Below are 138041 nucleotides of genomic sequence, written 5' to 3'. Positions count from 1 at the left end.
GAGTGGGTATCCATTTCCTTCTCTAGGGGATCTTCCCAGTCCAGGAATCAAACCCAGCTCTCCACATTGCAGGCAGATTTTTTTTTTTACCATCTGACCCATCAGAGAAGCCCAGAAATATCCTAGACCCAAAAATAACTGATTAGAAAATGTAATATAAGAAGGCATCATTCACAATAGCAAAAGCCAATAGGAATTGCAATTAAAGAGAGACCTTTATGGGGGAAATTATAAAATATTACTGCAGAACACAAGAAACATGAGCAAATAAAGATAAGTGACATGTTCATGGATAGAAAGACAACATCATCAGCATAACATTTCTTCCTAAATTAATCTATAAAGTGAATGTAATTCCAATCAAATTCTGAATAGGCCTTTTCAGGGAACTTGACAACTAATTCTAACATGCAAATGGAACAGTAAGAGATCAAGAACAGCCAAAACAATTTTGAAGGAGAAGTAGAGGTAAGGAGAAGGATTTCCCTACCAGGTATCAAGATTCATAAAGCTGTGATAATTAAAACAACAGGGTAAGAACCCAGGGATATACAAATCCACCCAAAAAGTGAAACCAGAAATTTGATATAATAAAAGCAATAAGAAAATGGGTGGACTATTTAATAAATTGTACTGGTCATCCACTTGAAACAAACATAGGTTCCAGCCTTACACTGCCATGGCCACAGAGGTGTCCTGCCCTTCCCACTCTTGATGCAGACATAGAAAGGTGTCCACCTGCAAACACCTCTGGGACCCAGGGGCTTCCACACAGTCTGCAAGAACAGCGAGCTGGAAGGGCAGGCTGAGTTAGTGCCCCAGGAATGATGCTCTGGTGGTGATGGGCAGAGCTAAAGGATAAATACCACACTTCCTCACCACTCAAGCAGGACAATTGTGAGGCAGGTTCTACACCATCTCCCCAAGGTCCCAGGAGGTATTTGCTCATCAGCATGCCCTTCCTTGGATTTCTCCCTTCCCCTTCCCATTCAGTTCAGATCAATCACTCAGTCGTGTCTGACTCTTTGCCACCCCATGAACCACAGCACGCCAGGCCTCCCTGTCCATCACCAACTCCTGGAGTCCACCCAAACCCATGTCCATTGAGTCAGAGATGCCATCCAACCATCTCATCCTCTGTCATCCCCTTCTCCTCCTGCCCTCAATCTTTCCCAGCATCAGGGTCTTTTCAAATGAGTCAGCTCTTTGCATCAGGTGGCCAAAGTATTGGAGTTTCAGTTTCAACATCAGTCCTACCAATGAGCACCCAGGACTGATCTCCTTTAGGATTGACTGGTTGGATCTCCTTGCAGTCCAAGGGACTCTCAAGAGTCTTCTCCAACACCACAGCTCAAAAGCGTCAATTCTTCGGTGCTCAGCTTTCTTTATAGTCCAACTCTCACATCCGTACATGACCACTGGAAAAACCATAGCCTTGAGTAGACAGACCTTTGTTGACAAAGTAATGTCTCTGCTTTTTAATATGCTGTCTAGGTTGGTCATAACTTTCCTTCCAAGGAGTAAGCATCTTTTAACTTCATGGCTGCAATCACCATTTGCAGTGATTTTGGAGCCCAGAAAAATAAAGTCTGCCGCTGTTTCCACCATTTCCCCATCTATTTGCCATGAAATGATGGGACCGGATGCCATGATCTTAGTTTTCTGAATGTTGAGCTTTAAGCCAACTTTTTCACTTTCCTCTTTCACTTTCATCAAGAGGCTTTTTAATTCCTCTTCACTTTCTGCCATAAGGGTGGTGTCATCCACATATCTGAGGTTATTGATATTTCTCCCGGCAATCTTGATTCCAGCTTGTGCCCTTCCCATTGCTTGCACTCAAATCTTTCAGGTTGGCTCCTAGAGAAAACAAACTTACCATAACACCAAACCAAAAAAGTAAACCAGGTACGTAGGGGGCCCAAAGATGAAAAGCAAAGTTTTAAAAAATTCCTAAGAAGAATATATAGGAGAACCTGTTTTACGACTTCTTCATGGGTGAAGAACTTCTTAAACAAGTTGCAAAAAGCATATTAAAAAGGAAAAGATTGATAAATCTGACAGAATGTAGTATTTCTGTTCAATAAATGACACCATAAACAAAGTGAAAAAGCAAACTACTGATTAGGAAAAGATATTTGAATCACACTAAAGGATCGTGACTGGAATACAGAGGAATATTCTAGAAAGAATAAAGATAAGACAAAATTGGAAAGATGAACCAAGGATAGAAATAGGAAGTCTACAAAATAAAAAGCAGAAGTGATCAAGAGGCGTTAAAATATGTTCTACCTCAATAATGCATAAGGAAATGCAAATTAAAACAATGAGAGAATCATATTTTATCCACCATATTGACAAAATTTTAGAAGATGGAAACTTCTAGCTGGGGGAAGGACAGGCCTGGGAGAACAATTTGGTGATGCCTACAAACATTTGAGATGCTTATCCCCTGTGACCCAGCCATCCTACTTTGTGAAATGTATCCTACAAAAATTAATAGCATGAGTATATTAAAAATATTTAAAGGGCATGTTTTTCTGCATGGCTAGTATATAGAATTGTTAGTAAAAATTTTAAAGGAAACCTAAATGTCTCTCAATAAAGAATTTTTAAGTAAACGAAACTATATATGACTCCATCATTAGAAGCAAGGGGAGAAGTGTGGTTGCATACACAATGGAATACTATTTGGCCTTAAAAAGAAAGGAAATTCTGACACTTGCCACACCACGGATGAACCAGAGAGACGTTATGCTGAGTGAAAGAGCCAGCCACAAAAAGACAAGTGCTGCGTGATCACTTACATGAGGCCCCTAGAGTAGTCAGGCTCATAGGTACAGACAGCAGGAGATGGGCGTGGGGCTGGGGGACGAGGCGGACGGGGATTCCGTGTTTAATGGGGACAGTTTCAGTTTGGGACGATGAAGACGTTCTGGGGGTAGAGGATGGTAACAGTGACACAGCAATGTGAATGTACTTAGTGCCATGAACCATACACTTAAAAATGGTTCAAATGGGACATTTTATGCCGTGTATATTTTATCACCATTTTTAAGGTAAGAGGCAGATAACACATACTGACCTGGAGAGAATTGCCCATTTGCTCAGTAACTATTGGGGCCGGCCGACTTCCAGTGGAAGAAACAGATGATAAGTAAATAAACAGACAAAAAAAATAAGTAAACAAGCATGGACATAAAATAATTTCAAGTTGTAAGTGTGACAGAAAAACTACAGACAATGAAGTGGGGGTGTGCGACGGTGAGGGGGCCCCCGTGAGACGGAGAGCGGCGGAGGGGAGGCTCAGGGAGCACGGGGCACCTGAGGCCTGAGCAGTGATGACATGTCCTGAAACCCCCCCACCACCTTCCAACACTCTCAGTCCCATCCCTCACCTCACCCCCCGGAGCCGAGAGGTGACTCCTCTCTAGACATCATGCTTGTCCACGAGAGAGGGAAAGCTCTGTAAATAAACCAGGTGGTTAAAAAGAGATGAATCATTGAGCTGGGGTGAGTGTTCACAGGGAAGAAAGTAATCGTTACAGTAATGAAGTGGTGGCTTTCAGAGACACAGAGGATCTCAGGAAGGAAATCAATACCCCAGGTAGCCCATGCGGAGGAAGAGCAGGACCTGGGCTGCAGCCCTGTACCTTAGATAATATACCATCCCCCAACTTCTATGAAAAACCTACAGCTAACCATAAACCTGACGGTGGAAACACACGTACATGGTCAGTCATATCTGACTCTTTGTGACCCCACTGTCCACGGGATTTTCCAGGCAAGAATACTGGAGCAGGTTGCCATTCCCTTCTCCAGGGGATCTTCCTGACCCAAAGATGGAACTCGCCTCTCCAGCATCTCCTGCATTGGCAGGCAGATTCCTTACCACTGAGGGCCTAGAACAGTCTTGGAGAAGCAGGTGCCACATCCGAGACCAGGTAACAGTCCACCAACGCTGAAGCTCCAATACATCGTCACCTGACGTGAAGAGCTAACTCATTAGAAAAGACCCTGATGCTGGGAAAGATCGAAGGCAGAAGGAGAAGGGGACGACAGAGGATGAGATGGCTGAATGGCATCACCGACTCAATGGACATGAGTTTGAGCAAGCTCTGGGAGACAGTGAAGGACAGGGAAGCCTGGCGTGCTGCAGTCCATGGGGTCACAAAGAGTCGGACACGACTGAGCGACTGAACAACAACACATCATTTAAGGCTGAGGCTCGGCCCTCAGCAAGCTCGCGGGCAGTGGGGTTGGGGATTGTATGTCTGTGTGCGTATGGGTATCTGTCTATGTGTGTGGCGCAGGAGAAGGGGTTCTTACTTTCCACACACCATTTTTTAATTAAGGTGAAATTCCCATTCAAGTGCTAACCAGGCCTGACCCTGCTTAGCTTCCGAGATCAGATGAGATCAGGAGCATTTAGGGTGGTACGGCCGTAGACTAAGGTGAAATTCTGATAACATAAAACTAATCGTTATAAAGCATGCCTTTCCATGGCTTTTAGTAACTCACAATGCCACACAACCACCACCTCTATCCAACTGCAAAGTCTTTCTGTTACTCAGAAGAAACCCCCATCCCCATTAAGACTGGATTGGAGGACACGTGGCTTAGTAGGGCACATGCTACAGCGAAAGCTGGAAGGTGATGGGGGGAGGGAAAATGGCAGAGCAGGGGTCCCAGCTCCAGCTGAACATGACCTGCTCTGGCCCCAGAGGGAAGGCCCTGCGGAAGACACAGTGATTAATTAGGCCAGTGCTCCCACTCCCTCAAACTCCATCTTTTGGGAGGTGGGGACCCCCACCAGCCGTGAACACAGCGGTTGCCTTCCTTGGCTCACACCAGCATACCAAGCTGACCCAAACGCCAACCCACCTCCCCTCCCCTCCTCTCAGCTGATCCCTGGGAGGTCCCCACCAGATGGGAGCGGGCACGGGAAACTGGACCACCTGTTCACGCATTCTGAGACCTTAGTGAGCCCAACCCACTTCCGTCATAGAGGCCTGGGTTTGTCATCTGGTGGGTGATTCATCAGCCTGTGGTGACAAGTTGAGGCCACTTGGTCTCAACAGTCTCAGCAGTGACCAGTTGGCCACTGGATGTCCCCTGGTCAGGTGCTCAGTTCCTTTAGGGCTGATGGCACGCTAGGAGCCCTTCTCTGCTGGAGGCAGCCTGGCCTTGCTCCAGCTCCTGGGGAGCCTCCCATAGAGCGACTTTCCTACCACGGACACCCCTAGTCCCGGGGGGTTTGGGGGGGGGTCATCTGTCCCATGCACGGATGCACACTTCACTGCAGCTCCAAACCAACAGCCTTCTGTGTCACCTAAACAACATGCCAAAGCAGTGCTGAACATGTACGAGTACCCAACAGTGATGCTGTCCCCAGACCCACAGACCCCACCAGCAGGACTGCTTCCTTCCTACCGGTGGGAGGTACCGGGTGCAATAAGCTGACTCTCGCTTGGGAGGAGATGACCCGGCACGCAGGCACTGCCTCAAGGGGCAGGGGCCTGAGTCGTAGTTTGCCTCCCTCCAGCCTCCAGGGCACACACCTTCTCCCAAGGCTTGCCACACACCTGCCACTTCTCACTCCTTGGCTCTGATGATCATGCTGCTGCTGCTGCTGGACTGAACCACGGTGGCTGCCCAGACGGGTCAGTGCCTTTGAAATGGACCACAGTGGCTGTCCAGACAGGCTGGTCCCTTGGGATTATATTGTATAGCCAGCAGGAGAATGAATACAGCCCTGGGGAAAAGCCAAGATGCATGTGTTGGCCGAATCAATAGCCGCATCGCATAACCCAAGATGATATTAACCAACTCTGGCAAAGACACAGTCCTTCACAGAAGCTGCCCTGGGGGCCACAACTTGGCTGAGTCTCTGGTCGTCCACTGCGGTCTGCCGTGACACATCTGGCTTCTGCAGGGGGCAGTGGTGAATTCAGCAGGGGTGTGATAAAGACCCCTACTCCTGCATCCTTTAAGTCTCTGAAGATGGCTCTAGTCTCTGTCATTCCTCCAGAAAAGCAATGTTGATTTGGATTTACTATCTTAGCCAGGATGGGGTGGGGAAAGGAGGATCAAGAAGGCTGTATCAGGGGCTGCTGCGTGGTCTTTCCTCATACAGCTGCTCAGGCTCTGCAGCTTAAGGGACCGTCACGAAGGTTCTGCCGACTGCCAAGCACTGTATTTCATTCACAAGTTCAGGGAGACTGGGAAAATGACCACCCAGGGGGTCTCTGGATATGATAGGCTTAATGTGAGATGAACCTAGGCCAGGCCTCTATTTATCACCTGATCCCTATGCATTCTTCCTCTACTAGAACCATAAGGCCCTTGAATCCGTGAGCGTCAATGTCAATTTGGTCAATGTCAACCCTATATCCAACAGCCCTCCAACAATCTCAGTGACCCATTGTGGCAGCCTTGGACATGTGCCACTCAGCTCTCCCTTCAAGAGAGAAGCCACGGGACTTTCCCAGTGGTCTAGTAAGCTAAGACTCTGCGCTCCCAACACAGGGGGCCCAGGTGCCATCCCTGGTCAGGGAACTAGATCCCACATGCCACAGCTAAGAGCCTGCATGCTGCAGCTAAGACCCAGTACAGCCAAATAAATAATTTAAAAAGAGAGAGAGAGAAGTGACCACAAGGCAATACATGCACAGCCTCCACATGCAGCCACAGTGTTGGAGCCAAGGCCAAGTCCTCCGCTGGCAGCCCAAGGTCAGGGACCACACACAGCAGGGGCAGCAGGGCCTGGCATCCTCTTCCCAGTGAGGGACTCCTCTAAAGCACAACTTTTGGGCTCTGGCTCCCTCAGACCTGCACTGTGGTTGGGGCAGTTCTCCAGAGTGTCTCCCCAGTAGCTTCATCGCAAGCCTCAGGGACCCCACCACTTTCCCTGGGGGCCCTAGCTTCAGAGAGGAGACTTCCCTAGGCTGGGAACTCAGTCTTCTCTGTTACAGTTGAGTCCCACATCTGTCTTTCCCCAGCTGCCCTTGGGCTGAAGAAGAGAAGGTTTCCTTAAATGCTGCCAAAGAATCCTCCTGATTTTGCTTTAAATGGGTGATCAGTGGCCTGAACTATTGGGTTATTTCCTTCAAAGCATCAGTGGTCCCCAGCAACAGGCTCCCCACCCCATAGTCCACATGGTTACTCTCTGCCCCCGCTGTTTCCCAAGTACCAGGGATACTGTATAAGCCAGCGTGTCCCTGTCTGCCTGAGTCCTGTCCAAAGTGTGGCCAAGCTGAGTGGCAGGGACCGTCAGAGCTCCACCCTCCACCAGTGACGGGGCCTCATCACGTCAGGCCAGCAAGGCGTCCAACGCAGCACCTCATCCTTGGAGTCAGCCTCCGAGGGTCCGGTACTACCTGCCTTCAGGAGCGGGAAGCAGAGCCAGAGACCAGGTTTTAGGAGCAGGAATTTCCTAGAGGGAGCTTGTCAGGACCAGCCTGTCTGGGAGTGAGGGGAACAGGGTGGGGAAGAGGGAAGGCTAAGGCCAGCCTCGGTGGGCCTGATGCACAAATTACACCACAGACGTACCCTCGTCTAGAGGTAAGGGGACAGCCTCTCACGCTCTATAGCAGTTAGCCATTGGCTCTGGCCATCCCCTGACCTTCCAGGCACTGTGGCTCCGACAGCTGAGGGTACTTCTCCAGGGAAGGGGGCAGGCGCACCAGCCCAGGAGAGGAGGTCTGGTCAGGACACCACAACATCCACCAGGACAGCCCTCTCTTCTGCCTCAGGCTGACTCACTAGGCAGGCACCACCATTTCAGGGTCTCTGGTGGAAGTCAGTTGCCCACCCAAGCTACAGGGGGCACAGGCCAGCCCCTCCAAGCGGGTCTGCAGGTGCCTCTCCACAGCACCTTGAGATAAGGTGGGTGGGGGCACCACTGGCCACACGGTTCTGTTCTGCAGAAAATCCCCTCAAACTCCCACTCCACTCACAGCCTCTCTGACCTCTTTGAGAAGCTGGACAGCCAGTGCTTATCTAGGAGTCCCAAAGCCAGTTATCCATGACCAACTCTGCAAGAATGGGCGACTTGTTGGCCTGTTACCTTAAATGGAGCCAGAAAGTCTGACGTTAACACCGTTATCTTAGTGTGTGAGCTGCATCTGATTCCAGCTCTCCACTCCCCATCCCTGATCGTCTGCATCTGGGCTCACCACCCCCACCCCCAATTCAGCAGCAACAGGGTCCAGAGCTCTGCCCCTCCGCCCACCCCCAGGAGGAACGCAGAGGAGGAGAGTGCCACCTAGTGGACGGCAGGGGAGGTGGCGTCTGCAGGTGGCTGAAGGGACTGAGACAGTGTCCCAGGGGCGCTCAGTCGTGTCCGACCCTATGGACTGTAGCCCGCCAGGCTCTTCTGTCCATAGGAATTCTCCAGGCAAGAATACTGGAGTGGGTTGCCGTTTCCTTCACCAGGGGATCTTCCCGACCCAGCGATCGAACCCGCGTCTCTTATGTCTCCTGCATTGCCAGGCGGGTTTTTTACCACTAGCGCCACCTGGCCGACCCTGGATGCACAGGATGGAAAGGGGAGGACCGGTAAGTGGAGGAACCAAGGCGCTCCCACGCGAGCGCCAGGAGCCCTGCCCCAGCCCACCTCTGCCCACACAAGGGAGCAGATGGACCCACCCGGGGCCACGACCTGCAGCCTCTACCCCACCCCTTGACTCCTGGGGGAAACTTCCTGAATATGCCAAGAAAGAGAAACTTAAAATCCATGTGACTTGTGCGTGCATTATTCCACGAAAAGTGGAAAGGAAAATTCAGAAAGGGGAGAGGCTGTCCCGGCTGCATAGTGGACTGGGGGGCACTGATCCACCCCCTCAGCAGTGAGCAAAGGGACACCCAGAAGTGGAGCTGGAAGGTGGGTCCTCCAACCTTCCCCTCCAGATACCACTGCAGGCAGAAAGGAGGCAGCCTCCACAGTTACAAGACACATGTTCTTCTCAGTACATTAAAGGGTCTGGAGGAAACTACCCAGCTGTTAGTAGAGGCTCCGGGGGTGGGGAGTGGCATAGAAGGGGCAGAAGACGGCTTTCACTTCTCAGTTTACACACTTCCCCAAAAATGTGGTGGGATCATGGGTGAACGGTCCACTTTCAGTTTGACCTCATTTTTTTCAAGTTAAAAAGCAATGGGACAGATAAACAACAAGGACTTACTGTACAGCATCAAGAATTATTTTCAATATCTTGTGTGTGTGTGTTAGTCGCTCAGTCGTGTCCAACTCTTTGCCACCCTATGGACTATAGCCTGCCAGGCTCTTCTGTTCATGGGGTTCTCCCGGCAAGAATACTGGAGTGGGTTGCCGTGCCCTCCTCCATGAGATCTGCTCGACCCAGGGATCCAACCTGCATCTCTTAGGTCTCCTGCATTGGCAGGCAGGTTCTTTACCAGTAGCGCCATCTGGGAAGCATATCTTGTGAAAAGTGAAAGTTGCTCAGTCGTGTCCAACTCCTTGCGACCCCATGGACTGTACAGTCCTTGGAATTCTCCAGGCTAGAATACTGGAGTGGGTAGCCTTTCCCTTCTCCAGGGGATCTTTCGGACGCAAGAATCAAACCAGGGTCTTCTGCATTGCAGGCAGATTCTTTACCAACTAAGCTATCAGGGAAGCCCTGATATGAAACCTTAATAGAAAAGAATTTGAAAAAAATAGATGTAGACATAAATATAACTGAATTACTTTGCTGTACACCTGAAATTAACACAACATTATAAATCAATGACGATTCAACAAAGTTTTTTTAAGAAAAGCAATTGGATCATAAAGACAGAAAGTATCACGATGGTTCCCAGGGGCTGGGGGAGAGGGGAGTGGTGAGTGAGTGTCTAATAGGCACAGTTCCCGTTTTACAAGATGAAAAGGTTTGTGGGATGGACGATAGTAATGGTTGTGCAACAATGTGAATGTATCTAGAAACCACCGAACTGTACACTTAAAATGGTTAAAAGGGTAAGTTTTACGTTATGTGTATTTTATCACAATTTTTTGAAAAGAGGGGGGAAAAAGTTGGAAACAATGGAACATGAATTGCCTCCTTAACACAGTAGCGCCAAAGACGTGCTGAACCAGACCTGGACCTGACCGAGCCTGCGATCGAGGGTCTGTGAGCTGGGGCCCCACGTTTGTTTATGTATCGTCTGCACTGCTTTCACGGCACAATACAGGTTTGAGGAACTGCAACAGAACCCATGCGGAGCACGAAGCCTAAAATATTTACTATCTGGTTTTTAACAGAGAAGGTTTGCTACCACCCCCATCCCCGCTCTAGATCCAACCACCGAATTACAGGAAACACAGGGGACAGAGGAACATGGCTAACAACGCCAGTGACACGCGACCAGCAAAATCCAGACTGCAGGAAAACAGGACAAACCACTAGCTTCTTCAGTACCCAATTTGCAACAACAACAGAAAATGGAGCGGGCCTATGGGTTTGAAAAGGCCTGGGCAATGACAGCTAATAGACTTGGAAAGTCTTTCTTTCCAAGCGGAGAGAAAGAACGTAAGACCTCGTTTTCCATGGTAGCAAGTAAAGCGATATATCTAAAGCTGAAAACCAGGAATTAAAGTAAAACCACTTCATCGAGATGTGGTGATTTAAAAAAAGAGGAAACATCTATTAAAAAGCTAAACGCCTCAGGAGAGGAGGTTGCAGGAATCAGAGAAATGAAGCCGAGAAATAATTTGTTTCAAAGTCCAGTGATGGTGTTTGACTTTAAGTATGTATATATTTAAACACAAAATATTTAAATACAAATATTTACATGAAAGAATAAGTTGAAAATTTTAAATTTAACACACAGGTGAACACTTTTATACTCTTGGATTAAAAGTACGCCTTTCTAAACATGACTTGAACATCAGAAACAAGGACTCCCCTGATGGTCCAGCAGATAAGAATTCATCTTCCGATGCAGGGGACACAGATTTGATCCCTGGTCGGGGAACTAAGATCCCACGTGCTGCAGGGCAACTGCTGAGCCTGTGTGCCTCAATGAGGAGCCTGTGTGCTCCAACAAATACCCACACAGCCAAATAAATAAATCGATGTTATTTAAAAAGAAAACCAGAAACAATTATGCAAATGGTTGACCTATTTGCATAAGAATCTAAAATGTCTTTCTGGGAAAAGCTATTTTGTGTATAAGGTTGCAAGATTCACCACAATCAGAGAAGAAGATTTGCAACAGATGCTGTGGACAAAGGGTTAACATCACAGTTAGGTTCTGCTGTTGTTCTGTGCACCAGAAACTGACTTTAGCTGATTTCAGCAGAAAAGGGATGGATATTGAGTCCTGTACAGACTCACTAGGAGGGCTGCCCTCCCAGACAGGAATGGCAATTGGGCTACAGTGGGTCAGGGAACAATCGCATGCTGTCCCCCCCCATGCTGGGCACCAGCAGGGCCACGGGTCAGCTGCCATTGTTTCCATCCTTTGCAGAATTAAGTCTGCACTGTTCCACTCCCTCCTATCACTAGTCCAATTACATTTCTGAGAGGAGAGATTTGAATTGCAGAGTCTCAATCACAGGCCTGCATCCTCGCTCCAAGGTGGGGGCTGGAAGGCGAGCTCCTGACATTTAGAGTTTTCACTGCAGAAATTAGGGGATATTCCCAAGGGAGGAAGAGGAATCGGATGTCAGGAGGACAAGAATAATGGTAGATGGGCACTACAACTCATGATACATCAGAAGACTTTATACATAGTTATATAAAAGATGAAAACCTTGATAGAAAAAGAGGCAAAGTAACACAAAGAGGCAACTGACAAAAACTGCAATTAGACCATACATATATAAAAAGCTGTTTAGCCTCACTAACGTAGCAGTCACTGGTGGTCACCGATTCCAAATCAATTCCCGCCTTCTTCGTTGCTCACAAAACCCTGATGTTGTTCGGCTATCACCTCCACCTCCACACAACTCAGAGGAGAGAGCGGGCGATCCGTTTATGGTCAGTGAGCTCTAGCAAGAGACTTCCAGGAAAGGTTTCCGAGTTAGCACAGGCTAGCTGCTATAACCGGAGAAGGCAATGGCACCCCACTCCAGTACTCTTGCCTGGAAAATCCCATGGACGGAGGAGCCTGGTAGGCTGCAGTCTGTGAGGTCGCTAAGAGTCGGACACGACTGAGAGACTTAACTTTCACTTTTCACTTTCATGCATTGGAAAAGGAAATGGCAACCCAGTCCAGTGTTCTTGCCTGGAGAATCCCAGGGACGGGGCAGCCTGGTGGGATGCCGTATATTGGGTCACGCAGAGTCGGGCACGACTGGGACGACTTAACAGTCATGCTCCACATCCCTATAGCTGACACAGCCAGAGCCTATTTCTTGCTCATGCAAAGTCCACCACGGGCCTGGGTGGGTATTCCTCTGCCCGTGCAGTTCTGCCCTGCGCAGTGATTCAGACATCTAAGATCCTTCCATGGTGTGGTTCCGCCATCCTGAAGCTATGCTCCCAGATCACTCCGCCCATGACTCTTGCTCACATTTCATTGGCTAGAACATGGTCACTAGACCCACTCGGCTGCAGGGGATGCTGGGAACTGTAGTTTGTGTGCTGAAGAAAACAAGCCACATTTAGGCACCCCAAGCACTGTCCTAGCCACAGTCCCTCTCCGGTCATCACATATCCATTTGGCCCTTCCTCCCACATAAAGGGCACTCCTGGATAAGGCCTTAGTCCTCCTCTCTCAGGAAAGCTCTCTTTCTAGTACTCCTCATAGACTCAGGGTCCTTCTGCCTTAACCTCTTTGCCCAGGACTGAAGTGGGAGGAAGGGGTCATGCCCACCTCGGGATCTGTTCCGCTTCTGCCTCTGGCTGTCTGCTCCTTCTGTGGAGGCCTGAGACTATTCCGTGCCCTCCCACAGCACGGCTCGGTGAAGGGTCCCACCAGCCCTCCGTCTACCGACCAGACACCCCGTGCTGCTTCCTGCGGACAACCCCACTGGAGGGGGCTTCCTTCGCTCTCAGCGCCAAGAGGAGGGGCCTTAATGATACGGATGAGAACCACCAGGGAGATGCACACAGAAAGGAGACAGTCAAGATCTCAAAACAGACACACACGCACACATGCAATTTCCAGAATTAAAATTTAATAGAGGAAGTGAAAAAAGGAAAGGTCCTCTGAGAGCAGAAGCTGTATTCTAGAAGGTGAGATGGATGGGCTCGCTCCCAGTACAGAGCCAAGCTGCAAAGAAACCAATGTGCAAATAGAATCATCAGAGCTGGGATCCCAAAGTACGAGTAACAGGGCTTCTAGAAGGAGAAAAATGACAAAAGGAGATGTGGTAATTGAAGAAATAGTCAAGTGGAAGAGAGACACGAATCTTGAGATTTGAAAGGGCTGCAGGCAGGAGGGATGAATAAAAAACACGCATTTAGACGCAGCCCGGTGAGCCGTCTGAACTCCACAGATAAAGACTAAGCCTTCGGGGTTTCCAGACTGAAAAGCTCCTGACAGACAGAGAGGCAGGCTTCTCCTGTGGTCCCTGGAAGTGAGCGGGGAGGGATCCATCCACAAACTGGTGAAAGGAGGTGGCAGACCAGGAAAAGAAAGCCTCCTTCACCACCGAGGAGGGAGACAGACCAGGAAGCGCTCTGACAAGTTGGAAATCAAAGAAGTCTTGAAAGAGTAGAAGACAGAGAATGCAGAAAAAGGCAGTGAGCACAAAGCTTGCTTACTGTCACATTTCAGGGGATGGTGCTGTGCCTGAGAAATAGAATATAATTGTTCAGGAAGGATTTTTTGAAAGCCAGGGAACAAACTATAAGAGAAATCTTAATAACAAATAGCCTGAGACTGGAACTAAAATTTCTAAATGACCAAATGCAGGCATGGAGGTAGTGGCAGTGACAAGGGAGCAAGAGAGGAAGAGTGAAGTGTCCCAGAAGCTTCTTTTTGGGGGATGTGGGCAGAGTGAGCAAGTAGAACATTAGTGAGTAGAGTATTTTTAATACTGAGCTTGGATGTGGCAAGAGGGAATTCCAGGTTCAAACAAGGTTATTTAGGATGGAAAGTTAACCACTAGTAGAATCCAGGAGCTCAGTGAAACCTCTAAATCGGGAGCAGAAGGGGTGGGGGAGAGCAGAAATAAAAACGAAGTTGTTCAAGCCAATGAAAGTGAAAAAAAGAAAACAGCAACAGAGTTGAGTAACCAGAAAAGTCCCAGCATTCCAACCCCTCCTAGAGCTCCTTGCTGATGGCTCGAAGGTGAAATGCGTTTCCCAGCCTCCCTGGCAGCTCAGTTCTGCCTGTGACCTTGCTTCCACCAAGCAGACGCAGCTGAGATGAGGGCCAAAGTGAGCCCAGGCCCCACTTCTGTTTCCAACAAACAGGGAACCAGCAAGTCCTTAGAAAGAGACGTCAAAGCCCCCCAGATCCCTGTTCAGGGCTCCTTCCCACCTCCAACCAAGGGAAAATCTACTTCCTTCACTCCTGGACAGAAGACAGGACGTTTGGACTTAGACTTAACTTCTTTGATTGAACATTGAGTAGGCGCCTACTGCATGCACCACACCACCAGCTGTGTCTTTCCCTCCCCTCCCCACCTTCTGCACAGAAAAGCCAGATCTAACCATTTGCTAGGGTTGCTTGTCCCCCTGTCACAGCGATGTCTCCCAGCAGGGTCCTGGAGCCTCTCAGGAAGGTTCGTGCCCCACAGAGTCAGTCACTGTGATGAGATGCTGACCCAAACCAGGAGGTGCCCATTCCATCCTGTAGACTGAAGCGCTGGCACCAACCCATACCCTTGCTATGGCCTGGTTGTGGGTGAGGGCGCTTTTCTGCTCCTTGGCTTTGAGGTTGTCCATGCCAATGGCAGAAGTGACAGTCGGCCAGGTCCTGAGAGGCCTCATGTGTCCTGCTCACCCTCTGGTGCCTCTGTCATAGAGATGCATGCCCGACTGGCCCACCAGCCCAAGAAGGATGGGAGGCACGTGGAGCTGACAGAGCTGACCCTGCAGTAGACGTGAGGCCCGAGCAGCCCAGCTGGACTGGCAGAGCCAACCAATCCACGAAGTCATGAGAATAAGCCGTTGTTCAAAGCCACTGAGTTTGAGGATGATTTGTTACATGGCAATAGCTGACCAATACATCCCATCACTCAAGGACTATGTGATCAGGACCATGTGAGACCATAACAGCTGTTGCAGCCTTTCAGAGAAAGGTGATATCAATGTGGAATAAGAATCTGGAAGCTTCCCAGAGAACATAGTTCTGTATATTGACAGCCTGCTCTGTCAGGTACGGTGTGTAGCCTCTCGTTTATCTTCATCACTGTTTCTGCAAGGTCCTGCTGGGGATGCTGAGCCTCTTCACTCCCACGAGGTAACAGCCAGCTAGAGCTAAGCGGTGTGCCTGTCCCCTCCACCGGCCCCCTCATGCAGTTCACTATAGCCCCTTCCACTCCCTTGTGCCTCCCACGGGGCCCCGGTCACTCCTCTAAGTACCTGCTCAGCCCTTTCTGGCAGTTTGAGATCCCTTCTCTGCCAGGTCGCTGAGTCTCTACCAGCCCTGCAGTGAGTCACAATCTGTCTTTGCAGCAAGGGGACTGTTTCTGTGTTGAGAACTCACAACTCCCCAGGGGTATCAGCCCTCTCTGCAGAGAGCGGGGACAGCTGGAACCATAGAGAAAGTGAAATGGTGAAGAGGCACCTGTGGAAGACAGCCAAGGGCAGATGGAGGGGACTCCCAGGAGAGGAAGTGAGGTCCCAGGCCCTCAGAAGAGAGATAGATGTCCAGAGGCCAAGAGAAGCCTTGTCTCCAGAGGGCAGGATGCTGCAGACGCTGCTAAGGGGCTAAGAAGAAGACATCCCAGCAAAGACCCCACATCGGGCAGTAGGAGAGGGACTGTGACCTCTGAGAAAACTGATTCTGCAGCATAATAAGCAAGGAGCCAGGCTGCAAAGGGTTTGGTTTTCTTGTTGTTGTTTTTTAAGACCAGAAACCAGCTGCGTGAAGACTGACTGGACAACGCTTCAGCTTTGTCTGCACACTGACTGGTGTACACCCGGAGATATTGTACTGAAAACAGGTTCTCCACTCCCTCCAGAAATGCTCCTAAAACTGGATTTTTCCTCCATTTTCCCCCAGGTCATTCCATTCTGCTTTGTTCCATATTCTTTAGTACAAAAGAGACTAATGTACGTGAATAGAGTTGGGAGATTTCCCAGACTGAAAAAAAGAAAAAACAGAAACACTTTGGTTTCCATAGCTTTGAAAGCTTTGCTCCCTAAATACCTGGGTCCATCACCATTTTTCTAAACAAATCCCAGGAGAGCAAGCCAAAATGCCACCCTGACTTATCCCATCCTACTTCTGCCCGGATACCCAACCCTGATCGAGCAAGGGGCATGAGTGGAGCCAAAGGTCAGACAAGACACAGCGTTTTGTCCAGTCCAGTCTCCATGCAGGGCCAGACTCGTATTCCTGAAGTCATCAAAACAACCTCAGAAAATGAGACTTCGTGAAATCTCCTCTCGTGTTCTCTCACGGGCTGTCCATGACCCAGGCCTCCCCACTCTCTCTCCTCTCCTCTCCCTACCACCCCAAATCTCCCAAATCCACCAGGGCATCCTGCATCATCTCCTAGGGTCTCTTTCCCACCCTCTCAATTTTGCATCAAGGGGTCCAGGAACTGACGTGGCAGGGACAAGCTTCATCTTGAAGGACAAGAGCAGAGAAGATGAGCCAGCCAGGCCAGAAGTCCCTTCAGGAGGCAGGAGGACAAGGGAGAACCGTCCAGCAGCACTCACATGCTGGAGAATTCTGCTCTTTAACAAAAATGAACTCTCATTGCTCTCCTCTGGAGAGGGAGTGGCCTGGGGGCTGAAGGTCCTGCTCTGGTAATACCCCACCCCAAGCAATACCAGTTAGGATGCCCTCAAGAAAATGGGGAAATGTAACCCAAAAGTCCAGAGGCAAAGTGTGCTCAGGTGAGCTAAAAGCATGCCCTTTCTAGCACTTCCCTGGCTAAGACTCTCTACTTCCACTGCAGTGGGCATCAGTTCACTCCCTGGCCAGGGAAGTAAGATTCCACATGCTCCAAGGCACAGCCAGAAATTTTTCTAAAAAATTAAATTTTTAAAAAGCATGCTATTTCAATTTTTCTGCTGTCTTCCAAGGCACTAGCTTCATCCTACCATCAGCCCCTCTGAGGGTCCTAGAGTGGCCACCAGCCATAGCTGGGGCTGCCTGGCTCCTCGATCCCAGTTTGTGGATCAGTGGGGTGCTGCTTAGCCAGGGTTTGGTGGAGCTCTAATCTGTAGCTTACGCTAATTGCTGTAGTGTAAACGCTCCCACCACAGTTGATTGCAAGCTGCCAACTTGACAACATAATTGAGAGGAGATGTTCACAGTAGACTCTCGCAAGCCAGTCCTAACCTATGCATCCTTCCCTGGAAAATCCTCATAGACAGAGAACGGGATCACATGGATTGGTTTAGACCCTGGCATGGGAGTAAGGTCACCTCCACCCAAACCTTTTGGCAGCTACACAGTGGGGGCTGGAAGAGGGAAGAGCAGATGTTGGGAGAGGCCACCATGATGGACACCTCTCACCTTCCCAGAATTCCCTTCCCAACACTCCCACCCAGCCAGCATCTTGCAGCTTCCAGCAGGCCCGACCAAGAATGGTGGTGGGCAGTGGCTGATTTCTGGTTTGCGGGACAATGAAGCCATGAGACAAGCAGATCAAAGACCTTAGGGATAACCAAGGACAGCAAAAGCCAATATCCCATGAAAGTTCCAGGAATTGTGGCACGGATCTTCATCACGGCTGCATGGTTACAGGCTGCCTGCTGGACAGTGAGACAGCCATTGCCCAGTGCAATCAGCCTGGTGATGTCCAGGCCAGAGGAGGCAACTGGGACCCCTTCACTCTCAGTCTGCAGGTTCTGGGTCTTTTGGACCGTTTCTGAACCCACTGCAGGTGGAGAAAGTTCGAAGCTGGTATCCCAACTACCTCTGTCATGATTTATGACCATGTTTTCAGGCGGCTCATTTTTCTTTTAAGCTGTGTCTGTGCCATTGGGAAGCCTGTTAGAAAAATGGCTTGATGAGACGTTGACAGCTCAGCTCTAATACGGCCCCCCAAGCTGGAGGTTCCGGCACCCGGTGGGGGCTGAGACTACAGACCTGAAGCCTCCCTCCAGCACCCACTTCCTGGCCCAGAGCGTGTGATGGGCTGGAAATGATCCTTCCCACATCATCTGTGCAGAAACCTGTTTCTCTTTGCTGCCAGCAGAGCTAATTGCTGAGTTAATTGGCAATGTGTTGTTAGGTGAAAAAGAGCGAGTTACAAAACCGTATTTCAAGTTTGACATTCTTGAGGGAAAGGAAATATATATGTGTCTGTGAGAATGTGTGTGTGTGTGCATTTGTTGCAGGAGTGTCTGTGTGAATATAAATGGACATAAGAAACAATAACAGAGCAGGGGTTCTCACTAGGGGCGATTTCATCCCCCAGAGGACATTTGATAATGTCTGGAGACGTTTTGGTTGTCATTCTGGGGGGAGGGGTGCCACTGACTTCTAGTGAGTAGGGCCCAGGGATGGCTAAACATCCTGCAGTGCACAGAACAGGCCCACAACAGAGATGCCAATAGTGCTGAGGCTGGGGGAGCCTGAGATGGAGCAATGGTTCTCAAAGTGGGATCCTCGGAACGGGCAGGATCACCTGGAAACTCGTGAGAAATGCAGATTCTTGGCCCCACCCCCCAGACCTCCTGAAGCAAACACTCTGGGGTGGGTCCAGGCCATCTGCATCTTCACAAGCCCTCCTGCTGATGCTAGTACACTCTCCAGCTTGAGAACCACTGGCCTGAGAAGATACATGTTTTATCTTTGGATGAGGGAACACTTTCTCTTTCTCTGTCTTTTCCAAAATCTCTATATTTAGGTAGGTATTGCCTTTGTGACCAGGCAAACTATAATCTAAGCTCTTAATTAATCAGCAATGCTAAGGCTTTCTTGTTACGGGAGGAGAGGACTGGGGGTTCCAAGAAGTGAAAGTAAAAGTGTTAGTTGCTCAGTCATGTCCGCCTGTTTGCGACCCCATGGACTGTAGCCTGCCAGGCTCCTCTGTCCATGGAATTCTCCAGGCAAGAATACTGGAGTAGGTTGCCATTTCCTTTTCCAGGGGATCTTTCCAACCCAGAGATCAAATCCTGAGTCTCCTGCATTGCAGGCAGATTCTTTATTGTCTGAGCCACCAGGGAAGCCAAGATTGGATAGTAAATCCTGGCTCAGTTTAACAAATAGACTGTGCCACGCTGAATGAGCAGGTGCCCCAAGCCTCAGCTTCCTCATCTGGAAAATGGATGTGAGATGGTCGCTCTCTCTCAAGTCTATTGCAGGGAATAAGATAAAATATCTCAGGCAAAAGCACCCAGAATTGTTCCAGGTTCGTGGGAGGTGACCAGCAATTCCCTGCCTCTGGCCAGGTATGAACAGTAGGAGGCTAGGGACAGGAGGAGTCCCTGAAGAAGAGGAGGGCAGCCCCTACACCCCCTCCTTGAGGGCAGGGTCTCTAAATGGAGGTCAGCAGGGTTTTGTTCTGTATTTCTGGCTCCCAAGTCCAGGGAGGAAACCAGGCATTAGCTCTCTTACCTCTGCGGGACACTTATTGGACCAAAGCTGAAGTTACCTGCAAACAGTTTCTTTCTGTAAAAATCTAGACACAGGAAGATTATCTGGGAGTCCTGGAGGGGTGGGGGCAGAAGCAAAGACCCCCGGAGCTGGGGAAGGGAGCACCCTCAGGTCCTCTGAGAAGTGGGCTCCCTGAGGCCCTGACTCCCAGAACCCAAGGAAGGGGGTGGCTGTGGTGTCCACAGAGAGCCTGGACCCTGACCCCACGGAGCCACAGAAATACAGGACTCCAGGAGACCACTGAGCATGGCAAAATGCATCTCCATGGTGACCGTGTAGACCAGAGACTGGTCCTGAAAGCTGTGAGCTGTGCGAAGTCCCTGTGGCAGGGTTTGGAGAGGAGGAGCCATTGAGAGCTGGGACCGCATTCGCTCCCACCCTCGGCTGACTTCACTGGACGTAAAGAAAGCCCTGACAGAGTGACACCAACTTAAGCTTGTGATATCCGATTCTTCCGAGTCACCGCACACTCCATCTTCTGATGTGCATGTTCAGGGGGTTTTTCTCTGGGGCAGGTGCCTTCTCCAGAGTCCAGTTTCTGCAGTTCGGGTGGTTTTTCCACAGGCCCACTTTTGCAGCATGTGGCAGCCAGCAGCCTCCAGCAGCCATCAGTTTCCACTGGCATCCACCCTGGGGTGGTTCTGTAGTGGACTGGGACACTCCCTGTGAACAGCTTCCCACAGCCCCCTAGAGAGCTTGTGTGCTCTGCTGTGCTTAGTCGCTCAGTCGTGACTCCATGGACTGTAGCCCACCAGGTTCCTCCGTCCATGGGGATTCTCCAGGCAAGAATACTGGAGTGGGTTGCCATGCCCTCCTCCAGGGGATCTTCCCAACCCAGGGATCAAACCCAGATCTCCCGCATTGAGGCAGATTCTTTACTGTCTGAGCCACCAGGGAGCATAATTCCAGCAAATTCCGAGATGGATTTCCAGCGAGTCCCACTGGTGTGGCACCACAGCAACTTCTCTGCCAGGGCAGTGCCTCTCCAACAAGGTCCAGACCTCGGTCCTCATTTGGGGTAGGGGGAGATGGGTCTTCCTCCTCGGGTACCCAAGCCCCTCTGAGGGATGAATCCTTGTGCCCACTTGACAGATGATAGAGCAAGACTCGAGAGGCAGCTGCCCCACCTAAGGCCATACACGGGGCAGGCCCATGCCTGAGCCCATAATCCCCAGGCCGTACAGTCTCCAGCCTCAAGGAGGTGATGCTTCACACCCAGCTCCTCCCACATAACCCTCTGAAGCCCCTCACCCACCAGCACCACCCAGGGGGTTCCCAGTGCCCCCAGCCCCTCCCAAGAAGGCCTCATTTGCAGGGACATGAAGACAAGTGAAAAGAGCTCCAGAGCAGCCCACACCACAGAGGGTGCTTCCCAGAAGAGGAAAACCAGCGAGGGGGCAGAGGTCTGGGTGTCAGAAGACAGGTGTCTACCATTTGCAACAGGGGACAAGGACTGGGAAGGTCATGGAAGCAGCAGAAATTTCCAGGAAGCCAGCATAGGCAGCCCAAGGACAGACAATCCGCAGCAGGCCCAGGATCCCCGCCCAGGGCGGAGACCACGTTGTCCTAAAGTGAACCAGGCCACGACCCCTCCCTCCTCACCCGAGAGCCGGGATGGTGCGGCCACTGTGGTTGAGGATGTCCCCTCCCATGGCCTCAGGAGCCCATTAGTTCTCGTGACACCACTTCAGTGGTCACGTGTGCTTCTGGTGATGAGGACATCGTGTTTAGGGACATTTCCTCCACGGAGCCATTGAGCTGGATGCTCTCGGGTACTATTGTAGAGCCCGTGAAGTCTGTCCAGTGCTGAGGAAGCTGTCAGAGACGCAGGCCCGGCTCCACCACCCAGCACTTACTTGTGTGACCCCGCTCAGGCTGGGTCCACCACGGCAGCGCCCGCCTCCCCTCCCACCCCACACACGCTGGTACCTGTCTGAGCCACGGTCAGAACTCGGGCACCACCCCGGGTTGTGTCACAAGTGGACCCTTTATACACATTAATGATCAACTGAAAAATCCAGATACACGCAGTTAGAGGTAAATAGGAACGCCCATCACCAGACCAGCTCCCAGCAGAGGGGACCTTGACAAAGGCAGACGGTCTGGGACCAATTCTACAGGTAGGCAGCAGGGGGCGCTTTAAGTGACCTTGGACAGGTGACCCAACCTTGCGGGCTTCCATTCCTACTTCGGTAAAGGAGGGCGAAGACAGCGCCCCTTTAGGGAGTTCTTGGGAGGATTCGTGAGATTACGTGCCTGCAGCTAAGCCTGGCGAGCTTCAGTCCATAGGCTCGCGAAGAGTCGGACGTGCCTGAACCTACTGAGCACGCACAGCACAGCTCTGAGCCCACGAAGGAAGCGCGGGTGACATGGGGGCTCCTGGCAGCTCTTGAAAAGAGACCACCTCACCTCCAGTGATCAGTGGTCACCAGACACTGCGTCATTGCTTTTTTTTTTTTTCTGGTGGATTCGAGACTCAGGCCTCCCATCCCTCCACTCCTGGACCAGGCTGGGCCCTCAGTCTCGAATCCTTGAAGATGAAGTCCCAGGGTGGACTCTGAGCAGAGACATCCTTGTCCCCCGAGCCCCAGAAAAGACAACTTTCCATGTACCCCTCACCCTAAATTAGGCTCTCCCCATGACCTGAGGAGATCTGGAGGTAAGGAGGGAGCTTTGAGAAGAAAGGGAGGGTTTATGAGAGGCAGCCAGGACCCAGGGGAGGGAGCAACCCCCCAAAGACTCTTCAAGCCTCATCTCCTCTCTTGGGGATCCGTTTTGATGCTGTGCAAGTGTCTGAGCTGGCTTCGATGGTGACAGCATCTGGCTTTTAGCAGGACAAAGAAATAATAATCCTCAGAGGACCTGATGGTTACCTTGTGGTTTCCTTGGAAACCGAGTCCCCTGCTCACCTTCCCTTGGCTTCTTCTTCCCCCTCTGCCGCCTTGATCTGGGCCATGAATTCAAGAAGGGCCAGGTGGCTGCTGTAAAAAAAAAAAAAGATGACCTTCCACCAATCAAGAGAAAAGAACCCCACAATTTCCCTGTCTTTCATGTAGGCTCCATACTTCAGGGTCACCAAGGAACCCTAGCTGCTGAAGGAAAGAATTCCTGCAAATAAATATGGGACAAATGGTAGAATTAGAAAAGCACCTTTTCATAACTTCCAATAAAATACTGGATTCAGGCAGTAATCATCAATAGTTGAAACATTTTGAGGATAAGTCAGTGGGCATTCCGGCCAATAACAAGCCATCCAAAGCACTATGGCTGACAACAGCCATTCCATAGGCTGTCTCACAGTCAGGGTGGACCCGGCTCAGCTGTGTGGGGCTCACTCAGGGTCTCTCAGACATTTGGGGTCAGATGGAGGCTGAAACTGGAGTCATCTAATCATCATCCCTATCCATCTTACGGTCTGATGCCTCAGCTGAGATAATGCTGCCAGAATCTTGGGCCTCTGTGCCAATGCCAAAAAGAAATACGGAGACAAGAGTTTTGGAGGAAAGAGAAAGAGTATCTTTATTTCTTTGCCAAGCAAAGAGGTAACACAGCAGGCCATCACCTCAGAAACTGTGCCTCCATGGAGGAAGCAGTGAGGAGTTTTACAGTGTTCAAGGAGCAGGGTGTGATCAGTTCATGGACAGTTTTCAGATTGGTTGGCATCAGGGTGAAGTTTCCAGCTTCATCAACTTTCTGGTTTCAACCAGTCTAAGGTCTGCGTTCTTGTGGTCAGCAGCTGGCATCTGGAGGGGGTCTGCTTCCTGTAAAAACAACTTAGGCATGTGTGTCCAGCCTTTATCTTTCAGGGAACTGTGAATTCGGTGATTGTGCCATGTGGCAGATTTAGAGTCTAAAGTTGTTACCAGTTCCCCAGACCAACAGCCATTCTTTGTTCCTATGTCTTCACATTTTCCAGTCATTAACTCTTGAGACAGTATTCTACTTCAAAAGACAAGGACACAGGGGCTTGTACACGGTTCCAAAGACAAGAACAGAGGGGACCAGTGGGGCATCCCTCTCGTCCACGTGGCTAGCTCGGGCTTCCTCCCAGCATGGCAGACTCAGGGCAGCCAAGCTTCTTGCATGGCAGCCGGCTGCCCCCAGAGTGAGGTTCTGAAAGGCTAAGGGGGAAGCCCCGAGACTTCCTCGAAAATCACAGTGTCACTCTCACCACATCCTAGGGTCGATGACAAGGCTTAAAGCCAGCTAGATTTGAGGACTACAAAAAGATGTGAACATTGGGAGTCAGTTGGGTGGGGGAGCATTGTTGGAGATCATCTGCCAAATGAGGAGCTTTACCATGGAGGGGACAACTGTCCCCCTCGGAACCCAAGAATCATTTTTAGCATCACTGAAAGGGACAGGCTGATGCGCGTGCCTCCTGATGTGGGGCAGTGGAAATCCCAGCCCCACCATGGAGTGTTGGTTGAGCCCAATTCTAATTGAGACCTTATTTCCTGGAAGTGCAGAGGTAAAGAGGTAGCAATACCGTGAGGGGAAAAAGGGGGATTTGGGGCGTGGAGCAGTCCTCACTGATTGATTTGTAGACTAGGCTTCTACAATAAGTCAACAGCATTAAATGAAAAGAGAGAACGGAGGAACCAGCCCTAGAATGGAAAGACTTTAAGAATCTTAGGGGCTTCATGGGTGGCTCAGTGGTAAAGAATCTGCCTGCCAATGCAGGAGACATGGGTTTGATCCCTGATCCAGGAAGATCCCACTGTGGGATGCTGTGGAGCAACTGAGCTCCTGCATCACAACGATTGAGCCTGTGCTGCAGAACCTGGGAGTCACAACTACTAAAGCCCACATGCTACAGCCCACACGACACAACAAGAGAAACCATTGTGATGAGAAGACCACTCACCACAACCAGGGGAAAGCCCGAGCATGATGAAGACCCAGCACAGCCAAAAGTAAATAAATAAATAAAATCTTTTTTTTTTAAGAATCAGAAAGACAAAACCCTGCATACAGGGCTCTTCTGGATCCAGAATCCAAACAGACCAACCATAATATAAATAGACACTTTTGAGGCAAGCAGGGAAATTTGATTATAGACTTGGTATTGAATGATCCCAAGGGGTTATTATTGCTTTTGTTAGGTATGATCATGGTTTTGTGGTTATATAAGAATGTATGTGTCTATGTGTGTTAGAAAAATACATAGAAGTGAAGTCACATTATGACTGAGATTTTATTTTAAGTACTTCAACAGAAAGAAAGAGAGAGAGAAGAGTAAGCAGATGAAGTAAATGTGGCAAAAGCTTGCTAATGAGCCACTCTAGCTGGGGATGGGCATATGGGGCTTTATTGTACTATGCTTTCCACTTGTGTGTACGTTAGAAATAGCTCAGAATAAAAAGGAAAGTTTAAAGGGGAGCCATTGAGAGGGAGCCTTTTATCCCCACTGCTCCTGACAGCGCGGCCTCTCACTGAAATCATTTGTCACAGTAAAAGCTCGGCTGCCCAGACCTCGTCGGGAACACAGGCAGCCTTTCAAAGTCACCTTTCGTAGAGCCAGAGGCCGAGTTTCTGAGCTCCTGCCTTCGCCCCTCCTATTGTTCAAGGAGGCTCTGCTCAGCCAGACGGCAGGTTTTACCTCCTAAGGAACAGCGGGGTCCCCCCAGCATGGCCTGTCCCCAGTGTTCTGTCCCCATTGTGGGGGGTGGGGGCGGGGTGTGATGGCATCACATGGATCCTGCAGGTCACATGCAGCATCAGGGAAGAAGGTCAAACAGTTGGCACGTGCAAGCTCATATGTGCACGTCCTTCCCAACACACATGACCAGGAGGGCGTAGGGTGTGGGGAGACACTCAATGGGAACTCACTAGAAGGGGCCAGTCCTTCCTCAGGCTGGGTGATGCTTCTTCCTCTGTTAAAAGAGGTGTATGGACTTCCTTGGTGGCCCAGTGGATAAGAATCTGCCTGCTGATACAGGAGACACAGGTTCGATCCCTGGTCTGCGAGGGTCCCACATGGCATGGGGCAACTAAGCCCGTGTGCCACAGCTGCTAAGCCTGAGCTCTAGGGCCCTCACACCATGACCACGGAGCCCATGCGCTGAAACTACTGAAGCCTGTGCACCCTAGAGCCTGTGCTCAGAAGCAAGAGAAGCCATCGCAACGAGAAGCCCACGCATCACAAGGGAGAGTAGCCCCCGCTTGCTGAAACAAGAGAAAGCCAGCAAGCAGCAATGAAAACTCAGATGACATAGACAAATTCCTCAAAGACACACACTACCGAAACTAACTCAGAAGGAATAGAAAACCTAAATACACCTATAACAAGTAAAGACGTTGAATCAGAAAACTATCCTCAGACTTCTCTGGTGGCTCAAAGAATCCACCTGCCAATGAAGGGAACACGAGTTCGATCCCTGGTCTGGGAAGATCCCGCATGCTGCAGAGAAGCTAAGCCCTTGTACCACAACTCCTGAGCCTGTGCTCTAGAGCCTGGGAGCAGCAGCTACTGAAGTCCACACGCCCTAGAGCCTGTGCTCTGTAACGAGAAAAGCCACGGCAATGAGAAGCCTGCGCACCACAACTGGATAAAGAAAAGCCAGCGCAGCAACAAAAACCCAGCACAGTCAAAACAAATAATTTTTTTTTAATTCAACAAACTAGGAATAAAAGGGAATTCTCACCACTGAACAAAAGGTATCTAGGAAAGTCTCTCAGCGAACATCATACTCACTGTCGAGAGATTGGAGGCTTTTTCATAAGATCAGAAATAAGACAAGGATGTCGGCTCTCACAATTTCCATTCAACGTTACTGGAGTTCTAGCCAGGACAACTGGCAAGAGAATTAAACGAAAGATAGTTGTACTGCAGAGAAAGAAAACTATTTCTGTTTGATGATGACATGACCTTGTATATTAAAAATCCTAAGAAATCTACTAAAAAGCTATTAGAACCAATAAACAAGTTCAGCAAAGTTGCAGACTACATGATCACCAACAAAAGTTGGTTTAGTACTTCTATACATTTTCAGTTAACAATTCAAAAGTGAAACTTATACAAGAATTTACAGTAGCATCAAGCAGAATAAAATATTTCCTAATAAATTTAGGAAAGGAAGTATAAAACATATACTCTGGAAACTACAAAGTATTATTGAAAGAAATTAAAGAACTAAGTAAACAGAAAGACACCCATGTTCATGGACTGGAAGATTTAACACTGTTAAAATGACAATACTTTCCAAGTTGACCTACAGATTCAATGCTATCTCTATCAAATCCCAACCTGTATATTTGCAAAAATCAATAAGTTGATTTTTAAATTCCTGTGGAAACTTAAGGAACTCAGAATAGCCAAAACAACTCTCAGAAAGAAGAAAAAAATTAGAGAACTCACACTTCTGAGTGTCAAAACTCTCTGCAAAGTAACAGTAATCAGGACGCTGTACTGGCATAAGGATAGACATAAGACCAATGGAACAGAATTGAGAGTCCAGAAATAAATCCTCACATTTATGGCCAGTTGATTTTCAACAAGGATGCCAGTACAATTCAGTAAGAAAAAAAATCATCATCTCAACAAATGGTGCTGGGACCGCTGGATGTTCACATGCAAAAGAATTACATCATATACAAAAGTTTATTCAAAATGGATCGAAGACCTAAATGTAAGCACTAAAACTATTAAACACTTAGAAGAAAACATATAGTCTCATAACATTTTAAAAGTAATTTTATTGACTTATTTTTGGCTGTGCTCGGTCTTCATTGCCACATAGGCTTTTCCTTAGTTGCCGAAAGTGGGGGGCTACTCGCTAGTTATGGTGCACGGCCTTCTCACTGCAGGGGCTTCTCTCACAGTGTGCAGGCTCTAGGGCGTGTGGACTTCAGCAGTTGCAGCTCGCGGACTTCAGCAGCTGCGGCTTTCAGGCTCAAGACCACAGGCTCAATAACGGTGGCACACAGGCTTAGTTGCTTGCTCCACGGCATGTGGGGTCTTCCTGGATTAGGGATCAAATCCATGTCTCCTGCATTGGCAGGAGGATTCTTTATCACTGAGCCTCCACGGAAGCCCTCTGATAATATTTTCTAAAAAGAAGAAAACACAGGTATAAATCTTCATGATCCCAGGTTAGGCAATAACTTTTCGATATGACACAAAATTACAAGCTACAAAAGAAAAAAGGCAGATACATTAGACATAATCAAAATTAAAACCATTTGTGCTTCAGAGAATGCCATCTGAAGTAAAAAGACTGTCCACATAATAGAAAAACATAAGAAAATGTTTGCAGATCATATATTCCATGAAGGGCTGGCCAGGATATACAAAGACCTCTTACAACTTAATAATAAAAAGACAAGTAACCCAATTAAAAAATGGGCAAAGGGGCTGTACATTTCTCCAAAGACTATATACAAATGACCAGCAAACATGAAAAAAATCCTCTCGACATTATTAGCCATTAAGAAAACGCTACTAAAATCACCATGAGATACTATTTCACTCCCACTAGGAGGACTTTTAAAAATAATAATAACAATAACAGTGTTGGCAAAGATGCGGAGAAATCGGAACTTTTGTACTCCGCTGGTAGATATGTAAAATGATGCAGCCAAAAAGAAAATCTGAAAGTTTCTCAAAAGGTTAAACATAGAGTTACCGTGCGTGCGTGTGTGCCAAGTCGCTTCAATCATGTCTAATTCTTTGCAAGCCTATGGGCTGTAGCCTGCCAGGCCCTTCTGGCCATGGGATTCTCCAGGCAAGAAAACTGGAGTAGGTGCCATGCCCTCCTCCAGGGGATCTTCCCCACCCAGGGATCACATCTCTTGTGGCTCCTGCATTAGCAGGCGTGTATTTACCACTAGTACCACCTGGGAAGCTCAGAGAGTTACCACGTATGTATGTATGTGAAGGTTGCTCAGTCATGTCCAACTATTTGCAACCCCATGGACTGTATAGGAAATTCTCCAAGCCAGAATACTGGAGTAGGTAGCCTTTCCCATCTCCAGAGGATCTTCTCCACCCAGGGATTGCATTTCTTATGTCCCCTGCATTAGCAGCATGTTATTTACCACTAGCTCCACCTGGGAAGCTCACAGAGCTACCATATAATCCAGCAATAATTTTTCTTAGTATACCCAAGAGAAATGAATACATCCACACTAATTAGCTTCCATTCAAAGGGAAGCATCATCTGACCTACCCAGACTCTAAGTTACAGCCTCACCTCAGGCAGGCCAAACCCTTCAATGATCTAACAGAGATCTAACAGGTCAGAGATCTAACAGGACTCGGAGCTGCAACTGGGAAAAGACTGGCAACTCCAAGAATGTTCCAGGTCTTTTATCCTTGGCTTCCAAGGAGCAGCATCCATCCTTCGAGACACAACTCTTTGCTCAGGAGCCATTAACCTCACAGCCTCTTCCAGAAACAGATCTCTCTTCCTTCCCCCACCACTAAACCTGCCCATCTTCCTGTACGATCTTTCCCTGTGCTTGGCACTTGGTATCTATTTTCTCATGTTCTCCTACACTAACCCTGGGAGGTTAGTGTTTTTATAGATCCACAGATCTTGCTCCAAAAGCCCTGAGGCCAGAAGGATTGCAGAAATCAGATTTCTTCAAATTAGAAAGGTAATGTGAGCCATACACTGTGTATTATGAAACATCCCCGGGGAGCCTGGGCGGTGCCCTGTAATCAGACATATTAATATTTCCATAGTGAGGTGTATGAATATTCACATTGAGTGAAATGAATAAAAGCTATAAATAGCCTTTCACCAGCTCGGATCACATTTTACAGGGTCAAATTTCTAACCTGGTCTGTCTGCTTTGAAACCGCTGCCCTCATTCCCTGCAGTAACAGCCCCCTAAACACACACACACACACACCCATAAAAATTCTGCCACATTCATTTCCTTTATCCATCTTTCCATACAAAAGCCAGCCTTTGCTATATTCTGGGGCCCCAACCTATGTGTCCAGTCCTAGGGGACTGAAGAAATTTGATGCTTAGAGTTCATCAGATAATAAACAAATAAATATATAACATAATGTCAGGTGGTGAAAAGAATCATGAAGAAAAATAAAACAGGATAAGCATATAAAACAGGATAAGCATATAAAGAGGAAATGGGAGACTTCAGGTTCCCAGACTATGGAAGCCCACGCACTCTAGAGCCTGTGCTCTGCAACAAGAGGCGCCACTGCAATGAGGAGCCCACGCACCACACCAGAGAGTAGTCCCTGCCCGCCACAACTAGAGAAAGCCTGTGAGCAGGAACAAACTTTTGCTGTTACAACTGAAACTGAGCAGGACACTGTGGGGGTCCTGGCTCCAGACCCTTTCTATGTCCCTTGTTTCTTGTTTGTAGGGAATAGACTTCAGCCTTCATGACCTTCCCTGAGATCCAAAAGGCAGGTTCAAACAGTCGCTAATCAGGGAAGAGAGGGGATGCAGAGACAAAGGAGGAGCAGCCAAGAGACAGTCATGCAGGAGACTCCCCTGGCAGTCCAGTGGTTAGGATTCCTCACTTCCAATGCTGGGGGCATGGGTTCCATCCCTGATCGGGGAACTAAGACCCCACATGCAACAGAAACAGCACAGCCTTGGGACAGGGTCTTGGTTCCACCACAAAGGATACACGTAACAATATCTTTGAGTTCTTCTGCAGAACTAAAACCCCCAACAAATGTTAAATGCTAACTACTTTATTTTCTTGGGCTCCAAAATCACTGCTGATGGTGACTGTAGCCATGAAATTAAAAGATGCTTGCTCCTTGGAAGAAAAGCTGTAACAAACCTAGACAGTATATTAAAAAGCAGAGACATTACTTTGCTGACAAATGTCCGTATAGTCAAAGCTATAGTTTTTCCGGTAGTCGTGATGGATGTGAGAGTTGGACCATAAAGAAAGCTGAACGCCAAAGAATTGATGCTTTTGAACTGTGGTGTTGAAGAAGACTCTTAAGAGTCCCTTGGACTGCAAAGAGATCAAACCAGTCCATCCTAAAGGAGATCAGTCCTGAATATTCATTAGAAGGCCTGATGCTAAAGCTGAAGTGCCAGTACTTTGACCACCTGATGCAAAGAGCTAACTCATTAGAAAAGACTCTGATGCTGGGAAAGATTGACGGCAAGAGGAGAAAGGGACAACAGAGAATGAGATGGCATCACTGGCTCGATGGACATGAGCTTGAGCAAGCTCCAGGAGTTGGTGATGGATAGGGAAGCCTGGTGTGCTGCAGTCCATGGGGTCTCCAAGAATCGAACATGACTGAGTAACTGAACTGAACTGAACTGAATTACTTGATGAAGCGTTCTTTATTCCAGAAGATCAGTTTGATAACCTCAAGAACCACAGAAGCTCATCAGGAAACCACCTGAGGTCAGATTAAAGGGATACATACACCCTGATCCTTATCATCAACCTTGCCCTTTGAACCTGAGCTATAAAAATCCTCACCAAATCCCCTGGGTGGGGACACGCAGTTTTTGAGGTCATGAGCCCACTGTGTCCCCCTCTGTCTGGCAAAGTAATAAAGTTATTCTTTTCTACTTCACCCAGAACTCTGCCTTCGAGACTCAGTTCAGCACTGGTGCAGAGAGGATGACCTTTTGGCATCATAACCACTCTGTTTTGGTGGTTGTTGATCACTCAACAAACCCAGCAAAAGCTGATGGATGATGTAGTCGCACTGCATCGGCCCTGTGGGACTCTGTTTTCCGAGCCTCTTTTCCTGGCTCTGGCTGATCATTCTTTCTCAAAATGTGGCTCCTAGGGCTCCATGTGGCTCCCAGGGCTCATCCCGATGATGTCTGAGCAGCTCAGAGCAGTGGCCCGGTCCCTCTCAGATCTAAGTGTCACACAATCACTCGAAAGCTTCCTGAAACTTGGGGGCCTCTGCTCTCTGGCACCCTCACAGTCTGGAACATGGAAACCTCCCACACAGCTAGAGAAGAATGTCTCTGGGGACCAAAAGACGTCATCATGAGTCCACGCTCTGAGGCTTGGGAACCTGACCCTGAGGACAGCCTTCTAGCCTCCTTGGAGCCAAATTAAACATCTTAACCTACAACCTAAGGAGCCTGATGATATGGCTGCCGAGTCCACAGCAGACCCAAAGGAGCGAATTCAAGCTGAATGAGGCTGAATCAGGGAAGAAACGACGGATTCTGAAGGCCAAACAGTACCAGTGTGTTAGTCGCTTAGTCATGTCCAGCTCTTGGCGACCCTGTGGACCGTAGCCCGCCAGGCCCCTCTGTCCATGAGATTCCCCAGGCAAGAATACTGAAGTGGGTTTGCCACTTCCTACTCCAGGGGATCTTCCCCACCCAGGGATCGAACCTAGGTCTCCTGCATTGCAGGCAGATTCCCAGGCACGACCCAACTCACAACCGCTCTGCAGGAGCAGTATTTATATGCCCATTTTACAGGAGAGGGAACTGAGGTCCAGATAGATTAGTAATTTGTTAAATTTGCAGGCTTGTCAGTAAGGATCCAAATTGGCATGTAGTATGGACTCCACTCCAGTACTCTTGCCTGGAAAATCTCATGGACACAGGAGCTTAGTAAGCTGCAGTCCATGGGGTCGCTACTAGTCGGACACGACTGAGCGAGTTCACTTTCACACATTGGAGAAGGAAATGGCAACCCACTCCGGTGTTCTTGCCTGGAGAATCCCATAGACGGGGGAGCCTGGTGGGCTGCCATCTATGGGGTCGCATAGAGTCGGACACGACTGAAGCGACTTAGCAGCAGCAGCAGCAGCATGGACTCTGTGGACAGTAGTTCCTGATGCTGATGTTGACCTTGGTGTTGTTTGTAGGTAAAGCAGAAAGAACCAGGGAGAGATTATAGGTTGAGATTACATAGAGATTGTAAGTGACTATAGATTTTCATGGGGTGATGTCCCAGGTGGAGGGAATTATCTAAAGAGCAGGGCACTGGGAGGAGGGGGCAGCTGAGAGCCCAGAAAACCGTCCCCACCTCAGCGAGGCCCTGCAGTGAGCAGGCTGCCCCTGCTCTTCTCCTCCATAGACCAGCATGGCCGACTCTGCACTGTCTCTCCTGGGCTCATGCAGGGCTCTCTCAGGACTGGCTGCCGAGGTCAAGGGTCCTGAATGGACTAGGACGTATGTACAGGACCAGGTGAGATGTCAACACTGGTTTGTTGCTGAGAAAGCCAGACTGGAGAACTCTCTCATCCTTCTGAACCTAGCTTGTCAGGCAAGGTGCAGGCCCCCGACAAGAGATCCTCAGGGGCTGCCCCCGGGGGAGAGGAGACTGGTGCAGCCTATGTGTGAAGGCCCAAGAGTCACAGAGACTAGAGCCTGGGGACCCCTGCTCCCCCTCCTTCTGCCAGGCCCTGTGATGCTCTGAGTCCTGTCTCCTCCTGACCTGTTCCCTCCGGGGAGGTGGAGTGACCCACGTCCCCCTAGTGAGGTGATCCGTGGGCACAGGCAAGCTGGGAGGAGCAGCTGGGGATGCATGCTCAGTCTGGAGACCCGGCCAAGACCAAACAACCCTGGGATTTTGGAAGCCTCCCCCTCCCAGGGTGGATTTAATTTTTATTTTTTTTATTATGATAAAATAGACATAACATTAAATTTACCATTTCAAATATTTTGAAGTGTATAGTTCAGTGTGTATTTTGGCCACCTGTTGTGAAAAGCTGACTCAGTGGAAAAGACCCTGATACTGGGAAAGATTGAAGGCGGGAAGATAAGGGGACGACAGAGGATGAAATGGTTGGATGGCATCACCAACTCGATGGACATGAGTTTGTGCAAACTCCAAGAGATGGGGAAGGACAGGGAAGCCCGGTGTGCTGCAGTCCATGAGGCCACAAAGAATCAGACACAAATGAGCAACCGAACAATGACAACATGGTTCAGTGGCGTTAAGGACACTTGTGTTGGTATATAACCATCACCAGCATCCACCTTCAAAGTTTTTCCATTTTCCCAAGTTGAAACTTTGCACATGTTAGACCCTAACTCCCCACCTCCCCCTCCCCGCTCCTCTGACACCCGCCCTTCCACTTCCTGTCGCTGTGAATTTGCCGGCTCTTAGGGGCCTGACCCAAGTGGGCTTTGTCTTTCTGTGTGACTGCCTTATGTCACTTAGCATTACTGGTGTTATTTCACTTAGTTCTTCAAGGTTCAGCCTGTTGTAGTATGTTTTAGAATTTCCTTTCTCTTTAAGGCTGAATAAAATTCTATCACGTGAATAGACCTCACTGTTTATCCATCCATCTGTTGATGGACACTGGGTTGCTTTTACCTTTCAGCTTTTGTGAGTAGTCAAACACCATGCACAAGTATCTCTCTGAGACCCTGTTTTCGAATCTTTCGGGTATATAACCAGCAGTGGAATTCTTGCATCATATGGTAATTCTGTGTTGAATTTTTTGAAGAACCACTAAACCATTTTCCACAGTGGCTGCATCATTTTACATCCACATCAGCAGTGCACAAGATTTCAATTTCTCCACATCCTTGCCAACAGATGGTACCTTCTTTTTCTTTCTATTTTTTTTTTTAAAGTAATGGGATGCTAATGGGTGTGAAGTGGTATCTCATTGTGGTTTTGATTCACACTTTCTTAATGATTAGTGATACTGAGCATCTTTTCATTTGCTTATTAGCCATTGGTACATTGTCTTTGGAGAAATGTCTGCTCAAGTTCTTGCCCATTTTTTGATTGGATGGTTTGTTTCCTTATTGTTCAGTTGTAGGAATTATTTTTATATACTAGATGTTAACCCTTTAGTATCTAGAATTGAGACTTTTGAATTGTGATGCTGGAGAAGACTCTTGAGAGTCCCTTGGACAGCAAGGAGATCAAACCAGTCAATCCTAAAGAAAATCAACCCTGGATATTCATTGGAAGGACTGATGTTGAAGCTGAAACACCAATACTTTGGCCACCTGATGTGAAGAACCAACTCATTGGAAAAGACCCTGATACTGGGAAAAGTTGAGGGCAGGAGGAGAAGGGGATGACAGAGGATGAGATGGTTGGATGGCATCACTGACTCAATGGATATGAGTTTGAGCAAATTCTGGGAGAGAGTGAAGGACAGGGAAGCCTGGTGTGCTGCAGTCCATGGGGTCACAAAGAGTCAGACATGATTTAGTGACTAAACAATAATTAGCCTCTTATCAGACATATGGTTTGCGAATATTTTCTCCCATTCCATGAGCTGACTTTTCACTTTGTTGCTGGTGTCCTTTGACGCACAAAAGGTTTTCACTTTATGTCCAGTTTATCTGGTTTTCTTTTGTTTTGCCTCTGCTTTCGGTGTCACGTCCATGAATCATTGCCAAATCCAGTGCCCTGAAGCTTTTCCCCTATGCTTTTTTCCAAGAGTTTTATAGTTTTAGCCATTAAGTTTAGGTCTCTGCTCCATTTTGAGTTCATTTTTGTCTATGATCTAAAGTAAGGGTCCAATTTCATTGTTTTGAATGTGGCTATCCAGTTTTCCCAGTGCCATTTGTTGAACAAATTCTTTTTATACAAACAAAAAAAGCTATGTTTACCATTCTTACAGAACTGTAAGCCACAGTGAATATACAAATGAAACACAAACAAAACCAATGACCAGTAAAATTCAAACAGCACTAAATTAACACAAGAGATGATGTTATTTTGCTGAAACAAACTCCCTGTTGCTCAGCAAGAGCACAGCAGGTTCAACTGAATGGCTCACCACGGTTCTCCACTGGAACCGCTGCCTGAATACATCTGCCCCACATTACTCTGACTCTTCTGTCTCCATCAGCTGTGACATTTAATACCCCAATACGGTCACAAACACACACGGTGATCGTGAAACCACATGGCCATGTGCATTCACACGTGGTCGTGCAGGTGAACCAGAATCGAGTGTTTAAGTTATTGTTAACGTGAAACCCTAAATTAAGAATCCTTGTTTAAAAAAAACTCATGACTCTCAGACATAAAGAAAATACTGGTGGTTGCCAAGGGGGAGGGATTTGGGGGAGCGATGGAGTGGGAGGTTGGGGTTAGCAGATGTAAGCTTTTATGTATAGAATGGATAAATAACAAGGTCTTTCTATAGAGCACAGAATTCAGTTCAGTTCAGCCGCTCAGTCGTGTCCGTCTCTTTGTGACACCACGGACCGCAGCACACCAGGCCTCCCTGTCCATCATCAACTCCAGGAGCCTGCTCAAACTCATGTCCATAGAGTCGGTGATGCCATCCCACCAACTCATCCTCTGTCATCCCCTTCTCCTCCTGCCTTCAATCTTTCCCAGCATCAGGGTCTTTTCCAGTGAGTCAGTTCTTCGCATCAGGTGGCCAAAGTATTGGTGTTTCAGCTTCAGTATCAGCCCTTCTAATGAATATTCAGGACCGATTTCCTTTAGGATTGACTGGTTTGATCTCCTTGCAGTCCAAGGGACTCTCAAGAGTCTTCTCCAACACCACAGTTCAAAAGCATCAATTCTTTGGTGCTCAGCCGGGAGAACTGTATTCAAAATTCTATGATAAATCATAATAGAAAAGAGTATTAAAAATATATATATATGTGTTTAAGTGAATCACTTTGCTGTACAGCAGAAACTAACACATTGTTAATCAACTATATTTCAATAAATTAATAAGTAAGAACTCGTGAATCTTGAGTGTTTCTCCAGGACCTCAGTGAACCTGTGGACTCTAGGTTAGAAACCTTATGTTAAGTGGAGGTAGCTCAAAAGCTTCCAGAATAAACAGGTATTCAGTGGCTATCTATGGCATCTAAAGGGTTCTGTTTGCAAATGTAAACAATTAACTTTCCAGGGAGCAGAGCTGCATCTCTGCAGGTTATGCACGCTGAAAAGTGTTTTTTCTAAATCTGGATTCCTGGGATCATTTCAAGTGGGCCGTTGGTGCTGCCCAGCTCTACTGCCCTGGTGGGGTTAAACCCCCTTCCCACCCAGTGACTACTTCATCCTTCCCTCCCTTCCTCTCAGCCTGCCCCCTTGCTTCCTTTTTCACTGAGAACTTCCTCAGCGCCCACCTGCACATCCTCGCAGCCTTCTCTCCCGGTCCTCGGAGGATCTGTCTGTCCTCCAGTGCACACCAGAGCCTGTCCCCTCCCTCGGGCTCAAGGACATCCTTCCGGTAAGTCTCCCCCTCCTTTGGCAGCCATGTCTGTCCTCTCTGTTCAAGCATTCTCGTCAGCAGCTCACCCTCCCACCTTGCGTTCTAAAGAGTCCTCTTGATCTTGCTCCCTCTTCAAGTGCCAGCTTATTTCTCTCCTCCCTTCCCTCAAAGCCCCTCGGAGGCTTGGTCTCTGCCCTCTTCCCACCCTCTCCTAAACCCGCTCCAGGCGGGCTCAGAAGCCCAGCCGCTCTTCAAGGTCGCTCGATCGATCCCATGTTAGCAAGTCGATAGTCAGCCCTGTGGTAGCGCACCTCCAGCTCCTTGCTGCTCCCTCTCCCGTCCTGAACGGCCCCCTCCGCTGGGCCTCCAGGTTGCTGCTCAGCTGGTTTTCCTCCTTCCTCATGGCCCAGCCTCTGCTGCGGGTGCCCCTGCTGTGTCTTGTGGCTTCAGTGCCGCCATACGCTGATCACATCCCGGCTGACACCTCAGCCCAGGCCTCCCCCTGCACGCCTGGCTCACAGCCAGCTGCCAGTCCCACGGCTCCACTGGGGCTCAAGCAGGTACATAAAGTTTAACCTGTCAAACTGAGCTCGCCTCCCACGGCCTTCACAGTCTCACTTATCGACAATTCCACACTCTGCTTACTCAGACCCTCACTTTGGCTCCACTCATGACCAAAAAGCACAAGAAAAGATGCTCAAGCATCATTAGTCATCAGGGAAATGCAAGTCCACAATGAGATACCCCTTCACGCCCACTAGGGCGGCTATCATGTAAACAGGCAACAGACGATAATAAATGTTGGCGAGGATGCAGAGAAAGTGGAACCTCACACACTGCTGATGGGATTGCAAAAGGATGCAGCCACGGTGGAAAAAAAGTTTGGCAGTTCCTCAAAAAGTTAGGCATAGAGTTACCATACGACCCAGCAATTCCACATCTAGGAATATACCCAAAAGAATCAAAAACAGTGTTCTAACAAAAATTTGTACCTAAGTGTTCATAGAAGCACTGTGCACAGGAGCCAAAATGTGGAAGCAACTCAAATGTCCATCAATAGATGAATGGATAGACAAAATGTGGTGTAACCGTACAATGGTGTATTACTCAGCTTTAAAAAGGAAGGAAATTGTAGGAACTTCTCTGGCAGACCAGTGGTTGAGCTTCTGTGCTTCCAGTGCAGGGGGGCATCGGTTCGATTCCTGGTCTGGGAACTAAGATCCCACATGCTGGGCAGCACGGCCAGAAACAAGGAAGGGGAAAGGGAAGGAAATTATGACACAGGCTAGAACACAGATGAACCTGGAAGACATTATGCAGAGTGACATAAGCCAGACACAAAGGCCAGCCTACTGATTCCATGAGTAAGAAACACCCAGGACAGGTAAATCCATAGAGACAGAAAGCACACTCGTGGTTGTCAGGAGCTGAGGGGAGGGAACGCGGGGAGTGATTGCTTAATGCATACAGGGTTTTCCTTTCGGGAGAAGGAAGATGATTTGGAACGAGATCTGGGTGATGACCGTACAGCACTGTGAATGTACTAAAGGCCGCTGAGTCGAACGCTGGAAAATGGTTACTTGTATTGTTGCTGAGTCGCTAAGTCATGTCCGACTCTTTGTGACCCCATGGACTGTAGCCTGACAGGCTCCTCTGTCCATGGGAGTCTCTAGGCAAGAATGCTGGAGTGGGTTGCCATCTCCTTCTCCAGGGGATCTTCCCAACCCCAGGATCGAACCCGAGTCTCCTGCACTGGCAGGTGGATTCTTTACCACTGAGCCACCAGGGCAGCTCCATTTAATTTTATACTGTGTGAATTTTGCCTCAGTAAACAAGCTTCACTTCTTCCCCTTATCCTGCACCCCACATCCAGGCACCATCAAAATCTGTGCCCCCACCCCTGTCCTAGCCACTGTCCCCTCTCACCAGAGGACTCTAGGGCCCTCCTAATGCCTAGCTTTGGCCTGCGCTCCCCACAGCATCCAGGGATCCTGTTAAAACACAAGTCAGATCACGTCCCGCCTCTGCTCTAAACTCTCCCCGGGGCCAGCATCACACCCAGAGTCAAAGCCAAAGTCCTCTTTCATACTGAGCAAGGTAAGTCAGACAGAAAGACAAATATATGATACCGCTTATATGTGGAATATTTTTTAAAAAGGTTACAAATGAACTGATTTGCAAAACAGAAGTAGAGTCACAGATGTAAAAAAACAAACTTATGCTGATCAGGAAATGGGGAGCAAGTTGAGATTGGGACTGACACGTGCACACCACTGTATAGAAAATAGATGACTAATAAGAACCTACCATATAGGACATGGAACTCTACTTAATACTCTGCAATGGCTTCTATGGGAAAATAATCTAAAAAAAGAAAAAGAGTTGGATGTATGTAGGATGTATATGTATGTATGATCCACTTCATCCTACATACATCCATCTGAAACTAACAGAACCTTGGAAATCAGCTCGCTCTCGCTCTCTCTCGCTCTCTCTCTCTCTCTCTCTCTATATATATATATAGTTCAGTTAAAATTTTTAAAAAACCAAAATCCTCATGGAAATCCAAGGCCCACATAGCTTTCTGTCCCTGTCTCCCCTCACCTCTGCTATTTCAGCCATGCCAGCCTCCTGCTGCCCCTGCCCCTCACGTGCCACCTCCCCCCAGCCCCGCAGAGACCCTGCCCTCTCCCTGCAGTGTGTCCTCCTGCTGTCTGCGTGGCTCAGCCCACGGCCCTCCTCCATCGCTTCCCTTCCTCTCAGCACCACGCAGCCCAGCACCTCCACCCCCTTCTCTAATGGGGCTTTATCTCTATCACTTACTATTGTCTCACCTATAATACAGTTTACCTCTTAACCTTGTATTCAGTCTGTCTCCTCCACTGAAATACAAGCTTGGGCAGCAGGGGACGGAGGTGTGGGGAGGAGGGAGGAAATTCCCTTGAGAACACGCCCAGTGGATATTTGTCAAATGAATGAAAGGGTTCAAATCCATCTGACCCATCTATTTGTATTTGTTTTGCAGAGGGTGTGTGTGTGTGTGAAACTGTTGCTCGTAGGAATTTGGTAAGAAACCAGCAATGCAAAGCTAGGAAGACTTGCCACCAAAGAGGGAAGGATGTAAAAGAAACTGGATTGGCTTAGAATGTCCCTTATGGGATGTGACTCAAAAGCAGATTACTCAGACTCAGGGAATGTTCCACGCCAGTGACATGTGCTGACATCAGCTACCCTGAAGGAAGCAGACGTTCTCACCGTCATCCTGAGACAGGCAGAGCCTGGGCAAAAAGCTGAGGGCCTTTGTCTGGGATGAGGCCACATGGAGGGAAGGGGCCTCTTGTGGGGCGGGGCTCTGAACATGTTCATTTATCCCTCATTTAGTCTGACTCTCTGCAGCTCCATGGACGGCGGCATGCCAGGCTTCCTTGTCCGTCACTGTCTCCTGGAGTTTGCTCAGGCTTGTGGCTAGTGAGTCGATGATGCCATCCAACCATCTCATCTTCTGTCACCCCCGTCTCCTCTCTCCCAGCATCAGGGCCTTTTCCAAACAGTCAGCTCTTCACATGAGCACATCCTTGAATTCCCCGACTCTTGACCCCTCATTTACCTCACCCTAACCCTGCACTACCCACTCTTCCACCACCAGAGCTTCCTTTCTGCCAGTTCCCAGGTAAGCTAAACCTGTGAGCCAAGCTAAGGTGTCAATTTCATTTCAGAAGCACTACACGACTCTTCAGAAAGGATGTTTTCCTGGACAGATGTTTCATGGCAGCAACTTGAGAGAGGCTCAAGTTTCTTAGGCAGCTGGTCCTCCTCTCCCCACAAGCTTTCAGAGGTCAAGGGATGTGGGGTACCTGCAGAGCTAATCATGAGATCTGTCAGTCAGAGGACACAGGCTATGGATGATTTATATCAAACTCAGTGGTCAGAGAGCAGGCATATCTGGCCTCATCCAGCCTTGTTCCAGATGGGATTCGAGGTGGCTTAATGAGAATGTATAAACTACAGCTAGAGAATATAAATTGTAAAAGGTTGTGAAAGAAAATAAAATAACTGAATACATGGAATGAGCCAGGGAAATGGGAAGGGCGTATAAGAATAGAGAGAGGGACACCCAGCCATCCTGGAAGTGGGGAAGGCTTCCTGGAGGAAGTGGTATCCAGGCAGACTCCTGAAGGGTTGTCGTTGTTGTTATTCAGTCACTAAGTCACATCTGATTCTTTGCAACCCCGTGGACTATAGCCTTCCAGGCTCCTCTGTCCTCCACTATCTCCCAAAGTTTGCTCAAACTCATGTCCATTGAGTCGGTGATGCCATCCAACCATCTCATCCTCCGTCGCCCCCTTCACTTCTGGCCTTCAATCTTTCCCAGCATCAGAGTCTTTTCCAAGGAATCGACTCTTCACATCAAGTGGCCAAAGCACTGGAGCTTCAGCTTCAGCAACAGTCCTTCTAATAAATATTCAGGGTTGATTTTCTTTAGGATTGACTGGTTTGATCTCCTTGCAGTCCAAAGGACTCTCAAGAGTATTCTCCAGCACCGCAGTTCGAAAGCATCAATTCTTCAGTGTTCAGCTTTCTTTATGGTCCAGCTCTCACATCCATACATGACTACCAGAAAAACCATAGCTTTGACTAGATGGACCTTTGTTGGCCAAGTGATGTCTCTGCTTAAGGATCAACAGAAGTTTAATAAACCAAGACCTGGAGGAAGGGCCCTCTAGGCTGAAGGGCTAGAGTGTACAAAGTTTCATGGTGAGAAAGGGATAGTCCAGTGGGTAGTGGGACCCCCACAGGTCAGACTCCGCTCCCCACTCACAACGTCTTAGAGAGATACTTTGACCTGGCTTCTCAGGGAGTCATCCTGAACAGCCTGGTTCCCCAGGGCCAGTACCACACACTGAAAGATGGGGGTCTGCTCCCACCCCTCCTTGAACCTGCCCGAGCCCCAGGAAATCAGCCTGCACCACCTGCCTGTGAAGACAAGACTCGATTCAGAGGGGCTGGCAGAGACCCTTGACTCCACAGTCCAGAAGCTACCAAGCTTCCACTAAAAGGCTGTGAGACTCACTTGGGTCCCTGGGTCCATTCTCAGAGCGGGAGTGATGCTGAGTGACTTTCAGCGACCTCTCCCTCTCTGCACAGTGACTCACAAGGACTGGGATTCTGGTGCCCCAGTACTGCATGGAAGGGACCCTGTTCTGGTCATCCATAGGCCTTGAGTCTGCACAGAATGTGACTGGCATTTATTACAGTCACTGCTGATATGGAAGGGTGTGCCAGGGCAGATAATGTCAGGTGGTATAAGGAAGGATTCAGGAGGAAAGAAAAACACCACATATGGGGAAAGGGTTTCATCTTAGGACAGGTCGAGGCTTGTCCAGGAACTCTGCAAGCACAGACAGAACCCCGGGCTAAGATAGAGCTCAGGCTTGAGTGAGCGGTAGCTGACCTCTAGGGACAAAGTTTTCTGGAGACACAGGCCCCAGGAGGCAGTTGGAATAAAGTGGATTTTCACTTGCACATTTGTCTGTTTTCCCTTTTCAGTTTCTAAGCCAGCTCACTCAACACAACTGGAATTTCAGTTGTGCAAGCCCTAGGGACTTTGGCCATGGGAAAGAGCAGGATTCACCCTGATGTCCACAGTCCCCTCCCTAGAGCGGCCCCTTCCAAAGGCCAGGGAGGGGCTTTGGGGAGCTAGCATTTGCAGCCTGAACCTCACTCAACATGGGGCTGGGGGTATCCTTAGAAAAAGAATGCAGAAGTGTGAGTACAGATTGCTCGGGTTTGGGGGCAGGAGGGGAAGGATGAAAGTCAGTAAAGGAAATAGGCATGTAGGGCAAGATCAAAGAGAAACCAGGTGCAAGCTTCCAGCTGTCTTCTCCCAGTGGAGAATTTAATGGGGTACGAACTGGAGAAAGGACAGTGTTGAATTCTCCCAGTAACAACCTGAGACAACGTCTGAAGTATTGCCAAGCGGGGAGCTCACCAAGCCTTGAGAGCTGTACTGGGGGTCAGTCCTGCGGGCAGGCAGCACCCACATGGCTGAAGTTAACCACTCATGCACAGCCTCCCTAGATCCCAGACTGACACAGTGTGGCCAGGGCCCCAGGAGAACAAAAACAGCCACCAAAAACGTTGCTGGCAGAAACTAGCTAGCAGGCCTGAGACCCCAGATGAACAAAGATACTCTATCAGGAAGGATAGTCCGAGGACCCAAGGATTAGCCCCCAGGAGCTGGTCAAGGCCAGTTCTCTCTCTGGCTTAGGCAGGCTTGCAGCAGCCCTCTCCTGCTCTTCTGCTGAGTTAAACCTTTACTGCACAGACCCCTGCTATGTAGGCAGAGTTAATATGCTGGAAAAACCACGACTGGGCCCAGCACTATTGCAGAAAGGAACAGCTGCTGCTGGGATGAAGGGTTTGTGGGGGCGATGCTTACAGGGACAGGAGGGAGCAAGACCCTTCCTCCTCCAGCCTTGTAGTCACTTCTTCCAACATCCACAGCGGAACCAGAGTCCCAACCCGGGCATCACATCATAGACGAGTACTGAAGGGTAGATATGAAGCTGAAAGGCGCTAACTTGATGATGAGTGACGTCTACCCTTTGCCTATTCGGCATCCATATACACTCCCTGTTCACATCTGAACTTCCGTACAACAACAAAAAATAACTCTCTGGTAACATAGCAAGGTGAAACGATCCTTCATGCAAGCTCATCCTCTCCCCTAAACGGGAAGACGAAAGTCCTAACAGACACCATGTTCATCGCCAAAGGCAAGCACACCCTCAGTCCCCAGGACTTGCTAATTTCTCCTCCAGGACTTGCTAATTTCTTGCTAATTTGGTTGCAACCCCATCTGAAAATTCTGCTACATAAATTAGAAAATTAACCTTGCTGTTATTGCTGCTCAGTCACTAAGTTGTGTCCTACTCTTTGCAACCCCATGGGCTACAGCACACCAGGCTTCCCTCTCCTTCACGACCTCCTGGAGTTTGCTCAGACTCATGTCCATTGAGTCGATGATGCCATCCAACCATCTCATCCTCTGTTGACCCCTTCTCCTCCCACCTTCAATCATTCCCAGCATCATGGTCTTTTTCAATGAGTTGGCTCTTTGCACAGGTGGCCAAAGTATTGGAGCTTCAGCTTTGGCTTCAGTCCTTTCAGTGAATATTTAGGGTTGATTTCCTTCAGGACTGACTGGTTTGACTCCTTGCTGTCCAAGAGACTCTCAAGATTCTTCTCCAGCGCCACAATTTAAAAGCATCAAAATTAACCTCCAGCTTGTCAAATAATGATAAAATCAGGAAGAGGAGAAAGAACAAAGAAGAAATATGCATTACAGAGCAGGAACCCAGCTTCCCCTTGGTGATCAGACTCAGTAACCCCAGGAGCAGAATAAAATAACCCCCTTTTCCTGTTGGTTAGTAGGAGAGGAGCCCAGGGGGGCCAACTCAGTTCACTAACTAATCACATCCCCTGAAAGAAGCAGTCTGTCCTTGGGAACTAAAGACACCAAACCAGCAGAATTCAGAATTGTTGGGAGGAGAAGCAAAAAAAAAAACAAAAACGTGAGTGGGATATTAGGGGTGATGAGGAAAACTATTCTCACTCCATCCTTCGATTCCTGGACCCTTGTATGCCAGCAATGGAAAAACAACCCCCGAAGTGGGTCCCAGGATCAGTCAGATACAGCATCCTGTAAGGAAGAGCTCCATTCTCTCAGGGTGACATCTAAGTGAGTCTTCAGAGACCATCCCATGGTCCCACCAGGCAGCGGCTTCTGGGTGCTAATGTATTTGGTAAGGCCAGGGAGCCCCCATGAGCATAAGGCCGTTGCCACCCTTCTTTTGCCATGAAAAAAATTCCTTGTTTCATGTTTCACGAGTAATCGTGCACCACGGCAGTAAATGAAGTACCTGTGGAGTCCACAGTGCTGGCGCTGGCAGAAGCAGGATGGCCAAGGAAGGCAAATCCATCTCCAGAACGTGTATCTCTCCCAGAGGAAACACCACAGCCACGTGAATGTGCTCTGTGTGAGCAGGCACTGACCAGGGGGAAAAGAACCATGGACATCCGCGGAGAAACCCTTTCCTTCCGTCCCATGTCATTCCATCCACCTGACTCCTGAGAGCCTCGTCTGCAGTGGGGGGCACCCCTTGGGAGCTGTCAGGGTAGTTTGCCCATCCTGAGAAGTCCCACCACTGATTTCTTACCCCGACCTCCTTGTTTTTTGGCTGCATTGGGTCTTCTTGGGGCACCTGGGCTCTCTAGTTGTGGTACACAGGCTCAGTTGCCCATTGCATGTGGGATCTTCGTTCCCTGACTCGGGATAGAACCGGTGTCTCCTGCATTGGAAGCTGATTCTTAACCACTGGACCACCAGGGAAGTCCCTCTCTGTCACCTCTTCATCACCCATCTTCCAGTTCTTTCCAAAGCCCTGGTCATTCCGCTGGACCAGGGGTTAGCAGACTTTTTCTACGAAGTTATAAATATTTCAAGCTTTGTGGGCCAGAGGTTCTCCATCACCACTACTCAGCTGTGTCGTAATGACATGAAAAAAGCAGCAGAGACAGAAAGCAAGCAAACGGGTGTGGCTGTGCTCCGATAAAACGTGATTTACAAAATCAGACACTGGCTGGATTTGGCCTCCTGGAACTAAACCATTAGCAGCTGCACATGAAGTACTCTAGGTCCAGAGTTCTGGTTTCCCATCAGTCCAAAAAAAGGTGGAAAACTCAGTGTCTTGCTTGAATGTCTGCACCCAGAAGGATTTCCTTTCACCATGTTCTTCAGGGCAACTCTGGATGGGGCCACAACACTGCAGCCATTCGCTTCCAGTCAATGTCAGAACATGAGGCAGAATCATCCAGCTTTCCCGGTGGCTCAGTGGTAAAGAATCTGCCTCCAGTGCAGGAGACATGGGAGACGTGGGTTCGATCCCTGAGTCCAGAAGATCCCCTGGAGGAGGAAATGGCAACCCACTCCAGTATTCTTGCCAGGAAAATTCCATGGACAGAAAAGCCTGGTGGGCTACAGTCCACAGGGTCGCAAAGAGTCGGACATGACTGACCACGCAGCACACAGATGTGTAAACCAGGTTCACAAATATTTTCTCCTCGATCAAGTGTTCATAAGGCCACAGGTGCAGATCAGGGGAGACTGAATCTGGCGTCAACATGGAAGCAGACGGATCACATGCGCGTGCAGTATCCTCACACTAAGCACATCCCCACTTGGGAGCTGGTCCTGCCGCAAGTGCTACCTCTTGGTTCAGTGGGTCCAAGGACACCCAATTTCCACTTGGATGCTCTAGAAGATGCTGAGCTATTCAGCAAGGCCCCTACCTCCAGGACTGATTCCTCTGTTCCCCAGCCACAGGGACAGTGCTTACTGATTAATAGCTCACAGCTAAGTCAGTCCAGGACTGGCCTCCACCCAAGGACATGACTCCACCCTGGAGGAAGCCTGAAGCTGATGGCCAGGCCAGTGGAGGGGATGATGGCCCAGCTCCTCTGCCTCAATGTGGGACCTCGCTGAAAGGCCAACCCAGTTCCAGAGCTGCCCTGGGACTGGCTGAGCCTTCTGTTGCCGCTTCATTGTAGTTCAACCTCTTGTTGCTGGTTAATCAGTCAGTCGTGTCTGACTCTTTGCGACCCCATGGACTGCAGCACACCAGGCTTCTCTGTCCTTCACCATCTCCTGGAGTTTTCTCAAACTCATGTCCGTTGAGTCAGTGGTGTCCTCCAACCATCTCATCCTTTGCCACTGTCTTCTCCTCCTGCCCTCAATCTTTCCCAGCATCAGGGTCTTCTCCAGTGAGTTGGCTCTTCACATCAAGTGTCCAAAGTACTGGAGCTTCAGCTTTAGCATCAGTCCTTCCAGTGAATATTCATGGTTGATTTCCTTTAGGACTGACTAGAGAAGGGAATGACCCCATGAACCCTACGAACAGTAGGAAAAGTTCAGCATTTCCCTCTGCCCAATTTCACCTTCCTCGCTGCCATACAGAGCTTATTTCCTTTTTATTTTAATATTTATCTATTTAACTTGGCTTCACCAGTTCTTGGTTGTAGCACAAACGATCTTTTTTTAGTTGTGGCACGCTAACTCTTAGCTGTGGTACGTGGGAGCTTAGTTCCCCAACCAGGGATTGAACCCGGGCGCTCTGCATTGACAGTACAGAGTCTTAGCCCCTGAACCACCAGGGAAGTTCCCAGGGATTATTCCTAAGAGTACTCCCCAAGAAACCTCCTGTCCACAAATCTCTGCCCCAAAGTCTGTTTCGGGGGCACCTGGCCTGAGACAGAAGCCCAGCCTCGTGGCCATGTGATGCCCAGTGTTCAGCCTCTGCCCCGCCCTCGGACAGCAGGGGATGCTTAAAGGAGAACAGGGAGTGCTCCTTGGGTTTGGGTTTAGGTTTGCTCCCAAGTCCTGGGGGCCTGTGCGTGGCTCTCCTGCCAAGGTTTGCCAGCAGCTCCGGCAGCGTTCCACTCCTCGCATGCACTCAGAGTGCCATGGGTGGGCTGGGACTTAAGGCCCCACGCAGAGCAGCTTACAGTGCAGTCTGGACTTGCCTCAGAGTCTTCTCCTGATCTGGTCCCCGCACAAAACGGACACCTTTGAGCTCACTCAGTAAACAATCAGCATAAATCAAATGTGGTAATGTTGCCTCCGGGTTCGACAAAGAAAATCTCCATCCCAGAGGGGTAGGACGGGCTGGGACCTGGGAGGGAGGTTCAAGAGGGAGAGGACATAGTTATTCCTACGGGTAGTTCATGCAGATGTATGGTGGAAACCAACAGAATATTGTAAAGCAATTATCCTTCAATTAAAAATAAATAAATAGCATATGAAAAAAGAGAAAGAAAGCAAATCTCCGTCCTTTTTGTGGTGGGTGGTGCAAGGTGCGGCAACTTTTCTTTCACCTTGGAAGGATATCCTGACCCCTGGATCCCCAGAAACCTCACTGAGGCAGCTGGCCCCTGAATTTTTATGAGGCTGGTCTCTTCCATCTCACCTGCATATGTCTTACTCATGCATCTAAGAAGCACTCGCTCCCCGGGCCCAAGCAGCACACCAGCCAGCATCCAGGTAGAGGACCAGCGTCATGTTCTTCTGGTCGTTAGAGATGGGGGTCTCTGCCGACCACACTGCGGCAGACAGCAGGAGAGTTGGGGGCTTCCTTGGTGGCTCAGTGGAAAAGAATCCACCTGCCAACGCAGAAGACACGGGTTCGATCCCTGGTCCGGGAAGATCCCACATGCCGCGGAGCAACTTAATTCGTGCGTCCCAACTATTGAGCCTGTGCCCTAAAGCCCAGGAGCCACAACTCCCGAGCCCATGTGCTGCAACTCCTGAGGTCCACGTGGCTAAGAGCCTGTGCTCTGCAACAAGAGAAGCCACCACAATGAGAAGCCGGCTCGCCACAACTAGAGAAAAGCCTGAGCAACAGTGAAGATCTGGCACAGGCAACAAATAAATAAAATTATCTTTAAAAAAAAAAGAAGAAAAAAAGCAGGAGAGCTGATCTGACCCTGAGGCAAGCCTGGGAAGGGGACAGGTAGGAGCAAACTCCCACGGGCGGGCCTTGGAAATCCATAGAGAGAAACAAAGCGTCTGGCAGGTCTAGTGCTGCTTCCAGAGACCAGGGGCAAGCTCCTTTGCTCTGTGAAAACTCTACCTGGAAAAGCACCTGCATTTGGAGTCACCACCTGATGAAGTTCACCCAGAGATTCCCCAAGATCCATCCACCTTCTGTGCAGAGCGACAGACAAGGTAAATGGGGTGCGTAAGGAATCACTTCCTCTGTAACCCTCAAGCCTTTGATCTTGAAAACTGCCCAGGGATCCACACTGATCTGGTCTACTGTTCATTCCAGGGGGTGGAGAGGAAGCTCCAGAGACTTCTACTTTGCCCTCCATCCTCATGTCTCTTTCTTCAGAAGCCGGAGGGGCTAGGTGAGGAGTCCACCTGTCCCCAAGAATGTCTCCTCCAACTGTACATTCAGCAGCTGGGGAAGTAACCTTGGGAGGAGTCCATGGGTCCACCATGACTGGAACTCAGACCCAAACTCTATCTATTACTTGACCTACTTTAACTGGGGGTCTGTAATAAAGAAAATAATTTTTAAAAAAGGAAGGCTCTATAACACAACTTCTCTAGTGGCTCAGAGGGTAAAGCGTCTGCCTGCAGTGCAGGTAGACCTGGGTTCGATCCCTGGGTCAGGAAGACCCTCTGGAGAAGGAAATGGCAACCCACTCCAGTACCTTTGCCCGGAAAATCCTATGGATGGAGAAGCCCAATAGGCTACATACAGTCCATGGGGTTGCAAAGAGTTGGACACGACTGAGCGATTTCACTTTCACTTTATAACACAACAGAGTGTAAGACTATGCAAACAAGGAAAAGAAAGGACCAAGGTGGTTTTGATGTTTAAAATCCTCCCTGAGCCCACAGAAAATCCCCAGTTCTCAATTCCAGCTGCTCCACGCATCTGAGAACTTTACTTAGACACTGATATGCTCCCTGCATCCCATCCCAGATGGATTCATCTGAGTTACCCAAAGAGGGGCCTGAGCATTGATGTAATTGTGATTCCAATTGCTTCCAGAGTTGGGAATGTCAGTGGGAAGGAGCCTTGGGTGGAAATAGACTCTGGAAGCCTGACCCTCTGCTGCAGACACAGGAGGGGCAGAAAGGAAGGTTTCTGCAGTCTCTGTAGAAATAACTCACATTGCTCAAATCCTAGAAAATTCAGTGCAGGCGTACTAAGTCACTTCAGTCGTGTCCAACTCTTTGAGACCCAATCTACTGTAGCCCGCCAGGCTCCTCTGTCCATGGGATTCTCCAGGCAGGAATACTGGAGTAGGTTGCCACTTCCCGACCCAGGGATCGAACCCTTATCTCTCTTGTCTCCCGCATCTGCAGGTGGATTCTTTACCACTAGTGCCACCTGGGAAGCCCCAGAGAATTCAGACGCTCATGGGAAAAGGTACATTCCCGCCCCGGGGACTCTGGGAACACCAGGATTCGAAAGCTGCTTTGGATCAGGAATATTCCATGGTGATCCTTCAGCTGAGACACCTGTGGGACACGGTCCCCCAGACCTGGGATGCTCGGGTCTGGGGGATTCCTGGGTGAGCACAGCTGCTTTGGGGCCTTGCGGTGGGATCTCCAAATGAGACAGGAGGCCCTGTTCTCTGGGAATGATTTAATGAAGCTTCAATCCCCATTTGGTGCCTCCTGCGTGATCTCCACTGGTCAGAGGTAGAAGGGAACAAGAGAAGAGTAAGGAATGAATGGCTCAGGACTTCCCTGGTGATCCAGTGGCTAAGGCTCCGCTCCCAGTGCAGAAGGCCTGGGTTCCATCCCTGTTTAGGGAACTAGATCCCACATGCTGCACTTAGGGATGAATAGCTGGGGGTGGGGGTGGGAGGGCGGGTTGACTGGATAATAAGAGATCAGTCTGTCAAGGAAAGAAGGCCTATAGTGTCAGCTCCCTCAAACCTCCTTTTCCCTGACTTCCTCTGTTAGAGACCCTGCAAACTAAAGGCACGCCTTCCCAGACTCCTTGCAGCTTGAATGGCCATAGGGGCCAAACCGACCCACCAGACAAGGAGGTCTATAGGAGATTTCTGAGAAAATGACCTTTCCTTTCTTCATCCAAGAGTCACCAGGGGTAATATACAGGATTCAGTCACCGGCTGATCAGAATGCCACTTGGGAGCAGAGTCTTTGAGCCCCAGCCGTGCCTGGAATTAACCCTATCATTACCAAGTAGTGAGGAAATGGTTGGGTGTCCTCAAGGGCAGAAGAGGAACGCTGGGGTCAGCAGCTCTTTACCAGCTGATCAGAGATGTTTCAACTTCATAACAACCAGGGGATGGGTCCTACCAGAAGGTTCTTGCTGAATCTCAGCCCTGGCACTGCTCCTGCCACCCCTGGCCCTTCTCTCTTCCTCTTGCCTTAACCACACACTTGGTGTGACCCTTTTAAAGGTAGGAGGAGGGACTTCCCTGAGGGTCCAGTGGTTAAGAATCCACTTTGTAATGCAGGGGACACAGCTTCCATCCCTCCCTGGTCTGGAAAGATTCCATATGCCTCAGAGCAACTAAGCCCATGGGCCTCAACTACTGAAACCTGTGCCCTAGAGCACAAAAAGAGAAGCCACCGCAGTGAGAAGCCCGAGCACCACAGCTAGAGAACTGACCCCGCTCCCTGCAGCTAGAAAGAGCCTGAACACAGCAATGAAGACCGAGGGCAGTCAAAACTAAATTAATTATTTTTTTAAAAAAAAAAGGTAAGAGATAGGGAGGGATGAGTCTCACCAAACTGCCTGAACCACTCGGGCGGGGAGGGGGACAGGGCCATTCCTGAAGGCAGGGATGAGGGGCTGGTGGCCATGCTGATTGTATTCCAGGCAGGATGAGATGGAGATGGCTGTAAGGCATCCCAAGGTGGGGAGTTTGTCCACAGTAGGACGGTGGACTCCCAGGTTGGAGTCCATTCACGGAGATGGGGCTGGAGGTGCAGGCTGAGGTGGCATCAGTGTCAAGGGGACATTGAAATCATAAGAATGGGTGAGGCTCCATGCTAAAGCTGCAAGAGAATGCAGTTTGACAGATTTCTCCTTGCTGTGCTGGGGGAGTCCAGAGCCCACATGGGGGTGCAGTTAAGCTGAGTCACTCTGGGTGCCATAGAACAACATTGGTCACTTTGGCCACCCCCTATCCATCTCTGGGGCATCCCTCACCATAAAGGTTGGATAAGAGTCAGAGACCACCATCCTCTCTAGAAGCAGAGAAGCAGCCCCTCACTCTCCCAGCCTCCCTCCCTCCCTCCCTGGCCCAGCCTCAACCAGCGCACACACCCGCCCTAAACTGAATCAAGACAGTGACGATCAAGGACAGTAGGGGCTGCAGGGTCAGGGTGGAACTGGGCACAAGCAGGGCCAGATGTGGTGCCCTGTGTTCAGCAGTGGCCTTGGCAGACAGGTCCTGTGCATGATTTTTCCTGGGTCCTGGAGCCCCCATTTCTGGTGCCTGGTTCTCCAGCCTCCTTACTTACACCCAAAAGAATCCCTTCCAGCCCGTGGGTGAGGTCAGGCGCCCCCTTCCTGGTGCTCCCTAGGACCACTCCCCTCTCTGTCCTCTCTTTGTTCCCCCACCAGACTAACAGCCCCCAAAGCAGGGAGCATGCCTTTGTTCACTTCTCTGCCCAAGCCCCCAGCCTCCAACCCAAGAAAAGCTTCTATTTTTGAATGAATGTCTGACTCTTTAGGAACAGAAACAGCCTGGGAGGGTGTTGACCTGAAGGCCCCATCCTGCAGGGAGGCTCAAGAGATGAAGGGTGCAGGCTTTGAGAGTCCCCCAGACCCATCTCTGCAGAGGTGGGGCTCCGGCAACGACACCCAGGAGGAAATCAGGAACCAGATCAGTGAAGGCCTTTCTAAGACCTGCCTGAGATTCAGGGGCCTCTGTCCCCTCTGCATCACCCAATGAGCTGTGAGAACCACTTAAAAGCAAGAGTTTGGGGATAACAGTCTCTCTCCCATAAAGAAATCCTAAGAAGCAGAGTAGTGAATAGTGAAAGTTGCTCAGTCGTGTCCGACTCTTTGTGACCCCATGGACTGTAGCCCGCCAAACTCCTTTGTCCGTGGGATTCTCCAGGCAAGAATACTGGAGTGGGGTTGCTCTTCCGTTCTCCAGGTAATCTTCCCAACCCAGAGATGGAACCCAGGTTTCCTGCATTGCAGGCAGATTCTTTACTGTCTGAGCCATCAGCAAAGCCCCCATGAAACAGAGTAATGACAACTGTTTCCAAAGGGAAGGCCGGTCTCCCAAGCTCGTGGGGGAGGGGAGGACTGGCCAGGACCTAAGCAGCATGGGATGGTGATGCACTTGGGCCCTGGGGTCCAACAGGGTTTTTACGGAGCCTCGGCCCTGACCCAGGCCACAAGAGATGAAACCTCCCAGTCCCCATCTGTAAATGGGGCTCCCATGAGGCCCATCGCGGGCTGAAAGCAGGTAACACCTGTGAGGTGTGTAGCATACAGCAGGTGCTCATACCGCTTCTTGCCTGCTGGTCACCACGTGGTTCCCAGACGGTGCCACCGGAGGATGGCTATGTAGGGAAGTCCCACCATGAGGAGTCTGTTTAGCCACTGCCTGCCTAGGGAGAAACAGACTTGACTGGAGAACACCGACCCCCTATCTCCTCCTCAAGCTCCCCCAGCCAACTTCTGAGCCCTCCCTGGCCCCTGCATTCAATTCACCGCCAGGAGGGACTGCCTCAGGCAAATTGCTGCCATCAATCGATTAGGTGGACAGAGATAGCTGCCCTGAAGATTAATGAATTGGCTCACAAGCCCATAAATCACCTCCAGTGACAAGCCTGGCCTGTTCCCAAGAAAATATAGAGCCTCAGAGTGAGCCACCTCCAGTGCAGTTTCCCAAACCGCATTCCAGGGAACCCTGGTACCTTACAGGCGTTCCTGGGTGTGGGGTTGGGGGGGAAAACTCCAAGTCAAACAGGCATTATGGTGCAGGACTTGTCAGATCCTTGAATGTACTAATAAACTTCCTGACTTTCAAAAGAGGGGGCAAAGTAGACAGGACGACAAAAGCTCTGTACAGAGTATCTATTATTTCTTACAAATACCTTGAGCTTCACGGAACACAGTTTGCAAAGTGTTCACTGAGGGAAGTTTCCCACCTCGTTATTTTTGAGGACACTGAAGGCCCGCCTCCTGCTGGGAGCCGTGGCGGGGGGAGGGGCGGGGGTCAGCCAGCTGTCCCCAAGCTGGGGCTTTCCCAGTAACATGAAATCTCAGAACCCACTGAGCCAAAATGCAGGCTTGGGGCGTGAACGGGCCTCTGCCTCCTCCTCTGGGCCCTCCCCTGCACCCCCTTAGCTCCAGCCAGGTGACCAAGGCACAGAAGCCCCCGGGCTCCACAGCCACCCCCTGACATTCCACTTCCTTCCAGCCAAGGCTCTCTCCATCCTTGCCTTGCCCCCTGCAGGCCACAGGAAGGCCCTTCAGCAGCCCTCACTGAAGGTAAATGGAGAAGTTCAGCCCCCTCTGGGAAGTCCCAACACCTTTCCTGCTCATCACACCTGAGGCTGGGAGTGGGGCGCAGAGGAAGGCGCCCAGCCCTACCCCCGGCTATCAGCTGTCTTCTGCAACTCCAGGTCTCTGGGGTGGCCAGTGCTCACATCCCGTCCCACAACCGGGCCAAGCTGCCTTAGGACCTTTGCCATCGCTGAGCCTACTCCCTCTGCCAGCCACACACACACCTGCCCAGATGGGACTTTTTGTTTACGGTCGTAATGTGTCTAGGGGCCATAGACCGCGCCGGGGTTGTGTGCTTCCTTGGCTATGACTGGTGGAAACCCAGGAGTGTGTATTCCATGCATTGTGACTTTTGCCAAGGAGTGACTGAGAATGGGCTTAGGCCGTGGAGGGATGGAGTGGACGCCTGCAAGAAAATCAGGCTTTTTAAGGAGGTGTAAGTGGGAGACACGGAGAAGGCAATGGCACCCCACTCCAGTACTCTTGCCTGGAAAATCCCATGGACGGAGGAGCCTGGTAAGCTGCAGTCCACGGGGTTGCTAAGAGTCGGACACGACTGAAGCGACTTAGCAGCAAGTGGGAGACAAGGACGCTGAGTAAGCTGTACGTGCTAAATGAAATCACATCTCAAAGGCACTTGGTGTGCCAGGCTGACAGTTGATGCTCATAGATAAGTAACACTTTTATTCTATTTAAACACATATTTTGGCTAATAGTGAGTGTATCTTCCTTTGATGCTAATAGTTTGGAGGGTAGTAGAACATGATAAAAATCCCTGATTTCTTTTCTTTTAATCAGTGATCAATCACTGTCTGCCTCATCACAAATAAGACCCAACCATGAGGATTTCCCTGGTGGCCCAGTGGCTAAGACTCCAAGCTCCCAAAGCTGGAGGCCTGAGCTCAATCCCTGGTTAAGGTACTAGATCCCGCTTGCTTCAGCTAAGAGCTTGCATGCCAAAACTAAGGCCCAGTACAAAAAAATAAATCAACATTTCTTTTAAAAAGACCCCACTTTTGATTCTCCATCTGTGAAAATGAGCATTAAAGTAACTCAGAGAAGAGACCAGACTTTATAAACTGCGAGAGGTTAGCTGTTATGCTTCTGACCCTCGCTATGTATTTCAGATTCTTATTATGAGCATCAGTTGGCAAAGGGATGTTTCTGAGGACTGAGTCCTTTGGCAAACGCTACACTAGACAGAGCTAACTTGGACTGAGGTAGAGGTTTTTGCTTTAAAAATAAAAGTGGTATATACCTTTAAATCCATTCAGTTGAATTGCCGATTCAGTAAGCAAATATAGAACAGACAGAGAAAATTTATGAGCTCCAAGACAGCAAAGAAGGCTGTGAACTTCAAGGATGTTAATGGAGCAGTTGCTAAACCAACTTTGCCAAGGGGGTAAGTCTCTACTAGGTCATAAGAAGGCTACCACATTGGGAGCCTGGCAGGATTTATGATGTTAATTAAGTTCATCCAATTCCAACTCCCAGTATAACCCACTCAGCTGTCTGAGGCTATAAATGAAGTCTCATCCATACCCATATCTAAACTGCCAAGCATCTTCGCGCCCAGCTATACACTCGCGGGGACATGGCCCATCTTAGCGCCTTCTCGTGTGTTTTGCAAGTGCTCAGGTATAAGCCCCAGACTGTCCACCTCCTTGGCCTCATCCTCCATCTCCTGCTCCAGCTGACCCATCCTCCAAGAAAGCAGCCTCTCACTGCCAGCCATCGGGGCCCCTCTCCCCCACTTCTGTGATGCAAGGCTGCTGGCAGGCCAGGCAGGGCTGGGGCGGACGTGCAAAGCTCTGCGCCCTTCCCAGAGCTGTGCAGTCCTTTGTCACCCAGGCCTGGAGGGGACACTTCCCAGGCCCAGAGGCTCACAACTCTCCCAGAAACAGTTCCACAGATCTCTAGCCCCAAGCCCTCCCCTGCCCACCTATCATGCTCCATCACTCTTGCCTCCTCCTCTTTCTGGGCACTTCTACACCAAACGTCTTCATTCTCCCCTTCCAGTTCTAAGAGATGAAACCAAGTGGGTATCTGTTCCTACAAAGAGGACCAGGCTGACACAAGCCCACAGACCTGCAAACTACAGGCTCTGCTTCCCGGTATACACAGCTCATGTGGGATGTACCTCCTACATCCATGTCAAACTCCTCTTTATTCATTAAGAGAGGTGGGAAATTGGTATCAGTTAAGAATTGCACTTGGTGATAAGTTATAGTAGCTGGAATAAGAAAGAGATTAAACTTTTCTTACATGTAAAAAGAAATCTAGAGGCAGCCATTCCAGGGCTAATATAACAGCTCCATAGCCCATCCATGACAGTCCCCTCTATCCTGCTCTCTGCCATCATTAACACGAGGACCCTGTCCTTGAGGTCACCTCATGATCCCAATGTATTTACTGTAGCTCCAGACATCACATCCAAATTCCAGGCAGCAAGGAGTAGAAATGGGACACCGGCAAAAAAAAAGCATGCCTCCCAACTAAGTCAGCTTGCTTCAAAGAGCATTCCCAGAAACCTCACCCAATAACTTTTGCTTACATCTTCTTGGCTTCTTTCTGAGCGGCAAGGAAATGTGGTATTGTAAAAAGTCCATTGACCCACCTGACACTTTTAAGTTTTCTATTGCTAAGGAAGACAGGGGTGTGAATTTTGGATAAGCAAATAGCAGCCCTGGACACGCTTTCTTGAGAGTTAAGTGAAAATCAAACTAAGTTCTTACCTAGTTTCTTGTGGAGGGCCACAGATGAGTATAAGTCCATAAGCAGTGATTATGGCATCAAAAAAAGAGGCTGTGCAGGGTGTTCTCAGCCCATTCTACACTTGAGATGGGATGCTGTTTTGTGGTGCTCACCTTAACAATTCCACTACCATATTCCCCTGGTAAATAGGTGTTTAAAACAGGAGCTAACCTGCTAACGGTCAGCTGGTGGTCTATTAGGACCTCGGGGTCTTTGTTTCCTAAACTTTTTCAGAATTCGCTCCTCCTCGTCCATCTATTTTTTCTCGTGGTTTGCTCTTCTCCTTGAAACAACCTACTCGAGAATCCTGTTTCTAGCCTTTCCGGACCACAGTCTTCACATCGTGGTACCAAGTTGTTGATCAGGATGGAAAACTGAGCTCAGATAAGGGATGAGGCAAAATCGTGTGATGACCAGCATGATTTATTTTTAAAAGGGCCACTGCCATGTCTGTCTTTTGAGCTGTCACATCCGCCTCCAATAAAGAAAGTCCAGGCTCTTCAGGCTCTACGAGCTGAGGCAAGAACCAGACTCTGGGTGCAAAGAAAGCTAAAACTTTTAGACGAGGGAGCAAATAACCACATATCTTTTAGGGGGAAGTGTCTTAAAGGCCAGAGATAACTTTGGAAGACAGGTTGACATTATGATTAAGACCTCAGTACACAAAGCTGGGTTCCAGGGCCAACACCCCTGGGTGTGATTGTGTGACTTTAGACAGTCTGCCTCTCTGAGCCTCATGTTCCTCATCCATAACATAGAACAATAACAGATAATTACAATAATGTAAAATCTATTCGTGAGATGAAATCACCTATGCACAGTACTTGGGCCAGTGCCTGGCTTCTAATACAGGGCAAGTGCCCAAAACATCAGCAATTACTATCACTTGTCTAACAACATTATTAGTGATAATAAGGGTGTTGACTTGTCCTATATGGCATGAACGATTTTAACAGACTCTTGCTAGTAAATCTCGATAAATGGGTTCAACATCAGTATTATCCTTTTTGGTGATGGAGGAAATATCCAGAAAGTGTTTCCTCTTTCCACAGGCAACAAACAACAACACCTCCCAGACTTCTGTGGTGGTCCAGTGGTTAGGACTCCACACTTCCACTGCAAGGGAGGCAGGTTCAGTCCCTGGTCAGGGAACTAAGATCCCACAAATTGTGTGACACAGCCCAAAAAAACAAAAGACACCACCTCTGGATCTGGTTCCCTCCAACAAGAAGAACCTTCTGGTGTGAGACTCCAAGCCTCAGGCAAGAGAGAAGCAGGACATGCAGCCCCTGTGGGGAAGCTTAAGGAGCACTGAGCTGCAAAGTCCCCTTGGCATCTGCAACTCCCACCCTCCGTCCCTCTGCAGACCCGACAGTGCCCATCTGGGTTCATGGGCTCAAAGGCAGCTTCTCCCCACTCGCTTCTGTGTCCAGCATCCTCCCAAAGCCTGCTTTGTGACAGGCTTTCAGGGACACAGTCAGCGAGCAGGCCCTATTGGCATCTGATAGGCAGAAAAGTAACAAACAGAGGATCTGGGGGTGGGGGCGGGGGCACGGCAGGCACCCCTATACCCCAAGGACACCCTCCTTCCCGTAGAGCTGTGGTGGCCGAATCTCTGGCAGAGGATACTGGTTTCTGAGAGCTCCTGCCATAAAATTGATCTGTGTCCCTACGGAAAATTCCACGTTACAGAAAGCATGCCCGATGAGGCAGGAAACTTGAGCTGGGAGCATCAGGAGACTCGGCTTTGCCCCTCTGCAGCCCCGTGACTGTAGCTGAGTCTCTTCCCCTCTAGATACCTCGGTCTCCCCATCAGGAAAGTTCAGGAGGTGATCGGATCCACACTCTAGATTTAGATTCAGCTCTAAAAGCTGAACATGCATCAGGGAAGCTACAAAGTTACAAAGGCGGATTCCAAGACCTGATCCTATAAATTCAGATTCAGCTGGACATCCGGGCCCAGGAAAGCACCCAATCCCCCTACCAAGGGACAGCGCATCTCCGGCTGCCACTCAGCGAGTGGTTTCAGGCATCCCAGAGGCTCACTCTGAGCATGACTGTCTCCCAGGCCCCCGGGAGACTCAGAGGGAGTGGAGGGTCTAAGAGGGGAGCAGCGAGGGGGCAGAGGTCCCCAGAGGCCCTGGCCTGGTGACTGTTGTCTGCATGTCACCCACAGCAAAGCCTGGCCAGGTACTCCCAGCCCACCTTCCCTGGCACCATCAGGGCAGCTGCAGGCACCCCTGGGAGATGCACCTTATGGAAATTGGTCCCCTTGCCTTTCCTGCAGAAAAGTCCTTACCTTTGAGGTTTTCAGAAATCTGAAAAGAACAGCTATCTGGACTCCATCTGCCCTTCAAGCAAGAAGGAAGGGTTTTCTTTCAAGGGAGATATGGTGCAAGCCCACACTCACAAACAGGTGTCCACTGTCCTGTGGGAGCCAGCCTGGGTCGCTGGCTTGGACAGCAGCAGCCTCCCGGCCTGGCCCCCAGGGAGCATTCTGCCCTCTACCTATCCAACCCCCACTCTGCTCCATCACCTGCATTGAGTGCTACCTGGGAGGTGTTCTATGGGCTTTGCGTGTTTCACCCCATCTAATCCCCACAACAAGCCCATGAGGTAGCTGGTATCATTGTCCCCATTTCACAGATAAGGTAACTGAGGCGCAGAGAGGTTCAGTAATTTGCCCTCGGTGACCCAGCTAAGAATTGGTGGAGCTGGGCTTTGCAGTCCACCAGTGAGGCTCCCGGAGGCTAAGCTCTGAGACCGCATGTCCTCAAGCTCTCACGTCGGCAGCCCCCCCCCAGGACCATGAAACCATTCATCCTGGTCCAGGCTGAAATCCCACACAACCCTGTTATTAACAAAGCACATCCAGGAACCTGGTGTGGGTGGGGGAGGTGGTGACAAACAGGAATAATAAGGTATTTGCTGCAAAGCTTCTTCCCGGAGGCTCTGTGCCTCCCTCAGAGAGCCCAGTGTGTACACTCACGCACACGCATATGTGCATGCTCTCACTCACATATACTCAAACTCACCCAACACACATTTTGCTCACACATGCATACACATTTGCACCCTCACACTCAAACACACTGACACAGCACATTCATGGTGCGCAAGACACACACACACGTGCAGACACGCTTGCGCACATTCATATGCTCTCAGGACACACACCTCCTCTCACAGTCACATACACTCACATTTAGACACTCACACGTCCTCATGCTCACACACGTACCTCCTCACACACACACACATTCGGGTACTCACACGCACGCGGGTGTGTTCCCAACCGTCACCCACGCCCAGCTGGTTGGTCTGTTCTCAAGCTGCTGACAGCACGTCAGCGAGGAGAGCTGAGGCCGGACTCGCGCTGGAGGGTGAGCGGCAGACGAGGGGCGCCCATCTGGTCCCCACACCTCAGGGACGCGGGGATGCCATCAGCGCTGGTGGGAGCTAGAAGGAGGGCGGGAAGAGCGTGCCCGCTGTCTTGCCAAGACATGGGTCCCTGTCCCCGGGCATGCCTGAGCCGGTCCTCATCTTCCCAGAGTTCTCTTCATATATTTTCAGCCAAGCTGTTGTTGTGGAGGGCTCACAGTGTGCCCGGCATCTCCCCAGGGGCCCTGCCAGCTGCCTTGGGCTCTCCACGGTGGGCACAGCTCTGGTCCCGTTTCACCCAGTCAGCAGTGGAGACCCAGCCTGGTGAATGGCTCCCTGGTGTCCCAGCCGTGTCCTGCCAGCCCTCACCGCTCGCCAATTCCCCCGGACTCCCCAGGGTTCACTGCCAACCTCTCCACCCAGACACCCCAGCCCATCCCTGCCTGGAGGGGAGAAGGAGGGGCTTCCCACCATCCCACTCCACAGCCTTGTGCCCTCCACCACCACAGCCCAGCCAGCCTGCAAGCAGAGGAGAGAAGGGCCCCCTGGTGACCTCCAGGAGCTCTGCCAAGAAAAACGCGGGCGGGCAGCAGGCAAGGACGCGCTCAGTTGCTGAGACGCGTCGTTTCATTTTCAAGGAGACAGCGGGTACTGGATCTTGCCCGTGCTGCTACAAGTCATATAAAATGATAGGATCTCTCTGAAGGGTAGTTGGCTCGTGTATATAGAAGGCCTTTAAAGTGTGCAAGCAAGGGCGCATCCTTTAGCCTATTAATTCCACTTCGAGGAAACGTATCCTAAGGAAATATCTGGATAGTTGAGCAGAGATGTGTACAAAGATGTTCGTTGCAGCACGGCTTAAAACACCGAGGAATTGAAAACAGCCCAAGTAGCCAAAAATAGAGAACAGTTTAAACAAATCATAATATAATCAAACAACAGAATATTATATGACTACAAAAATTTTTTTCATATGATTATTGATGTAGATATTCACAATCTATTTCTGAGTTTAAGACAGGCTATAACAACTTATTTAGATTTGATACCATTTCCTTTAAAAATTTCTATCCAGAGACTTCCCTGGTGGTCCAGTGGTTAAGAATCTGCCTTTCAATGCAGGGGGCTCAGTGAACTAAGATCCCATAGGCTAGGCTACCAAGCCCACAGGACACAACAAGGATTCCACATGCTGCAGCTAAGATCTGACGCAGCCAAATAAACACACATTTTTAAAAATCATTACCAATAAAGAAAAATCAGGAAGTGAATACAGCAAAATGTTAGCTAACACAGGTTCTCCATGGAGAGTCATGCCACCTGTAATAAATTTCATTTTTTCCTTTTTGCGTTTTCTAATTTTTTTTCTAAAATTGACCTTCAATGAAGGTGAATTTTTTCAGTCATATGTACATATTACTACATTGGTTTGACTACACATGAACTATTATTGAAAGACTGCATAAGAACTGGCAACATTGGGGCCTCTGCTAACAAAAGGTTTATGGCAAAGCGTCAGGACACAGGGAAGGAAAAATTTTTCACTATGTACCTTAGTGACCTTTGAATTTTCAATCATACGAGTTGATATCTTTTTACAAATATAAACTATATTTAAATTTTGAAGCCAACAGATACAAGATTTAAGGGGCATCTTTGACATTTCACAAAGCCCCTTTTTGCTGCACAAAAAAAAAAAAATGTGGAAGGAGACTATTCATATTGGAATTGCGAACTCAGATACCTAGAGGGCTCAAAAAGGTAAATGAGGGACGCAGCTGGTGTGAGCAATAGAGAGTGATGGGGACTGGGGCAAACCAGAAAGTGGGGGCCCTCTCTATGAGGCAAAACAATTCTGCTCCAGCTGATCAGGCCATCAGCAAAAGTCAAATATCCAGGCTTTCACATGCATTTTCTCATTTTAAAACATGTGCTGTCCCCTCCCCACCAAAAATAAGTCTCTATAGGCCAGGTACTGGCGTCAGTTCGCAATCCCTACTACGTTTCGGGAGGTGGGGGGCTATGCTGGGTCTTCATTGCTGCGTGTGGGCTTTCTCCAGCAAGTCAAGCAGGGGGCTACTCCCTGGCTGTGGTGTGTGGGCTTCTCACCATGGCAGTTTCTCTTGTTGCAGAGCACAGGCTCTGGAGCGCACGCTTCAGTAGTTGTAGTGCATGGGCTTAGTAGCCTTGCGGGATGTGGGATCCTCCCGAACTGGGGACTGAACCCGTGTCCCTTGCATTGGCAGGCAGCTTCTTTAACACTGAGCCATCAGGGAAGCCCTGGCAGGCAGATTCTTAACCACTGGACCACCAGGGAAGTCCCTTACTACATTATTGTGGAATATTCTTATTGAGAGATGCAAGGAACATGAAGGAGGGGTCAAATGGTGTGTGTGGGGCACAGACTAAAGGCCAGCACCCCAACTTCAGTTTTACCAGCTGTTGATTAACAGTTACTTGGAGGGAGGTGAACGTTTATGGGCTCCCAGGCCTTCTCAGAGACATCAGGATTTTAGAACTGGGAGCTCTAGCTTGCTCTCTGAGGCCATATAAGAGTGAAACGTGAAACTAGGGGACTTCCCAGGTGGTCCAGTGGTTAAGAATCCCCCTTCCAGTGCAGAGGATGAGGGTTAATCCCTGGTCAGGTAACTCAGATACCACATGTCATGAGACAATGAAGCCAGGGGCAACTAAGCCCATGTGCCACAACTAGAGAGAGGCCCACACCCACAACGAAAGATCCTGAGTGCCCCAATTAAGACTTGAAGCAGCCAAATAAATTGTTCAGTCGCTAAAGTCGTGTCCAACTCTGCGACCCCATGAACTGCAGCACACCGGGCTTCCCTGTAAATATAGAAAAAGAATGGAATTATAGGTCCAGTGTAGAAAAGTGAGCCCTTCTAGCTCTCTAGGAAGAGACAGCCTCCACATAAGGCTTCTGACCTGGTCAGAAGCCAAAGTCAAGGTGCAGAAGCAGGCTGCCAGACCGCAGGCCTTGATCACTTGCCGTTGGGCTCCCCACTTCTCTGCTGTGGCCGCCCTCTCCCCACCCACTCTGCTGGCTCACACCCTGTCCTGACTACAGCCCAAGTCTCCTGCCTGCCCTGCTGACTCCCTGACCTCGTGGGGCGGAGGCAGGACTCAAACCTGCTCATGCCTCTGAGCCCCAGCACTTTTCATCCAACAGGCTCCCTCCTTGGGCTTACTCCCATCCTGAGTCCCATGAAATGAGGCTAGGGAGACCTCTTTCTTAAGTTGACTGTGAGTTGTGTGAGACAAAGCGTAAGGAAGCTGAAGATAACCGACTATATTTTTATGCCTCAAAGTAGTAAAGGTTTTATCACTGAGTGATAACACTCCAGGCTCATGAACATATAATGGGACATTTTCATACCCTGCTTCTGAGACTGTATGCCAGTACATTTGTGAATGGCTATTTGAAAGTATATTTCAAAGTATATATCAAAGTATGTAGGCAAATCTACAGAACAAGGTTAGATGGATGGCTGCCTAGGGCTGGAAGATGGAGGGAAAAGAGAGAATGACTGCCAATGGGTACCAAGTTCGTTTTGAAGATGAAAAAAGTGTCCTAGAATTATGTTGCTGTGATAGATGTACAACTCTGACTATTCTAAAAATCACTAGGGAATTCCTTGGCAGTCCAGTGGTTAGGACTTGGCACTTTCCCTGCCTGGGTTCAATCCCTGGTCAAGGAACTAAGATTCCACAAGCCATGAGCCAGTGTCAAAAAACAAACAAACAAAAAAAATCACTGAATTGTGCTCTCAAATGGCTGAATAATATGGTATATAAATTGTATCTCAATTAAAAATTACATCTCAATGAAGTTTTTTTTTCTTTTTGCCAAACCTCATAGCTTGCAGTATCTTACTAATAGTTCCCTGACCAGGGATTGAATCCAGGCCCCAGTAGTGAAAGCACCAAGTCCTAACCCCTGGACCATCGGGGAATTCCCTCAATAAAGCTATTTTTTTTTAATGTACAGGTTTATGTACAAACTTGTCTCCACATAATTTATGAGAGAAACAAAGTTTTAAACAATCCAAACATCCAGCCTTGGGGTAAAATTAAAGCCCGTCCTCACTGCAGAACTCCTGTGGCTGAGGGGAGTCTGGAATTGGACCACTGGGATGGAAGGCACAATTAGGTCAGTGACCTTGAGAAAGCTGTTGATCTTCACTGAGGTTCACTTTTCTTATCTCTTGAGGTGAAATGGTGCTTTCTTCATCAGCGAGCTGTGGGGAGACAAGGAGATCACCCGTGCAGAGTGTTCAGTGTGGTCCCTGCTCACTGGAAGACCTCAGTCAATCTCAGTAAATGCTGATGATCAAATGACCCCACTTGCACACATTCTCTAGTTCAGGGGGTCCCCAACCTCTGGGCCAGGGACCAGTACCAGTCCATGGCCTGGTTAGGACAGGACCACACAGCAGGAGGTGAGCAGCAGGCAAAACCAAAACCTTCCCCTACCCTAACCCTGGTCCATGGAAAAACTGTCTTCCAGGAAATTGGTCCCCTTTCCTGCCAAAAAGGTTGGGGACCACTGCTCTGGTTCATCCTAACAGTCACATGACTCCCTTTTGACAAATGGGGAAGCCTGGGGGTGTTAGGTAGCTTACTCAAGTCACACAGTCTGTAAAAACAAGAGTCAGAATTAGGAGTGTCTTCCCCTCCCCTCCCTAAGCCCTTCTCCTGAGCCCCTCCCTCTTCCTTCAGACCCATAGGATGGGGTACAGTTGGGTGTCCTCACATCCCCAATGACCCTTGATTCACACCCATGGGGTCCCACATGCCCACCAGGCTCACTCAGCTTTACCCTGACTTCAGCATCTGTGGGGTCCTGGCTCCCATCCCCATGCCTCCAGTTACCTCCTTCTCTAAGAGGCAAACTTCAGAACAGAAAGGGAAAGGTCCACCCTGAGATGACCCCACAGGGTGGCTATGGGGAGAGAAGGCCTGATGCAGCCCAAGCAGGTGGGGGCTTTCAGGATAGCTGCGCCATGTGGACAAATAGCCCTGCCCCTGGGGGGCACAGAGGTGCTCAGGCCAAACTGCCCTACAGCCACAACCACCCAGCAGGGATCACACAGGGGAGTCTCGGTCCTCCTGAGAGGACCACACTCTGATCACTGCCAGGGCCATGGGTATGAGCTGCTTTTCTGCTCCTCTCTCTCCCTTACAGGCACCAAGCCCTGTCCGACTGACCTCTCTCTAAGGACCGCCGAGGGACGGTCTTCCCCATGAGCTTGCAGAGGGGAATCCACAACCCAGATCTAAGCCAATCAGCACTGCAGCCCAGGCCACAGTGACTGATTCAGGGTAGGCCTCTGACCTCCCAGAGCACAGGGATCCAATCAGAGTACATCCCAGGATTCCTGCTGGGAATAAAGACTCTCTTTATTACCAGATTTCAGTTTGTAGCAACCTGGAGCTCCTGCCCCCCATCTTGGGGCCGAAAGGGGAGTCTTTCAGTCTGCAGCAACCACCAAAACACACACACACAGAACAGAAAGCTGAGATTGGGAAACCAAGTCCTGATCATATGTTTACACCCCGATCAGTTCAATCCCTGGGTTGGGAAGATCCCCTGGAGGAAGGCACAGCAACCCACTCCGGTATCCTTGCCTGAGAATCCCATGGACAGAGGAGCCTGGCAGGTTACAGTGTGTGAGGCTGCAGAGTCAGAGAGGACTAAGCAACTAACATGCTCACTTCACTTTCAGGCCTTGCCTGAAGCTACCCCTGCATTGTGTAGCTCAAAAAGCCTAAAAATCCTGTCCTGCTGAAGCAAGTTTAGGTTGGGTTTTCCTCTACTTACAACCAGGAGAATCCTAAATGATACACGGCAGAGCTGTCAAATAAACACCTAAAATGACTGTTTGACCCTCATGTCAAAAGCCAAGAACAGACATACAGATGGCAACGAACACATGAAAACATGCTCAACATCGCTCCCTATTGTTGTTCAGTCACTAAGTCATGTCCAGCTCATTGCAACCCCATGGACTGCAGCACACCAGACTTCCCTGTCCTTCACTATCTCCTGGAGTTTGCTCAAACTCAGGTCCTTTGAGTCGGTGATACCATCCAACCATCTCATCCTCTGTCCCCTCCTTCTCCTCTTGCCCTCGATCTTTCCCAACATCGGTATCTTTTCCAGTGAGTCAGCTCTTCATATCAGGTGGCCAAAGTATTGGAGCTTTAGCTTCAGCATCAGTTGTTCCAATGAATATTCAGGGTTGATTTCCTTTAGGACTGACTGGTTTGATCTCCTTGGTGTCCAAGGGAGAACCACAAGTCAAAACTATAATGAGGTATCACTTCACACCAGTTAGAATGGCTATCATCAAAAAAATCTACAAAAAATAAATGCTGGAGAAGATGTGGAAAAAAGGGAAACTTCTTGCACTGTTGGTGGGAAAACCACTATGGAGAACAGTATGGAGATTCCTTTAAAAAAAAAAAAAAAACTAGGAAAGAACTACCATATGACCCAGCAATCCCACTTGGGCATATGCCCTGAGAAAACCATAGTTCAAAAAGTCACGTGTATGCCAGTGTTCACTGTAACACTATTTACAACAGTCAGGATATGGAAGCAACCCAGAAGTTTATCAACAGATGAATGTATAAAGAAATTGCGGTACATATATACTATGGAGTAGTACTCAGTCATAAAAAGGAACAAAATTGAGTCAGTTGTAGAGAGGTGGATGGACCTAGGGTCTGACATACAGCGTGAAGTCAGAAAAATATCATATAGTAATGCATATATATGGAGTCTAGAAAAATGGTACTGATGAACCTATTTGCAGGGCGGGAATAGAGATGCAGATGTGAACAGCAGACCTCTGGACAGTGGGGGAGGGAGAGGGTGGGACAAATTGAGAAAGGAGCATTGACGTCTATACACCACGACATGTAAATCAGACAGCTAGTGGGAAGCTGCTCTATAACACAGGGAGCTCAGCTCAGTGCTGAGATGACCTAGTAGGGTGGGATGTTGAAAGGGTAGGAGAGAGGCTCAAGAGGGAGGGGACATATGTATACATATGGTTGGTTCATGTTGTTGTACAGAGAAACCAGCACAAATTGTAAAGCAATTATCCTCCAAATAAAAATAAATTTAAAAAACACCAAGGGCAAAGGGTATCATCTTATCCAGAAGGGTCTGCTCTGTCCCTCCACTTTGAGGCCCAAGGGCCAACGCCTGGAAGTGAACCGCAAGACCTCTGCCCCAACACCCTCCACACATACACACACAGATGCCACACAGCACTGAGTAGACTTTTATTTTAAAGTCAAAGGCACAGCCTGGATGGGCGGAGGCAGTGACTATGGAAGCCCAGCCCAGACCCCCAAGGCCCCACCCCCCAGCTAGGGGCAACTGTGCCAAAGGGGAGGGGACGGATGAGAAGGGGGCCGCCCCTTTTAGGGGAGGTCGCCTACCTCCTAACTTAGCCCCAATAGGGGGAAGCAGGTGACATAAAGTGAGGCAGAAATGCTTCAGGGGGTCCCCCAGGGCCTCTCGCTGAGCGCCCGCCTCAACACAGGTCTTTGGTGGACGTAATTGCACAGACAGTCCATAAAGTGACAGCTTGAGAGGTGCCCCCTCCCAAGAGCAGGTCCTCAGGGGAGGGCAGGGGAGAGGTCCCAGTTTCTCCCTGTGGCAACTCAGTGCTTAGAAATGGAGGAGCCCTTCCCAACCGGGGCAGCCCCTTGGGGTAGAAGGGCCTTCCACCAGATGAGGCAGTATCTTGGCAGAGGGCCCCACACCCCACTCCCCAGCAGGCCCCCTCCTTCCCTGCATCTCTAACTCTAATCTGGTAAGACATTTTTTAAAAAAGAATTCTCTGCTTATAAAAATACTTCTTCTCTGTCTGGGGGTAGGGAGGGGGAAAGGGGGGGAGAAGGGTAACAGTCCTGGGGAGGGGGGCGGCGCCGATGCAGGAGGCAGTGAGCCGGCCTCCTAGATCACAGACACGACGGGGGAGGCGGGGGTCACAGGGGCAGGGGCTAGGAGGGGGGTAGGGGGCCATTGGCTCGTCGGGGGGTTCCCTTGGCGGCCGGGGCCCGGCCCGGGGCGGCGGGCGCTGGGGACACGCGGCGAGACGTGGCGGCGCTCCGTAATTTCTGTTTCCGCCGCTTGGCCAGCGGCGCGTTTTCCACGCTCTTCAGGAAGAAACCCTCGCGCTTGCCCCGGTTGAACGCCTGGCGGAAAGGAAAGGGTGAGTCCCACGGGCCCGGCCTTGACTTCCAGATCCCGGTTTTGGCCCCATCCCAGGCCCTCCTTCCCATCCCACTAGGTCAGGGCCAACAGGTCTTTGGCCTCCACAGCCTCTCAGAAGCTCAGGGGCCCGGCAGGTCACGGGTTTGGACTCCGCGGAACTCAACCTGGTAGGTCTCCGGAGAGTCGCCTCCCAGAGGCCCCGCCCCCAGGCTCAGGCCCCGCCCCTCAGGCCCCGCCCCTCACCATGAAGGTGGCGTTGAGCCCGGAGCGCACAGCGGACCCCGAGGACTCCAGCACGTCCGGCGTCCGCAGCGGAGGCGAGGAGCGCGCGCTGCCGTCCTGCAGCCACGAGCTGCCCCGCAGCCCCTCGAGCTTCAGCCGTTTGGCGGGATCCACAGTCAGGAGCCCTGAAGGCGGGGCGGGGCAGCGTTGGCGGGCCACGTGTAGAGGCTACACCCCAGAGAGGGCAGCCCCACTCTCCTCCCCGACAAGCCCCCCACCTGGACACCTGACCCGGGGGCACTCCTTGCCCCATCACGACCCCATGGCCTCCCCCTCCCCAACCATAACCTATGACCTCCAGCTCCGCACCTCGGACCAGCTCCTTGGCTTCCTCAGACACGCCTTCCCAGGCCTCTCCGTCAAGAGAGAAGCGCCCCTCGCGGATCTTGCACATGATCTCCGCCGCCTGGCTCTGCCCGCCTTGGCCTGAGGCCCCCTGGAAGGGGACCTGGCCCGACAGCATCATGTACTAGGGGTGGGGGTGGGAGGGACAGGTGAAAAGTGAGACCAGCCCAGACTAGGGGCCAATGGAGGCCAGGAGACTGATTCAACCCACCACAGGACAATGCACTCTCTCCAAGAGGCTAACTCCTGAGGCCCATGGGTGATGAACTCTACTCCTCAAACTAGGGTGCCCAGACCCCAGCACCAGAGCGACCCCGCCTATGTATCAGGACATCTTATCCTAGCCTCAGACCAAATCCTGCCCCTGACATCCCCTCAGAGACGCCATCCCCATACCAGAATAACGCCGAGGCTCCAGAGGTCGCAGGACTCGTCGTAACCCTGCTGGGCCAACAGCTCGGGGGCTGCGTACTGCAGCGTGAAGCAGGGCGTCTGCATGGGCCCCGCGGGGCTCTGCGGGCGCAGGCGCGCGAACCCGAAGTCGATGATCTTCACTGGGGCCCCGGGCGTGTCATCGGCGTACAGGATGTTCTACGAGGGCGGCGAGGCGGCCGTCAGAACCCGGCTCTCCGCGCCGAGGCCCTCCCGATGCGCTGAGGCCCCGCGCTCACCTCGGGCTTCAGGTCGCGGTGCACTACGCCCGCCTCCTCGTGCATGAAGCTCACGGCCGACACGAGGCTGCGCAGGATCTGGCTCGCCTCGGACTCGCTGAAGTGCCGCTTCTTGCGGATGTGCTCCAGCAGCTCCCCGCCCTGCAGCAGCTCCAGGACCAGGTACGTGTGCAGCTGCGGGCAGCGCGACGGGTCCGGGTCACCGCTTACCGAGACCCCGCCCACCCGCCGGATCCCGCCCAGAGGTCACCATCGAGCCCCGCCCCCAGTTTCAGGGGCCTTCCACATTCAACCCTGACCTCAAGACTACCACCACCGCCCCCCACCCCCCTCCACAAGAACCACCTTAGGACTCGCTTGCGGTTCTACCCCGTACTGTTTTCCTTCCCAGGTGGCGCTAGTGGCAAACAACCCGCCTGCCAATGCAAGCGAGGTAACAGGCGGGTTGGATCCCTGGGTGGGGAAGATCCCCTGGAGGAGGGCATGGCAATCCACTCCAGTATTCTTGGGCCTGGAGAATCCTATGGACAGAGGACGTGGCGGGCTTTGGTCCACAGGGTCGCAAAGAGTTGGACATGACTGAAGCGACTTAGCAGCAGCAGCAGTCCCTTTGGCCACCTTAAAGTTCAGTTCAGTCCCTCAGTCGTGTCCGACTCTTTGCGACCCCATGGACTGCAGCACTGCCAGGCTTCCCTGTCCATCACCAACTCCTGCAGTCTGCTCAAACTCATATCCATCAAGTCAGTGATGCCATCCAACCATCTTATCCTCTGTCGTCCCCTTCTCCCCTTGCCTTCAATCTTTCCCAGCATCAGGGTCTTTTCCAATGAGTCAGTTCTTTGAATCAGGTAGCCAAAGGATTGGAACTTCAGCTTCAGCATCAGTCTTTCCAATGAATATTCAGGACTGATTTCCTTTAGGATTGACAAGTTTGATGTCCTTGCAGTCCAAGGGACACTCAAGAGTCTTCTCCAACACCATAGTTCAAAAGCATCAACTCTTCGGCGCTCAGCTTTCTTTATAGTCCAACTCTTACATCCATACAAGACTACTGGAAAAACCATAGCTTTGAATAGATGGTCCTTTGTCGGCAAAGTAATATCTGCTTTTTAATATGCTGTCTAGGTTTGTCATAGCTTTTCTTCCAAGGAGCAAGCGTCTGTTAATTTCATGGCTGCAGTCACCATCTGCAGTGATTTTGGAGCCCAAGAAAATAAAGTCTGTCACTGTTTTCATTGTTTCCCCATCTATGTGCCATGAAGTGATGGGACCCGATGCCATTATCTTCATTTTTTGAATGTTGAGTTTTAAGCCTGCTTTTTTTCACTCTCCTCTTTCACTTTCATCAAGAGGCTCCTCAGTTTTTTGCTTTCTGCCATAAGGGTGGTGTCATCTGCATATCTGAGGTTATTGATATTTCTCCTGGAAATCTTGATTCCAGCTTGTGCTTCATCCAGCCCGCATTTTGCATAATGTACTCTGCATATAAGTTAAATAAACAGGGTGACAATATATAGCTTTGATGTACTCGTTTCCCAATTTGGAACCAGTCCGTTGTTCCATGTCCGATTCTAACTGTTGTTTCTTGACCTGCATACAGATTTCTCAGGAGGCAGGTAAGGTGGTTTGCTACTCCCATCTCTTTAAGAATTTTCCACAGTTTGTTGTGATCCACACAACAAACTGTTGTGGCCACCTTAAAACCCACCCGCAAAAATCGTCCCCCTGCCCTGTTCCTTTGTCCATTCCCATATCCACCTTCGAGTCCTCAGGCCCTCCTAGGTGCTTAGTCCCTCAGTCGTGTCCGACTCTTTATATATATGTAGCCTGTAGCCTGCCAGGCTCCTCCGTCCATGGGGATTCTCCAGACAAGAATACTAGAGTGGGATGCCCTCTTCCAGGGGATCTTCCCAACCCAGGAATCAAACCCAGGTCTCCCACATTGCAGGCGGATTCTTCACCGTTTGAGCCACCAGGGAAACCCAAGAGCGCTGGAGTAGCCTATCCCTTCTCCAAGGAAACTTCCCGATCCAGGAATCTCTTGAATTGCAGGCGATTTCTTTACCTGCTGAGCTACCATAATCCCGCCTCCCTCACCTCCAGGTCCTCAGGCCCCTCCCACGGCACGCTCAGGCCCCGCCTCCTGTCCGCCTCCCCGCCCCCTCCCCGCCCTCCTCGGGCAGCCTCCAGAGCCCCTGCGCTCCGCCCCAGCCCAGGAAGGCGTCACCTGGTCGTGATGCACTTCGTGTAGCTTCACCACGTTGGGATGCGACTGGCACAGCCGCAGGGCAGCCACTTCGCGCTGCGTGTTCTCCTCCAGCCTGGGGGCAGGGCAGGCGGGGTCAGAACCTCCGGCCCCACCCTCCCTGAGTCTGCCGGACTCCGCCCGCCCCAGGCCCGCCCACCTGCGACTGAGGATCTTGACAGCGAACTCTTGGCCGCTCTGTAGCTGTCGGCAGCGGCGGCACACGGAGAAACTACCCTGGCCCAACGCGGGTTCCCGCAGGTCCAGTTCGTACTGCTGGAAGAAGGGCGAGTCCTGGGGGCGAAAGAGAAGCGTCAGAGGTTCTAGCGGGAGCCTTGCGGCTATGCCACGCCCCACCTCGGAGAGGCTCCGGGCCTCACCGAAGCCACCATGTGCGCCTGGTGAAGACAGGTATGGAGTCCCCACGCCCACTTCTCCCCACCCTGGCCCAATCCACCTGCATCATGACGCTCCTGGCCAACGCCGCCGGGCCGGGCCGGTCTCCAGCGCCAGACGCTTCCAGCACATCGGTCATCACCGCATTGTTGCGGTCAAACAAGATGGATGGCGCCACGAAGGAGTATCCCTGGTGGAGGAGGGGGTTGTCAGGGCTGGATGGGCATCCGGGGGCTGGAGGTGCAGAAGGAGCCCCTGAAGGCCCAGACCCAGCCGGAAGGGCAGCGAGTAGAGGAAAGATCCTGCCGTAGGGAGTTGAGGGTGTTGCTTTTGCATCCCGGTATACACAGGCTGTTGTGGACATTTTTATTCCACCTTGGTCTGTGATCCCTTGGAACCATGTCTATCCCCTTAGCAGTCTAGGACTCCACCTTTCTCATCACAGTGGTCCCCCAACTGCCAAGGCCATCATCTGGCACAACGTAGTGGCCCAGAATATGATGGGCTGAACGAATAAAAGAATTGTGGCCTGGTATCACACATGCTTAGCTTAGGAAAATTCAGCTCTACCCAACTCAGGACAAAAAGTCTTTATTAGTTTCAAATCAAACTTTGGCCTCCTCTGCAAGGGGGTGCTATTGAGGAAATGTAAAGAGAAACCAAAGTTAATTTTTTTGCCTTTCCTAAGGATCCAAGTCCTGGCAATTCAAGGAATTCTCAAGGGTAATTTTAAGGATGTGTTGTTTTCTCCTAAAAACGCAGCGCCACTGTATGCAGTGCTAACTAGGATACACACAGGTGGGATTTTTGTCTGCTAAGTTTGTTGATACGTCCCCAGTACCCAAGTCAGTGCCTGGCACGTTGAAGGCACTCAGTACATATTTTTGAATCATTAAATGAATGAATGAAAGTAACCATTGATTCACAAGAAAACTTGCTCATTAGGACTGTGAGATCAAAGATAGATCCCAGTAGATCAAGGGATATTCAAGCACAGAGCTGTCACTTGTGAGAGCTTCACAGAGGGGACTGATCCATCCATAGTTGATACTGGCCTATTATTTACTATTTATGGACCGCATGCTACCCAGCCATGACCCCAAGCTGGACTTAGGGACGCAGAAATTAAACACATAGTCCCTGCCCTCCAAGAGTTTCAGACCAGGCAAGGTGGTCTCCGTCAGTGTCAGCATACGACCTGACAAACTGCTCGGAAGGAGGTTTTGTCTTCAGAGGGCTGGTGCACAAGAAAAGGGCAACCCAGGGCCAGAGGAGCAGGGAAGTCTTCACACAGGGCAGCGCTGGACAACAAGGCTTGAATTTTGCCAGGTGGGCAACTGTAGGGAAAGAACTTCAGGTGGGGGAAACTGCATGTGCAAAGGTACAGAAGTATATTCTGGAACCTCTGAGAAGTTCCAAGGTGCTGGAGCACCAGGTGAAATAACAGAGAGTACTGAGCAAAGACCACATCATATACAAATGAACTGATTTACACAACAGAAACAGGCTTACAGACTTAGTGAATGAACTTCTGATTACCAGCGGGGAAGGGTGGGAAAAAGGGGTAGTTAGGGAAAACCAGACACAGAACAACGGACTGGTACAAAATTGGGAAAGGAGTACGTCAAGGCTGTATATTGTTACCCTGTTTATTTATATGTAGAGTACATCATGCAAAATGCCAGGCTGGATGAATCAAAAGCTGGAATCAAGATTGCATGGCGAAATATCAACAACATCAGATATGCAGATGATACCACCCTAATGGCAGAAAGAAAAGAGGAACTAAAGAGCCGCTTGATGAAGGTAAAAGAGGAGAATGAAAAAACTGGCTTAAAACTCAACATTCAGAAAACTAAGATCATGGCATCTGGTCCCATCACTTCATGGAAAATAAATGGGGAAAATATGGAAACAGTGGCAGATTTCATTTTCTTGAGCTCCAAAATCACTGCAGATGGTGACTGCAGCCATGAAATTAACAGACGCCTGCTCCTTGGAAGAAAACCTATGACAAACCTAGACAGTGTATTAAAAGCAGAGACGTCACTTTGCCCACAAAGGTCCATATAGTCAGCTATGGTTTTTCCAGTAGTCATGTACGGATGTGAGAGTTGGACCATAAGGAAGGCTGAGCACCAAAGAATTGATACTTTCAAACTGTGGTGCTGGAGAAGACTCTTGAGAGTCCCTTGGACAGCAGGGAGATCAAAACCAGTCAATCCTAAAGAAAATTCATTGGCAGGACTGATGCTGGAGCTGAAGCTCCAATACTTTGGGTACCTGATGCAAAGAGCCGACTTGTTAGAAAAGACTGATGCTGAGAAAGATTGAAGGCGGAGGAGAAGGGGGCAACAGGATGAGATGGCTGAAAGGCATCACCAACTCAGTGGACATGAGTTTGAGCAAACTCCAAGAGATAGTGGAGGACAGGGAAGCCTGGTGTGTTGCAGCCCAGTGTCAGACACGATTTAGCAACTGAGCAACAACAAGGGAGTTTGAAATTGACATGTATATACTGCTATATTTAAAATGGATAACCAACAAGGACCTACTGTATAGCACAGGGAACTCTGCTCAATGTTAGGGGGCAGCCTGGATGGGAGGGGAGTTTGGGGGAGAATGGATACAGGCATATGTATGGCTGAGTCCCTTTGCTGTCCACCTGAAACAATCACAACATTGTTATTTGGCTATATTCCAATATAAAAGAAAAGAAAAAGTAAAAAAAAAAAGACCACATCATGCAAGGCCTTGCATACCAAGCAAAGGAGCTTGGACTTGTCCAACAGGCCTAAGCTTCTAAAACTGGGTAGAGGGGGCCTGTGTCCCCAGGAATGTGATATGGTATGCCACAGTATAAACAAAGCATCTCTTCCTAGGTTTCCCCTTAAAACAAGTTTTACCTAACAATAAAGAGAGATGATGGAGAAGGGAAATCGACATGAAATTTCAAGATAAACCAGAAATTCAAAGACATGTCCTGCCAAGGCAGCCTCAATGACTGACAATTCCAAGTTCATCATGAATGGAGAGCAAGGGAGATACTGAGTCCCGCTCAGGACACAGAGCTATGTAATGTCCAGAGGTCAGCTGGGGCTGAGGCTGGCAACAGCACCCCACTTCCCCTGCATCTGTGGTTCCATGAGCTCTCACTCACCTGGAAGATGCGAGGGTCCCCAGGTGGGGGGCTGCCAGGGGGTGAGTAGACAGGCTCCAGTCGGGTAAATTCTTCTGCAAAGTTGCCCACATCCAGCTCTGAGCGGATCTGGGGTCGGAATGGGGCTGGAATCTTCCTAGCAGCCAGAGCAGCCCAGTCCAGACCCTGGAGAAAAGGAATGAAAGATAAGGGATCAAAGGGCAGGAAGTGGAAACAGTGTCCACTTGGGCCACCCTCACCGGGCAGCTCCTCAGTGAGGCAAAGGTCTCGCTGGCAGTTGTGTGCAAAGCTGTTCTTCCTGCCTCCCCAGCTTCTGTTTCCCTTCCTCTGATAACAGGATCCCTGTTTCCCTTAGAGAACCACCCCTCCACCACACTCAGCCAATTCTGGGACTTTTAATAGAACTGGTATGCAAAAAAAAAATCTCTTTCTTCTACTGGACTTAAATCTGGCAGGATATGGGTCTGGAACTGCTGGGGCCCCCTCAGTGTCTAGTGATGAAATGCCCAGGCAGAAAAGCAGAAGCAGGAGACAAAGTAAGAAATTCCTAATAACATAGACTCAGCACCTGGATCCAGCCTTGCCTGAAATCAGACCGTTTTCCCTGACTTTTCATTTATGGTAGCTAAAACATTCCTTTTTATGTTTAAACTAGTGTGGCATAGCTTGTTCTTGTTGCCTGTCCAACACCCATTCTCTCTGTCATACTTAGCACTATAGCCCCCATTTTATTTCAGGAACCAATGTACAAACTAAAAAATAGTGTTTTACAAACTTCCTTGCAGTTAGCAGTGACCAATTACTTGTAAGCAAAAATTATGAGGGAGAAATCCAGAGAAAGAGCCTGAAGAGGAGGGTGAGCAGTTGTGAAGTACGCTTTTTGCCCTTCCCTCCTTCTTCCTCATGCTTCCCACCTGGAGAGCAACCTAGACAGCAAGAGGTCTGGCAGTCATTTTGATACCAGGAGGCAACCGTGCAGGCTGTAGCATAGTGTTAGCTGCTCAGGCACGTCAAACTCTTGTGACCCCATGGACTATAGCCCACTCGGCTCCTCTATCCATGGGATTCTCCAGGCAAAAATACTGGAGTGGATTGCCATGCCCTCCTCCAGGGGATCTTCCTGACCTAGGGATTGAACCCACATCTCTTGTCTCCTGCATTGGCAGATGGGCTCTTTACCACTAGCACCACCTGGAAAGCCCTGGGAATGGAGGCTATGTGCTAAGAATGAAGGAGCATTTAAAAAGAAAAAATCAAGCTTTCCTTGAAGACACCACAGCAGCCCTAGACTACTGACCTCTGGATTTCTTTTATGTAGATAGATAGACAGACAGACAGATAGATCTCTTTCTTAGACTACCATTCATTCCAGTCTCTGTTCCTAGAAGCCAGACTCTGTTCCACAGATATCACCATCTTCGGTGCACTTTTGGTCACATGCAGCCTAGAGGCATGGCTTGGGCTTAAAGGCCCCAGTTCTGGCACCAGGGACCTCAGCATTGCTATCAGCAAAGAGATTGTCTTGAGAGAAGAGGAAATAGCATCAGGCCTTAAAGACCTTGGGGGGTGTGGGCGCTCTCTAGTCTGACAACTGGTTCACCTGCTCCCAAGCACCCAGGGCCCAGGATGCACTCAGGGTGGGCTGAGGAATTCACTGAAGGACACTGACACTGGTCAGTCACTCTGCCCGTAACGGAACATCTTCACCACAGAGGCTTAAGACTCCTGTCTGAGAAAGCTTCTTTGAGGGCCCTTCCAGGCAAAACTTGCTGGGAAGATTCAAGGAGGTGGTATTCATAGCAAGGGTAACTGGGTGCCCAGCCCACAGTAAGTGCCCATAAATGGATGCTTTTGTTACTACATTGGACAAGGCAAATTTAATACCCACGTGTAAACAGAACATGACACTTCAGAGCATGGGCCTTCAGGCCACCTAGACCTGAGCTGTATCACTTCGCTCAGTGATCTTGGGCAAATTACCTAACCTCTCTGACCATGGACTGTATAGTCCATGAGGTCACAAAGAGTCAGACACGACTGAGCAACTTTCACTTTTTCTGAACCTGTTTCCTCATCTGTGAAAATAAGGATAATTAGCTTGGTTCTGAGGCTTACATGAAATTATGCAAGCAAGGGACCAAGACACATTCACTGTTACAAGGTCCTGCTAGGCAACGGGGGCTTCCCAGGTGGCTCAGTGGTAAAGAATCCACCTGCTAATGCAGGAGACGCGGGTTCAATCCTGGAGTAGGAAATGTCAGCCCACTCCCATGGACAGAGATCCCCTGGCTACAGTCCAGGGGATCGCGAAGAGTTGGACATGACTGAGCGACTGAGCACGCACACATGCTGTGCGATGACTCGCCACACAGTGTCCAAACCAGCAAGTTCTCACAAGGACAGAATTCACTCTGCACTGCACCCTAACCCGCATGCAAGTTGCTTAGGACAGATCCCACGTGGCTGATTCAGACACGTCCATCTGAAGTACAGGCATACAGAATATACAGGTACAAAGACCAAAACCCTGAGTGGATGCTAACAGTCATGAGACTGGGCCCGACCGTAGACCTGGGGTCTGTTCCCAGCTCTACATTTTTACTGTGTGATCTCTGGCAGATCACCATGCCTCTCTGAATTGTCCAATGAAGAGTCCATTCTCAAGTCCCTGCCAGCCCTGCCAGGCAATGAACCTAGAATTCTTTCCCACGAGAGCAAATTTAAATAGAGATGAATGAGAAGACAAGCCTGCTTTCTTTACCTGCAAAGTTTTCTAAATCAAGTGAAACTGGCCTGTCTCAGACCATCCCTCCAGTGTCCCCCAACCCAGAGCAGTAGCCCAGCCCCGGTGTGTGCAGAGAGCTATGGGGGTGAGCCAGGAGCCTCACCTGGAAGAAGGGGTGGTCCTTAACTTCCTGTGCCCCCTGGGGTCCTGCACCCAGTCGCTTCCTGGGGTCCTTGCAAAGTAGCCGCTGCAGTAGGTCCTGTGCCACTGGCCCGATCCGGGGGGGGAAGGGAGGGGAGCACTTCAGGATCCGTCTGGGAGGATTGGGGGGGGGCGTCAGGGGCAGCGAGCCCCCCCCTCCAGCCCTGCCCAGGCTCCTCGGCCGCCCTCTGCTTCCAGCCCTGCTCACCGAGACACCTCTGCCTGCGTGTTCCTCTCGCCCTCCAGGGTGAAGGGTGAGGCCCCCGTCAGCAGCTCAAAAAGCAGGATGCCAAGGCTCCACCAGTCCACAGCCTGCCGGGCACAGCCAGGGTGAGAGCCTGCAGCCACCCCCGCCTCACCCCACCCCACTCCTGGGCCAACCCACCTTGCCATGGCCCGATTTGCTGCGGATGATTTCAGGGGCCATGTACTCGATGGTGCCACAGAAGGAAAAGGTCCGCTCTTTCTGGAAGGACAAGAGGACCCATTTGGACACCCAGCTGCCCCCACCCCCACCACACGGCCCAGAGTAAGACTCGCTGGACTTGTGAGAGTCGGAGCAATGGGAACTTCCTGAAGGCAGAGCTACTGCAGAGCCAGGCATGGAGCTGGAGCCGGGATGGGAAGGCCTGTGTAGGGGGGTTCAGGAGGCTGAGACCACCCTTCACTCACCTCCTCTGTCAGGAACTCCTTGCTAAGCCCAAAGTCGGTGAGGACAATGTGACCCTCAGAGTCCAGCAGCACATTCTCCAGCTTCAGATCTCGGTAGATGATGCCCAGCTGGCAGGAGGGAAGAGGGCGCTGAGGGTCCCTCCTCTGACACCCCCACCCCCCACTCCTACAGCTCCTGTTCCGTACCAGATCCCTGGGGCAGGGGATCTCCAGTGGGGTGAGGGGCAGGATGAGACTGGCCCATTGAACGGGAGAAGCCATTTAAGATACACCAGCATAGGGACTTCCCTGGTGGTCCAGTGGTTAACAATCCGCCTGCCAATACAGGGGACATGGCTTCCAGCCCTGGTCCCAGAAGGTGCCACATGCCATGGAGAGCAACTAAGCCCGTGGGCCACAACTGCTGAGTCCGCAGCAAGAGAAGCCACCGCAACGAGAACCCCGAGCACCGCAACAAAGAGTAGCCCCCGAGTGCAGCAACGAAGACCCAGCACAGCCATCAGTCAATCAATCAACTTCCAAAAAGCATGGAAGGGGTGGGGAAACACCACAGAGAGGCCCCCAGGAGGAAAGCTGTGTGAGGAAACCCGAATCACGACAGCTCTGGGAACCAAGGCATGAGGTCTCCGTTTGAGGAAGTTCTGTGAACGTGGCCCCAGGAAGCAGCCTGTGAGAGTTCCCTGTGAGAGGAAAGCCCCCTCGAGGAGGCGCCAGCGGAGGAGACCCCAGAAGGCAGCACCCGGGCCTTCCTCCCAGGAGGTTAGGGGAAGTGGATCCAGTCCCCCCCCAACCCCGACCCCGCGGCCACCCACTTCCAGGAAGCCCGAGGCTGCCAGCTTCACAGGCCCCTCCGGGGCCGGGACCCGGTGCCCAGGGCCACCGCCAGGTGACCGGGTCCTCACCCACCTTATGCAGGTGCTCCAGGGCCAGCACGATCTCGCCCCCATACACGCGCACCTCGGCCTCCTTGAAGTACTGGCGCTGGTAGAGGTGGGTGAACATTTCGCCACCGTTCACATAGTCTGGGGGAGGTGGGAGTGGAAGTTGGGAAGCAGCCCCCATGGGTGGCCCCACCCACCCCACAGGGCCTGCCCTTACCCAGGATGAGGTGCAGCTTGGCGTCAGTCTGGAAGGCGTAGTGCAGCGTGACCAGGAAGGGGGCCTGGCGCACCAGCTCCAGCACCGAGCGCTCGGTGCGCGTGTGCTCCTGTGTCTTGGCACGCTGCACCAAGGCTGCCTTGCGCAGCACCTTCATGGCATACAGCTTGCCCGCGTCGTGCCCGCCTGCCTTCCGCACCAGGAACACCTTCCCGTAGGCTGTGGGGGCAGCGAGTGGGCGGAAGGTAGGCCATGAGCAGAAGAGCCGGTGCGAAGGTGGAGGGGTAGCAACGCCCACCCAGGAGGGTGTGCAAGGTGGGGGAAGGAGCTGGGGCTAGAGGCAGGTGTGCACAAAGCTGGCAGCGCTTTCTAAAGCAAAGATGTGCACACCCCCGGGAGGGTGCTCAGCAAACCTAGGGAGGGCATGTGCAAACCAGGCTGGGGGGTACGCAACTCCCGGGAGGCCTGCAGCACAGGGTGGGGGCGGGGTGTGTGCAAACCTGGAGAAGATATAGAGGATGCAAAGCCAGGGAGGGGGCGCAGAGGTGCGGGCAGACGGAAGGACAGTCAACCCCGAGGTGGGGAGTTTGCAAAGTGGAGGAAGACGGCTCTCATATCTCGCAAAGTGAGGGGAGCTGTGAAATCACACGGGTGGGCTGCAAGCCCCCAAGAGTGTTGGCACACCCGGGGAGGACCTTGCTCAATGTGGAGCAGCCCTGGAAGTGGGCATGCCAACCCCGGCAGGGCAGGGCCAAGCAGGCAAGGCGGGCTATGCCGGGAGAGGGTGGGGGGCATTGGTGGTGGCCTGGCCCAACCCAGGCGGGTGTGCCCGCGCGGCAGGCCCAGAGCACCCTGCGGGGGGAGGACACTTGCCGGTGGATAGGGGTCCTCACCTCCCGTGCCCAGCACCTTGAGCAGCTGGAAGTTCTCCACGCCTACCTTCTCCTCGTGCCCCGTCAGGTTGGCTGTGGGCACAGGGGGCAAATGAACCCAGCCAGTGCATGAACCCTCCCCGGCCGGCCTGGGCAGCCATCACCCAGCCAGCACCCCGGGCCACCCCCTGCCCCACCTTCGGTGATCTGCAGCTCCACGGCACAGCCCTCGTCCTCATCCTCGTCCCCCATGGCCGGCGGGTCGCTGGGGCCCGCGCGGCTCGGCTCCGGGGCGGGCGGCGCCGGTTACATGGCGGCTCCGGCCGGGGCGGGAGCTTCCTGGTGCCGCCTCCGGGGCCGAGGCGGGCGCCGGCGCCGCCTCCCGGCTCCCCGCCCCGCGCGGCCTGAGTCAGGCGCTGGAACGTGACAGCGCCCCGGCTGCGGGTGGGCGGGGGCGGTCCGGTCTCCCGCGGCGCAGGGGGCTGCCGCCAGGAGTGTGCGCCCTGGGACCCCGGGCGACCTTCCTGGGGACCTGGGAGTCCCCCTTGGGAGCCATGCCTGGGGTTTGTGGATAACCCGGAGCCTCTGTGGGGCGGACACTCCCCAGCCAGGTATCGGCCCCAGGGCGGTAAGTCCACCGCAGGCTGTGCCCCAAGGGGGTGGGAGTCCCACTCTGGTGCTACAGAGCTGCCTTCCTCGCCAGGGTGCCTGCCCTAAGGGCAGCCAGGCAGCTCTGTCCAATTCTTAGCCACCAGTGAAAGTGAGGAACTTCATACAGATCACAACCCTTTTGCCTGGTTCTTCTTGATCACTTCTTGACTGCAGCAGATAGGGGAAGGGACCTGTCAGTCCCCTTAACAGATGAGCAGCGTGAGGCCACAGGCCACCTCATCCAGCTCTTGCCTCCATAGCCCCAGCCCTGCACACCTCACTCAGTGTGTCTCTTTGCTCTTGGTGCTGGGCAGGCTAAGAGGGTCCCAGAAGCCACGTGGCCCAGCCCAGCTTCCTGTCTGTATCCCCTGCCGCAGCGAAGCCCTCTTCCTTGCAGACTTGCCTTTGCAGGGGAGGCCTGGTTGGGGGCAGGCACCCTGAGGGCCGGGCCTTGTCTCTGGGCTCCCCCTACCCATGAGGGTGCCTACAGGAGGCACTGAGAGGGAGCCCAGCCCGGCCTCCAGCAGGCATGGGCAGCCCGTTTTCTGACTGAATCTCTCTAGAGTGAGCAGACCTTTAAAAGCACCTCAGGGAACTCCCTGGTGGTCCAGTGGTTAGGGTGTGGTTCTGTCCCCTGTCGTCCCCAAGCCTGGTACAGAGTGGATCCCAAAAAGGGGTGTCGAAGCCACATAGGGGTGCCCTCCCCCCCATCAGACTCAGCACCCCTGGCCACCCGGTCCTCCAGAGCCTCATCTCCCTCCCTGACAGCTGACAGGGGCCACCAACGGTGGGGCGACCATCAGAGCCCCCACCCGGAGGCCCTACGGGAAGGGGGTTTCCAGACGCTCAGCCCCCCTGGAGCCAGGGGCTGTCCACTCCCATGCCACCGACCTCAGAAACTCAGTCTGAGAGGAGGGCAGAGCAGCGGGTGACCCCCAAGGGGAGGGTTGTGGAAAGCCAGTGAGTCAGGCTACATAGGTCACCCTGGGGAGGCAGGCCTGGCCACCCCTCCCAGCTCTTGCCACCCCCGGATTCAGGCTGCCTCACCTCAGCCGGGCAGCCCCACCCTCCTCTGGGCGGCCCCAGGTGCCCTGACTCACGTCCTGTCGTCTTGTCACCCAGCCTAATTGCTCCCCTCCCTGGCGTCAGTCATCCGAGAGGCCCTGGTCAGAGACCCCCGGCATCCCTCCCAGCTCCACAATAGCGCCTCCCCCACCCCAGGCTGTAAACTCTCTGGGGAGGGGCTCAGCCCCAAAGGGGTGGAGATGAGAGGATGAGGAGGCAGGAAGCAGTAAAAGGAGAGAAGGGGGTGCAGGGACAGGGTCGGGGCGGGCCCTCTGGGTATTTCACTGCCCCCACTCAGGAGCCCAGGCCCAGACCCCCACCCACTGCTGGCCGCTCAGAGCCTCCCCGCCAGCCCAACCGGCCCCTCCCCTGAGGAAAGCCCTTTGCTGCCCCATGCAGGGCAAGGAAGCCAATAGCCACCAGGCCCCTGTCAGCAGAGAACTCCAGGCCCCGTGTCCCTGGCAGCGAGTGGCTCCTGGCTGTGGCCGGTAGACAGAGCAGAGTCAGTGGTTGCACCCCAGCTTTATTCTCCTGTGCCTCATATCTGAGCCAAGGTTCAGAAATGGACCCAGGTCACCGTCCCCAGGGAATGGTCCTTGGCTCCCCTCCTGGGCCGGGCTGGGGGCTCTCTTGCCCACTCCCGCCTGCCTCCCTCAGCTGGGAGTTTCCCCGGGGACCGCCTCCTCAGGGAGGGCTGCAGGGCCAAGCCCCAGCAGGGAGCTGTTTGTGGGGGCCAGCCGTCCCCCCTGTCCACAAACTCGTCCCAGCTCCAGCTCGGGCCCCCAGTGCAGACCGTGGAGGATCCGGGGGCCCAGGCCTCCTTGTCCAAGGACTCGCCATGAGTGCCCTGCCTCCCCACATTCTTGGGCTGCCTGGGGTCCCCACTGAGACTCCAGTGCTGAGAACACTCCGCTCCCAAGCTCTCCATCCACGCGGTGTCACTGGCTGAGAGAAGGGGCGAGAGTTCGCTTCTCCGGTTCCTGCACCTCGAGGCCTGGAGAGAAAAGCTCAGCTCAGGCTTACCCTCTCCAAGGGGTTCCCAGCCGCCTGGCCAGGCCTCGAACATACCAGGCCTTCGCTTCAGCTCTTTCCTCTGCCAGGAACACCATTCCCGATACATGGACAGGACACACCCTCACCTCCAAGCCTTTGCTTCAGCTTCACCTCCTCTCGGAGGCCTGCCCTGAGCACCGTACCTGACCTCGCCACCTGCCCACCCAGGGCTCCTGATCTCACCCACCCTGCTCTCTTTTTTTTTCCAAGGACACTGTCACCTTCTAATACTGTAGGGCTGAGCTCCCCAGGACAGGACTGGGCACCTGAGATATGGCCAGTCTGAACTGCAATGTGCTTGGGTGTAAACTACCACTGGATTTCAGACTTAGTGTGAAAAAAATGAAATATCTCATTAAGGATTTTTTACACTGACTACATGTCTAAAATGGTAATAGTTTAGGCATACTGAGTTAAAATATATTAATATTCTAATATTAATATATGTGGTGATATTGAAATATATTAATATATCGATATTAATATGTACTTATAGAGTATATTGGTGTATTGATGTATAATTTATTAAATGCATTAAATATATACAATATATAGTATATTAAATATATACCATATGTTTATATAATATATTAATATGCTAATATTAATTAATTTTACATGTCTCATTACTTCCTCTGATGGGGGTTTCCCTGGTGGCTCAGGTGGTAAAGAGTCTGCCTGCAATGCGGGAGACCCAGGGCCCTGGGCCCTGATCCTGGGCCAGGAAGATCCCCTGGAAAAGGAAATGGCAACCTACACCAGTATCCTTGCCTGGAAAATCCCATGGATGGAGGAGGCTGGCAGACTACAGTCCACGGGGGTCGCAAAGATCCTCTGATGAGGCTACCTAAACATTTTAAATTACACGTGGAGCTCACGTCATAGTTCTATTGGACAAGCTATTGTAGATAATTATTATTTTTATGCATATCATGAGCTGTCTCCCAGCTCCCCATACCAGAACGTTCTCTGTTATATTCCCAAGTATCACATCACCTGGCATTCCAGAAAGGCTCATGGTCAAATGAGCGAATGGGTGAACAAGGCCTGCCAGGGGCCCAGGAAGGGCAAATACCCACTTTCCTCCCAGGCCCCCACTCACTCTCTCTGTTGGCATCTGCTTCATGTTCCGCCAGGGTCTCGATGGAGCCGCCCCATCCCACACCAGGTCCTGAGGGCACAAGGTGGCCACTGGGCCATGAGGGCCAGAGCAGAGGCAGCAGGGCGGGTGGGCAGACATAGAAGCCAGGAGGGACGCCCCCTCCCCCAAGGAGCCAGTGGGCCCCCAGGGACCCTTCTCCCTCACCTTTGCCATGGGAGCTGGGTGCCCCCAGGGGCCCTGGGCGCCGCTGTCGGAACCGCTGCCGGGGGGTGTCCCCAGGACTGAATGACTCAGAGCTTCGCCCCACGGGGAATCTTGAGCTGAGTTTTCGCCGCTGCCCACCCGCCAGTGTCTCATCCCGCAGACACAGGGAGCTCTGTGCCCGGCGCATGGGTGCCGGTGAGGGGGACCCTGCAAGAGGCACAGGCGGGGGGAGGTGTCCGAGCAGTGCCGGGAGGGCTGGGGCGAGTGGGGCCGGGGGGCAGGACTGGCAGGAGGAAGCTGCATGGGCTGGGCGCCACAGGGGACAGGAGGCTGCAGAGATGGGGGCTGGGAGTGGGGGCGGGCAAGGTTGAATGAATGGAGGTGGCAACCGGAGGCAGGACCCTGTGCCGGCCCTGACACTAACTCAACACTCACTCACTGTGTGACCCTGGGCAAGGCGCTTCCCCTCCCTGGGCCTCGGCTTGCTCGTCTGCTGTCTGGGATAAGTGACCTCTGACTAAAGTCCCCGCTGCTCCGAGGTCCTAGGCACCTCTGGATGGGTAGGACCGAGTGGGTGGCAGTGCGGGCGGGAGGGAGGTGCCAGCAGAGAGGGACGCAGCAGGGACCCAGGGCAGAGAGTCACCGGAACCATCTGATGGGGCGGAGCGGGGGGGAGGGAAGCTGCAGCAGGAAAGGCCAGTGGGGGACACGTGCACAAGCCACACAGGAAGACCAGGGCACTGGCGAGCCCCTGGGGGCAGGGGGGGCCCCCAGACCCACCTGTCCCATCCGCCTCCCTGCCCTCAGGGAGCTCCGTCTCTGAGGGGCCCCCCAGGCTCTCCGTGCTGCCAGCCCCATCGGCCCCCAGGCGCGGCCCCCCGTGGGGGCCCCCCTCCCGCCGGGGCCGCATCAGCCTCTTCACCTTGTCTGCCAGCCAGCTGCCCTTCCTGGGGGCAAGAGGGCACAAGAGGCGGGGTCAGGCCAGGGAGGAAGGAGGACAAGAGGGCCATGTCGGGGGTTGCAGAGGCCAGGCCAACCCTCACTCAGGCCTGGACCCGGGCTAGGCCAGGGCTCAGAGGGCAGGGCAGGGGCAAGGTAGGGAAGACCTCCAGCCCGCCGGGGTGGAGGGGCCCGCTCACTTGGTCCGGGGCAGGGGCCCAGGCTCCAGCACGCGATACTGGTCCATGATTTTCTCCACCAGCTTCTGCTTCTCCCGGCGCAGAGCGTTGAGCTGGTCCCTGGGAGGATGGGGAAGGAGGAGGTGGACTTGAGGCCTGGGCATGAACGCAGGGTACACCCTGGTACACCCCTGCTGGTTAAACAGCAACATGCCCCAGGATAGGTTGATACACCGTGCTGCCCGAGCCCCCGGGAGGGTCAGCCTCCTCTTTTCCCCAGGCCTTCCCAGGGAATCTCCCCATAAAAGTCCCAAGGGGCAGCCACGCCAGCCCCAGCAGCCCCTCACAGGTACTCGCGCTGCTCGCGATGCAGGTGGTCCCGGCTCTCTAGGCTGCGCTCCAGCAGCTCCCGGTTCTCCCGGCTCAGCGCCTGCACCTCGGCCAGCAGCTGCCGGTTCTCCTCTTCCTGGGCGCTCCGGAGCTCTGTCAACAGCTGTCATAGGCAGATAGCAGGACAAACAAGCAGGGGCTGTGGGGGACGCTTAACCGGGCTCAGGGCAGCTGCCTTCCACCAGACCCTGACTCTTTCCAACCCCACCCTCCCCTCCAGCCGCCCTCCCTCCCCAGCCACCCACCCCTCACCGCACCTCACACTGCGTGGTCAGCCGGCAGGCACTCAAGTCCAGCTGCTGGTTGGACTCCCGTAGTCGCTGGCTCTGGGCCTCCAGCTGTGCCCGCTCCAGCTCCAGCCTCGCCAGCCTGCCCCGCAGCTCCCCGCGTTCCCCCTGTAACTCCCCGCGCTCCCGGGACACCTCCGCCAGCAGCATCTGAGCCCTGCAGAGGCAAGGAGACCTGCTCTCCAAGAGGAATGCCCCCACGCCCCACCCACCTCAACTGGGCCCTTCATGATGGCAGAAGAACCACAACGAGGAAAGGAGGCAAAGCAGAACCCCATGGGGAAAGGGACTAACTCACCATCAACCCACTTCGCAGATGGGAACACTGAGAACTGGCCCAGGAGGGGAGGGGCTGTGCCCGGGCTGGTACCTGTCATGCTCACTCTGCAGCCTCCGGAGCTCCTCCTCCAGGCCCCGCTGCCGATGCCCATCCTGCACCAGGCGTTCACGCTCTGCCAGCAGAGCCACCTCCTGCGCCTCCACGTTGGCCTTCTGGGCCTGTAGCTGTTCATGCCTGCGATGAACCAGGGTCTCAGGGGGCTGCAAGGACCGGGGGCCAGGGCAAGCAGGCAGCTGGACCATCTGGAAATCCTCCGTCTCCTAAGCATAGGCCCCGGGGGGCAAAGCCACAGGGCAGGATGCTGTGCTAGGTGCCCACCACTCTGGACCACCAATGAAGCCCCAGGGTGAGCCCACCCTGGAAGTGCAGAGAGCCCTGCCACACAGGAGGGCACAGCCAGGGAGAGGGGCCTGCTGGTGGTTCCCAGGGAACAGGGAGCCTGCTCTGGGCGGACAGGGGGCGCCCGGGAGAGGAGCTGTGAGCTTGGAGAGGGCTGCTCACCGGCCCTGCAGCTCCCGATGGGCCAGCTCCAGCGCCCGCATGTTGGCCTTGAGGTCGCGGTGCCGGGCCAGCAGCCCCTCCAGCTCAGCCTCCTGCCGCCGCTGCAGCTGCGCCAGGGCCTCGTGGTCCCGCAGCAGGGCCTGCTGCTGCCCGCGGGTCTCCTCCTGGGAGCGCCGCGCCGCCTGCACCTCCTCCTCCAGCAGCCCCAGCTTGCGGTGCAGCTCCTGGCCCTGGGTCTCCAGCACAGACTTCTCGGCCTAGGCCAGAAGGGAGAGAGGGTTGGGGGGCTGCTGCGGGGAGCATCCCAGGCAGGAAAGGGGGGTAAGGGACGGGGCAGAAGGCAGAGGGCGGAGGAAAGGAGAGAGAGCCGTCGGGGGGTGCCAAGGGCCAGTGGCACAAGGCCAGGATGGGACAGACGGGGCTGGGGTCGGGGCAGGGAAAGCCAGAGGGACGGATGGCCGGCCGTGGAGGGGAGGGCTGGAGGCGGGGTGAAAAGGGCACTGACGGGGGGCTGGAGGCGGGCAGGAGTGGGGGGCAGGGGGGAGGGCCGTGGGCAGGACAGGATGGGGAGCCGGGCCCACCTGCAGCCGGCTGCTGTTCTCCTGGGCCCGCTGACTCTGCAACAGCAGGTCCTGGGCGCGCCCCTGCAGGCTCCCCAGCTGCCCCTCCAGGTGCTGCAGCTGGCCCTGCAGAGCCGCCTTCTCGGCCGCCAGCGTGGCATTCTGTTGGGGGGTGGGGGGGGTGATTTGCAGGGGGCCGGATCTCCGGGGCACTGCTCCCTGCTCCCCCAGCCCCGCGCCCACCACAGCCCGACACTCACACTGCGCTCCACCTCGATGAGCCGCATGCTCTGGGCCTCTGTGCCCTTGAGCTCCATTTGCTCTTGGGGCCCCAGCCCCGCAGCACCCTGGTGCAGCTGCAAGGAGAGGCCCGGGGAGGTCACACAAGGGCATCGCAGGGGTCTGGGGGCAGCCCAACAAATCTCCCCTGGCAATCCCACAGGTGCCAGCCAGGTGGTCTGCTGGGGGCCCACAGGCTATGTTCTTGTCTCCGTCCCAGGTGGACAGCGAGCCCCCTGAGGGCAGTGGCAGCCTGGTATGGGGCCCACATCACACCTGCGCTGAGCCGGTGTGCAACAAGGGAGTCAGAAATGATTCCTAACTTATGACCATTGGTGCTAAGCTCAGGAAGTGGTGGGGCCCCCGCAGGAGAGACACAGCAGGTGCCTCAGAGTCAAGCCACCAGGCTCAGTCGGGTTGAAGAATGGAGGCAACAAGGCCCGGGCAGCCTGGCTCCCAGCACAGCGCTTCTTCCTACAGACCCTGAAAGGGCACGCAAGGCAAGCGACTGGCCAAGAACCGAGGGGAGAGATGAGGGGGGCCCTGAAGTACCTACCCAAGGATGGAGACAGGGGTGGGCTCAGGCCCCAGGAACCCGGGTGGTGGCCTCACCTTGAACAGCTCATCCTCCAACTGCAGGGCCCTCTTTCTGAGCTCCATCAGCGCCTCCTCCTTGCTGGTGGCCGCCGCCTGCAGCTCAGCTTCCAGCCGCTGCTCCAGGCCCTGGTACCTGCCAGGAGAAGTCTTAGCACCCAGCCCTCCCCAAGTCTTTACCTGCCCCTCTCTGCCCCTTGGGCAGTGCCCCACCTCTGGTGCTGGAACTCCTGTTCCCGCAGAAATTCCTGGCGTTCCAGGGCTGCCCGTTCCAGCTCATTCTGCAGACGCTCCAGCCGGGCCCCCAGCTCCCGGCCCCGCACCACGGCCTTCTCCAGCTCCTGAGGGCAGGCAGAGCAGGCTCAGGGCCAGAAGGGTAGACCACCACCCTCACCAGGCCTGAGCATCAGGAGACCTGGCCTTCTGTCCTTGATCTGTCACCCCGAGCAAATATCTTTAAATCTCTGGGCCTCTACCCCCCCATCTGTAAAATGGGAGCAAAGCCTGATGACCTTGCAGAGTGCGTATGAGAGAGCCAGGGATTATAAGCCTGCCAGGGAGTGAGGGAAGCCCCTGGGCCAGGGCTCAGAGACACTCGCTGGGCACATGTCTTCACCTCTTTGAATCCATGGTTCCTCATGTGCCCAATGACAGCTGGATGCTCCCTGCGTGCTGAGGCCACACGGGGCAGGTGAGGGGAAGAGGGGCTCAGAGGCGGCGGGTCTGGAGAGTACTCTCAGCCACGGGGGGATGGCCACAGAGGGCAGGAACCTGGTGAAGGCCAGGCCTAACCACAGTGGGAGCTGGGAAGGGGAGGGCCAGGATGCTTGCTGCTGGCCAGGCCTGTGGCGGTTGGGCCATACCATTGAGGAAGTGGGTAGGAGACCCGCTCTGGCCTGTGGCCCCCGCCCCCAGAGAGGTAGGTCAAACCATTCTGAGGTACAGGGTGGGGGTGGAGGGGCTCCGGCAGGATGAAACCATGGGGAAGGGCCAACCGTGACAACCGCCCACCAAGTCCTGCCCTTGGAAATGGAGCCTACCCATCTTTGCTCTGGTCTTCCTGGCTTAGCAACTCCACCCGGGCCAGCCCCCAGGGTCACTGCACTTCCAGACACCCTTGGCCACTGCCTCTCGCTGAAAAACTAAAAGTCCCACGAGGCTCTGATGCCCACAGAGCCCAGCCACAAGAGCCCCAGGACGGAGAGCAGGCAGAACAAGGGTGCCCACGAAGACCTGCGTCTCAGGCGGGACCCCTGCCCTGCCCCCTCCAGTCCCCGGCCACAGCCCCCAGGGCCCCACCCACTGTGCCTCTGCCCCCACCGACCCCTGCAGCGGGGAGGCCCACTTGGACAACCCCCTTGGCCCCTGGTTCCCTCACCTCCCTCCCCTGGCCAGCCACCTCCTCCTGCACCACGCCTAGTTATCACCAGGAACTGCTCCACCAGGAAATCTCACAAAATTCCCCTTTGTCCTTAAAGTCTTCCACCCTCTTGGTCCTCAGAGCCAGCTCTTTTGGCCGGCCAGCCCTACCGGCTCTTCCCTACCCACCGGCTGGCATTCCCTCTCCACTGATTAAGCCCATACTGAGTGCCAGGCACTGCCCCAAGCACTCTACGTTCATTATCTTACAGGATCTTGTGACATAGGTATCATTTTTATTCTGGTTTTACAGGTAAGGAAACGGAGACTCAGAGAGGAGTAACTGGCCCCAAGCCACACAGCTGAGTAGGGCAGCTGAGCTATAACCCAGATCTACCTGCCAGCATCTCTCAGCTCCTACAGAGTGGACCCAAGAGAGAAGCTCTTGGCCTTACCCTCTCACCCACACTCTCTATTCTCACACGCCCCAGACCAAGCCAACAGCAGGTTCCTGACTCCTCAACATCAGGAGGTGTCTCGGAGCAAATAACTTCTCCTCTCTGAACCTCAGTGTCCTGCTCTGTGTAACAAGGAAACTGCTCAGCTTCCAGAAGATTTGATACTTCCCAAGTGGTACCAATGGTAAAGAATCTGCCTGCCAATGGAGGAGATGCAAGAGATGCAGGTGTAATCCCTGAGTTGGGAAGATCCCCTGGAGTAGGAAATGGCAACCCACTCCAGGATTCTTGCCTGGAAGCTTCCATGGACAGAAGAGCCTGGCAAGCTACAGTCCATGGGGTTACAAAGAGTCAGACATGACTGAACACACATGCGTGCTGCAGCTTACCCTCGCCCCAGCCCTGGGCTGCACTGGCCCGAACGCCCATCCCCTTGCCTCATGGTCTCTTCTGCTTCCCCCGAGGGGCCTCCAGACCTGCAGATCTGACCACTCTGCTCACATTATACCCTCCACTGACTCCTTGTCACCCTCGTGAAAACAGCTGCAACTCCTTCCTTTGCTGGGAAGGAAGATGAAGCCTTGCCCAATAGGAAACCTGCTTAAGGAAGTCTTCATGTCACCTCGCTCCACTCCCTGCTTCACACTCCACCCCTGCAAACAGGCCTGCTCCTCCTCCTGGCTCATTGCCATTCTCTCTCCTCCTCCAGGAAGCCTTCCCTGATGAGCCCCAGCCTGAGTCCAGTGTGCTTCCTAGACCCCTATGGCTCCCCGCACAGTCCTGTCTCCACCCCAGACTGTGAGTGTCTCCCAGAGGCTGCAAGTGCTGGCTGCCTAGTACAGGGCCTGGTGCCAAGAAGATGCCCGCAAACATGCTCGAATGAATGAATACAGGGGTTTCCAGGTTTTCTCTCTTATCCAACCCCCATCCCAGCTCCGGCCAGCCTCACCTGCCACTTTTTTTTCTTTTTTCTTTGCCATGCCATGCAACTTGCAGAATCTTAGTTCCCTGACCAGGGATCGAACCTGTGCTTCCTGTACTGGATGCACAGAGTCCACTGGACCACCAGGGGATTCTCTCACCTGCCACCTTGACCACGGGCACTGCCTTCCTACGGCCCCAGGTCCCCTTGTACACCACGGTGACTCTCCCCAAACCCAGCATCACACTGGTTGGCCCACACCCTTGGGTGAATTTCCCTGCCTGGGGATGAAGTAACAATACCCACAAAGCTGGCCTGACACACCTCTCCACCTACCCCCATGTTGCCCGGGCTCCTGAGTATTTCTAATACCTTCAAGTCTTTGCACTTGTTGTTCCCCCTGGATGAAATATCCTTCCCCACCTAGTGAGATCTCGATTTTCCTTAGAACCCTCCCTGAAGCCTCCTTGCCCTGACCGTGGCATCAGTTCCCGTTCCCATGGATTGCAAAGCACTTTACCCATGACAACCAATGTATCTTGAGCCTTTGCCCACCATGATACTAGACTCTTCACACCATTATTTCCATCGGCCTTCCAAAGCCCCCGTAAGGCAACTATAAAGAGCACCCCCATTTTACAGAGGGAGGCACTGGGGTGCAACTGAGTAAACCACCACAGTCAAAGAGCCAGGATTTGCACCCAGGCCATCTAGTTCCACACCCACCACCTCCTACAGCCACCCATCCAAGGCAGGGGACATCTGCCCCCATCCCAGGCCAGGTGCGCATTTGGGAGGTGGGAGTGGACTTTGCCCTTCCCTCTCCAGCCCCAGCTCAGTGCTGGGTACTCGGTGGCTGCTGACGAAATTAATAACCCCCAAACCCCAGCAACTGGCCTGGAACCCTGTCTCCTGGCCATGACTCCCACCGTACCTCCTGGAGGGCCTGCCTTTCCCGGCGCTGCGTCTCAGCCTCCTCCAGGTGCCGGCGGCCCTCAGCCTCCAGCACGTGCAGCCGCTCCTCAGCCTCCTCGGCCCGGGCCCGCAGCCTGGGCGCCTCTCGCTCCCACTGCCTCCGCTCGCGACCGGCTGCTGCCAGCGCCTCCGCCAGCGCCTCCCGCTCCCGCGACGCAGCCTCCAGCTCCCGGGCAGAAGACTCCACTGCCTCCCGCAACCGGGCTAGCTCCCGGGCCTGGGCCTCCACCTCCCGGTGGGCCTCAGCCTCTGCCCTCCGGGCCTGAGCCAGCTCCTCCGAGAGGCGGGCAGCCTCCATGCCTCGGGCCTCCAGCCTCCTGGCCTGGGCATCCAGCTCTGCTCGAAGGGCCTCAGCCTCTCGCTTCAGCCGCGCTGCTTCCTCCTGGAGGGCCTCCCGCTCGGGGGCACCACTGACCAGGATCTCCTCGAGGGCCCGTGTCTCCCGGGTCCGGACTTCAGGAGCCCCTTCCAGTTTCTTCTGTGACTTTCGTTGGGTTGCATCCCCGACCAACCCCCCGCACCTCTGTTCATGCTCTCTGGCCTCTGTTTGCCCCTCGGGTAGGTCCGGCCTCTGGTCTAGGGTCCCCTGCTCCTCCAACCGCACACACAGGCTGGTCTCCGAGGGTCCCGGCTTGCTCTCAGGGTCCTCCTGTCTCACCCTCAGGGCCTCTGGCACCGACTCCCCAGTCTCTCCTCCCAGAGACAGCTGGGCCTGAATGTTAACCTCGGGACCCTGAGGAGGGATCACAGAGGCAGGGGTCCGGAGAGGGGCTCCCAGGCCAGCCTTCTTCGGGAACTCCTGTGCCTCTGCATCGGGGTCTGACTCCTGGGGCATGGAGTCTGCAGGGACCACGACATCCGTCTGGAGAGGGCTCTCCACCATCTGCGGGTCCAGATCAGATGCCGATGCCTCAAGGGCTGACTCAAACGGCAGGGGAGCGGGGTCCGAGGCCTGGGAGCCTTCGTCCGCTGCCTGAGCAGCCAAGGCCTGGGGGCCGGGGTCTGAGACCAGGCAAGTCTGGGGAGCTGAGTCAGGCTCTCGAATCACCGAGTCTTCATTCTGCTCCTCCAGTAGGGGGTGCTGAGGGCATATGAGTTTAATTCAGTCACTCAGTCGTGTCTGACTCTTCGCGACCCCATGGACTGCAGCACGCGGGGGGCTCCCTGTCCATCACCAACTCCCCGAGTTTACTCAAACTCACGTCCATTGAGTCGCTGATGCCTTCCAACCATCTCATCCTCTGTCATCCCCTTCTCCTCCTGCCCCCAATCCCTCCCAGCATCAGGGTCTTTTGAAATGAGGACACAGGGTCTTTTCATGAGGGCACATGAGAGGGATGGTCAAACCCAGAGGAGGTGGCCAGGAAGGGCCTGCTGATGGTTGGAGGGGACTCACCTGGCCACCTGGCTGCCTCTGCAGCACCTGAAGCAGGCCTCGAAGCTCCTGATTCTCCCGCTCCAGGGTCCGCAGCCGCCCAGCCTCTGCCTCCCTCACTTCATCATGTAGCGAGGGAGCCACTCCAGGCAGGGGTTCTAGGGTGTGGGAGATGAGGTCAGCAAAGTCCACTCTGCTCCCTTCTGACTCCTCACATACACCCCTAGCCCTGACACCAGACCTGGGGGAAGGGAATGAAACCAGAAGCCAACCCCACTATGAAAAAAAAAAGAGGGAAAGTGTTAGTTGCTCAGTTGTGTCTGACTCTGCGAACCCTTGGTCTGTCCCCCACCAGGCTCCTCTGTCCACGGGATGCTCCACGCAAGGATACTGGAGTGGGTAGCCATTTCCTTCTCCAGGGGATCTTCCCAACCTCGGGATTGAACCTGGGTTTCTTGCACTGCAGACATTTTTTACTGTCTGAGCCACCAGGGAAGCCCCAATAGCTACAGGGAAACAAGAGGCAGCTCCCACCCACAGACCTGCCACTGGGGCCCCGCTCACCCTCCCCAGGGGAGCCCGGGGGTGGCTCCAGGCTCCGCTGAAGCTCCAGTTCCAGCTCCACATTCTCTTCTGCAAGCTGGTCCACCTGATGCCGCAGGGAGTCCAGCTCCTGGAGGGGAGAGCAGGATCAGGCAAGCCCTCCCCTCTGTGGCCAGGCCCTGTGGGGGCTAGAGGGTCGCTGGAAGGAAATGGCAACCCACTGCAGTATTCTTGCCTGGAGAACCCCATGGACAGAGGAGCCTGGCAGGCTAGAGTCTGTGGGGTCCTAAAGAGTCGGACACGACTGAGTGCACACGCACGCATAAACAGAGGAAACAGGGAGTAGGAGTCAGTGATCACCAAAGAACCCTAGGGACCTCTGAGGTCACGGACCACTGAGTGGCCGGGGGGGTCTCACCGCGTGGGCCTCGCCCAGCCGGGTCCGCAGCAGCAGGTTCTCACGCTGGGTCTCGTGCAGCCGAGCACAGCGCTCCTGAGCGGCCTCCAGCTGCTCCTCCAGCAGCGCCTTGGAGGCCTCCAGAGCCCCCGAGAGCGCCCGCTCCTCCTGGTGGGGAGCAGAGAGCCGGTGGCGGGATGCCCCCCTCGCCCCGCACTCCAGGCTCCCCTCCCCATCTGACCCTGCACCCCAGTGGCTCTCCAGGCCCCGCCTCTCCCCTCCATCTGCCCCTCCCCTCCAAGTTCTCTCCAGGGACCACCTCCCCAGCACCGGGCCCCGCCCTTCTCCTGTGTAGGCCCTGCCCCTTCTCAAAAATGGCCTTCCAAGATGGCATCCTTCTAGGCCCCCACTTAGCCCCATTGCTGGTGCTTTAGACGCTGCTTCCCCTACCGCTCCCACCCTCCTCTCCAGGACCTAGCCTTGCTTAACACTTCCACCTTGCCTACCGCTCCCCTCCACCTGCCCCATCCTCCAAAGGGCCTATTCGCAGACACCCCCTCACCCCGTTCTGCTAGCAATACCTGGGGCCTCCACCAAGGTCTGACTCCGCCAAACTCTCCTCTCTTGGCCCACCCTGTCCCTCAGAGGCCACGCCCACCCTATGCCCAGCCCCGCAGCCCCGCCTCCCGCTTCACCTCTAGCCGGCCCTTGCAGGCCTCGGCCGCCTGGAGGCGCTCTCGGCAGCGTCGTAGTTCCTCCTGCAGGCGGGGCAGGCGGCCCGCCCGTTCCCGCAGCGCCTCTGCCTCCTCGCGGTACAGCTCCGCCCGCTTGGCCTGTCCCGTCAGCGCCTGGGCCTGAGCCAGACGGGTGCGGAGCTAGGACCGGCCACCCGCCAGCCAGAGGGATTGGGACAGGAAGGAACCGGGTTGGAGGAGGCAGGAGGACGGGGAAGGTGCGGGGAAAGGGTTAAGGAATGCCCCGACCATGCCTGGGGACATCTGAGCGCACCTCCTGGCGGAGCCTTCGGATTTCGGCCTCCAAACCCTGCACCTCCGCTTGGGAATCCAGCAGCAGCTCGGCTTTCTCCTCGCTGGAGGGAAGGCACGCAGAAGGGGTCTGGGGACCTGCCCCTTCCAGCCCTTTTCCTCCAGCCCTGATCCCAACCGGGACCCCATCCTGCAGCCTGCCCCCCAGGTCCCTCCCAGCACTCACAGCTCCTGCCGGAGGCGCCGCAGCTGGGCCTTGGCATTGGCCAACTGCAGGGCCAAGTGGTGCGAGGCCCCCTCCGAGGGAATCTTGGCAGGAGCCTCAGGCAACAAGGGGGCAGGCTCCCGGTCCAGCAGCAGTTCGGCCAGCCGCTGTGGGAGGTCAAGGGTCAGGAGCAGCCCCTCCCAGGACCCCCACATCTGCCCCCAATTACCCAAGCTGAATCTGGCTGTTGCAGCCCTGCGGACCCAAGACCCACAGCCCCAGCCCCACACCTGGACCCCAGTGCTCCCTTCCCCACATGTCTGGATCCTATGGTCCTCCTGTTCCTTAGCCTGCCGCCCCCTACCTGGGCCCCCAGGTCGCGCTCCCGTGCCAGCTTCAGCAGGGTCCCCATCAGGCTTCGGGACAGCATCTCCAGCTCCGGAGGCGCCAGCTCCCCAGGCTCTGGCCCTGTCAGCGCCAGCACCAAGCCTGCCCCAGGCTGGGTCACCTGGAGTCCAGGGAGAGCAGTTCAGCCAAAGAAGAAGAAGGGGGCAGGTGTCCCGGAGGGCAGCCCAAGTCATGGTACCTCCTGGATGGCAGCAGCCAGCTCGCTCTGGACCTCCAGGCTGAGGCCCTGGATGTGGCGGATGAACAGTTCCCGGTGCTCGCACTGCAGGGGGGCGAGGAGGGGGGCGGTGAGACTGGTGCCAGAGTCATCCCACCACCTCTGCAGCCAGAGCTGGACCCTGCCCTGCCCTGCCCCGCTCACCTGCACTGACGCCCCCAGCAGTAGCCTAAGGATGCCTTCCAGCTCCTCCACCGCCTCCTCTGCAGGGCACAAGCCACAAGGGGTTAACGGGGAGGGACAGCGGGTAGAAGCAGGAAGGGGTGGAGGGGAGGTGGGAGAGAGCACCTGAGAAGGGGTCAAAGCCCAGCATCTGGAGGTCTGGGGGCGGCGACAGGATCAGCAGCTGCAGCTCCTCCTGGGGTGGAGGGGGCTGGTGATAAGAAATGGGCCTCCCCCCGGGGGGTCTCCCGGGCTCAGCCTCCCCCTGCCGACCCCTCACCTGGTAGAAGTCCCTCAGTCGGCCCCACAGGTGGTTGAGGTTCCACAGCCTCCAGGCCGCGGGGCCGTCACGGCCCCTGATCATTCTAGGGGCCCCTCGGGAACTGGGAGCACTGTGGGCACAGGGGCAATTGTGGAAGCGAAGATTGAGGACCCGCCTCCTCTGAAGCAGGCTCTGCCAGGCACCCCTCAGGCTCCTCCCCCCAGGCCGCCTGGCCCCCTCCCCTCACGCCCCACCCACCCCAGGTCATCCTCTGATGCCCCTTACATGATGCCCAGCACCCGAAGGAGCAGGGCCCCATCGCTGAGACGCAAGAACCTCTTCTCCGGACACAGAGGCCCCTCTCTTTCCTCCTCCTCCTCCTCGGCCTCCGGCTCCTCCGCCTCCCCCACCAGCCCGGCTAGTCCCAGTGCCTGTGGGAACACAAAGGAGTCATCTGGCCTGCCCGGGTGCAGGGGGTGGAGACCCCCACCATCAGAGTGAATCCTGAGCCCCTCTGACCTGCCGCCCTGCGCCCACATAGTCCCCTCCTCACCAGTTCTCTGAATGCCAGTGGCCCTGGGTCCGAACTCCTTTTTCTGCCCACAGCTGCCTGAACTTCTCTGTCCCCACTTGAGCCCACCCCTCCCCTCAGTCCCTTCCCCCGCCACGCCCCACTCTGCCCTCTCTCCCCCCACCCCCACACCAGCCCCTCCCTGCTGCTCGTTTCCTCTCCCCAGACCCCCCTCCCACTGCCCCCTCACCCAGGTGGCCAGGCTGCCACTCAGGAAGTCTCTGATCCTGGGCCCCTTGCCCCCATCCATGACGGGGTCAGGGTGTTGGTCCCACTGCGGCAGCTACACCTGCCCTGAGAGGAAGAGGAAGTCCCCGAGTGGGGGATCCCAGGCCCAGCCACAGACACCCTGTGCCGCTTCCTCCTTCCGGGTGCTGGCGGGCCTATGCACCCCCGGAGTCCTGCCTCAGCCCCGCTTTCACCACTCCACATCCTCCCAGCATCTCGGGCAGGGCCGGCCCAGAGGTCAGCTGGGGAAGGTGGAGTCAGGGCCACCCAGGAGCAAGGCCCACCACTCTCCTGGCTCCATGGACAATGGCGGGTGAGTCCTCCCCTTATGTGGGCCTTGGTTGCCCAACTTGAAACCGAAGAGAGTGACCTCAGCCCTGCATCTTCCAGGGCCCCATAAAGGGTTCCAGGCCTTATATGGTGACTCTAGGCACCCACAGTGCATCTTCCAACTTGCCTGGCTTTCCTTTCTCAAACTTACCCAAACCACCCTCCCAACCTGTGACTCTTGGGAGGGGCTGCCTCCCACATCAAGCCTCCTCTGAATCCCCACCAGAAGTGAGTACCTCTCCTCAGACCCCACCCTCCCCCAGCCTCTTTATATACTGGACTGAGATAGGACGTCTACTCTATGTGCTAGTGACCTCACAAGCCTTGATTTCCCATCTGTAAAAGAAGTGGGTTAGAATCCAGCCTCTGAGGGACGCAGTTCAATGCAGAGACCAGCGGCATGTCTTGGGGATAAACCAGGAGGATACCCCAGTTCCCCCACTGCTCACTAGGGAGCACCGCGTGGGACACTGCTGGGTACCAAGATGTAGTAAAAAGTCACTTTGTCCCCGCCCCCGGGGGATGCACAGCATGCTGGGGAGACAGCTATGCAGAAAGTTGCACACACACCCAAAAGGTAACGTTGCAGCTGTGCTACATACACTGACAGGTAAGGGATTTGACTTCAGTGGGATGATCAGGAGACGCATGGTGGGGGAGGAGGGCAGTGACAGGGCAGCTGAGATCAGGGATGACTGGGTTAAGCAGGTAACGTGGGGATGAAGGAAGGGCATTCCCAGAGGCCCAAGCAGAATGTGCAAGGGTTCTGTGGCAGCTGGAAGTGTGAAGTCCAGAAATTATTCATGTTTCATTGATTTCCAGACACTTTATTTCTCACATTTCGATCTCTAAAGTCGGGTTACATGGTAGAGTCGCTGGCTAGCTGGCGGCAGTCCTGACATTGTTGTCATTGCCTGCACATGCCTACACTCCGAAAGCATCCAACCCTGCAGAAAGGGCGTCAGCAGCCTGGAAGAAAACCCTGGAGACAAGAGCGGAGCACTCTTAACCCCAGGCTCCAAATGGTGCGGGCTCCCAGTGGAGGGGAACCAGACTTGTCAGCAACACTCCCAAAGCAGGAATCCAGAGTCAGCTTGCTCTGCTGTCCTGCATGGCTGGCTTAGGACTCCAATGGCTACTTGTGAGTTTCTGCCTGCGATGCAGAAGACGGGGGTTCAGTCCCTGGGTCAGGAAGATCCCCTGGGGAAGGGAATGGCAACCCACTCAAGTATTCTTGCCTGGAGAATCCTGTGGACAGAGGAGCCTGGTGGGCTACAGTCCATGGGGTCTCAGAGAGTCAGACAGGACTGAGACTAACACTTTCACACTTTCTCTTATGAATTGGGAGGGGGGGATGGTGGGGGACAGTGCTCTCTCGATTCTGGATACTTCACAGGAGGGGGTGACAGGGAAACACCAGACATCCCGCCTCAGATTCCAAATGTGAAGGAGTTTCCTGAACACCATAAACTACTTTGCTTCTATTTTCCTTTTTATGTGTGCATTCAAATTATGTATGATGAGAATCTATGTCTAAGGCAAAAAGAGCTCCTTCGGGAGGTATAAAATAAAGAGTCTAATGATAAAAGAGCCTTGGGACACAGTTAACTGGCAGCATTCCTCTGTTCTTTAGCTTTTACAATTGTTGACATTCTGGATTTGCGGGGTCATAGTGAAAACACGGGCTTATCACGAGCCAGTCCTGATTACAAGTATTTTACAATTACTGACTTATTTGCGTAGGACTAGGCTATGAAACAAGGATTGTGGATTATCTCCAATTCACAGAGGAGGAAAGCGAAACTCAGAGAGGTTAATAACATGCCCAAAGTCACACAGCTCTCAGGCTGTAGCCTGACTGGGCAATGGGAAACTTAAGAGAACATCTAGTTGTTTAAGCCTCCCTAGAGGCATCTGGAAATGCAGATAATCCTCTCAGAGGGCTGTTAACGAGGATTCCATGAGCTGGTGCCCGGCCTAAGTGTTCATTAAACGGTCCCTGGTGTGATTATTATCTTTAGTGTTAATAATATCAAGTATCCGTCCAGATTTGACCCTTTTGTGAATCTTACACCTATATGCATCCCTCAGGGATTCCAGCCCAGGAATCTCTCCGAGGCACCTGCTCTGGGTTAGCCAAGCGTGGTACCGTAGTAACGGGGCGCCCGCAGCCAAGGGCCCCTGCCTTGCTCAACACTCTGAGTCACACCCTTCTTCCAGCCTCCTTGGAGGCCTGGGCCGTGTCACCCCATTGCTCTCGCTGATTGCTCTCACATTCATCACCCCGGACATGCCCGGCTGCACGTCAGTCTCTCAGTCTGGCTCTATGACTTGGTTCAGCTGAGTCAGCCAGAGGGAGGTTCACAGGGGAGGAAGAAAGTTCATCAGCAGACAACAAGATTCTGGGATTTCAAGGCTTAATTAACCACTGAGGGATGCTCATCAGAAGCTGGCTATCCTCATCCTTAGGCTAGATTCTTACTTTAAAAAATTGTTCAGGGACTTCCCTGGTGGTCCAGTGGTTAAGGATCAGCCTTGCAATGCAGGGGACATGGGTTCAATCCTTTTTTGGAGAACTAGGATCCCACATGCCCTGGAGCAACTAAGCCCATGCGCCACAACTAAGAATTGATGCAGGCAAATAATATTTTTTTTAATGTTTTTTAAAACAGTGTTCAGGTGCATGATCAAAATGTAAAGAAGGATTTCCCTGGTGGCCCAGTGGCTAAGACTCCATGCTCCCAATGCAGGGGACCTGGCATTCAATCCCTGGTCAGGGAACTAGAATCCCACATGTCACAACTAACAGTTCACATGCAGCAAATAAAGATCCTTCATGCGGCAATGAAGACTGAAGATCCTTGCATGTGCAACTAAGGCCTGGTGCAGCCATGTATATATATATACGATATTGCAGGAGGATTCTTTACCATCTGAGCCACCAGGGAAACCCCCACTATATAGATATAGATGTGTATATGTATATATGTGTGTATATATATGCATGTGTGTATATATGGGGTATATATGAGTTTATATGTATGTATGTGTGTATATGTGAATGTGTTATATACATGTATATGTATATATTCTGTATACGTGTCTGTGAGTATATGTGTGGTATATATGCGTATATGTCTATATGTATATGTGTGTATACATGTATATGTATATATGTGTGTATATGTGTGTAATGCATGTGTGTGTATTTGTGTGTATATCTATATATGTGTGTACATATATATCTCTCAAGAATACATTAGTATATGGAGAAAAAAAATTAAGTCATTCTCCCCCTCATCACGCCTAACCCCAGTCCCCAAGGCTCCATTAGCATTTTCTGTGCTCTTTCGGAGAGGCAGCTGCCCAAGTCTATCAGCTGTGGTTGCGACCACACGTGAGTGAGCACCTCCATGCTTTGAAATGTATTTCCTAATCTGCTTCTCTTCTGTTCAGAACTGTTGGCCTCGGTCTTTTGAATGGCTACATAGTATTCCATGATGTTATCCCGTCATCATTTCAACTCTCTCTTTTTAAACTAATTTTCACTGGAGCATAGTAGCTTCACAGTGTTGTTAGTTTCTGCTGTACAGCGAAGTGAGCCAACCATACGCATACGTAGATCCCCTCTTTTCGGATTTCCTTCCCGTTTCGGTCACCACAGAGCGTTGAGTCGAGTTCCCTGAGCTGTACAGTAGATTCTCATTAGTTATCTGTTTTATACATAGTAGTGCATATATGTCAATCCAATCTCCCAATTCCTCCCATCCCCTACTTTCCCCCTTGGTCTCTATTTCTGCTTTGCAAATAAGTTCATCTGTATCATTTTTCTAGTCAACTGTCTCTTATTGACAAAGATTTTAAACATTTGCATCTTTGGGGCCATAATGACTGCTCTTCTCAAATATCTTTTTCTGGAGGTTTTTAAGGGGGTTGGTGCTCACTGCTGCCAACATGTGGACCCAAGAGACAGGCAAGAAGCAGAGACAGACAGATGCACAAATGGACAACATCATCTACTGCCTGCAACCTCCTCCCTCGGGACTCAGCTTCCCCAGCTGCACAGGGGAGGACCCCCCACTCCCCTCTGGCTTTGAATTCTCTGGGTATCCCTGGTCCGACCCCAAAGGCCAGAGGCAGGAGCGTTCTGGAGCTCTGGGAAGTAGAGGCCAGCGAGGCCAGGGCAGCTGGCAACCAGGTTCAGCCAGAGCCCAGGACCGACCAGGGCTGAGTCAGAGAGCAGCTTTTTCTCCCTGCCTGTGGCAGGCCCAATGCCCTGCCTGGCACCCCAGCGGCTTGGCTGGGGCCCAGCTCCCTAGCCAGATGGTAAGGGCCCCAGGCTCAAGAACTAAAATCCTAAAACAGCCTCCAGGAACTTCTGGGCACCTAGCCCTCTGGTGTGGGGTCTGAGGGATGCCCTCCTTCCCACCCAAGTATCTGGGAAGGGGTGGTTTTCCCACTCCCCATTTAGGGGTAGAAATAGCCAGAGCTGGACAAGAGCAGAAATGCTCAGGGCTGTGGCCCAAACGAGCTGCCCAGGTGGGAGGAGGCAGTGGGAAGCCAGAGCCAGGGAGGTGAGGTCCAGGGCCACCTGCCAAGCATGGACCAGGTGCCCAGGGACTCGGAGTGTGGCCCCAGCACTGAAGAGGGCCTGATGCAGCCCAGCCCCCACTACCTGACCCTCAGACAGCTTTCCCTGCTCTCCCCAGGGTACCCCCCAACTCCTGGGAGCCCTGCCTTGCCCCAAGCCTCTCACCACGCCTGGCTCCCACACCAAACCCCCTGGTAGATGCCACCCGTGCCCAAGGAGCTGCTGGGAAACACCGACCGGCTCATGACCCTTCCACTGGACTTTGAGTCCATTTCCAGAGTTTCACCATGACCTCTGAGGCCCTGCAGAACAGCCCCAGCTCGACACCCGCTCCCCCACCCACCTCCTTAGCCACCCACCTCCTTAGCCGCACACCTGCTCCAGCTTCCTCAGTCTCTCTCTCACCCTCAGCACCTTTGAGTTTGCTGTTCCCCTAAAGAATCTGCCTGCCATGCAGGAGACACTGGTTCGATTCCTGGGTTGGGAAGATCCGCTGGAGAAGGGATAGGCTACCCACTCCAGTATCCTTGGGCTTCCCTTATGACTCAGCTGGTTCCCAACCCAGATTGATCCCTGAGTTGGGAAGATCCCCCGGAGAAGGGAAAGGCTACCCACTCCAGTATTCTGGCCTGGAGAATTCCATGGACTGTATAGTCCCTGGGGTCGCAAAGAGTTGGACGTGACTGAGCGACTTTCACTCTCACTTTTCAGCCTGGAACAACCCTGTCCGCCCAACACATGTGCACACCCTCTGCCTCCCCTGTCCAGCTCCTTCTCACCCTACTGACGTCCCTAATGACCTCTTTCTCAGAAAAGATCTTCCCTTTCTAAAGGAGACTCCAGTCTTTCTGCGAGCCTTCTCTTTGCAGTGGCGTCTCTCATCGCAGAGCACAGGCTCTAGACACACAGGCTTCAGTATTTGTGATGCACGGGCTTAGTTGCCCCATAGCCTGTGGAATCTTCCCAGACCAAGGACTGAACCCGTGTCCCCTGCATTAGCAGGTGGAGTCTTAACCACTGGACCGCCAGGAAGTCCTCCCCTCGTAGTCTTCCTGCACTGCATCTGTCCTTGTTTGCTCCATCTGCTCCCCACTAGAACAGAAGTTCCCAAGGCCAGGGACGCCGTGGGGTTGTCCAGGGCAGTGATAGCGTATGCTGACAACTTGCCCACGCCAGCTCTGTCCTTCATATGTGTTCATCAGTGTGAACACATATGATGTGTTCAAGCCCCTCTACAGCCATAAAATATGATCCTATTATTACCATCCCCTTTTTATGAAGAAACCGAACACCGAGAAGCTAAGTCACTTGCTTCAGGCCACGCAGCCAGGAAGTGGTTTTGAACAAATGAACTCCTGTTTCAGAGACGTGGAAAGTGAGGCTCAGAGGGGTGTGAGCGTCGGCAGGGTGACTGAGGGTAAACACAAGGCCTCCCTCTGGGAGCCGCTGCTTCTCCCCCACCACCACCACCACACTGCCATCCCCATTGCCTTGTTGCTGCCTGGTGGGAAGGCAAGGCTGGAGCCCAGAGCCCGGTTAGTGAGCGCAGAGAGGCCCAGCACCAAGCCCCGAGGTTGCCTCATAATTAAAGACACACGCATCAAAGACAGCACCAAGGTACCATTAAATATTCATTAAGCAAGGAAAAAATAAATCCAGAAGGTAAAACGGGTTGGTGCACTGTGGGGAGAGGAACACAAGAACACGTCCCCACAAGACAAGTAACTGGCTCTTAAAACGGCCTCAGGGTTTCCAGACACCAGTAAAACTCTCAGCGCCCTTTGACCCAAGCACTCTCGGCATCTGGGAACATGCCCCCAGGAAGGAGCCCAGGAGGAAACAAAATCAGGAACGTGTCTGACGTTGCTCCTAACCAAATCCCAGAGACGCGCAGATGTCCACCAAGAGAACCCAGCCGTGCTTGTGGACAGAATCCCCTCGCCTGGGCTGCTCAGTCCGGGACTCTCTCACCTGCCTCACCTTTAACCTTTACACAGGCTGTTCCCGCCACCTGGAAAGCCCGTTCCACCTCTGCTCACCTGGCTATCGCCTAACCATTTCTTTAAAAGAAAAATTCCATTTTTTATTTTATTTTGGGTTGCGCTGGGTCTTCTATGCAGCACTCTGGCTTTTTTTAGTTGCGATGAGCAGGGTCTAGTCTTCGTTATGGTGCACAGGCTTCTCACTGCGGTGGCTTCTCTTGTGGTGGAATACGGGCTCTAGGCAGGTGGGCTTCTTGGGCAGCTCTTGGGCCCTAGAGCTTCGGCTCAGTAGTTGTGGTACATGTGCTTTAGCTGGTTTGTGGCACGTGGGATATTTCACACCGGGGATTGAACCCATGTCTCCTGCATTAGCAGGTGGATTCTTATCCACAGTACCACCAAGGAAGTCCGCCTAATCATTTCTTGGCTGCAGCTAGAAGTCCTTCTCTCCCTTCCTCTCCCCCATGGGAAGGACAGGTAATGGGCAGGGTCCTTCTGTGACACCCCAAACGACCCGACTGGTGCTGCTCCCTAGAAGCTTCACCACACTGATAGTAAGCACTCACCTGGAGTGCTTACTGGTGCCCTCTCCAAGACTGTAAGCGCACGGAGGTGGGAACCAGAGCTGCCCTGGTGCTGCCCAGACCAAGAGACCTGTGCTGGGAGTCATGTCTGGTAGTGGTGCTCGCAGGGCTCATGCCCAGCATATTCACACGATGCCCGGTGCGGAGATGACTCTCAACTAACAGTGGCTGGATGCACGGTACTGGGGTGATGCTGAGGGTTCACCGGGGCAAGTGGAACCCCTGAAAGTCCAGACCTGCTTTCATAAGTACACAGAGACACACATGCACTGTGATGCTCAGCGAGATAAGCATCAGCTTCATCTTGGGTGAAGTCACTGAGATTAAAAACCCCTCTCAGTAGCAGTGATGGCTGAACAACTTGGTGAACAGATTGAAAACCACTGACTTGTTCATTTTTAAAGGGTGAATTTTATGATGTGTGAATTATATGTCAAAAAAAGCTTCATCTGTCGACTTCTCTGCTGGTCCAATGGTTAAGATTCCAAGCTTCTACTGCAGAGGGGCTTGAGTTCAGTCCCTAGGACAGCTTAGTACGTGCCCTTGCCAAGGTGATGGAAGCAGCCAGAAAGTGACTCTGTCCGTTGGGAGGCCATGAAGCCCCTAAAGTCTCTGCTCAGAGGCAATCCCCCCATGTGGCCCACACTATTTGTTGTCCACTCCAAATCCTTTCTCTCTTAATAATAGAATCATGGCCTTTTTAGTTAGACACAAGACAGTGTGGAATGAAATCAATGTTTCCCATGTGACTAAGCTCTGGCCAATGAGATTTCAGCATAAATAATACATGGCAGCTTCCAGAAAAACTTTTCTTTTTTAAATTTATTTACTTTTGGCCATGCAGGGTCTTCATCGCTGTACGGGCCCTCCTCTAGCTGCGGGGCATGGTGCATGGGCTTCTCTTACTTCAGAGCACAGACTTTACACACGTGGGCTTCAGTAGTTGTAGCACATGGGCTCAACCGTCGTGGCTTAGTTGCTCCATGGCATGTGGGCTCTTCCTGGATCGGGGATCGAACCCACGTCTCCTGCACTGGCAGGCAGATTCTTTACCAGTGAGCCACCAGAGGAGCCCCAGAAGAATTTCTTAAAAGGCAGCTGCGGCAGCTACACATTGGCACTTGACGTGGGTGCCTGCCACCTACCTCTTCAAGGATTCGATCCTCTGCTGCTGCAGCTGCTGGCCTTTAACATCCCCTGAAAGGAGCTTAGGGTGGAGAGCAGAAATGAGACACTCTGTGTTTGGGGGGAAATACTGGCAGGACAGGTCTCCAGAGGGTTAAGATATTTTCAGGAGCTGATTTTATGAGCCCAATTCTCCTATCTCCTCATATCTAGAAAAGCACTAAAATCCTTCATGATGATGACTGTTTATCGTGACTAGTGGGAAAGCTTCATCAGACTAACGGAAACCTTCTAGAAAAAATATGTGTTTGATTGCATGTACTCTTCCTTCATCAGAATCACATATATACTGTCCTTCCCTCCTACCTCTTTGGAGCAGTTTCTCAGAGTTATCTGAGGTACCATCTCCTGGGCCGCAGTCCTCATTTTGCCCCAAATAAAACTTAACTCACAACTCTCACATTTTGCCATTTTTTTTTAAAGTTGACAGCTAGTAGGGGACTTTTATCTCCTGTTCCCCATTTCCTCCATCCTGCTGGCTGGATTTTGACTGTGATAGCTGGAACTCAAGCAGCCACCTTGGATTGTGAGGTAGAAGTCCCTTGTTTAACATGGCAGAGCAACAAGATAGAATGCGCACAGGTTGGGAATAATCATGGAGCTGCCCTACTAGCCCTATGTTATCCACCTTCCCTCTGCATGTCTGTGAGCTAAGCCTCTATATTAAGTCACTGGTATTTACATCACTCTCAAGAAAGTCTAGTTCTAATTCAGAACCACAGTAGTCAAACGTGCTTCCCTGGTGGCTCAGACGGTAAAGAATCTGCCTGCGATGCCGGAGACCTGTGTTCAATCCCTGGGTTAGGAAGACCCCCTGGAGGAAGGCAGGGCAACTCATTCCAGTATTCTTGCCTGGAGAATCCCAGGGACAGAGGAGGTTGGTGGGCTAAGTCCATGACATTGCAGAGTCAGACACAACTGAACGACTAAGCACAGCACAGCACACAGTCAGGTTTATGCTGAAACAGTGGGGACCAGTATCCAAGATGCTGAAGAGAAGACAGCTTTCTCTCTCCCTCCCTGCACTTCTTTACTTCTTCCCAAAGCACATGTTAAGCAGGTTACCTTATCTGTGTTAAATTAAAAAAAAAAAAAATCCCAAGCTCAAATGGGAAGAGTTGGTGCTAATATTAATAACATAGCAGGGGATTCCATGGCAGTCCAGTAGTTCAGGCTCATTTGCTTCCTCTGCAAGGGGCAGGGGTTCAGTCCCTGGTCAGGGAACTAGGATCCTGCATGTCAGGCAGTGCATCCTACATAAGCAGAAAAAAATAACGTAGCAGAAAATATGCATGTTTGTGAACACCAAAAAAGCTGTGCACTTACACAGATATTACTCAAACTTGTCTAGAAGTTATAGACACACATGTACATACACACAGGAGAAGGCAATGGCACCCCACTCCAGGACTCTTGCCTGGAGAATCCCATGGATGGAGGAGCCTGGTGGGCTGCAGTCCATGGGGTTGGGAAGAGTCGGACGCAACTGAGCGACTTCACTTTCACTTTTCACTTTCATGCATTGGAGAAGGAAATGGCAATCCACTCCAGTGTTCTTGCCTGGAGAATCCCAGGGATGGGAGAGCATGGTGAGCTGCCGTCTATGGGGTCACAGAGTCGGACACGACTGAAGCGACTTAGCAGCAGCAGCAGTACACACACACACACACACACACATAAATGTTCTCTGTCACTCCTTGATGTCTGTGCAGCTAAACCCCAACCAAGATCAGCAGGGTGTGTTCCCCTGGGGCCAGTAGCCTCCAGGGCTCCTAACCATGGTGCCTGCACGGCTGCAGCCCAAGCCTGCTCTAGGCTAGAGATGCTGGGACCCCCTCCAACCCTCTCTTGATATCAGAAGCTCAGGTTTGATTCTCTAAGAGATGACAAAGATTACCCCGAGATATCACCCCAGCTCCTTCAAGTGAGCCTTCGAGTGCCGGGCAACCTAAGGAGAATACTGGGGGCCTTGCCGTAACAGCATCACTAGCCCCATTATACTGATGAGGAAACTGAGGCCCAGGGAGCCACAGAAAGTAATCACCAAGGACAGGCCTGGGATTTGGCCTCTCTGCTACCTCCCAGCTCTTTTCCTACCAACATGCAGGCTGCAAGGTGCAGAGCAGGGGTTCTTTTTCTTTTTACAATCATTTATTGAGCACTTACTGTGTACTAAGCACTGTACCAAATGCTTTACGTAAACTGTCTCATGTGTTCCCCACAATGACCCTATGAGGTCAGTTGGATTATTTCCACTCTAAAGATAAGGGAAGTAGGGTCGGGACTTCCTTGGTGGTCCTGCAGTTAAGAATCCGCCTGCCAATGCAGGGCACACAGGTTCGATCCCTGGTCCGGGAAGATTCCGCATGCTGCCACAACTACTGAGCCTGTGCTCTAGAGCCTGGAAGCCGCACTTACTGAAGCCTGCACGCCCTAGAGCCCGTGCTCCGCAACAAGAGAAGCCACCACAGTGAGAAACCCGAGAACCACAAGTAGAAAGCAGCCCCGGCTTGCCGCAACTAGAGAAAAGCCTGCGAGTAGCAACAAAGACCCGGCATGGCCAAGAATAAACGAACTTTAAAAAAAGATGAGAGAAATGGGGCTCAAGGAGAACTAAATAGCCTCCCCAAGGTCCCCAGCTTCTCGGTAGCAGGCTAGGATGCACAGGTGGTCTGAGCCCGAAGTCTAGTGACCCACTCTGCTATGAGGCTTCCCGGGTCAGGGAGGGGGCTCATCTGGAATTCTGGTAGGACCATAGGGGTTCCTTGAAACTTTTAAAGAGCATGTAGGTGTCCATGTGTGTACACACATGTTCAGATGTGTGTTTTGTAAGGAAAGAGGCATTGCTTTTAGCAATACTTCAAAGGAATTTTTGGCCCAGAAAAGGCTCAGAATCGCTGGTATTGAGCAATATTCTTGACTATCTAGATTTTACTTACTGATATGCCAGTCCTCCACAGGTACCCAGGGATGGCTGAACTTGCCTCTTTACTTGTACAATTAAAAGGAATAATTAGGGTAAACAGGCTTCCCTTGTAGGTCAGTTGGTAAAAGAATCTGCCTGCAAGGCAGGAGACCCAGGTTTAATTCCTGGGTTGGGAAGATACCCTGGAGAAGGAAATGGCAACCCACTGTAGTATTCTTGCCTGGAGAATCCCATGGACAGGGGGGGCCTGGCAGTCTACAGTCTATGGGGTCACAAGAGTCGGACACAATTTAGCACCTAAACCACCACCACGTCAGGTAAATGTTGGAGGTCTTGTTGACTGATTTTAACATTGGCCCTTTGACCACCAACAGCCCAGGAGGGTCACATCCATTTAGGTGGGCTTGAGTAGTTGTGGCATGGGGGCTTAGTCACCCTGCGGCATGTGGGATCCTCCTGGACCAGGAATCAAACCCGTGTCCCCTGCATTGGCAGGTGGATTTGCACACCATGAGATGGTTGATCTCAAGCACTCCTGCACCTGGAGCAGCTCACAAGACACCCCCAGCCCCACGGCCAGCAGCCAGGGCCACTGAGACCGAAGGCCCACCTCCACCCACACCCAACTCCCATCATGCTGTCCAAAGGGGTCACCTCGGGCCTAGAAGAGCCCTCCCCTGCCGTAAAGGCCCAGCCAGTGGCAACAGGATCCTGGAGGGGACGCTTCCTCTCAGAGGCCTCACTGGACCTCAGCCTGTCCAGATATGAGGTCAGGAGTAGAGGAACAGAAGCAGCTGAGTGGCATCGATGGAGACTGGGCTTGCCCTGATGGTGAGGAGCTGCCAGGGTGGCCTGAGGTCTGCTGGGAAGAGGAATAGGGTGCCGGCCCGCGGGGGGCCCACTTGGCCAGAAGACTCCAGGCTCCGAGAGCCCAGCTGCCAGCTCCGACGCTCACTTCTCTCTCGGGCTCCCGGAGCCTCCAGACCACTCACCAGGGTGCACACAGTGACCGTGGGGGGACGTCTACATACACCTCTGTGACCTCATCTGTACGACAAGAGAATTGAGAGATGGTGTCCAGAAAGAAAGGGCCTTCCTACCATCCAAGCCAGGACAGCACTGCGACCTAGGGCTTGGCGGGGACAGGTCACAAGGGCATGGGAAGCTGGAGGGGTGGTCAGCCCTCTGTCCTGCCCCAGCCCAGGACTCCTGAGCGGTGACAGATTGTGGAAGAGAACTGAGAAGACAAAGGTCAGTGGGTGGGCAGGCTGAGCAGCTGGGACCCCTGCAGGGAGGCTGGCCCCCTCCCGAGGGCCCTCCTCTCCCCAAAGCACCCACCCCTTAGACCTCCAGCCAAGTGGCCCCCTGGACTCACCCTTCCAACACCCACAGGTGCCCTGTCCCAGCCCCCACCTCCTGGACACTCAGTCATCAATCCTGCCCCACACTGACCTCTCCTCGGCCTCCCGCCTGCCCCTGTCCATTTCCACCTGCACAGAGGAGTCCAGGTATGAATCTGACCTGTCACTGCCCTACAGACATCCTTCTTTGGTCTGAAGGGCCCGCAGGGTGAAATGTAAGGAGCTTACAGCACTTCAAAGGCCCCGCTGCTCTCCTAGCATCACCTCACTCAGGTGCTCCACCACCTTCGGGCTATTCCGCCCTCTGTAACTGTGGCCACATTGTTCCCGCCACCAGGCACGCCAGCCCCACTGCCTCAAGGACTGTGTCCTCCAAGATGCCTTTCCTTGATCTTTCCTAAGATCTCTTAGCCTGCCTTAGCCAGCTCTGAGCTGCCCTGAGGCTCCCCAGATGGCCTGGAAGGGCAGGGAGAACCCCTTAGAGCCTGGTGCTGAAGGGGCCTAGGGCGGGTCTATAAAGCTCGCCGAGGCCAACTGACCGGCTCAAATCCAAACTCCTCTTACGTGACTGGAGGAGCCAGGTCCACTTGTTTAACCTCTCTGTGGTATAACAGTTCTCACCGCCCAGGATCGTGTGAGGATTTTTAGCATATCTCAAGCATCTGCCCCCCCTTAGACTGTGAGCTCTTAAACACAGCTGGTGCCTAATAATCAGCCTGCTTCCAAGCACAGGGCTTCCCGAGGACAAGAGGCAGAGACCCAAGGGCAAGGCCTGCAGACAGAATGCTCGTAGGCCTCAAGCCCTGCCAGCCTCCCTGACTCCCGGCCCCTGACAACATACAACACGCTCACCGCAGGGCCAGCCTTACTAGCGTGTCCTCTCTTCCACAGCTCACCTAGACTCTGCCCGCGGGGACCCTGCACCACCCATCACCTCCCACCCCTGGGGCTGAACCAGCACTAGTTCTGCTGATGGAGCCCTTTTTGCCCATCAGATGGTCCCAAGGTGCCAGGGGCCCTTCTTGGGATGTGGGTGCTCCCAAAAGGGGTTCAGCAGAATCTGAGAGTGTGCCCAGGTGACGGGGGGCGGGGGGGTGCCTTGGGCCAGTTTCTACCCTGAGGTCTGCAGTCAAAATGAGATCGGCCATCATCCAGATATCAAATGCAAAAGGTCACGGGCCCTAGCCAAACTCGGAAAGTCCAGTGCCTTCCGGAGGAGCTCCCTCGGCAGGACCACTGGCCCTTTCTCAGCTTGTAGATGGATGCTTCATGACACCTCCCTCAAGAAGCCTTCTCTGACTTGCCTAAGTTAAGTCAGAGTCCTTTATGAGTCCCCACGTCAGCCTCTGCCCACTACCCTCACAGCTGGACGGTCAGTGAGGCCTGGCCTTGGGCAAAGCAGCAATTCAAAACCAAGGAGACAGACATAAACCAGAAGTGTTTATTGCAGAAATTTGGCCAAGATTTCAGCTGAGTGATCACAGACTAGGCTGGGGCCCTCTGCGCACGACTGGGCCGGTAAAACAGGAAAGGGCTGGAGGAGGATATCTGGGCTCCAAGCCTTAGAGCTGTGAGAGGATGTTGGGAGCCAGGCTGCAGGTGAGGCCTGTGCCATCTGGCTCCACGTTCAGGGATTTGACGATGCCATCCTCTATCACCATGGAGAACCTGCCAGAAAGAAGGGCCGGGCCACGTCAAACAGCCTGGGCCTGGAGGCTGACAATGGAGACGGGCAGGGTAGCAGGCGAACCCCCCAAGGGGGACCCTCCCACTTTTACCTCTTCAGTCGGTGATTCCCAAAGAGAAACAGCAATGAATCATCAAGTAACAAATCTGTCTCCTGAAAGGAGAAGCAGAGGAAAGGTCAGGAACGCCCGGAACAGGCCAGGTCCCCTGGCCGCTCCCCACACTGGCCGTCTCCCTCCAAGTCCCTGCTTCCAGGATGGAGGCTGGGAGTGCACTCACCTTCCCAAAGGTCCCATTGGGGTCTGCCAGGAGCCGAACCTAAGGAGAAAGCAAAAGTCACAAAAAAATCTCCACCTTGGCCCGGATCCCCTGCAGGATCCACAGCTCACCTTGCCCTCTGCCTTGTGGGCGCGTGCCCACTCTTCAGTTACAAAGACATCATTAACGGTCAGACATGCCACCACCTGGATCCCCTTGGCCTTCAGAGCGTCAGCCTGCTCCACGAACCCTGGCAGGTGGGTCTGGGGAGGAGAACCAGAGAGTCAGCAGGTGGGTAACAGCCTCTGCTCCTCAGCCCACCCTTTGTCTCCAAGCCCTCCTCATTTCCGAACGCCGAACCCTTTGATCAGACAATGAGAACTGGGTAAGCCACAGTTCCTTTTTGCTTCCCTGGTGGCTCAACAGTAAAGAATCCGCCTGCCAATGCAGGAAACGCGGGTTCGATCCTTGCATCAGGAAGATCCCCTGGAGAAGGAAATGGCAACCCGCTCCAGTATTCTTGTCTGGAAAATCTCCTGGACAGAGAAGCCTGGCGCGCTACAGTCCATGGGGTTGCAGAGAGTTGGCACGACTTAGCGACTGAACAGCAACAACTAAGAAGCTCGGATCCAAGTTCAAGTGTTCCTCGCTTAAGACCGTGAATGTCCCGCGAGCAGGACCGCCTCATCTACCCGAGTCCCAAGTCCCTTCCACAGCCCCGTCACCCAGCAGGATCAATGAGAGGAGTTGCACCACCTTTTCTCCTACATCCCTACACTCACAGTCACAACTTATTTCTTAAAAACCTGATATGCTTCTTTAACTGTCATATCACCTATGTCCCATTGGTACAAGCTGTCGCGGGACTAAGTGGGACTCTGCAGGACACGTGAACAATACAAACACACACACAAGATCCCAACTGCTGAGCCCAGAAGCGCAGGCCTCACCTTGGAACAACCAGGGGTAAAGGCCCCAGGGAGGCCAAACAGCACTCCCTTCTTGCCTTTGAACAGCTCTGCCAGGTTCACCTTGTTGCCGGGCTCCTTTTCAAATACCTCCACCGACGGAATGGCATCTCCAACCTAGAAGGAAGGACTCCAAGGAAAGGGCAGGGGCAGGGCCGCAAGGGCGGGGTGGGGGTGCCCACAGAGGGCTGAGGAGCCCTGCCTGGTCCCGTGGAGCCAGGGTTGACACCCAGTAGGGAAGTCCACCGCTGTCAGAGCTTCCAGAGGTCCCTTTCCTGCGACCAGCTGGTTACCCCACATCCTCCAAGTTTCAAGGTGGCCCTATTCCTCTTAAGGGCCAGTCAGTGACCACAGAAAAAAGGAGAGACGGCCTCTCTGGGTGTCACAAGAGGTTGAGTAAACAAGGCGAGTTACAGGAAAGAAGTGGGACAGAGGGGCAGGAGGGGGCCCTGACAACACGGAGGGAGAGGACACTGGGCACGGCTGAGTGTCCCACGCTCAAGACGAGAAAATGGGAGGGCAGCAGAAGGTGGGACGGCTGGGGGGCAGGGTGCAGGTCCCTACATCCAGTAGATATGAGTACAGAAGGACTCCCTTCAAGGGGGAGGGATCAGTGTTCCTGGCAGTGTGTGCGGGCTTCACGGGCCAGAAAAAATAGACAAAGGGAGCAAAGTCAGGGGTGAGGGTAGAGCCTGGAGAAACCCAGCAGTGGGTTGTAGAATGAAGTAGGAGGAGGGGATCTCAGAAGACTGTGAAGCAAGGGGGAGCCCCGAGGAGCTGGGGATGGTTCCTGAAGATAAGAGGGCTGAAAAACTCAGCAGAAGGGTGCAGTGGGAGAGACAAAATAGGGTTCTAAGAGACATCACCTGTTTCAAAGGATGGAGTGAGAGTAATACCCAATAACGTGACAAAAGCAGCGGAAGGGCGTGGAGAAGAGCACGCATAGGGGTTAAAAAGGGTAAAGGAGATGGTTCCATAGGTGGGGGAAGCCATGGCACGCCACCTGAAAATGGTGGAGACTCATCACAGGTGTCCCAGAGTGGGTATGGCAGGGAGACGAGGGGAAGGCCCAAAAACCTTGAAAACTGTTAGAGGAGATGGGGCACGAGACCCCTAAAACTGGCGACATCGTTGCAGCCACCGGGGTCTTGATGAAGCAAACAAGGGGAACGGACGGCGGGAGGAGGCTCTATGGCAGCGGGAAGGTAATAAAGACGGTGATTCTCCCCTAGACAAGCGGGACGAAGGGGCGTGCGGAAATAAGTGGAGTCGGGTAGGCAAAAGAAGTCAGGCCTGGCTGGGCCCGCGGTCACCTTGATCGGGGCCATGGCTACAGCAGCGCTTCTGAAACCTCGGACCCCGCCAAACGTCCACTCGAGGATTCCTTCCAGGCACCCTCGGGCTCCCGCCGCTGTCGTTGACGAACCCTCAACGATGGTCGCCCGGGACACCACCGAGCCCGGTCTGCAGCCCAGGACGCGTAACCACCCCAGACGCATGCCGAGTCATCAAGTCAGAACAGCCCCGCCCACGCCTCGAGGCTGAAGTAGAAGGCTGGGCGGAACCGGAGCGCTACGACGCAATCCTGCGAAAGACAGGGGAAAAAGTGGAACGAGGGACCGTAGATTACCTGGCCACCCGCGAGGCGCCGCCACCGCGCAGGCGTGGACGGCGCACGAATGGGCGGGGCTTCCGACCAGCTCGGTATTAGGGGTGGATCACCGGCGCGCGTGCGAGCGGGCGGAGCTTATTTGCATAAAAGTCCGAGTTGCCGCTGTTTCGATTGTGTAATTTACGGATTGGGGCAGTATTTCCATTTCTTAACCGCAAGCAAGTGTCAGGAGACGGTGGTGTCAGGCGCCTGTGTAGGAGTAAAGCGTATTTATTTTGCATTCCACGAAGGCCTTTGCATTATAGCAGTTTTACGTATGATTTACATTGTACATGATTTGTAGCAACTTGAGGTTTAGCTCAGCCAAAACCACTGGGCCTGCGCCGTAGCAATCTCCTGCCAGATGCTTCCAGGAGCAGCGCGTGATACCAACCGACCTCGGCTCCAGCGAGCACCGGAAGTCCAGAAGGTTCGCCGTTTCCGCTCCTCCCAGGTGTCCAATAGGATAGAGCGGGACAGCCCCGGAAATGATGTAAGAGAGACCACTCTCCTTCCGGTTCTGGCTGTGCGGGAGCGGGCAGCGTAGACATGCGGCTGCTCACCCACAACTTGCTGAGCTCGCACGTGCGGGGGGTGGGGCCCCGAGGCTTCCCCCTGCGTCTCCAGGTACCGGCCGTCTCGGGCACCTCTCCCGGGGGCGGGGGTAGAACCAGGATCCGGTCCTTGCATAACTAAATCTCTGCGCCCCTCAGGCCACGGAGGTCCGTATCAACCCTGTGGAGTTCAACCCCGACTTCATAGTGCGTATGATACCCAAAGTGGAGTGGGCGGCGCTTCTGGAGGCTGCGGACCACGTGAGGACCCTCCTCCCCACCTCCCCAGCCCAGTGCACACCGTGGGTGGCTGGGGGCTGGTTCGGGGAGCGGGGGGGGGCGGGGTGCGGAGATAGTCTTAACTGCAGCCCTTTACACCAGGCCTCAGGGCGAGCGTCTGGGAAGCCGAGATGATTTAAGCCTCTTGCCCACAGCTGCATCTCATCCAGGTGCCTAAAGAGCCGATTCAGGGGTATGAGCAGAACGAGGAATTTCTGAGAAAGATGCACCACGTGCTGCTGGAGGTGAGAACCGGCCCATCGCTTGCCTCCTGGCTGTACACCCACACCTGACAACTGCCAGTGCTCAGTTCTGGTCCCCTCTTCCCGCAGGTGGAGGTCTTGGAGGGCACCCTGCAATGCCCAGAGTCGGGACGTGTGTTCCCCATCAGCCGTGGCATCCCCAATATGCTGCTGAGTGATGAGGAAACTGAGACTTAAACTGTGCCAGGCGCCGGTTTTTCACTCTGGTTGTGTGAATCTTTGTTTACTTTATCTTGTTTGTTAGTCCTATCCTATGTATCCCTAACCCTTGACCCAGTGACACACCACACAGTGTTTTTGAGCTCGATAGTATATATATTTTTTTCTCATTAAAGGTTCAAAACCAAAAGCGGTTTTTCTTTGCAGCAAATATACATTAAAATAGAGTCTCTGTACAGCCAAGGGCTCTGGGCCCTGGCTTGCCCCATGTCCCTGCGCCTCCCTGGCCAAACCCAAAAATAAATATAGTGTTATTGCTCTGCAGGGCATAGAGGCAGTGCTCTCCCTGCCCCCCTGAGGAGACTGGGTGGGAGCTGATGGGGGGCCCTGGCCACCCCAGGGGTCCAGGGGCTGGAGCCTGCTTGGAGTTATTGCTTCAAGGTGGAGGGGGGGGCAGTAATGCCCAATGCAAATGATGAGAGAGGAGCAAAGGGAGCAGGAGCCTTTGCTCTCCAAATCCCTCTCCGTTCTGGAGAGGAAGTCGGATTAAGCAGCAGCAAAAGCATCACCCACTGGGAGACTGTGGCCTCCACTCCCTTCCCTCCCTGAGATCAGGCTTCTGCCCACCACCCCCCCCCCAACACACGTATGTCCCCTGCAGCCCCCTATGGCTTCCGCAAGGCCCCCTACACCCTGGGGGCACGTTATGGCTTGCGAGGGGCAGCACTGTGCCCAGAGCCTGGGCGCACATGTTCCCAGCTTCTAACACCCCCAAGGAGGGGGGAGGGGAGGGTGTAGGGCCTGCTCCCAGGGGCTGATGGTGTTGCCCTGGCCCTGCCAGCAGGCTGTGGCACTGCCCAGACCCCAGCTCTGCCCTCTTGGGGCCGACCCCATGCTGGGCGGGTCCTGCCAGCACCCCCACCCATGCCCACCCCTTGCCTCAGTCCATCATGGCCTCGAGCATTTCCAAAAACAGCTTGTGCATGGGCACCTTGCCCTCCAGCTTCACCCCATAGAAATGGGCCAGCACTTTGCCCGCTGTCTGGCGAAGGAGCGGTAGTGTGAGCAGCAGCCTGCCTGCCCGCCTCCGCTCAGCGCCCCCTCCGGGGCCCGCCCGGCCAGCTTCGTACTCCAGCAGGGCCTCGTGTAGAGCTTCTCGCAGCTGCTCCACTGCTTCAGCATCTTCAATGTGCACAGAGTCTGCAAGGCAAGATGACAGACTGTTGATGTGGGCCATCTCCAGAAGGGGCAGAGCCACATCGACCTGGGCACTGCCAGGTGGGGGCCCAAGGAGGAGCCACACCAAGATTTGCTGAAGCACTACTCGCTGCTCCTGCCCATGAGCCAGGGCCCACTCCTCCTTCCTCAGCTATGGCCACCTCCAGTCCCCTTCCCCTTCCCTCCCACTAAGTGGTTCACCTGTCTACAAAACCACGGGCACTAGAGCTCAGAATTCAGCATGCATTTCCTAGACCTGTCCTCGCCTGGCTTCGTGACTTTCAGCAAGTCACTGTTCTTGCCTAAGCCTGTTTTCCCTGTCTGCAAAGTGGGAGCGTGCCACCATCACAGGTTAAAAACCAAAGCGCCTGATGGAGAAACCCATCAGTACAAGCCCCAGACTCACCTGAATTGGCGAGGGCCAGGGCCTTCAGCAGAACGTACTCCTCGCGCTCCAGCCGCAGGGCCTGCAGTCGCCGCACCAGCTGCAGCAGGGCAGCCCCCAGTTCCCCCAGGCCAGCAGCTCGTGCCCCCTCTTCATCCAGGACCAGGTCCTCGGCGAAGGCCAGCTCATCCTGCAGCGGGAGGGAGCGCTGGGCCACACCCAACACCAGGACCTCCATCCACACGCTCTGCAGTACTGACATCTGGTCAGACAGTGACAGCGACGAGAAGCCTGGAGGGCAGGGGGACCAGAGTTGGCTAAGCAACTGCACCAGAGCTGGGCAGGGCCCAGCCTACCCAGGGAAGCCCCACATTGCCTGGGCCCTCTACCTGGGATGCTCTTGGCCCAGCTGATGGTGACCACGATCTCTCGGTCAAAGAGGTCACAGAGGGTGGCCACAGCTGGGAGGTGTCCATCAGGGCCCGCTGGGTCGGGCATGGCATACAGCTTCTCAGGTTCAACCACCAGCAGGTGGGACACGAGTGCGTTCACCGGGGCTGTAGCGACAGTTGGAAGAGGCACGCATTCATCCCTCTGCCAGCCCTTCAGGTCAAACATCTTCCCAGAGTCAGCCCCCTGTGGCCTTCCTCAATAGCCACTGGCCAGCCTGGCTCGGACACCTCTCTCCGGGAAACGCCGCACTATCTCCTAGGGAAAGCGTCTGTCTGTGGACAGGTTCTGAGCGTTAGAAAACCTTCCCTGTTCCCAGCTGTACTGCTCGAGGTCTGACACAGAAAAGGGTATTTTTGTAAATACTTCTCAAGGGAAATGTGTGAACGAACAGATGAAGACATGGGTCCCAGCGCCCAAGATAACTACAATCCCGTATGAATGACATCAGACAGACATTGCCCACCCTGACCCCAGAGCCCCAAGGACCCCACCACGTTCTCACCTGTCTTCCGAGGGCCTCCAGCTACTGCCAGAGTTCCAGCAGGGAAGGGGCCTGGGAAGGGCAGTGGGTCCACCTCTGGCCGCCGCTTGTACTTCTGTCGCCCACCACGGACGCGGTCCAGACGTACCCCTTGAGAATTGCAGGACAGCGCTGTGTCCACGGGGCTGGGGCTGGCCTGCTCTCCAGAGCCCAACTGCCCAGCCCAGTCAGCCAGGACTTCCCAGGCCTCACCTGGCACAACCCCATGCACCCAGCTCCCCAGCCTCACCCAGGCCCCCGCCAGCGCTCACCCTCCTTGAGCATGCCCACCCGCAGGCACTTGGTGAAGCGACAGGCCTGGCAAGCCTTGCGTCTCCTCTTGGTGATCTCGCACTCATTGGAGGCCGGACAGCTGTACTCGATGCTCCCTGCCAGGGAAGAGGCAGGGCTCCAGTGGCAGCCTCCTGGGGCCCAGAGGGGGCCTAGCCAGTGGGGAGAGCCCTGCCATTCCAGGCAAGCACAGGTCTGGGGAAAGCGGGAGTGCTATGAATGGGCCAGGGAAGCCGGGGCACTGAGGGGAAAGGCAGCTGGGCTGGGAATCCTGGCCTGGGCAAGGGAGGGGCTGGGACCAGGGGAGAGTCAGGTGGCATCCGGCCCCAGCCTCTGGTCAAGTCACACCTCTGGGCTGTGCTACCCTCATCTGTTCTCATCAAGGGCCGCAGTGGCCTCCACACTGCTACATCCAGTGGTCAGTTCTCGTCCTTCTATTACTAACATCTAACACTGCTGATCCCTCCTAGAAACAAACACTTTTCTTCTTTTGCTTCTAGGATACCACACTCTGGGTTTTCCTCCTACGTCACTGCTATTTCAGGGCTTCTGTGCATCTGCCCACACTCCTTCCATTGAAGACCCCCTGAGGGCCCTCCAACCTGTCTCCTCTGACTCATTCCCATGGTGATCTCACCCAGGCTTTCAAATCTGTACCTCTAGCCTAGACCTGTCTGAACTCTAGACGCATCCCACTGCCTCCTCGGCATGCTGCATGTCTAGAAGGCACTACAGACTTATCTTGTCCTAGATGGAGCCCCCAACCTACCCCTCCAAAACCTGCAATCTCATTTGTCCAGCTGCTCAAGCAGAAACCTAAGAGACATTTATAATTCCTCTCCCACCCCAAATCTAAGCCACTGACAGGTCCTGGTGGGCTTTACCTCCTAATCCGTTCAGAAGCCCACCCCTTCCTTCCCTGGCAACTGTTTCTACCCTTGACCAGAGTTACTCTCACCTCCCTTCCTGCTGCTTTGCCTCCTTCAGTTACTATCAACACAGAGGCATCCTCTTAAACCTAAGACAGGGAATTCCCTGGTGGTCCAGTGGTTAGGACTCCACACTTCACTGCTGAGGGACTGGGCTCTATCCCTGGTCAGGGAACTAAAGCCAAAAAAACCCTCTAAGACAGATCATGTCCCTTCCCTACTTAAAACCCTCCAGGTGTGGGGGAGGGAGGCTCAAGAAGGAGGAGATATATGTATGGTTATGGCAGATTCACATTGTTGTACAGCAGAAACCAACACAACACTGTAAAGCAATTATCTTCCAATTAAAAATAAATTTAAAAAACCCTCCAGATAAATCCCATGGGCTATGAGACCTGCATCCCAGCTCCTCGCTACCTTTCTGACCTCATCCCCTTTGCCCTCTGCCCAGCTCTGTTGGCCAACTCAATGTTCCTCAAACAGGCCCTGCCTCAGGGTGCATGGTCTCTTACCTCCTTCAGATCTCTCCTTCCTGGGGAGGCCTTCCCAGCCACTGGGTAAGAATGCCAAGAGTCCCTCCACAGACACCTCTGGTCACTTGCCCCTGCTGTATATTTCCTGCCCTTGCTTTATGGTTTCTCGTGAGCTCTTAGCACCGTTTAATATGCAACATCTGTACATATTTATCTTCTTTGTTCTGTCTACCCATTTTAGTGCCAGTTCCATGAGGGCCAGGACTGTGCCCAGTGCTAGGAACAGGGTCTGGCTGAATGAATGCACGGTGGCCCTCCCAGCTCCTGGGCTACCCCAGGACTGAATGGCTCAACCGGCCAACATACCCAAAGTGAATTTCTCCTCACAATCTGCTCTCTCCTCCACCCTACCTGGGCTTCTTCAGCTTAAGACGCCTCCTCAGGGAGGCCCTCCAGCATCTCAGGCCCAGCCAGGTTTCCTGGCTCATCCTGCTCCTGACCCCCCAGCACTTACCACAGCTGTTAATAACAACTGTGTTCAGTTCACTGTTTTCTCTCCTCCTCTGCTGGGATGTAAACTGAGGACAGGAGTGATCCTTAGTCCCAGCTGTGTCCCCACACCTGGAACAGTGGCCAGGGCAGCAGAGCACAAGTTCATGGAGAGTGAGGATTCTGGAGGCTGCCACTTACCAAGTGGGTGACCTTGGGCAAGCCCCACAGCTACGCCCTCGACCCTCAGTTTTCCCATCTGTAACACTGGGATGATTAAAAACTACTTCCTACAAAGGTGGGTTGTGAGAACAAAATGCGATAATCGAGGTAAGACATTTAGCAGGCTCCAGCACCTAGATACTCCACAATGATCACTGTGTATGGCTAATGCTCGACAAATACTTGTCAACAGAGAACCAAGTGTTCCAGGGTGGGTACGAGACATCTGAACCCAGACCTGTTGGCTCAGGTCTGCAGGGCCAGAAGGGAACAAAGCTTTTAGGCCAGTGGGTCTCAGCCAAGTCAAAACTTGCTAGAATGTCACAACCGGCCATGAGGCATCTGCCCGGAGTTATTTGTAATAAGCAGAGGCAACAGTCTGGCCTTTACGAGCTTAGCTCTGGACCTCAATCGACCCAAGTTCAAATCTTGTTGCTGCCATTTTCTACCCATGGGACCTGAACCAAGTTTTGAAAACCTCTCTGGGCCTCAGTTATAATCATGCTAGTACCTTAGAGACTGCTGTGGGGGGTAACAGAGCTTAAATGTAATAGGGCACGGTGCCTGACAGTCAAGAAACACTCTGAAAAAGCCTACGTATTATAGCCCCAAAGTAACCAATGGTTTATATAAAAATATAAGTAACAGGTACATCCCAAATAATGCTTCTTACATCGCCATCTTGCTCACTCATATTTTGATATGCTGAGTGGAAAAATTCACTGAGTACTATTGGCAGGGATGCCTAATAATCGTTGTTTTTTTTTTTTTTTTTTCCCCTGACCACACCATGTGGCTTCTGGGATCTTAGTTCCCTGACCAGGGTTTGAACCTGGGCTCTTGGCAGTAAGAGCGAGAAGTCCTAACCACTGGACTGCCAGGGAATTCCCTGCCTAAGTCTTGTTAAAGGTAGATGCTGAAATATGATGTAGTCCCCTCTCAGTTAACCATAAAAACCCGCCTTGTGCTGGGGCTGCTTCAGGAAATCAACACAAAAAAGGGCATGTTCTCTGCTGGGGAGAGGATAGCAGCGGCCAGAAGACTCAAGCTTAGAAGCAGGCAGGGGTTGCTGTGGAAGGTGCTGGCCTGGGTACCAGAAAACTAGGAGGCATCCTGAGTCCCGCTCTCACATCCCACATCCAATCCATCAACACGTCCTGGCGGCTTTATTTAACTCTTAAGGGAAAGGGCATTCCTGGGACATAGGAGGACCTGGGCCAGGCTGCCAACCCCAAGTGGTACCACGGCACTCAGCAGTGCAGCAGTTAGGCAGCTCCAAGCCCAGAGAGCAAAGGGCACAGGAACGGGGTGGGGGCTCACCCTGGATGGTCCTCTTGAAGAAGGCTTTGCAGGCCTCACAGGATGCCACACCATAGTGGTAGCCGGAGGCCACATCCCCACAGACCAGGCAGAGGCGTTTGGGCAGGGAGCTGAGCACCAGCTTCCCACCACCCTGCTCGCCAGGCCCAGCCCCATCCCCATCCTCCTCTTCCTTGTGGCCTGGGAGGCAGCGGGTGGGAGCTGGGCCAGGAGCCAGAGCCACAGGGGGCTCAGTCTCAGTCTCCGAGGAACCCTTTGGGCTGTCAGGGCTGGCTGGCTCTGCCTTGATGTAGAGAGGCTCAATGCCCACCACCTGGCTGGACATGGCGCTGGTCACCTGCGGGAAGAGACCCGTCAGGTCACAGGGAGGAGCTGGGATGGGGGATGGAGACACCCTGTCACCCTGGTTGCCCAACCCCAGGCCTAGGCAGGCTTCCAGGCCTCGCCAGAGGGTGGAGGGGGGACAGAGTCCAAGGAAGGCTGCCCATGAAGAGGGCCCCCCCCAGCTGTTGCCATAGGAACAGAGTCTCCAGAGCCTCCAGGGCCAGTAACTGACAGCAGGTCTCCCACATGGGAACCTACAGGAGGTTTGGAAAACCCCTACCCCACCGAGGCCAGGCAATAGGGAAACCTTACCCCTAAGCACCCTTCAACCCTATCTGGAATCCTCAGCCAAGAGTGGGATATCTCTCAGTTTTCTCCAGATGCTGGCGATCTCAGCAGTCCCCCCACACCTGGGGATCCTCCACTCAAGAGCCAAAACAGAGACATACACACCAAAGGGCAGTCCATGTGCTCACACAGGTGTGTGTATACCCTCACCCTCCCACTCACTTGGGTCTCCAGATGTCCTCACCTGCACACACACCCTCATATGCTCACACACGGTCACACTCTACTGAGCAGGTTCACACTCACATGGCCTTCTCAAACCCCAGCTCTTACTCATGCTCCCATTTGCCTTCACACACTCCTAAAGTGCATACTACATAACAAAGTCACGCTCAAGGCTCATAATCACACTCTCGCTCACAAATACACTTACACTCTCATCATGATCCCCGCCCCGCCCCTCCCCCCCCACACAGGCATAGACCCTTATGGAAAGACATTCAGAACCTCTCACACCTGACACATCTTCCCCTCTGGCCCCAGGCACACCCGCTGGCGCGGCTCCACCTCCTTGCACACTCTTCCGCACATTCGCTCTTACACTCCTGCTGCCGCAGAATCCTACACCACGGGGCACCCAGCCCGCCCCCCCAACCTGCGCACACCTACGGGAAGTTGCCTAAAGTTACTGCGTCTCCCCTCCCCCTCCGCCCGCGGGGGCCCTCTATCAGGTTATCAGGAAGTAATGGGGGAGCGCCAAGGAGGAGGAAGCTCTCCCCAGCCAGTGCGATGACCTTTGACCCAGAGAGAAGGGTGGCCCGAGGCCCCTTCGAGCGCCCCCACGTGGTCTTCAAAGCCCCTTCCCCGACCGGGAACTCTTCCCACCTTCCACCCTGGCCCGCCCCCGGGACTCCGGCATGCTCCAGGTGCCGGATTGAACCCTGCCCTGGGATTGGATCCGAAGCCCAAGCCCGACCCTGGCCAGAACCCGCAGCCCGAGTCAGAACTGGCCCCGGGTCTCGGGCCGGCGCCTTAAGCCCTGGACGCCAGATCCCGCCCGCACCCTGACCCCGTCTGGCTTTCGACCGGGTGCCGACCGTGACCTGGGCCGGACCCAGAGTCGGACCCCGCCTGGAACCCGCCCCCCGCCCGCCTCCCAGCCGCGCTCGCACATGGCCCCCGAGCCCCGCCCGCCCGCCCACCCCCCAGCGGCGCTCCCCTCCGCCCCCGGACCTGGGGCTCCGGCAGGGCGGGCGGGCAGGCATGGGGGCCGAGCGGCCCGGAGCGCCGGGTGAGCCGGGGGCCGCGCGCGGCCCCTCCTCCGCCGCCTCCTCGGGCCGCGCCGCCCCGCCGCACCGCGTCCCCTCACTCGGCGGCGCCGCCGGCGGCTTGTAGGACACAAAAGGACATCGCGGCCGCTTCCTACTCCGCTTCCTCCAGCTGACAGCGGGGGCGGGGCTGGCCGTGCGCATGCAAAGCAGGGGGCGTGGCCCAGCGCCCTATGCTAATCAGGCAAGTGGGGCGGGCAGCGCCTGCGCGCCGGGACGTGCCGGGGCGGGGCCGGCGAAGCCGGCGGGCTGGCCTCCGCGCAAGTCCGGGCTGCGCCGCCGCCGAGCTCTGGCGGCGCACTTGCTTGCGTAGGAGGCGGCCGAAGGGGCGTGTCCAGAGGAGACGCGGAGAGGCTCCGGGGAAGGGGTGGGGCCAGGAGCCTTCTTACGTAAAGGGAGAGGCGGGGCGCGCTGTTCGCGAGAGGTCGTTGAGGGGGGAGACTTCATACATATGTAAATAGGGGGCGGGGCGAGCGCCGAGACTGGTGTATCTGCATATGCATGAAAGGCGGGGTCTAGCGCGCCTAAGTTAGAAGGGAGGTGCTACCCCTTTCTTTTTCCCCTTTCCCCCAAGATAACACAAACGGGCACTGGCACTGCACACCCCATATTCCCGCAAAGCTGCTGAACCCAGAGTGGGAGAAGCTGACCTAAGACATGAAATAAGTCCTGGATTTCGAGTCCTGGGAAGGCGGAGCCCATAGGGCCCGAACGGAGAACGCTCAAGGTCACTGCGGTGACCGAGTGAAGGTCACAGGGAAAGGCGGGGCCACGTGCGTCCGCCTCTAGCGGGCAGCCACGCATTGACTCACGGACCATGTACAGATTCTTTTATTTCTCTAAGGGCTCAAATTCCACGTGGGCAGGGTCGGGCTTGGATCTGGGTACTGGACAGGGACCAGGGCTGGAGTCGGGCACTCGCTGGAGCCCGAGGCGGTGCTCTCAGATCGCCAAGACTTGCAGCCTCCTGTTCCGGCGCCTTTTGAGCCCCTCGATGTATCGCTGCAGCTGTTTGGTCAGGGAATGGTCCCGGCCGATCTCTGATTGGTAACCTGGAGGGCAGAGCTGTATTCAGGGCAGTGAGCAGGGGCATGGCCTCCCCATCAGCCAGTCTATGTTAGTTCGGGAAACTGGATCTTCAGGGTACTGGAACCTGGTGGTTTTGTTTCAAATGGTCAAGTCAGAGACCTGTGCTCCAAACAGATGGGAGAGTCAGAGTGGGATGGGGTGCTGAGGTGGAGGATGGATGAGGAAGGCAAATTTAGAGAAGATGTTGCCGGCCTGAATTAGGGCACTGAGAGCAGGAAGCTTTGGGGACACCTCTTGGACCACCCCCTCTAAGCCATTAGCTCTTAGCCCTCCCCACCCAACCCTGACTTTCATAAAGTAAGCAGGGCGACCAAAGGAAATTTACTCCAATAATCCACTGTCCAAAGGCTCTAGGAAGGGGCCAAGGCCACACAAAGGCTGTAATTCCCAATAGGCAAGTGGAGAAATGGCCTTAGAAAAGCCACAGCAGGTTAAGAGGGGCTGCACTGAGGCTACAGCCCAGTCCTGTGACAGTCACTCCGTACTCTGTCCTTTGGATCTCCCTGTGCCCAGCCTCCTAACTTTTTACTTTTCCTAAAGCTTCTGGAATATTTGTGGGTGGTAAGGGAATCTGACAAGGCAGACATCCTGAAACCCCATTCCTATAGGACCAAGGCCTGCAAAATCCCCCAGGGTCTCTTGTGGAAGTTGGGGGCAAGGGTGGGGGGCGGCGCGCGGGGAGTAGGGGGTGGGGAGGCTCACTCCGGAGGGCTTCGGTGAGTATTTCCAGAGCTTCATTCTCCATCAGTTCAGTCAGGGGCAGGGGCAGCTGGAGAGGCAGCAAGAGACTCAGATGAACAAGGGACCCCAGCTCTGCCCACAGCTGAAATGCCCCAACTATGCCCTCCAGTTCCAAGACCCCCAATTGACCTGCCTGCCCCTCCACCCTGCAAAGCACCCCCACCCTCCCACCCCCCACTTGCTCACCCTCCACCCCCCACTATACTCCCAGTCTCCTTGGTGCCTCCAACCCTGCTCTGCTGTTCCACCCAGTAGGCTCGATGGGGTGTGTGCCTCGAGATATTGAGCGATGACACTGAGGAAGGCTTTTCTGGGAGAAGAGAAAAGAGGGATTTGTCATCTGTAGACTGCTTGGGCTTCCCTGGAGCAGAGAAGATGTAGAGGTATGTTGAGGGTTAGGGGGCTCCAGAGACCAGCTCCAGATACTACTTGAGTGGGAAACAGTATGGGATAGGGGTTTACAAACCTGGGCTTTGTTGTCCCACCCTCCGAGATGCCAGTTCGGACTACCCCACTTTGTGAGACTTAAGGCCAGTGACTGACTTTCTGACCCTCAATTTCTTCATCTGTACAATGGGATAATAAGACTGGCCCCTTATGGAGGTTATGAAGTTTAAAGGTGATCATGCAAGGGAAGCTGAGTGCCTGGCACAACAGCAAGTGCTCAATAAATAGCATATTGTTGTCTGCTTCAATTCCCTGATGAAGGCCTAGAGAGCAGAGGTGGCAGGGAGAAGGGCATGCCCCAAACAGCCTGGTAAATAGTATTTACTACTGGAAGTAAAGGAAATGGCAAATTCCTGGAGAAGGAAATAGCAATCCACTCCAGTACTATTGCCTGGAAAATCCCATGGACAGAGGAGCCTGGTAGGCTACAGTCCATGGGGTCGCAGAGTAGGACACGGTTGAGCGACTTCACTTTCACTTTCACTGGAAGTAAACAGTATAACAACTGTAACCAGTGACAGTGAATAAAAGGTAGGCACCCCCTCAAATAGCTCAAATCCACAGAAAAGGCATTAACTCCCTTTCAACTATTCGGTGATTCCATGGAAAACACTCCATACGGCCTTTGCGTATTTTCCTGCCTGTCTCTATGGCCCCAGGACCTTGTGCGACGCCTGCCCGGTAGGGGGCGTTCCTAGAATGTCTGGTTGCTTTAAAGCCAGAAAGATTAGCGTGGGGCGCCCCTTCCAGGGAATCCTAGAAACTTAGGTCCTACTGTTTTCCCCCATTTTACGGCAATAGAAATTGAGGCTCTGGCCAGCCCCCCAGCTCGGGCGCCCACAGCCCGGTGAGGCCACACACCGTTGTCGGTCTTGGAATCGTCCTCCTCTAAACGGCTTCCCTGGGAGCTATCGCCGCCAAGCTCCAGCTCCTCTGGCTCTTCTGGCTTGAAGGTGTCCTTGTCCTCTCCGCCGTCGGATGCTTCCCAGCCACCCTCTGCGTCGTGGCCAGCCTTCTGGTCGTAGGACCAGCGAGTCTTACCGCTTACGCTAACGTCCTCCAGTTCCGAGTCCTCGCGTACCGTGGGCAGCTGCACATTCAGCTTCGGCTGAGACAGAGTAGCCGTGGTCCACATGTTTCGGATGTCCTGCAGGCTCGACCTGCCCGAGCCATGGTGGCTCGAAGACTTGGCCGACGCCTGTGGGCCACACACAACGAGGGAAGCCGAGGGTCGTGGGGAATCGGGAGGAGAGGAAGAGCAGGCTGGGAGCAGGGATCCTGAACCCAACCAGAGCCGACACTCCCCTGCTGGGGGCGGGGGGAGATGGGGGGCGTGGGGGGTGATTGTTGGGAGCTGCCCTGAGCCAGGGCTGAATGAGAGGACAGTCAGGGGCCCAGGGTGAGCCTGCGAGCTGGCAGGGTGAGGAGGACCAGGAAGAGTTCTTACTTTTAAAGGCTTTCCCTCCATGCTTCTGCCCCAACGGACCCAGTTGCCACAGGCCTCCGGGCGAGAAGGGTGGGGGAGGGGTTTCACGCTCCTTGAACGGGGTGGGGCAGGGTCCCGGCGGAACGGCCCATGGGAGTCTCGCGCGCGGAGAGTTCAAGCTACAAACCTCCACACTAGATGCCCTTCTGTCTCCCCATCCCTGGCCGCATAGCCGCACCGGGGATGGACGCCCCGCGCATCCTGGCTGATTCCCACTCCAGACCCTACCGGCAACTTCCAGGCAGAAACACCGGTCCAAGTACCCCTGAGAGTGCGGTCCCTTGACCGACGGGAAGGGCATGGGTTCGGCCTGGGGACCCTGGCGGGAGGAGAAGGAGGGAGCGGGGCCTGACTTGCCCGGGAGGTGGCCGACGACGCAAGCACTCGCACACCCTCTCGCGTTCCCGCAGCTCCACGCCCGCAGCCGTGCAGACTGTTTCCGTTTATTGATGCGGGCTTTGAGGCACAGTCGTGAGGTGTTGTGAGGGACAGGCCCGGCCGGGACAGCGAGACAGAAAGCCGTGGGAGTCTGGAAATGGATGAAGTGACAGGGCCAGGAGCAGGGGGTGGCAGACAAGCAGCCCATGGCCTCCTCCCCAGGTTTCGGTCCGGTCGGTCGAGAGAGGGCTCTTTGGTCAGACAAGCAGAGCATGCCGGGGTGAGAGGGCCAGAACGAAGCCCTTTGAGAGGCCGGGGCCGGGGTCCTCCCTCTACGCGGGCACGCCTTTGTCCCGGGGGCGCCCCGGGCCGCGGGGCCGCGACGGTTTCCTGGGGGGATTGAGGGGGCGGCGGCGACCCCGTGGCGCGCGGGGCAGCGCGCAGCCGCGCTCGCTCTGCGTGTCCGAGGACTCGTCGATAAAGGCCAGATTCTCGCTGGGGTAGTCCAGCGCGGAGGCCGTGGGCGGCGTGGGCGGCGTGGGCGGGGAGGGCGGGGAGGACGGCTCGGTCTTCTCCGGGGCCGCAGGGGATAGGGGCCTGCTGGCAGGCTGCGCCGTGCAAGGCGGTGGAGGCAGGGGTGGCCGCTCCTTCTCCAACGGCGGTGGTGCCGTGGGCCCAACTCGCTGGGTCACCCGCGCGGTCACCGTGCCCGTCCAGCTGGCGGCCTGCGCCGTGAGGCCACCCATCTGCGCAGGGAGGAAAGGTAGTCCTCGACCAGGGATCCTCGACCGTCTCTCCGCAACCCCGGGAGCCTGCGCCGTCACCTGTCAGGCATGGCCCCTCTTTTCCGCCTGGTCCTCCTGCCTCATGAGTGGGAAAAGGCCGGAGGAGGGAGGGCAAAGCTCATCACCAGCCATATCCTCTCCTTTCCTCCGCCTGCACTGAAATGCTCCCTTCTCCAGAAGAAAAGACCCGAGGTTTTGTATCAGCTCTCCCGTGTCCCCAGAAACCTTTGTGCCTCCACCTACTCCACGGCCAGTAGAGGGGGTTACAAAATACAACAATAAATAAAACTACAACGACAAAACGCAGCAACAAATAAAATTTTAGTATAAGTATGTCCCATGCAATATTTGAGACATACTTGTACTCAGATAATATCTGCAATTTATCCGAAATTCATATCCAACTAGGATTCCTTCATCTTTATTGGCTAAATCTGGTAACCTTTAACCATGAGAGTAGAGACTGGAGTCAACTGCAAACCTGTCCGAGCTTATCCCTTTGATCCCAACCGGTGCACACCGTGACTCCCTCAATCCCTGTCTTGGGGAGCCCACACTCTGGAAGGGAAGGCGGGGTGGTCCACCGGCTGCTGGGGAACAGCGCGTCAGCACCACAGCGCGGGCGCAGGCGCGGCGTCGAAGCAAGGGGCGCCTACCTCTGCGCGAGTGCGGCGGGACACGACTCGCAGCCAGTTCCCGATGGTGGTGAGCACTGAAGCGAAGTAGGCCAGGCCGAGCAGGATCCAAAACCACACCAGCGGCTGGTAGGCTGCAAAGTTCTGGTTGGGACTGGCCCCTGGGACATCGCCGGAGAGGGCAGAAAAAAGTTGATTGTGAGACACGCCTTGAGCCCATAAGTCTCGGGTTCACTGTCCTTCCCAACTCCTGGAGAGGATCCGCCCTCCCCAGGGCCAAGGGTCTGAGCTAGACTGCGTGAATAGACGCAAGGAGACAGACTGGGAGTGACTTGAAGGTGTGCAAGGGAAGAGTAAGTGGAGGTGCTCACGCGCAAGAATGTGAGCATGTGTGAGGGGTGCACGTGTACAAGAATGTGGCATGTGTGAAGGGGTCACTTAATATACATGTGAGCATGCATGGGCGTGCAGGCATGCAAGACCATAAGTAGGCAGGAGGTGTCGCAGCCCCGCCAAAACGTGAGGGTGCATTCAGTGAGCGGATGTAGGGCGTGGAGCAAGCGCGTGTGAGCTCACAAGCGCCCTGTGGAATTTCGAGAGAGAAGCCAGATGGCAGAGCCCGTGGGAAGGGAAGAGCAACCCAAGAAAGGTGGCCTCACCGGCCACATAGTCCCCGAAGCCCACCGTGGTGAGTGTCACCACCACGAAGTAGATGGCCTCCAGCTTGCTCCAGCCCTCCATGTAGCAGAACACGAACGTGGGCGTAAGGACAAAGAGCAGGCAGCCGATCAGCAGGAAGAGCACCGCGGATAGAATTCGCACCAGCCCCGGTGGCACGTGCCACTTCTGCAGGGAGGGGCCGAGGAGTCACCAAAACCTCCACGCTCACACCCCACACTCCCTCTTCTCGGAGCCAGTGCTCGAGGTTCGCGGGATTCAGGCGCCCCGCCCCGCTCACATGCCCGGGCTGGGACGGACGTAGGTAAGGGTATCCCGAACCCAACGCCAGGGCGCACAGGGCTTGGAGCAGCTCACCAGGAAGATGGCTTCGATGTGACCGATGCCGCGGCGCAGGGAAGAGCCCAGCCGGTCCCCGACCCCGGCCAGCAGTATCCCAAACAGCGGGATCCCCACCAGCGCATAAAAGATGCAGAAGAGGCGCCCAGCGTCTGTGCGCAGGGCTGCGTTGCCATAGCCTGGGCAGAGGGGCCGTGCAGCAGGTCTAGGGGCTACCTGGCACCCCCCTAGCTCCCCCTGCACCTTCCCCCCTGAGAAAGCCCAGCCACCCCTTGCCCCCTCTCCATGCCCAATCCCTTCCCCCACCAATGGTTGTGATGATGGTGCCTGAGAAAAAGAAGGCACTGCCCAGGTCCCAGGCTGAATGGTTGCTGTTACTGGTTGAGTTGGTGTCAGGGTTCGCGCCCCCTCCCAGGGCATCAGCCACATCCTGCAGGACAAGGCGCAGAAGGAGGAACCTCAGTCCTTGCCTCCTATCCTGGCCAACCCCTGGCCCTCCAGTCTCTGAGTGCTTCCCTCCTTACCCCTCCCAGCTCTCCCCTGCCCTCTGGTCTTCTTGAAGGCAGTCCCTTAGAGCAGACATTGCAGATTGGGCAGCCCAATTTTGTTGTTTGACCAACACATTGTTGTAGAGACGTTTGAGTTATCAGCCCCTTAATTTCACATAACAGATTTCCAGTTTTACAGTGGTCAGGAGCACAGACTCTGGAACCAGCCTGCCTGGGTTCACATCTTGGTGCTAAGTGAAGCTGAACTGCGCTTCCATTTCTGCATCTGTCAGTTGGGGATGGTGATAATAGTACCTTCCTCAAAGAGTTATTGTGAAGAGTTAAAGCATTCACAACAAAGCAAGCATTGTGCAGTTGTTAAATGATTACCCATGTAGACACCATGCTCAATGAGTTCAGCTTTCCAGGGACCCCACCACCTCTACTTCCCCTTAGGAAGCTGACTTTGAGTCAGTCTCTTGCCTTCAAAAATCTGATTAAAGTTAGGGACCCTCCCTCCAGGAAGGTTCACATACCAACAAATTTTGCATCCAGTTTGGGGAGGGTCATGGACAGACAAACCCTTCCCCACCCTGCTGAAGTCCAAACCAAACCCTGTGCTACACAGTAGATGTTCACTGAAGGTGAAAGTGAAAGTCACTCAGTCTTGTCTGACTCTTTGTGACCCCATGGACTATACAGTCCATGGAATTCTCCAGGCCAGAATACTGGAGTGGATAGCCTTTTCCTTCTCCTGGGGATCTTCACAACCCAGGGATCGAACCCAGGTCTCCCGCATTGCAGGCAGATTCTTTACCAGATGAGCCACAAGGGAAGCCCAGATGCTTATTAAATATGATTACATTCATGAAATGGCCATGTGTCTGCCCATCTTGCCAGCCAGTTGGCCTCCCTCCCAAGACAGAGTCTGTGTTTTGAGAGTGCCTGCCCTAAGTGATGGAGGTCAGAGCACAGTGAGCCCTTCCCCAAGCAGCACCGAGCCAGGACACACAGGCGGTCGTGTGAAGGAGGTCATAAACCACCTTCTTTCTCTCTGACTGCAGTCCTCATTAGCAAGACACATTCCAAATTAATCTTCCTAAAGTGACAGCCCCAAATCTTCCATCCCTCTCTGCTATCTGCAGAATAGAGTCTGAGCCCAGCCTGTAAGCCCCTTCTCCATGTGGTCCCAACCTCCCTTTCCCGAGTCTTCTCTCCTGGGACTTCCATTTTGGAGCCCAAGTTACAGTGACCTTATCCCCAGATTTTGAGACGATTCCATTTCCTGTAATAATCTCTTCATGAAGCCAAGAAGTGAAGTGTATGATTAAAAGTTATTTCATTTTATTTTGCAACACTTTTCCAATAAATTCACAACTTGGGAAAAAATCCTTTGTCATTCTGGGTGTTCTAATTTTTGCTTCAAATGACTAGGCATCTGCTAAATCCAAGAACTGCAAAACACTTTGAGCTTTCCAGTTTCCACGCCTTTTTCCATGCTGTTCCTCTGCCTGAGAGTCTCTTGCAACCCAATCACACATCTCTAAATTCTACCCATCTCATCTGCTTCACCAATTACTGGCTCTTCCCAAAGACCCTGGGGCATCTCCCTCCTTGCCATCACCCTCACCCTGCACCTAGGCCAGGGCTCAGCATACAGCTGGCAGTTAACAAAGAAGGAAGTAAGGAAAGCTCCCCTTCTACTAAATCCTACAGTGAACTTTCCCTGGAATCGGTGCCTTCGCCTAGATGTGACATCCTCTAGGCTACAGCCTGCATCTGTCCACCCCAATATCAATTTCCCTGCTCACCCTATCCTGGACAGCATGGCACCTAGAACACAGTAGGTGCACAATTGCTGCATGACTGGCTAATTATAGAAGAGAAATAAAGCAGCTGTTGCCCGCCTTGCATGTTTCTGCCCTTCCTTTTCTTCTTTTTTCATATCCAGGAGAAAAGCTATTCCTTTGTGAAGATAAAATAGGTCAGGTTCCCTCTCTCCTCCTGCCCTGTGGTGTGGTCAGACACTCTCCTACCCAGAGTGTCAGAGAGCCTTTCTGGGCATTCTCTGGGTCAGAGACAATGTCAAGCTGCCTGTGTCCTGGCCCCACCCCACCCTCAACTCTGCTCCAGGTCCTGCCACCTTGGGAATCAGCTGGAACACTGAGTCCCCATGCTGATGCCTCCTCCTTCCATAAGAACAGGCAGGAAAGGAAAGGTGGGGGGAGGTTAGCTTTTCAATAACATAATACACATTAATGTAATCAAGTTAAATGTTAGGTGTTTTTATTTATTTTTTTTAATATGACAGTGGCTCAGAAATCAGAGGGAGAGCAGAGGGGCTTGCCTGACAGTAGCATGAAAGGCTGCGGCCCACTCTTCCTTTAGTCACTGGACCAAAGCCCACCCCATCCCTGACTTGCACTCCCTCTAGCTTTCACTTCACAAGCATGTGTCCTGGCAGGAAGGTGTGCTCAAGCTGGCATCCATGATGGCATGGATTGGCTTAGGGGAACCTGGAACCCTCCGAAATCAAGGGTATGTATTTATATGTGCACTTTTTTGGAGGTAGGGGGTGGGGAAGTGTTCACAGTGTTCTTGGGTTTCTCTGAGGCATCTGTGACTCTAAAGAAGCACAGGAACTAGTGTAGAGATGCCAGATTTAGCAAATAAAAATACTGCATGGGACAAATTTGTGTTTTAAAAGTATTCATCCTTGAGCTGAAATTTACATTTAACTGGGTGTTCCAGCCTTCATCTGGTAACCCTAAACCTGTGAGTTAGACCTGGGAAGACGTAACATATCTCATATGCTACAGCCGTTTATTCATTTCTTCCTTCACGGGTTCCTTCACGCAATTACTATCACACGCCAGGCAACCCAATGCTGGGCACAGCAAGGAAAACAAATGCAGCCCATGGCCGCCATATTGAAAACACAAGAGACCTGGATCCCGGCCTCTGCCCCGCACCCCTCCAGCTGCACCCTGCCTTCAGGGGTGTGGGTCAGGAAGCAGCACTCCAGAACAGGGCCCCAGCCGCATGCAGCTAGTGTCAGGGGGTCACGGGTGACTGCTGTGGGGTCTCTCCCCCACCCACGCACCTTGATGAAGAGCCCCAGGTCCTGGTCGCTCACACATGGATGGGCCCTCAGGAACTTCTCTCGCACCTCCCCCAGCTCCCTTTGGGCCTGCTGCTCATGGGGCTGCTCCAAGGCCTGGAACACCAGGGCACCGGACACCAGGTAGAGCAGGACCAGAGCCAGCAGCGCCAGTAGTGTGGTGCTGCGCATGGCGCGCCCAGGGGCCCGGCCAACTCCACTGCCCGCCTGGGGAGGCTGGGCAGGGGGTTCCTGGGGAGCTGCAGTCACTGCGGGCAGAACCAGGGATGCCGGGGTCAATCACCTGGCCTGACACCCTTACACCCTCCTTCTCCAACCCTACACACGCAAAGGTCCTGGGAGCCCCCGGCCCTACTACCTGCAGAGGGTCTCTCCTCACACCCCTCTGATCAACCCGCTCCTGGTACCAGGACACACCCAGTGCCCACCCCACCCCCACCTCGGTCCTCCCCCTTACCTCCACTGCCCGGCCCTCAGCCCCAGTCCGGGACTCCAGGGTGTGAGAAGAGGGCACAGGAAAGGAAAGGACGGAGAGTGGAAGGTGGAAACAGAGACAGCCTGCCCAGGGAGAGGCGGGGCCAGAGGGGAGATGCTGGGGGCCTGGAGAGGGACCCCGCCTTCCAGCTGGGGGCTGAGGGGGAGCAGAGGACCACGCCGGGCGGGGACGGGGATGGCGGTCCGGCTCGTCCGCCGAGGTTGCAGCAGCATCTTCGCGGCTTCTCCCTCCCCTCCTGCCTCTCCTTGCCCGGCTTCTAGAGGCGATAGGCCGGGCTGGGAGCCCCCAGGGTCCCCAGCGCCCCGCTGGGCTTTCGAGGAACCCAGGGGCGGGTCCCAGTCGCTGCGCAGAGGCGAGGCAGGGTGGAGGGGAAGGGAGGGTACCGGGTTCCGGGAAGGAGCGGGATGGGAGCGACCAGGGCCGGACCAGCGCGGCATCCCCCAGGACAGCTGCCGGCTCCCCCGGGACAGAGCGCGGCGACGCCCACGCGCACACACGCGGGCACAAAGACCCGCGCGCCCACGCTCCGCCCTGCGGCTCTAGGCGGCCTCGCTGCCCCGGTTGCATGCACACCGTCCACCTGCACACACCCCGGACTCCCGGGCACACCGGACCTTCAGGGCCGTGCGCGCCGGGCCAAGGCCCCCAGAGGCCCACACACATGTGTGCACAGACTCACGTCCACGCACACCCAGATCGCGGGGCCACCGCGCAGCGCCCGCCGCCCAGACACCGCACACCCGCCACTCGCTCCCACCGCCTCCCCGCGTCTTCACGCCGACGCCTCGGAGCGTGACGGGCGGCGGGCGGGACGCACGGCCGCAGGACTCCCGGAGGTGGGCCCCCTCCCGGCCGGTATCCCCCTGCGCGCCCCAGCCCGGGAGCCCGGCCTGAGGCCCCCGCCATCCCGCACGCCCTCCCAGCGCCCGCGCGCCCGCCCGCTCCGCCCCGCACTCACTGTTGGCCCCGCTGCGGCTGCGGCTGCGGCCCGGGCTCCCGTGCGGCCTCGCCGGTGCCGGCGGGGCCGCGGAGGCGGCGGCAGGGGCGGAGCGGGCGGGCGCTGGTGCTGAGACCCCCCTCCTGCCGCCAGAAGCCCCCCTCCTCCCGCGTTTAACCCCTCCGGCACCGCGCTTCCCTCCGTGCCTCGCCCTCGCCTCCGGCTCGGCTCTCCGCAGCCCCTTACCTGAGGTTGCCCAGCCCCCCAAACCCAGCCCTTCCCGGGAGGTGAGTGGCAGAGGAGCCCGAGAGGGGTCGCCGCTGGGTCAGGCCTGGAATCTCAGACTGGGGCCCTGGTACCGGCCCTGTGGGCTAGCCAGTGTGGCCAGCGGCACGGCCCCAACTTGGACATCAGCCGGCTCAGTTCTCCGGGCCGGCGCCACTCTAATTTCCCAGTATCTTCCAGGCCCACTACCAGTTCAGAAGGGCCCTCAACTCCCCTCCCCGAGGGACAGTCTGGCCCTTGGGGTCTGCACTCCTGAGGGAGAGACCCCAGGGGACAAAGGGGTGCGGGATCCACGGAGGAAACCTGGAATTGGCCGAGGTAGGGTTAGGACCAAGCTCTGAGAAATCAAGCTGGGCACCGCCTGCCTCTACTCCTGTATCCCCATCCCTCACTCCTTAGTTCCATGCCCATCCCAGCCTGGAAGGGGTAGCAGCACTCCCTCCCCCACTGTCTGAACAGCAGGGCTCTGAACTTATCTCCCCTCTTCTCTTGCTTGCTTCTTAGCAACTCTCATCTTGCCAAAGACCCTTCCCTCCTCTGGGGTCCTCAGCCTTCACTTGGGTGGTTTTAACTATGGGCTCTAGGGCTGACCACCTCATAACAGTAGGGGGCCTAGACTGGTGACCAGACTCTCCAGGCCTCCCAGTCCCCACTTACAGAAAAGGGATGACTAATTATCACCTCAGGATGCTGTGCTGAGCATTAATGAGGTCGGTATTTGTAAATGCTCGAAACACAGCCTGGCACTCACAATTGAGTGCCCTACAAATGTCAGCAATTTCCCTTTCAACTGAAAGTGATTGTTCAGCTTTGAGCTGCTTCTCTTGAGTCTCAGAGGCCCATCTCTGGAGGTACTGAGGCCTGGGGCTCAGGACAGTCCCAGGTGAAGGGTTTCAAGGCAGGCTCAGTGCTAGGCCCCAGGAGCTCCAAGGAGCTGGACCAAATGGCCAGATACATGGGCGAGATAAATGACTCTCTGATAAATGACTCCCAGCCATAGGACAGAGGATATATCTGTA

At 53.5% G+C, this 138041-nt stretch overlaps 7 protein-coding genes across 22 annotated transcripts; 1 reads left to right on the top strand and 6 right to left on the bottom strand.

The window, feature by feature from the left end:
* Window positions 1-67266: 67266 nt before the first annotated feature.
* RPS6KA4 (ribosomal protein S6 kinase A4) lies at window positions 67267-81246 on the bottom strand. The gene is made up of 17 exons (XM_025286614.3): window positions 81086-81246; window positions 80910-80981; window positions 80017-80235; window positions 79825-79940; window positions 78919-79026; window positions 78632-78712; window positions 78455-78558; window positions 78209-78359; window positions 75321-75485; window positions 72222-72350; window positions 71925-72058; window positions 71747-71840; window positions 69520-69693; window positions 69245-69439; window positions 68813-68972; window positions 68465-68628; window positions 67267-68202 (listed from the first exon to the last, which is right to left on the bottom strand). The coding sequence occupies exons 1-17, from the start codon at window positions 81138-81140 to the stop codon at window positions 68008-68010; spliced, it is 2316 nt and encodes a 771-aa protein (XP_025142399.1). The 5' UTR covers window positions 81141-81246; the 3' UTR covers window positions 67267-68007.
* Window positions 81247-83107: 1861 nt separating this feature from the next.
* Window positions 83108-98524, bottom strand: CCDC88B (coiled-coil domain containing 88B). 4 transcript variants are annotated; one of them, XM_006050892.4, is made up of 27 exons: window positions 98063-98504; window positions 97587-97732; window positions 97320-97431; window positions 97166-97235; window positions 97022-97080; window positions 96839-96922; window positions 96617-96760; window positions 96274-96419; window positions 96070-96151; window positions 95757-95915; window positions 95083-95229; window positions 94686-94794; window positions 94143-94279; window positions 92706-93827; window positions 89246-89373; window positions 89051-89168; window positions 88420-88515; window positions 88181-88321; window positions 87600-87856; window positions 87129-87272; window positions 86729-86915; window positions 86429-86574; window positions 86103-86201; window positions 85744-85910; window positions 84964-85170; window positions 84760-84828; window positions 83108-83598 (listed from the first exon to the last, which is right to left on the bottom strand). In XM_006050892.4, exons 1-27 carry the CDS (start codon window positions 98120-98122, stop codon window positions 83543-83545), a joined length of 4392 nt encoding a protein of 1463 aa, XP_006050954.4. In that variant the 5' UTR covers window positions 98123-98504; the 3' UTR covers window positions 83108-83542. The 4 variants fall into 4 exon arrangements, with proteins under 4 accessions (XP_006050954.4, XP_044799594.2, XP_025142391.3 ...); XM_044943659.2 differs by lacking the exon at window positions 84760-84828 and having other exon boundaries at window positions 98063-98508; XM_025286606.3 differs by lacking the exons at window positions 83108-83598; window positions 84760-84828; window positions 85744-85910 and having other exon boundaries at window positions 84971-85170; window positions 98063-98511.
* Window positions 98525-112486: 13962 nt separating this feature from the next.
* Window positions 112487-115595, bottom strand: PRDX5 (peroxiredoxin 5). The gene is made up of 6 exons (XM_006050891.3): window positions 115285-115595; window positions 113954-114088; window positions 113135-113266; window positions 113025-113063; window positions 112838-112899; window positions 112487-112727 (listed from the first exon to the last, which is right to left on the bottom strand). The coding sequence occupies exons 1-6, from the start codon at window positions 115468-115470 to the stop codon at window positions 112622-112624; spliced, it is 660 nt and encodes a 219-aa protein (XP_006050953.1). The 5' UTR covers window positions 115471-115595; the 3' UTR covers window positions 112487-112621.
* Window positions 115595-117067, top strand: TRMT112 (tRNA methyltransferase activator subunit 11-2). Of its 4 annotated transcripts, none has more exons than XM_044943656.2 (4): window positions 115758-116115; window positions 116336-116437; window positions 116611-116700; window positions 116788-117067. In XM_044943656.2, exons 1-4 carry the CDS (start codon window positions 115987-115989, stop codon window positions 116893-116895), a joined length of 429 nt encoding a protein of 142 aa, XP_044799591.2. In that variant the 5' UTR covers window positions 115758-115986; the 3' UTR covers window positions 116896-117067. The 4 variants fall into 4 exon arrangements, with proteins under 4 accessions (XP_044799593.1, XP_044799591.2, XP_044799592.2 ...); XM_044943657.2 differs by having other exon boundaries at window positions 115764-116052; XM_006050889.4 differs by having other exon boundaries at window positions 116107-116249.
* On the bottom strand, window positions 117013-125227 carry ESRRA (estrogen related receptor alpha). 2 transcript variants are annotated; one of them, XM_025286610.3, is made up of 7 exons: window positions 125023-125227; window positions 123178-123514; window positions 119726-119842; window positions 119436-119564; window positions 118870-119037; window positions 118502-118771; window positions 117013-118077 (listed from the first exon to the last, which is right to left on the bottom strand). In XM_025286610.3, exons 2-7 carry the CDS (start codon window positions 123500-123502, stop codon window positions 117818-117820), a joined length of 1269 nt encoding a protein of 422 aa, XP_025142395.2. In that variant the 5' UTR covers window positions 123503-123514; window positions 125023-125227; the 3' UTR covers window positions 117013-117817. The 2 variants fall into 2 exon arrangements, with proteins under 2 accessions (XP_025142395.2, XP_025142396.2); XM_025286611.3 differs by lacking the exon at window positions 125023-125227 and adding an exon at window positions 123814-124234.
* A 705-nt stretch (window positions 125228-125932) lies between these two features.
* CATSPERZ (catsper channel auxiliary subunit zeta) lies at window positions 125933-129579 on the bottom strand. 7 transcript variants are annotated; one of them, XM_006050888.3, is made up of 5 exons: window positions 128842-129579; window positions 128256-128592; window positions 127178-127257; window positions 126909-126975; window positions 125933-126169 (listed from the first exon to the last, which is right to left on the bottom strand). In XM_006050888.3, exons 1-5 carry the CDS (start codon window positions 128860-128862, stop codon window positions 126060-126062), a joined length of 615 nt encoding a protein of 204 aa, XP_006050950.1. In that variant the 5' UTR covers window positions 128863-129579; the 3' UTR covers window positions 125933-126059. The 7 variants fall into 7 exon arrangements, 4 of the variants coding, with proteins under 4 accessions (XP_006050950.1, XP_044799588.1, XP_044799589.1 ...); XM_044943653.1 differs by having other exon boundaries at window positions 125933-126182; window positions 128842-129138; XM_044943654.1 differs by having other exon boundaries at window positions 125933-126182; window positions 128256-128502; window positions 128842-129138.
* Window positions 129304-136831, bottom strand: KCNK4 (potassium two pore domain channel subfamily K member 4). 3 transcript variants are annotated; one of them, XM_044943652.1, is made up of 7 exons: window positions 136759-136831; window positions 135287-135552; window positions 132002-132125; window positions 131714-131874; window positions 131338-131524; window positions 130700-130839; window positions 129304-130004 (listed from the first exon to the last, which is right to left on the bottom strand). In XM_044943652.1, coding segments are annotated over exons 1-7 (1293 nt in total). In that variant the 5' UTR covers window positions 136760-136831; the 3' UTR covers window positions 129304-129590. The 3 variants fall into 3 exon arrangements, with proteins under 3 accessions (XP_044799587.1, XP_006050947.1, XP_025142393.1); XM_006050885.3 differs by lacking the exon at window positions 136759-136831 and adding an exon at window positions 135762-135901; XM_025286608.2 differs by lacking the exons at window positions 135287-135552; window positions 136759-136831 and adding an exon at window positions 135762-136666.
* Window positions 136832-138041: the final 1210 nt, after the last annotated feature.

The sequence above is a fragment of the Bubalus bubalis genome, chromosome 5, assembly GCF_019923935.1.
Source record: "Bubalus bubalis isolate 160015118507 breed Murrah chromosome 5, NDDB_SH_1, whole genome shotgun sequence".
Taxonomy (NCBI): domain Eukaryota; kingdom Metazoa; phylum Chordata; class Mammalia; order Artiodactyla; family Bovidae; genus Bubalus; species Bubalus bubalis.
Note: the sequence above shows the minus strand (reverse complement) of the source record. Positions and strands in the feature narration are given on the sequence as shown.

Bases quoted from the DNA above. Each gene is read 5' to 3' on its own strand.
- PRDX5 (XM_006050891.3), bottom strand. From the start codon at position 115,470: ATGCGTCTGGGGTGGTTACGCGTCCTGGGCTGCAGACCGGGCTCGGTG. The intron at 114,089-115,284 runs GTGACCGCGGGC...CCTTCCTTCTAG, and splicing joins TAGCCATGGCCCCGATCAAG to GTTGGAGATGCCATTCCGTC. The intron at 112,728-112,837 runs GTAAAAGTGGGA...TCTTTCTGGCAG, and splicing joins GGGAATCACCGACTGAAGAG to GTTCTCCATGGTGATAGAGG.
- CATSPERZ (XM_044943653.1), bottom strand. From the start codon at position 128,862: ATGGAGGGAAAGCCTTTAAAA. The intron at 127,258-128,255 runs GTGTGTGGCCTC...CTCTTCTCCCAG, and splicing joins CGATTCCAAGACCGACAACG to AAAAGCCTTCCTCAGTGTCA. The intron at 126,976-127,177 runs GTTGGAGGCACC...CTGCCTCTCCAG, and splicing joins GGGTGGAACAGCAGAGCAGG to CTGCCCCTGCCCCTGACTGA.
- RPS6KA4 (XM_025286614.3), bottom strand. From the start codon at position 81,140: ATGGGGGACGAGGATGAGGACGAGGGCTGTGCCGTGGAGCTGCAGATC. The intron at 69,440-69,519 runs GTGAGCGCGGGG...CCGCCCTCGTAG, and splicing joins ACCGCGACCTGAAGCCCGAG to AACATCCTGTACGCCGATGA. The intron at 68,629-68,812 runs GTGCGGAGCTGG...CCCCGCCTTCAG, and splicing joins AGCCAAGGAGCTGGTCCGAG to GGCTCCTGACTGTGGATCCC.
- ESRRA (XM_025286610.3), bottom strand. From the start codon at position 123,502: ATGTCCAGCCAGGTGGTGGGCATTGAGCCTCTCTACATCAAGGCAGAG. The intron at 119,843-123,177 runs GTGAGCCCCCAC...CTTCCCTGGCAG, and splicing joins CTTCAAGAGGACCATCCAGG to GGAGCATCGAGTACAGCTGT. The intron at 118,078-118,501 runs GTGAGTCTGGGG...CTTGCCTTGCAG, and splicing joins CCTGGCCCTCGCCAATTCAG to ACTCTGTGCACATTGAAGAT.
- KCNK4 (XM_025286608.2), bottom strand. From the start codon at position 136,463: ATGTGTGTGGGCCTCTGGGGGCCTTGGCCCGGCGCGCACGGCCCTGAA. The intron at 131,875-132,001 runs GTGGGGGAAGGG...CCCTCTGCCCAG, and splicing joins CACCATCATCACAACCATTG to GCTATGGCAACGCAGCCCTG. The intron at 130,840-131,337 runs GTGAGGCCACCT...GCGATGTCCCAG, and splicing joins CTTCGGGGACTATGTGGCCG to GGGCCAGTCCCAACCAGAAC.
- CCDC88B (XM_006050892.4), bottom strand. From the start codon at position 98,122: ATGGATGGGGGCAAGGGGCCCAGGATCAGAGACTTCCTGAGTGGCAGC. The intron at 88,516-89,050 runs GTGAGGCCACCA...CTCTCCTTGCAG, and splicing joins TGGAGGATGAGCTGTTCAAG to CTGCACCAGGGTGCTGCGGG. The intron at 86,202-86,428 runs GTGAGGGGCTGC...CCATCCTCCCAG, and splicing joins CGCGAGCAGCGCGAGTACCT to GGACCAGCTCAACGCTCTGC.
- TRMT112 (XM_044943656.2), top strand. From the start codon at position 115,987: ATGCTTCCAGGAGCAGCGCGTGATACCAACCGACCTCGGCTCCAGCGA. The intron at 116,116-116,335 runs GTAAGAGAGACC...TGCGCCCCTCAG, and splicing joins GGGACAGCCCCGGAAATGAT to GCCACGGAGGTCCGTATCAA. The intron at 116,438-116,610 runs GTGAGGACCCTC...TCTTGCCCACAG, and splicing joins TTCTGGAGGCTGCGGACCAC to CTGCATCTCATCCAGGTGCC.